The 144,179-nt window shown below is 39.4% G+C and overlaps 2 protein-coding genes and 4 long non-coding RNA genes across 6 annotated transcripts in view; all 6 read right to left on the reverse strand.

Annotated features, from left to right (window-relative positions):
* Positions 1–6,441: 6,441 nt before the first annotated feature.
* Positions 6,442–7,502, reverse strand: LOC309551620. The gene is made up of 3 exons (XR_014225099.1): positions 7,456–7,502; positions 6,563–6,607; positions 6,442–6,478 (listed from the first exon to the last, which is right to left on the reverse strand). It is a non-coding gene; the product is annotated as an uncharacterized lncRNA (long non-coding RNA).
* A 1,778-nt stretch (positions 7,503–9,280) lies between these two features.
* LOC309551617 lies at positions 9,281–17,128 on the reverse strand. The gene is made up of 4 exons (XR_014225096.1): positions 17,079–17,128; positions 16,856–16,900; positions 10,270–10,314; positions 9,281–9,328 (listed from the first exon to the last, which is right to left on the reverse strand). It is a non-coding gene; the product is annotated as an uncharacterized lncRNA (long non-coding RNA).
* A 12,995-nt stretch (positions 17,129–30,123) lies between these two features.
* Positions 30,124–31,152, reverse strand: LOC309551619. The gene is made up of 3 exons (XR_014225098.1): positions 31,109–31,152; positions 30,854–30,895; positions 30,124–30,335 (listed from the first exon to the last, which is right to left on the reverse strand). It is a non-coding gene; the product is annotated as an uncharacterized lncRNA (long non-coding RNA).
* Positions 31,153–40,449: 9,297 nt separating this feature from the next.
* LOC309551618 lies at positions 40,450–41,478 on the reverse strand. The gene is made up of 3 exons (XR_014225097.1): positions 41,435–41,478; positions 41,180–41,221; positions 40,450–40,661 (listed from the first exon to the last, which is right to left on the reverse strand). It is a non-coding gene; the product is annotated as an uncharacterized lncRNA (long non-coding RNA).
* Positions 41,479–43,994: 2,516 nt separating this feature from the next.
* LOC309550557 (uncharacterized protein) lies at positions 43,995–59,809 on the reverse strand (the record flags this gene model as incomplete). The annotated part of the gene is made up of 9 exons (XM_082250909.1): positions 59,776–59,809; positions 58,251–58,298; positions 57,128–57,175; positions 56,711–56,758; positions 56,555–56,592; positions 56,239–56,285; positions 51,417–51,464; positions 45,861–45,905; positions 43,995–44,095 (listed from the first exon to the last, which is right to left on the reverse strand). The coding sequence occupies exons 4-9, from the start codon at positions 56,738–56,740 to the stop codon at positions 43,995–43,997; spliced, it is 309 nt and encodes a 102-aa protein (XP_082107035.1). The 5' UTR covers positions 56,741–56,758; positions 57,128–57,175; positions 58,251–58,298; positions 59,776–59,809.
* A 69,471-nt stretch (positions 59,810–129,280) lies between these two features.
* The window catches only part of TRDN (triadin), a gene marked incomplete at its 3' end in the record, with an annotated part of 647,190 nt that continues 632,291 nt past the window's right edge, over positions 129,281–144,179 (reverse strand). Inside the window, exons 41-43 of the mRNA XM_082250910.1 lie at positions 140,785–140,835; positions 140,115–140,159; positions 129,281–129,336 (exon numbers count right to left, since the gene is read on the reverse strand). Coding sequence (XP_082107036.1) covers positions 129,281–129,336; positions 140,115–140,159; positions 140,785–140,835 — 152 coding nt within the window. The remainder of the gene's footprint in view (positions 129,337–140,114; positions 140,160–140,784; positions 140,836–144,179) is intronic.

Raw genomic sequence — 144,179 nt, forward strand, 5'->3', positions numbered from 1 at the left:
GTTTCTCACTTTTGAGATAGAGAAAAGGACTGAGGAGATATAGCATTAACCCCCTTCTCTGCACTGTGCATAAATAAACAGAAGGTACTCTGTACAGTGCGCTTCCTTTTCATTCTCAAATGAAGGCATAGTAAACAATGTTTACCATGCTTCGGTAATGAATGAATACTGTAAGTGGTCAGTATACCAGCTGGCAGGGAGGAGAAAAGAAGAAGCGAAAAGTGCTGCATGAGGGGGAGCGGCATGAGAAATTGGTGCTGCAGAAGGAGTATTGGCTACTGGGAGGGCAAATTTGGGATTTTAGTGAGGGGGAGATAACAGAGTGGCTGGGAACCTTGCAGTGGTGCTGGAAGAGGAGGACATATAGGAAGTAGCAGTGGGGGTGGGGCACATTTTAGATGAATAGCTGTGATCAGGGGCATATCAGCCACTGATCACAGCTATTCACAATCACAGCTATTCTTTTGTTTGTTGAGTCTGCTGAACAATTCTGCTATAAGTTCATGGTCACTGAAGTGACTATGCACATATACAAGACACTGTGTTGCTCCAGGAAAAAATCCTCCATTCAAAGTTCAGCCTCAGAGAGGAAATTCAGGTGCATGCCCTGGTTGCAACAGAAGCATGTGGAAGAAATGAACTGGATGGCAGCACTCCAGAAAATGAGTCCTTTATTGAAGAAAACAAAAATGCAGAAATATGTGAAGGATGAACATACCACAGCAGAGATGATGACACTGGCATCTAACGCGTTTCGCACCCAAGCTGGTGCTTAGTCATAGCTGGAATAATGGGCAAATGTGCAGGTATATATATACAACAGTGAATACCTTTAGAGATCATTCTAACTAGGCTCACCTGCACATATCCAATTAGGCAAAATTTGACAACACATATTAATTACATGCAACAGGAAATGACCATAGACAATAAACAATAAAGGCCATATTCCTGAAACAAATAGAAAGAAAATAAAACATAAATCAATAAAATGCCAAAAAAGTTACTTTGTAACACCAAAATCTCACCAATGAAGTAAAGTAAAATGGTCACACGACACATGTTTATAAATATAGACACATATAAACCATCATCAACACAGAGGGATACCTTCAGATAGGGGAACAAAAAGTTCCACAGCTGTCGGTCCCATTTAGGAATATATATATATATATATATATATATATGTCCTAAATCAAACTAGAATTATAGTGTGACCAATGACGCCAATGGCGTACATATATATATATATAGTCAAATCAAATACAGCAATTCCATTACAGCAATCTTACAAAGTACTAGCAGCATCAAATATAATGAAACATATACAGCCGCAAGAAAAAGTACGTGAACCCTTTGGAATGATATGGATTTCTACACAAATTGGTCATAAAATATGATCTGATCATCATCTAAGTCACAACAATAGACAATCACAATCTGCTTAAACTAATAACACACAAAGAATGAAATGTTGCCATGTTTCTATTTAACACACCATGTAAACATTCATAGTGCAGGTGGAAAACGTATGTGAACCCTTGGATTTAATAACTGGTTGAACCTCCTTTGGCAGCAATAACTTCAACCAAATGTTTCCTGTAGTTGCAGATCAGACATGCACAATGGTCAGGAGTAATTCTTGACCATTCCTCTTTACAGAACTGTTTCAGTTCAGCAATATTCTTGGGATGTCTGGTGTGAATCGCTTTCTTGAGGTCATGCCACAGCATCTCAATCGGGTTGAGGTCAGGACTCTGACTGGGCCACTACAGAAGGCGTATTTTCTTTTGTTTAAGCCATTCTGTTGTTGATTTACTTCTATGCTATGGGTCATTGTCCTGTTGCAACACCCATCTTCTGTTGAGCTTCAGCTGGTAGACAGATGGCCCTAAGTTCTCCTGCAAAATGTCTTGATAAACTTGGGAATTCATTTTTCCTTCGATGATAGCAATCCGTCCAGGCCCTGACGCAGCAAAGCAGCCCCAAACCATGATGCCCCCACCACCATATTTCACAGTTGGGATGATGTTTTGATGTTGGTGTGCTGTGCCTCTTTTTTGCCACACATAGTGTTGTGTGTTTCTTCCAAACAACTCAACTTTGGTATTATCTGTCCACAGAATATTTTGCCAGTACTGCTGTGGAACATCCAGGTGCTCTTGTGCAAACTGTAAATGTGCAGCAATATTTTGTTTGGACAACAGTGGCTTCCACTGTGGTATCCTCCCATAAAATCCATTCTTGTTTAGTGTTTTACGTACTGTAGATTCACCAACAGGGATGTTAGCATTTGCCAGTGACTTTTGTAAGTCTTTAGCTGACACTCTAGGATTCTTTTTCACCTCATTGAGCAGTCTGCGCTGTGCTCTTGCAGTCACATTTACAGTATGGCCACTCCTAGGGAGAGTAGCAGCAGTTTCTTTCTCCATTTAAAGCCAATTTGTCTTACCGTGGACTGAGGAACAGCAAGGCTTTTGGAGATACTTTTATAACCCTTTCCAGCTTTATGCAAGTCAACAAATCCTAATCGTAGGTCTTCTGAGAGCTCTTTTGTGCGAGGCATCATTCACATCAGGCAATGCTTCTTGTAAAAAGCAAACCCAGAACTGGTGTGTGTTTTTTATAGGGCAGGGCAGCTGTAACCATCACCTCCAATCTCATCTCATTGATTGAACTCCAGTTGGCTGACATCTCACTCCAATTCGCTCTTGGAGATGTCATTGGTCTAGGGGTTCACATACTTTTTCCACCTGCCCTGTGAATGTTTACATGGTGTGTTCTATAAAAACATGGCAAAATTTCATTCTTTGTGTGTTATTAGTTTAAGCAGACTGTGATTGTCTTTTGTTGTGACTTAGATGATGATCAGATCACATTTTATGACCAATTTGTGCAGAAATCCATATCATTCCAAAGGGTTCACCTACTTTTCCTTGCAGCTGTATATTGGAACAAAGAAAGAAAGAAAGAAAATGGGGGAATAGAGAGAAACAAGCAAACAAGAAAACAAGAACAACAAGAAAAGCGGAAAAGAAACAAAAAAAAAAAGAAAATGAGAAAAGCAAGAGAAAAAAAAAAATCGAGAAAAGTGAGAAAAATCAGAAAAGCAAGAAAAAAAAAACGAAAAATGATAATAATAAAAAGATCAAGTAAATTGAGACAATGAGCAAGATGAAAAGAAAAGAGGGAGGGGAGAAGAATGGGAAAGACAAAAGAAGGAGAGAAATCACTCATAAAAATGTGTAACATCCTGTGTAACAAATGTGTATTCAAAATTAAGTCCAAGAGGCTTTCTAGTGTTGAGAAAAAAAATCCAAAACACTTCCTTTTTACATAACATCATGAACTTATCCCCACCTCTCTTGGGGAGCACTACTTTCTGTATTTCCTGTATGCGCAAACCACTGACATCTTGGTTATGACACTCATTCCAGTGTTTAGCCAAATTGGTGGGGTGATTGTTGTGTATATCATATAAATGATCGCAAAGGCAATCCCTTAGGCTACATGTTGTGCGACCCACGTATTGGATGGAACATAATTCACATGTAATGACATAAATTAGATACCTAGTATTACAGTTAATGAATGTACGGATTTTATGTACCTTGTTATTTGCAGTGGCTTGAACTAACTCTCCTCTCTTGATGTGTTAACAACAAGGACAAGCTTTCACACCAAAATGAAAGGATCCTTTAAATTGTAACCATGAGCACAATGTTGTTTGCTCATGTACAGACTAGGGGACAGTGTTCTGCCTAAGGTGGGAGCCCTACGAGAAACTGTCTTGATACCTTTAGATAATATCTGAGCATAAATTAAGTCATTGTATGAAACTGGAAGCTATAACAATGTTCTCAATTTTGCTGAATTCTATACTAAAAGAGGTGGAAAACGTGGGAATGTCATGGGATCCAAAGGATTTCTTATCAAAGTGACCCTTACTCATGTTCCTCTTCTCCTTAAACAAGTTGTCCCTTCTTGTATTATTGGCAACATGAATAGCCCGATCCAATAAATGATCCGGGTAACCCCTATCCTTGAACCATCTCTTCATGCTCAAAGCTTCTGCCTGGAAGTCTAAATCATCACTACATATACATTTAAGTCTAAGAAACTGTCCAACCGGGATGCCCCTGATAGTATGTTTGGGATGTCCATAATTCACTCTCAACAGGGCATTACTGGATTACGGCTTCCTGTAAAGTTTTGAGATGACCCTGTCATTGTCACCTGACAAGGTTACGTCCAAAAAAGCAACCGATTGGTGGTCTATAAGCCCCATAAAATGTAGATTCAAATTGTTATTATTGAAATATAAGAGCCAATCATCCAAAGTTCCCATGTCTTTAGGGCAAATAAAGTGTAAATCATCAATATAGCGACAAAAGAATTTATAATATGGACGATAGGGACAACCAGCCCCAAAAATGTGGGACCTCTCCCACCAACCCATATATAGGTTGGCCAAGGAGGGCGAAAACTTCGCCCCCATAGAGGCCCCACACTTCTGGAGGTAGTAGTCCCCATCAAACATAAAAATTAGGAGTCAATAAATATTCCAAACTGAGCAAAATGAATTCTTGATGAATAAAAGAAAAGTCAGAAAAATGTTTCAAAAAGTATGATACAGCTTGAATAGCAAGGTTATGAGGGATGGAGGAATACAAGCTGGTTACATCACAAATAATCCAGACATAATCCACATTCCATCTAATGTCTTGAATCTCAGTTAACAATTGTTTGATGTCCCTGAGATAACCAGGCAGGTTCAGGACAAGGGGCTACAGTTGATGATCAATCCACTGACCCAACCGTTCATTAAGGGACCCAATCCCAGCTACTATGGGTCTCCCCAGCAGTGGGTTCAGTCCCTTGTGAACATTGGGTAAATGATGGAAGATGGGCATAATGGGGCCTCAGGGATAAACATGTCCCTTTCTTCTGGAGTGAAAATACCAGCAGAAACCGCTCTATTTAATAAGAGAAGTAGATCTTGCTTAAAGCTGCATGTAGGGTCCCCCCTAAGTCTTGAATAAGTATTTTGATCTGAGAGTTGACGTAAGGCCTCATTTTTATATACAACAGAATCAAGGACCACTACAGATCCCCCCCCCCCTTATCAGCATTCCTGATCACAATATTACTATCCTTACTTCGATTTTCAAGAGCTGTAGTCTCAAGTATGGTCAGATTGCTAGATATAGTACCCTCTGAACACTTCCTAGCAAGGAGAGTAAAATCCTTCTCCACAAGCTTTTGAAATAAATCCATATCCTTACCCCCGAGAATGAACAGGATAAAAGTCAGATCATAGTCTTAATGGTATAAGCATGTGGCCACCTGAAAAAACTGCCGGATAAGGATTAGATTGGGGTGCCAAATAATCAAGGTCACACAATGCACATAAATAGGCAAATTGAAGTGGAGAGGTTGAAGACTCATTTGCAGGATTAGTGTTACCTGAGTTATCCTAAGCCACAATATCGGATAGTAGTGCTTCTTTAGAGTTAGTGTGCGCTCAAATTTATTGACATCCAGAATAGTGTTAAATAAATCCAAAATGGCGACTAGGGCAGAAATTAAGACCTTTAGACAATAAGGAAATCTCAGAATAATTTAAAATTTGTCGTGACAAATTAGGGACATTACTGATCACTTCAGTAACTGATTTTACTTCATTGATGAGACTTCGGTGTCACAAAGTAACTTTTTTGGCATTTTATTGATTTATGTTTTATTTTCTTTCTATCTGTTTCAGGAATATGGCCTTTACTGTTTATTGTCTATGGCCATTTCCTGTTGCTAATAGTTAATATGTGTTGTCAAATTTTGCCTAATTGGACATGTGCAGGTGAGCCTAGTTAGATTGATCTCTAGAGGTATTCACTGTTGTATATATATACCTGCACATTTGCCCATTATTCCAGCTATTACTAAGCACCAGCTTGGGTGCGAAATGTGTTAGCTGCCAGTGTCATCATCTCCAATGTGGTATGATCATCCTTCATGTATTTCTGCATTTTTGTTTTCTTCAATAGTAGACGCATTTTTTGGAATGCTGCCATCCAGCCCATTTCTTCACCATGAGCATATAGCTGAGTATACAATGCAGTCAATGTATAGTGCACTGACCTGGCCAACTGCCAATAGTTCTGTAAGTCTTTACACTATACATCCATGACAGCAATTAACTTCTTACTTACAAGTAAAAAGATTTACAAGCTTACCTTTGACCGGTTTTGCTGGTTTCTTTTCCTTTATAACTGTGGTCCCTAAAAATAAATGTTTAGTGAGTGTGCATAAATCAGGCGTGATAATGCATATTTTATTATAATATTATATAGAAAGTGTAAAGTACAATTTCCAAGTGTCACAATACACAAAATACATGGCATAAAACATATTATAACATCTCAAAATCAACCTTTCTTTTGCTCCTTGGGCTCCTTTTGTAGTTTTTCCTCTTCTTTGTCTAAAATAAATGATTTATGTAATGTTAAATTACTTTATATATTTTGAAATGTATATATTGATATGTCTTGCTTAGATAACTTACCTTCCTTTGGCTTTGCTTGAACTTCTGGTTTTATAGTTGGAGTTTCTGTTCAAGTAATTTGTAACAAATAAATGTGAAATATAAGTTTTGTTATATTTAAGTATTGTGCCAAATACAGTATTATACAAATCTGTATAAGGCATTGTAAAGAAAATGTCCATTCTTGTCAAAATAAAATATCTCCAAAATAAATCATCGACAATACACACACACATATATATATATATATATATATATATTTTTTTTTTGTAAATGTAATATTAATAAATACAAGCCTTCCAGCCTATAGGCAAATAATTAAACGTGCTCCACTGGCTTTTGTAATTAACTTCTTAGTTACAATTTTATACTCACATGTTATGCTATATTTAAAGCACAACTAAGCCCAGTATTTTATCCATTTCTCAAAACAGTTACATTCAAATGATAACTGTCACATTTGCTTGTGCTCTTAACCAAACTTTTAAGCAATCAAATTTCTGCTGTCATAACAAATTACATTTGCAGCACCACAATGACCACAAACAAAGGCTAAGATAGGAAGGTTTAGTTCCACTTTGCTATTACAGAAATATGGACACTTTTAAAGAAAAATCCTAGTTTTGCAAATATTACATTTCAGAAGGGGCCATCGATGACATTTAACATTTTAGTTTACATTCAGCATTATACAAAAATGTATAAAACATTCTAAAGAAAACAAAAAAATATTTATTATTATTTATTATATATTATTATCTGAAATAGAATCATCACCGACTTTTTATTATTTAATACTTTAAAATAGAATGACTGCATTCTTTTTGTTAGCATACATTACACTTAAACGAAAATGTGACTGATCTTTATAGGAAACATCCTTTGATTACAGATGATAAGATTCAGAAGCTTACCTTTTTTAGGTTCTGCTATCTTCTCTTGCTTTTTAACTGGAATCTCTGAAAAAAATTGAAGCAATAACGTTTGTAAATAAATTAAAAATATTTGTAAAAACGGAGTGATTTTAAATTCACAGAATTGTAATACATTGTAAACAAGCCATTAAAATAAATGTATAAATATATATATACAGGTCCTTCTCAAAAAATTAGCATATTGTGATAAAGTTCATTATTTTCTGTAATGTACTGATAAACATTAGACTTTCATATATTTTAGATTCATTACACACAACTGAAGTAGTGCAAGCCTTTTTATTGTTTTAATATTGATGATTTTGGCATACAGCTCATGAAAAAACAAAATTCCTATCTCAAAAAATTAGCATATTTCATCCGACCAATAAAAAAAAAGTGTTTTTAATACAAAAAAGGTCAACCATCAAATAATTATGTTCAGTTATGCACTCAATACTTGGTCGGGAATCCTTTTGCAGAAATGACTGCTTCAATCCGGCGTGGCATGGAGGCAATCAGCCTGTGGCACTGCTAAGGTGTTAGGGAGGCCCAGGATGCTTCGATAGCAGCCTTGAGCTCGTCCAGAGTGTTGGGTCTTGCGTCTCTCAACTTTCTCTTCACAACATCCCACAGATTCTCTATGGGGTTCAGGTCAGGAGAGTTGGCAGGCCAATTGAGCACAGTAATACCATGGTCAGTAAACCATTTACCAGTGGTTTTGGCACTGTGAGCAAGTGCCAGGTCGTGCTGAAAAATGAAATCTTCATCTCCATAAAGCTTTTCAGCAGATGGAAGCATGAAGTGCTCCAAAATCTCCTGATAGCTAGCTGCATTGACCCTGCCCTTGATAAAACACAGTGGACCAACACCAGCAGCTGACATGGCACCCCAGACCATCACTGACTGTGGGTACTTGACACTGGACTTCAGGCATTTTGGCATTTCCCTCTCCCCAGTCTTCCTCCAGACTCTGGCACCTTGATTTCCGAATGACATGCAAAATTTGCTTTCATCTGAAAAAAGTACTTTGGACCACTGACCAACAGTCCAGTGCTGCTTCTCTATAGCCCAGGTCAGGCGCTTCTGCCGCTGTTTCTGGTTCAAAAGTGGCTTAACCTGGGGAATGCAGCACCTGTAGCCCATTTCCTGCACACGCCTGTACATGGTGGCTCTAGATGTTTCTACTCCAGACTCAGTCCACTGCTTCCGCAGGTCCCCCAAGGTCTGGAATCGGTCCTTCTCCACAATCTTCCTCAGGGTCCGGTCACCTCTTCTCGTTGTGCAGCGTTTTCTGCCACACTTTTTCCTTCCCACAGACTTCCCACTGAGGTGCCTTGATACAGCACTCTGGGAACAGCCTATTCATTCAGAAATTTCTTTCTGTGTCTTACCCTCTTGCTTGAGGGTGTCAATGATGGCCTTCTGGACAGCAGTCAGGTCGGCAGTCTTACCTATGATTGCGGTTTTGAGTAATGAACCAGGCTGGGAGTTTTTAAAAGCCTCAGGAATCTTTTGCAGGTGTTTAGAGTTAATTAGTTGATTCAGATGATTAGGTTAATAGCTCGTTTAGAGAACCTTTCATGATATGCTCATTTTTTTAGATAGGAATTTTGGTTTTTCATGAGCTGTATGCCAAAATCATCAATTTTAAAACAATAAAAGGCTTGCACTACTTCAGTTGTGTGTAATGAATCTAAAATATATGAAAGTCTAATGTTTATCAGTACATTACAGAAAATAATGAACTTTATCACAATATGCTAATTTTTTGAGAAGGACCTATATATATATATATATATATATATATATATATAGTATGTGCCTCTCTTTAGCACTTTGGGCATCTTTTCTTGTTTTTCCCCTATTTTCTCTGCAAAAAATACATGGGAATAAAGTTATCTTTTTTTTTTGGTTTGGCATATTTGTTGACATGTTTTCCATAGATAATTGCTTCTTTTTTTTTTTTTTAACCACTTGACGACCGCTTATTGAGCTGGTACTGCGGCAAAGTGGCTCGTTATCGTTCAGGATGTAGACCTACGTCGCTGGATCCCGCCCCCTCTCGGCGGCGCGCACGCACTGCCGGAGGCTCGCTCCCACTGTATTCGCACACAGCGGGAGTAGGGCCAGGGGAGGAGAGGCGGTGATCACCGCCGCTCTTCCCCGATCGTCGGGGATCGAGTGAGGAAATCCGCCCACTTGTGTAAACAAAGCGGGCGGATCTCCTATGTGACAGGCAGGGACAGATTACAGGATTCAGCATAGCTGAACCTGCAATCTGTGTCTGTGTCACACAATCCCCTCCCCCCACACACTTATCTTTCCCGTACTTAGTAAACGCGATAACTTTTGCGCAAACCAATCAAAATACGCTTATTGTGATTTTTTTTTACCAAAAATATGTAGCAGAAAACAAATTGGCCTAAAATGTTAAAAAATTTAGATTTTTATTTTTTTTTGGGAATGTTATATATCAGAATGTAAAAAATATTGGTTTTTTTTCCAAATTGTCGCTCTTTTTTACAAAAAAAAAAAAATCGCACAGGTGATCAAATACCACCAAAAGAAAGCTCTATTTGTGGGGAAAAAAGGAAATGGGTACGGTGTTCAGTTAATGTCGCGCAGTGCCAAGTTGCAAAAAGTGGCCTGGACGTAAAGCAGGAAAATCCTCCGGTGGTAAAGTGGTTAATAATCAAAAATGTAAATATTTCATTCTACTGGTTAGCATTAATAACATTTTTACTTGAACATTAATGATCTTCTATTATTCATAGGTACCTTCCTGTCTATGAAAAAGGTTTCCAAGCTTACCTTTCTTAGATTCTGCAGATATCTCCTGCTTTTTAACTTGGGATTCTGAAAACATTCAAAGAATTCAAAGTTTTGCAAAACAAGAAAAACAAAAATCAATACAAAAGGTATAGGTGGTCCCTGCTTGTGAGTGCTTACAAAATGGAGAGGCAACTGATACAAAAGGTAACAACTGTGGGGGATGATATAATGGAGAAAGTAAAATTTCAGCTGTTTATTTGGGTTGGGATAGGCTTCCCTGAAGATATGAGTTTTCCAGGATAGCCTGAAGGCAGACAGAGTAGGGGCTACCCGGATTGATTGTGGTAGTGATTTTCATAGGAAGGGAAAGGGTCTGGAAAAGCCTTTCAGATGATTATGAGAGGAGGTGGCAAGGGGACTAGAGAGCAGTAGGTCTAGAGGGGAGCAAAGAGAACTGTTTGGGTGATACTTTGAGATGTAGCTTGGGATATGTATAGCTGTGTATGTTGTTGTTAGTAATTTAAAATGTATGCATTGGGGCGAACAAAAGCAGTGAAGGGAGTGACAGAGGGGGTTGGCGGACACTGAGCAGTTGGATAGGTGAATAGATCTGGCATATATTGTGCTATCAACCCTTTTTTGGGTCCTTTTTTATCTTTCTCTTCTAAAATAATTTGAATAACTTAATAGTGGATGCACAGGCAGGTGTCGCACAGGCAAGGATTGCATTGGCAGCTACTATCTTGGATAAAGTATTAATATTTGTTTAAGTATTACACTTCGGCTCAGCACTTCAGCGAATGCTCAAAGCGAACATCCAAAGCATACAACTGCAATCCAACAGACTACAGGTGACCTGAGTCTCTATACAACTTTTCCATCTCACTTCTCAATCTCACCACCCTGTATTATGCAATCCCTAATTCTCCTTCTCATGTTTGCATCCTCTCTCCTAAAACGTTCTCTCTTTTACCCTGCTTCTCCGCACCACTGCTTGTATATATCATCCTCACTCCTATCCTAACCTTTATACTGCACTCATTAACTCCTGTTGATTCTGAACCCACACACCAATAAAACCTCCAGGACACTGAGATGTGTCCCCTCTCATAAATCATACTCCCATATCACCTCCCTCACCCTTCTGCTTCTCCAAACCTCTGGAGATATTTCCCCAAATCCTGGGCCCCCATCATTTACCTTTGTCCAACATACCCGTCACCCCCTATTCTCTGACACCAGCCGAAATCCACACAATCTGGTTTCTATTCCTCTTCTGCCTAGAGCCAACCTCCCCTTCTCCTGCGCCCTCTGGAATGCCCACTCTGTTTGCAACAAACTCACCTCTGTCCGTGACCAATTTATCACAAACTCCTTCAACCTGCTTGCAATTACTGAGACCTGGCTTCAAGAATCTGACTCTCCTTTTCCTGCTGCCCTCTCCACTGGTGGCCTCCTGTGGACTCACTTTCCTAGGCCTAGTGGACGGAAAGGAGGTGGGTTTGGAATTCTGCTTTCCCCTCAAAGCACTTTTCAGCTTCTTCATCCACCCCCCTCTCTGTCCCTCTCCTCATTTGAAGCTCACTGTGTTTGTCTATTTTCTCCAGTTTAGTTGAGAATTGCTGTGATCTATCTGCCTCCTGGACTGGTATCAGGCTTCCTTGATGACTTCTCTGCCTGGCTACCCTTCTTTCTCTCTTCTGAAATTCCAACAATCATTCTTGGAGACTTCAACATACCTGTTAATCTTAACACTCCTGCTACTTCTAAACTTTGGAGCTTTGGAGCTTAACCTTTGACCTAAAACAATGGATACATGCTTCTACTCACTCTAATGGCAACAGCCTTGACCTCATGTTCTCCTACCTATGCACTCCTCGTAACCTCTCCAACATTCCATTCCCTCTCTCGGATCACCACCTCATTAGTTTCAGTCTCTCCTTGTCCTCATCCTTACCTTCCAACTACCGAACAATTACCCATAGAAACCTTCGACATCTTAACCCTTGACTTCTTTTTTCTGCTACAGATTGTCTCTTCAACACAATCTCATCCCATTCCTGCCCCAACATGGCCACTTCTGTCTACAACAGTTCACTTTCATCTACCCTGGATGCCTTGGCCCTCCTCACTACAAACAGAATCACGCCCTGACCGCTACAACCCTGGCAGACAGATAATACCAGAAGCCTCAAAAAACTTAGTAGCGCTCTTGAGCGTCTGTGGCGTAAGACAGCAAGATTTCAGCCAATATAAATCTGCCCTACAAAAATACAGTTCCTGCTGCCAAACAGACCTATTTTATCACTCTCATTAACACCCTCTCACACAGTCCCCCTCAACTCTTTTCTACCTTCAGCACTCTACTTCATCCTCCATTACTTCCACCCACTAACTTACTCACTGCCCAAGAGATTGCCAATCACTTCAAAAATAAGATTGATACAATGTGTGAAGAGATCTTTACACTACAGATATATCCCTCACCTTACACACCTTGTCTTCCTGCACAATCAATACTTCCCTTGTTTAACCCAACTACTGTAGAGGAAGTTACTAAAATTTTTTCTAATGCCCACCTAACTTCTTGCCCCCTGGACCCTTTTCCTTCTCAAATACTACAGCCACCCTCTGGCTCTATCCTACACTCTTTAACTCATATCTTCAACCTCTCAACTGGCATCTTCCCCAACTCTCTAAAACATGCACTAGTCAATCCCATACCAAAGAAAGCCTCACTAGACCCCACCAATCTTAACAACTTAAGACCCATCTCCTTACTCCCTTTGCTTCCAAACTCCTTGAATGTTTAGTCTACAACCGCCTGAGTAAGCCCCTCATTGAGAATAACCTTCTTGATCCCCTTCAGTCTGGATTTCGCCGGCAGCACTCCACAGAAACTTCTCTCCTAAAACTTACAAATGACTTACTAACAGCTAAAACCAATGGTCACTACTCAGTACTCTTACTCTCTCTGCTGCCTTTGATACTGTTGACCACCCCCTCCTTCTCAAAAAACTCAGTTTGCTCAGTCTCCGTGACTGTGCTCTCCATTGGTTCGAATCTTACCTATCTCACCGCACCTTCAGTGTCACTTACAATTCCACTTAATCCCCAGCCACTCCTCTTACCGCTGGGCTCGTCCAAGGTTCTGTCATTGGACCGCTATTATTCTCGATCTATACCTCCTCCCTGGGTCAGCTAATAGCCTTCCATGGCTTCCACTACCATTTCTATGCTGATGACACCCAAATCCACCTCTCTACCCCTCAGCTCACCCCATCAGTCTCCTCCCACATCACTGATCTACTAACAGACATAACAGCCTGGATGTCACACCACTTCCTCAAACTGAATCTATCTAAAACCGAGCTCATAATATTTCCTCCTCCACATGCCCCTTCGCCTGAATTCTCTGTCAAGATCAATGGAACAACTATCAGTCCTTCCACACATGCCAGGATGCTAGAGGTAACCCTGGACTCTGCACTGTCCTTTCTGGCTTACATCCAATCCCTGTCCAAATCATGCCGACTTAACCTCTACAACATCGCTAGAATACGGCCCTTTTTAACCAGCGACACCACCAAGCTTTTAATTCATGCCCTGGTTATCTCTCACCTTGACTACTGCAACTCCCTCCTCATTGGATTACCTTTACATAGATTATCCCCCTTAAATCCATAATGAATGCTGCTGCAAGATTTATCCACTTTACCAACCATTCAGTGTCCTCCCCCCCTCTCTGCCAATCCCTTCACTGGCTTCCACTCACCCAACGAATAAAATTCAAAGTGCTAACAATAGTTTACAATGCCATTCACAACTCTGCCCCCAGCTACATCACTAACCTGATCTCAAAATATCAACCAAGCCGCTCTCTTTGGTCCTCCCGAGACCTCCTGCTCTCTAGCTCCCTTGTCACCTCTTCCCATGCTCGCCTCCAGGATTTCTCCAGAGCTTCACCCATTCTTTGGAACTCTCTACCCCAATCTGTCCGACTATCCCCTTATCTATCCATCTTTAGACGATCACTGAAAACCCTTCTCTTTAAAGAAGCCTATCCGGCTACCAACTAATACACTGTTTCACTTTCTTCATCAGCTCATCCCCCACAGCTATTACCTTTTGTATAAATTGACCCTCCCTTTTAGATTGCATGCTCTAACAAACAGGGTCCTCTGATTCCTCTGATTCCAAATTGTATTGTAACTGTAATGTCTGCCTTCATTTTATTAAGCCCTGTGCAAACTATTGGTGCTATATAAATCCTGTATAATAATAATAGTAAATAATTTCATCCATTGTATATACAGTATCTCACAAAGTGAGTACGACCCTCACATTTTTGTAAATATTTTATTATATCTTTTCATGTGACAACACTGAAGAAATTACACTTTGCTACAGTGTAAAGTAGTGAGTGTACAGCTTGTATAACAGTGTACATTTGCTGTCCCCTCAAAATAACTCAACACACAGCCATTAATGTCTGAACCGCTGGCAATAAAAGTGAGTACACCCCTAAGTAAAAATGTCCAAATTGGGCCTAGTTAGCCATTTTCCCTCCCTGGTGTCATGTGACACATTAGTGTTACAAGGTCTCAGGTGTGAATGGGGAGCATGTGTGTTAAATTTGGTGTTATCACTTTCACTCTCTCATACCGGTCACTGGAAGTTCAATATGGCACCTCATGGGAAAGAACTCTCTGAGGATCTGAAAAAAAGAATTGTTGCTCTACATAAAGATGGCCTAGGCTATAAGAAGATTGCCAAGACCCTGAAACTGAGTTGCAGCATGGTGGCCATCCACTCAGAACAGGCCTCGCCATGGTCAACCAAAGAGGTTGAGTGCACATGCTCAGCGGCGTCATATCCAGAGGTTGTCTTTGGGAAATATATGTATGAGTGCTGCCAGTATTGCGGCAGAAGTTGAAGGGGTGGGGGGCCTGTCAGTGCTCAGACCATACGCCGCACACTGGATCAAATTAGTCTGCATAGCTGACATCCCAGAAGGAAGCCTCTTCTAAAGATGATGCACAAGAAAGCCCGCAAACAGTTTGCTGAAGACAAGCGGACTAAGGACATGGATTACTGGAACCATGTCCTGTGGTCTGTTGGGACCAAGATAAACTTATTTGGTTCAGATAGTATCAAGCGTGTGTGGCGGCAACCAGGTGAGGAGTACAAAGACAAGTGTATTTTGCCTACAGACAAGCATGTTGGTGGGAGTGTCATGGTCTAGGGCTGCATGAGTGCTGACGGCACCGGGGAGCTACAGTTTATTGCGGTAACCATGAATGCCAACATGTACTGTGACATACTGAAGCAGAGCATGATCACCTCCCTTCAGAGACTGGGCCGCTGGGCAGTATTCCAACATGATAACGACTCCAAACACACCTCCAAGACAACCACTACCTTGATAAAGAAGCTGAGGGTAAAGGTGATGGACTGGCAAAGCATGTCTCCAGACCTAAACCCTATTGAGCATCTATGGGGCATCCTCAAAAGGAAGGTGGAGGAGCGCATGGTCTCTAACATCCACCAGCTCCGTGATGTCGTCATGGAGGAGTGGAAAAGGATTCCAGTGGCAACCTGGGAAGCTCTGGTGAAATCCATACCCAAGAGGGTTAAGGCAGTGCTGGAAAATAATGGTTGCCACACAAAATATTGACACTTTGGGCCCAATTTGGACATTTTGACTTAGGGGTGTACTCACTTTTGTTGCCAGCGGTTTCAAAATTAATGGCTGTGTGTTGAGTTTTTTGGATGGGACAGCAAGCTATACAAGCTGTACACTTACTATTTTACATTGTAGCAAAGTGTAATTTCTTCAGTGGTGTCATATGAAAATATATAATAAAATATTTACAAAAATGTGAGGGGTGTACACACTTTTGTGAGATACTGTATATATACGTATATATATATACACAATACATTGACTTGCTTTTTTTAGGTAGTTATTTCTATTTGCTGAATTTCTTACTTTCCTTCCATTTTGGCATTTCCTATTATGTTCTTTTACTAAAAGGAATTTACCGAAACTGGAGGAGACAGAATCTGGAGCAGGTGTGCATATGAACCAATCAGCTTCTATCTTCAGCTTTTCCTCATTAGGTTTATAAATAAAGAAAGATAGCAGCTGATTGGTTGGCATGCACAATTGCTTCAGTTCTGGCTGATCCAGTTTTACAAAAAAATTCCCTCACTGTGTTAATGAGAATCTGAAATAATCAAGGGCAAGTAGACCACTGCTGTAAATGAACACTGTAGATGAGAAAGCTGCCTCTTCAAAGGTCTTTCAGAGCTCTATTAAAACTTGGGAAAGCCAGAGCATGGTGCTTTCCCACAAACCATTTTGTAGCAGCAGCATTGACAAGTAAGGGTTGTTTTTTTGCTCAAGGTCCAATTCCCTGGTGAAAGGTATTTCATTTAACTAGATAGTGCTGGGTTATCTAGGGTTTATTTCATGGCTTAAATTTCTGTGTTGTGTAGAATCTTTTCATGTTATCTAACACTGTGCTACCTATACATATAAAACCCTAGGAGACGACAAAAGCAATGCTGATGACCTCACACATTTCATGTTACATAAAAAACAGAAGATTTGGGAGCTTACCTTTTTTGAGTTCTGCTGGTTTCTCTTGCTTTTTAACTGGAGTCTCTGAAAATAAATTTGTTGTAAATATGCAGCAATCAAGTATAATAATGAACATTTTGTGAAAACAATATAAATAGTATTGCTAAGAATAGATTTATATTAAATTATATTAATATACTTATAAAGTTGTAATACATGAAATACACAGAATAGAAACATCATACAACATTGTGATATCTACCTTTGTTAAGCTCTTTTGGCTCTTTTTTCTGTTTCTCCTCTTTTTTGTCTAAGAAAGAAAGATCAATGCCATGTTAAACATACTAATTTTAATACACATATATACAGTATATAATATATACAGGCGATATATACAGGCATTCCATTATTAACAACTAACCAGTTATCTCAAAACTTGCTTTAGTTCAACCAGAGAACCCTTTTAAGGCTCATTCATAGATGCTCTGATCAGCTGAGACCAATACTCCATATCTGAGACCTACTCCAACCTCATCACACGTCAAACCTCCAAATATCGCACACAGTGTTTAAACACTGGATATCTGTTCTTGGCAAAGAGGACGCACCAAAAAAGATCTTGACGAGCTACAAAAAAATCCACTCCCTCGTGATATGTGAAGCATGGTGAGAAACTCAATTTAAGATTGGGCATCTGGCATACTACTCTTTCTGTCATAGTATGACGTGCTCCTCTTATTCATCCTGTCCTTCGTGTGCCACCCCTTGACCAATGCTATTTCACAGATTGTGGAACTGCCAAACAACCTCCACCTTCTGGAACCAGATCTTAAGATATGATGGTCAATTTCATCAAGTTATCATACTCAAGGACCCCATACTATGTGCCTGCAGCTGTGATACTCCATCAGCCCCACCATCAGCATCCAATCACGAAACTCTTCGTCAATGGTTTCATATATGTCTTCTGCAAGCTTGGATCCATCCTACCCCACCACAAATAGCTGCAGTGAAGCAGGCACTTAAGAACTTTTTTCCGATGGAAAAACTTCACACTGTCGCCCAAAACTTTAAATCCATGCAGTGTTTCATTGCCAGCCGGCGCTGTTTTATGGAATGTTCCTTTACCCCCGAAGTGATTTCCTCACACATGAAGCCTTCCCGCTACATGGACTGGTGTTTACGTGCTGATCTTGCCAACTCATTGAGAAAACTTAAAATCCAACACACCCCTGGGGAGGAGAGGCAGGCAGAACTTGCATTGCACAAGAGGTACAAAGCAGAATGCAAATGTATCAGGAGCGAGCCATGAACCATGTACAGTCACATCTGGAGCTCCCAGGATGCCGTCACATGGCTCCGCAGTGTGGGCTTTTTTTTAATGTGTCCGTTGCTGACAACAGTGTTGCCATCTGCAGCCTTTGCAGTAAACACATACGTCACGGTAAGCCCAACACTCACCTAGGGACAACCGCCTTAAGAAGGCACCTGAAATCCCATCACCGAGCCCAGTGGGAGCAACACCTTCAGAACCCACAAAGCCACACTCCAGGCTCTCACCGTCCAGCCTCTTCTCCTTCTCCTTCTCCTGTCTCCTCACAGTTGTCCAACACTCCACCTTCCATGATGCCATCGTCCCGTTGTTCTGGAAAAAGGCAGGCTTCTGTGGCTCAAATGTTGGAGCATAAAAAAAGGTGTCCGACAGGTGTCCGACTACATCGGGTTAACGGCCAATGTGGACGCTCTGAGGAGGGATGAACCCCTGGACTACTGGGTGGGCAGGCTTGACCTCTGGCCAGAGCTTGCAAAATTTGCAATGGAACTGTTGGCTTGCCCCCCATCCAGTGTCCTGTCCAAAAGGACATTCAGCAAAGCAGGGGGGATCGTGACCGGTAAGCGCACTCGCCTAGCTCATGACAGTGTAGACTACCTCACATTTATAAAAATGAATGAGGCATGGATCTCTGAGGAATTCAACACATGTGACCAGTAGACCATGTTTCATTGAAATTCCTCATGACAGGCCACAAATATCTGCCAGACCGCCATCCACCCACAACAATTCCTGGTCCTTGTTTTCGCTAAATACAGCGGCATAAAAGGCATTTTATGTCCATTGAATGGCTAATTTTTGCAGCCTATACAGGCCGACACTTACTTCTGTATACTGTGAATGCCTAATGTACCTTCAGCCACAGAATACTACGTTCTTAGCTGTCAGGTAAACTCATGTGGGCTAATTTTTGGGGCCTTTTATGGCCAACACTTACTTTTGTATACTGTGAATGCCTAATGCACCTCTAGCCATCAAATACACTACGTTCTTTGCTGTCAGTTAAACCCATGTGAGCTAATTTTTGGAGCCTATACAGGCCGACACTTACTTCTGTATACTGTGAATGCCTAATGTACCTTTAGCCACAGAATACTACATTCTTAGCTGTCAGGTAAACCCATGTGGGGTAATTTTTGGGGCCTTTTATGGCCAACACTTGCTTCTGTATCCTGTGAATGCCTAAAGTACCTCTAGCCTTTAAATACTATGTCCTTTGCTGTCAGTTATACCCATGTGGGGTAATTTTTGGAGCCTATACAGGCCAACACTTACTTCTGTATCCTGTGAATGCCTAATGTACCATCAGCCACAGAATACTACGTTCTTAGCTGTCAGGTAAAGCCATGTGGGCTAATTTTTGGTGCCAATACTGGCCGACACTTAGTTCTGTATCCTGTGAATGCCTTATGTACCTTCAGCCACAGAATACTACGTTCTTAGCTGTCAGGTAAATGCATGTGGGCTAATTTTTGGGGCCTGGAATGGCCGACACTTACTTCTTTATCCTGTGAATGCCTAATTTTTCAGACTGGAATTGAAAATCAATGGGTCTGTAAATGTAATTGTGGAATGGATGCGGACCCATTTTACAGATGTGTGAATGGACCCTATATGTATTAGACATGTATTTACTGGCTGCTGTCAGTTCTGGCTGAGTTATGAAAAAAAATATATAGTTTTTGCTGTAAAAAAAAAATTTAGGGCAACTTTTCCAATTGCAATACTTCTGTTATGACATTGTCCATGTGCTGGAACTATTTGTGCACAGCTAGTACGTCTTTTGTGGCTGAAAATATGACCTAAAGGTTTTTAAAATTCGCCTCCCATTAAAGTCAATGGGGCCCACCGCGAAATCGCGGTTCGCTGATTTTTGAGTAAATTTGCGGCATACGTTCGTGAACCACCCTGGCCGATGTTAGTCCATCACTATCCATCAATAACCAGTCTTCATGGATAAACATGCACCCCTTTTTAACCAGTCCCAGCACATGTTTGTTGATGTCAAAGTGCTAATTTCTCTGTAAATTAGAGATCCCTCAGCGCCCAGCCCCCAGCACTTGTGTGTTAACAACTCAGTGCTCATAACAAGTTTTAACCCCTCAGAATCCAATACCCAACGTATGGGCCATAACTTCCCATCATCTATCTGTTGCTGATGTGCATTAATCTCTCAGTTTCCAGTTGTCAGCACATGTGTTAAACCCTAAGCATCCAGTCCCCAGCACATGCTTTAATGCCTTGGCACCCAGTTTCCAGGGTATGTATGTTAAACCTTAGTAGCCGGTCCCCAGCACATGTAGAATAATCTCTCACATTTATCCAATGCACCATGTGATATATCAGTCTCATCTACGCTCCAGTAGGGATCCCACTCTCCAATTTCTCAACTAAACAATCCCCAACAACAAAGCCTAGTTTTCCATCTCCCATGTGTCCAGTGTCACTTCTATTCTTCTTAGACTCAATGACATAGCCCCTGTTAATAGCATGCATTGTTATGGTGTCCCCTTTGAACCTCTGTTGTATCCAATACCACTGACACACTCCTCCTGTTTCTGTTTCAGCATCCTTCCCACCACCTTCAGTCTTTATTTGTCCCAGAATACCCTGTTTCAGTTTCAGTTGGCCTATTTCTTAAGCACTGATTTCAACCTTTATCCCTCCTTCTCTGAAAAACCCTATGTACACAGCCTTCATGCTTTTTGAGTCTGTTAACTGTACTGCCCACTGTCTTGAAATGTTACACACTTCACTTTCCAACATAATCCACCCTCAGTCATAACTTCTGTACTCCTCTCCTGCATATTCTGCCTACTGTCATACCTTCTGCACTCCTCTCCTGTACATACTTCCCTCCAAGACACTTTTTTAGCAATGCTTGTAATATCCTCAACCTTGCCTGTTCTGGAATAAAAGCTTTTTCTAGTTTTATGTAAAGAATATCCTATCCGGAATTCTGTGTTGGGAATGATTTAAGGTATAAAATTACAATAAGATACCAAGCAGAGAGAAAAGCCATTATCTAGCAATCAGAACATACAGTATATTGGTTCGTAATGAAAAAGATACAGTACATGTCGCCTTCCTTTTTTCTGCAAGAAAAAAGTAATTTGATGCTTTAGTCCCCAATAATTACAACATATGCAAAAAGGCTGACCCATTTTCTGGAGGGGATGAGGTAAAATAAAGCATAGTTTGCAACTTTTAACTAACTATTTTTGAATTTTAAATAAAGTATCATCGCTTTTACCTTGGTCTACTTGGATACCTTTTCTCTTAATGGATAAATTTACCTTTTTTTGGCTGTGTGGCTTCTTGTTTTCTAACTGGGGTCTCTGCAAAAGAAGTATTAAGTACATTTTATAATAAAACAAAATAAAAATGTAATATAAATATATGTAAAGCATAGAGTCGGAGGGGTAGACAAGCTCATGGGGGTAGCAAATACATAAAGGAGCACCACGTCCCTAACTGGATGTCAAAGAAAAAAGATGGTTTTGGGCGTATGGTGGGACTTTTAATATAGGGGTGCTTAGTATATATATAATCAAAAGTAAAAAAGAAAATATGTAAAAGAGAAATTTTTATTTATTGAGCACACTTGAAAAACATAAAATTGCATACTGTACTGACAGGATACAAAAGACAATATTTGAAATATTGCAGATTAAAAACATTTGCAGTAGACATATGTAATTGGCATATATGACAGGTTTTACAAATGATTTACAATTCCTACATTGGGGTAGATGGCATATACCCAACACTCATCCAAAAGGAGGTGTACTATGCAGGATAGCGATGAGACCCACAGTGTCAACCCAACATGTTTCTCGGCCTTTAAGCCGCTTCCTCAGGGGTAATTTTTTGGGGGGTATCGCTTTGTAAATACAACACTAAGGGTAAGAAGAAAAAACAGATAATGAATGTCTATACTGAAAAAACATCATACATGACACATTATATAGAAATTTCCACAGCTTTATATGCATTGTACAATATGCTTGATATTAGAATGTCTATAAATTCACACCTGTCTGGTACACCAACAATGGTCCAATTTCGGGAACACAAGGTAGGGGGAGAAACCCCCCGGGGGCGAACACGGGAGCTCAGACCAAAGAACCACAAGATAGTACTGCAATAAGGGGGATAACTCTATCTGTAAATTAGAAAACAAATACACCAAATATCAATATCGGCAAAGATATATGTATAAAAGGTGCATACACCCTTAGTTGGTGGTGCATCCGAGATGAAGTCAAAAAACATTGCAAACCTCAAGGATAAACCCTGAATGCATAACCTGAAATATATGAAATATATAGGTGTATTCTTACCCAGAGTAATTAAGGATAGAGGGAATGGACAGGGAACGGGTGTGATGGATATGTTAGATCAAAGACCATATAACATCCAATGTCCAAAGCCAGATCCTCTACACCAAACCTAAGAGAGTATGAATGACCGATTAAAAAAGGGGAAATGTTCCCAAATATAGCTGGTTGTTTCTTAGTAGAATGGGTAGAAGGTATTACCTGCGGTAATGAGGCTCTCAGCGTCCCGTCCCTGCAAACTGCACGGAGGGAACGCCGAGAAGGCATTATATGTAGTGGTTGAAGAGCTCCACCCAAGATGACGAACAAGCGCTGCGTCTTGCCGTACATCCGGGCTGGCGTCGGGAATGCGCCTCGCAAACTGTGCAGGCGCATCAGCCGGACAACCTCCCGCCAACTAAACGGCCGTCTCGTGCGTCGCAACCAAGCGTCGTCATAGGGCACGGCCGGAAGTGACGGTGTAAGTCCGGCATAACATCCCCTTCTGGCTTTTACCAGAAGGGTTACTGATTAACATTGATTTATGTTTGTTTTTCTTTTTCCTTTTAGTTCACACCCTTCTGGTACAAGCCTCCTTTTTGCAACAATGTACGGATCTATTCCTCCTTTTGGAAGGAACGCTTCGGGTGCCTCCCCCTACGGCGGACACGTGTCGTTGGGTACATCCCCTATCTCCTGTCGGAGTTGGGGATGTTATGCCGGACTTACACCGTCACTTCCGGCCGTGCCCTATGACGACGCTTGGTTGCGACGCACGAGACGGCCGTTTAGTTGGCGGGAGGTTGTCCGGCTGATGCGCCAGCGCAGTTTGCGAGGCGCATTCCCGACGCCAGCCCGGATGTACGGCAAGACGCAGCGCTTGTTCGTCATCTTGGGTGGAGCTCTTCAACCACTACATATAATGCCTTCTCGGCGTTCCCTCCGTGCAGTTTGCAGGGACGGGACGCTGAGAGCCTCATTACCGCAGGTAATACCTTCTACCCATTCTACTAAGAAACAACCAGCTATATTTGGGAACATTTCCCCTTTTTTAATCGGTCATTCATACTCTCTTAGGTTTGGTGTAGAGGATCTGGCTTTGGACATTGGATGTTATATGGTCTTTGATCTAACATATCCATCACACCCGTTCCCTGTCCATTCCCTCTATCCTTAATTACTCTGGGTAAGAATACACCTATATATTTCATATATTTCAGGTTATGCATTCAGGGTTTATCCTTGAGGTTTGCAATGTTTTTTGACTTCATCTCGGATGCACCACCAACTAAGGGTGTATGCACCTTTTATACATATATCTTTGCCGATATTGATATTTGGTGTATTTGTTTTCTAATTTACAGATAGAGTTATCCCCCTTATTGCAGTACTATCTTGTGGTTCTTTGGTCTGAGCTCCCGTGTTCGCCCCCGGGGGGTTTCTCCCCCTACCTTGTGTTCCCGAAATTGGACCATTGTTGGTGTACCAGACAGGTGTGAATTTATAGACATTCTAATATCAAGCATATTGTACAATGCATATAAAGCTGTGGAAATTTCTATATAATGTGTCATGTATGATGTTTTTTCAGTATAGACATTCATTATCTGTTTTTTCTTCTTACCCTTAGTGTTGTATTTACAAAGCGATACCCCCCAAAAAATTACCCCTGAGGAAGCGGCTTAAAGGCCGAGAAACATGTTGGGTTGACACTGTGGGTCTCATCGCTATCCTGCATAGTACACCTCCTTTTGGATGAGTGTTGGGTATATGCCATCTACCCCAATGTAGGAATTGTAAATCATTTGTAAAACCTGTCATATATGCCAATTACATATGTCTACTGCAAATGTTTTTAATCTGCAATATTTCAAATATTGTCTTTTGTATCCTGTCAGTACAGTATGCAATTTTATGTTTTTCAAGTGTGCTCAATAAATAAAAATTTCTCTTTTACATATTTTCTTTTTTACTTTTGATTATATATATACTAAGCACCCCTATATTAAAAGTCCCACCATACGCCCAAAACCATCTTTTTTCTTTGACATATGTAAAGCATATGTAACAACCAATCTTTAAACAACAATGTTGTTTTAAGTGACATAAGCAAGAAAAACAATAAAATCAGATATATGAGATCTGTAAATAAAGAACCAACCACAAAACCCTTTAATGGCTTCTGGACTTTCTGAGTGTCCTTAGCAAATTACAGCTACATCTGTAGCTGTCTTTAAATAAAATGCCACCCAGATAAAATATTCTATAAAGTAATATATGTGTAGCTATAAAATAGATAGGATTTGACAATAGATTAAATAGACTGTCTTTGACCCATTCATCATATGTTTCACTTGGTATCAAGTTAGGTAACATTGTTTATTGTACAATACCTTGCAGTAAGAAACATTTGGAAATTATGCTACACGAGAAGCAATAATTCTAAATAGGACTATTGATTTTAGCTTCACACCATACTTCTATAGACAGTCCAGATTAATGATGTTGTACCCACGAAAGCAATATTTTTTAAATTCTGACTGGGGCAGCCTATAAAAATATATCTATCATACTTTTCTTAAACTATTTTAAATATACTGTTTGCCGTTTAAGATAAAATATAATTTATAAATAACGAGCAGCAAATATTCTACCTAAGGCACATTGTTTAAAGCCAGAAAATAAAAATGCATGCATGGCAAGTAAAAATTAAAACATGCTGTACAAATTAAAATCATGATGATCCAAACAAAGGTCTTAAAGGACTAAGACTGATGGAATCTCACAACTGAAAACGATAGATGTTGAAGCCAAAATATGGGAATCAAGTGAAATAGAAAACATGAAACTGTATGAAAGCAAAATATCTGCAAACTGTAGATAAAAACCTGTCTGATAAAGCTGTGTTTACCTGATTTTTGCAGGGTATCCAGAGTCAAAAGAAAAGAAAATGGACTTAGTTTGAAACACTTGGATGAAACACGTCAAGAAGAGAAAATTAAAATTTTGTGGCTTAACTATTCTGAAAAAAAGTCACAGTCGCTGATATGTCATCATTTGTATGCAAATCCTTAGAAATGTCTGGTTGTTACACATTTTACAATCGATAGTTGGTATATGTTTTATCTCTACATGGGAATCAAAATCATAAACACCTATTCACAAGAATATTAATAATTGTTTTTAATTTGGTTTGTTTTCAATTGATACAATTACAAAATTTGGAAGTCAGATACTACTTGCATGTTTCTGTGACACAAAGACTTTGCTAATGTTTAACTGTACTGCCAATCTTCAAGTCAAGACATTAGCAGCTTGATCATTGTATATAAACCCCTTTAAGTTAAGTTACCACAAAACCACAGTAAAGAAGAAATATACTATAACTGATGTTTGTGAAAATGTTAACCTCAATGTCTGATCCAAGTTAAATAAATTCAGTTAAGTGCAACTTCTTTAACCACAGAAAAGTGTACTACTTTGATCTTCAAGGTTTCTGTTATGTTAAAAAGTTAAAATCAAGAAGAAAGATTATGACAGTAAATACACTGACCAAAGAACATGTAAAAAAGCCTATAGACCCAAAGTCAGTATTGCTGAAAAGTTTTTAGAGGTAGCTAATTACCAAACATTGAGAATTTCAATGATTTCACTGAAAATAAAGAAGACCAAAAGGATCATAATTTTAAAGATTTGTGGATTACAGTATATGCATATCCCTCTTAACACCTTTCTTAAACCTTTTAGCCCTTATAGAAAAATATACTGATTAGGAACCTCTAAAGACACCTCCAAAAGCTGCAGATGTCATGTGGGTCTAAATTTTAGAATACGATTGGAACATTAAAAAGTATACATTCTGTAGGAACAGCAGCTTAAAATAACATCAGCTTAACAAAGAAGGGAAAGAGTAGGAAATGCATGAGTCAACAAAAACCCATTTATTTTCCTCAGTAATTTATACCAATAGGTAGTAGCATGTATTTTTACACAGTAATTTGAAAAGGTGAAAAACTTTAATAGAAAAGGAATTTTAATAGAAATACAACATATATCACGGTGCACACAGTATGTAGTAATTCAAATTGCTGCTTAATGAGTTGTCGGAGCAGCAACTTTTGTTAGCTACCTACATTCAAGGAACTGCATTGATGTATAGTAATTTAATTTAGAAAGGAGACATGCTTGCCATTCTAGTCACATTAGTGCTGCTGAAATACAATTTCAAATATCTCATAGTCTGTATTAGTTTACTGATACTCTTTTGTGCAACATTTAAATCTGTGTAGGAATTCACAGATTTATCAAGTATTCTTTATTGTCTATAGCGTTGTATTCAAAGTGTTGTGTAAAAAACTCTGTACCAAGTAAAATGAGATGCAGCCAAAAGAAGCAATAAAAATGCCCCAACTATGGTACATTATGGGTGACTTTTTTGTCTTGTGTACACTAATATATAATGTACATGCACATACAGTACATATATGCTGATGGCAAACATAGCAAAACTTGTGTTGCTACTCCAGATAGTGCCACCTAATCTGTGGTCACTTTGCAGTAATCAAAGCCAAGGACTGACCAATGATCTATGCACATATACAGTATATTCAGCTTTAATGTCAAAATGTTTAAACTAAATCACTGGTAAAGTATAGGCAACTGTTGGTGCATAAATACCTGTGCTCTATTGTGCTTGGGGAGAATCCTAGGCTCAGACTGTGTGCAGGGCACCATGTTTTCTCCAAGTTATATTTTAAGTGATATTAAACCCAAAAACAAAAAATATCATATATTGCAGCTTATCAATCCTTTAATGCAGTGGCTGCATGTGTTTTTTTTTATTGTTTTTTTCCCCTTTATTTTATGGGTACATAAACTCTTTATGGAGGACTAAAGGAGCCATCCCTGGATAGCAACTCTGTCAATCTGGAAAGAGGGTAGTGTTAGATACACTGGTAGATTTCAATGGTATTGACTAACAAATAAAGCCAAACTCCAGTTATCACTTTTTACTAGTACTAGTGTTGATTAGTACTTAAATCAATTGTTTTTTTTTTTCTTTTAGGGTAAAATGTTTATCTAAATGAAAACAATCTGACCATTAAGAGTACCCTATCCGTGTTAAATGGTTTGTCTTAAGCCTCTAACTGCCACTTTTGCTGGACAGTTTGGTCTGGTAAAGGAAGTTGAAAGATAACAGACCTACTGGCCAGACCACCAGGTGCTAATGAGGCAAAAAAGGCCAAAATAGAAAAAAAACAAATGCAGCCACCACAATTGTAAAATGTAAGGTCTATACATCTCTTTGTTAAACCCTATCATTTAAATGTAAATTAACAGGTAGATGACAGGAGATGCAGTTAGTCTTGCACAGTACATCTCCTGAGGTCAGAGTCACCAGGAGATGACACTACCAAAAAACAGACTATTTTATTGCAGTTTACCAGCAATAATAGTTTATCCATTTAGGATCACTTTGCGTGCATTCTCAAACTTTCAGTTATTCTAATAAACTCTAGTAATTTCCCCTACTGTCAACAGACTAAGCTTGCAGATCTCTTTTGTCTGGTATAATACTTTTTCCTGCCATGTTCAGAATGTAATAACATTTTAGCAGTGAAGCAGAAGTTTTTCTATCTAAAGTTTGGTTCCAGACAGCATATAAAATTCCTCCCACAGGTGTAAAATCTTTCTTTAAGGCCCACTCTCTAATCAAGAAATATTGTACATACACTAGTATAAGCACTGGGAAGGGAATGCAGTCTTACAGAATCTGCATCACTACACTGTTACCCCAGTATCCCCACTGGAACCATGGAGTGATATCATGGTGTCCCAGAAAGGCTGCAGCTGGAACAATATACAGTATCTCACAAAAGAGAGTACACCCCTCACATTTTTGTAAATATTTTATTATATAGTTTCATGTGACAACACTGAAGCAATGACAGTTTGCTACAATGTAAAGTAGTGAGTGTACAGCTTGTAAAACAGTGTAAATTTGCTGTCCCCTCAAAATAACTCAACACACAGATATTAATGTCTAAACCGCTGGCAACAAAAGTGAGTACACCTCTAAGTAAACATGTCCAAATTAGGAACAATTAGCCATTTTCTCCCCCCCCCATTGTCATGTGACTCGTTAGTGTTACAAGGTCTCAGGTGTGAATGAGGAGCAAGTGTGGTAAATTTGGTGCTATCACTCTCCCTCTCTCTTACTGGTCACTGGAAGTTCATCATGGCACCTCATGGTAAATAACTCTCTGAGGATCTGAAAAAAAAGAATTGTTGCTCTACATAAAGATAAAAAAAAAGATGGTCTGGGCTATAAGAAGATTGCCAGGACCCTGAAACTGAGCTGCAGCATGGTGGCCAAGACCATACATCATTTAAACAGGACAGATTCCGCTCAGAACAGGCCTCACCATAGTCGACAAAGAAGTTGTTTGCATCTGCTTAGCGTTATATCCAGGGGTTCTCTTTGGGAAGACGTATGAATGCTGCCAGCATTGCGGGGGGGGGGGGGGGGCAGCCTGTCAGTGCTCAGACCATATGCCGCACATTGCATCAAATTGGTGTGCATGGCTGTCGTCCCAGAAGGAAGCCTCTTTTAAAGATGATGCACAAGAAAGCTGGAAACAGCTTGCTGAAGACAAGCAGACTAAGGACATGGATTACTGGAACCATGTCCTGTGGTCTGATGAGACCAAGATAAACTTATTTGGTTCAGATGGTGTCAAGTGTGTGTGGTGGCAACCAGGTGAGGAGTACAAAGACAAATGTGTCTTGCCTACAGTCAAGCATGGTGGTGGGAGTGTCATGGTCTGGGGCTGCCGACACTGGGGAGCTGCAGTTCATTGAGGGAACCATGAATGCCAACATGTACTGTGACATACTGAAGCAGAGCATGATCCCCTCCTTTTCGGAGACTGGGCCACAGGGCAGTATTCCAATGTGACAACAACCCCAAACACACCTCCGTAATGACCACTGCCTTGCTAAAGAAGCTGAGGGTAAAGGTGATGGACTGGCCAAGCGTGTCTCCAGATCTAAACCCTATTGTGCATCTGTGGGGCATCCTTAAACGGAAGGTGGAGGAGCGCAAGGTCTCTAACATCCACCAGCTCCATGATTTTGTCATGGAAGAGTGGAAGAGGACTCCAGTTGCAACCTGTGAAGCTCTGGTGAACTCCATGCCCAATAGGGTTAAGGTAGTACTGGAAAATAATGGTGGACACACAAAATATTTACACTTTGGGCCCAAGTTTGACATGTTCACTTAGGGGTGTACTCACTTTTGTTGCCAGTGGTTTAGACATTAATGGCTGTGTGTTGAGTTATTTTGAGGGGACAGCAAATTTTCACTGTTATACAAGCTGTACACTCACTACTTTACATTGTAGCAAAGTATAATTTCTTCAGTGTTGTCACATGAAACGATATAATAAAATATTTACAAAAATGTGTACTCACTTTTGTGAGATACTGTACTTGCCTTCTAAACATCTATATTCTCTATATATCTTGCCTTCTGAGAGGTTTATCTATGAAATGAACAGTATATATGTATATATGTGTATGGCAGAGATACTTTCTTCAAATTACTTTACAATACTTCATTAAAATTTGCTGCTATATAATGAAGCAAAACACCATTCAGTTTGAAAATAACTTATTTATTTACAACTTAAAGCAACAAGGAAGTGCATGTGGTAAAAAGCATTGTATTTGACATGCTTGCATTCAAGGAAACATGAATAGCTACTTTGGCTCTGCATGGCTGCATGATTTCAGGGTGAAGGTGCATTGATGTATCTACCTTTCTGTGGTTCTTTAGGCTCTCTTTCTTGTTTTTGCTCTTGTTTCTCTAAAAAAAAAATATATATATGTATATATTTTATGGTTTAATTCATTTGAAGCCTTACCATGTATTTATAGTATCCTGAAGCAGAACTCCAAGCAATCAGCTTGTCTTCTAGTCCTGTGATCTAGGAACCCTGGCACACTGCATAGCTAGATGAATAATTTTTTTCAATACCTTGTGTGTAGTATAGTTGTTCCTGGGTCCATGAATCTACAGCACTTTCTGAACCTACACTAGGTCACATGAATTTGCTTGCATGTACAAATATTCATTTAGGGTACATAAATGGGATATGCTCATTAGTTCCTAAGCCCAGAATGCAGTGAGTGCTTCTGAATAGAAAAAATTACAGTTATAGTACTCTAAATTCCATCATTTTTTCTATAGCTACAAATGTGGTAGCTGTCATAAGTCAAAGTTTTATATTCAAGGTTCGTTCGTTTTTTTTTTTTTTCCCAAAAAGCTTTATTGAACAAAATACACATTAGAAAAGTGTACAACAAGTTAGTTTTTATTATTACGACTTTTTGCCTCTGATGGCTCATGTTCTTTTACTTGGGTCTCTAAAGAAATATAGGCATTAATACATTACAATTTTTACATAAAAACAAACAAAAAATGCATTGTTTGCAAAGCCATCATGTTTTACTTATTTTATTATTTGAATAAGAAATCATTTTAGCCCATAGATTAAAAAAAGTTTGTCAACCCAGCCCCCTTTTCTTGATTTGTAACAGATTCCCATATTTTACAAATCAATGATTTTTCATTATTACCTTTCTTTGGTTCTGATGGTTCTGGCTTTTTTACTGGGGTTACTGTAAGTAAAAAAAAAAAAAAAATCAGTGATTAGTAAAACATTTCTTTGTTTGATTTCTGGTACTAAAAACGTGGTTACATGATGGCTGCTTACTATTGGCGTTAGAGGGAGCTCAGCAAAGGACTATGTGTCCTCTGACACTACGGGTGCTATATTGGGGGAATCCACAATAAAGTATATTAGAGAGCTAACGGTACAGGCTTGATGAAAATTGCATCCACTGGAAATCCTGATCAGAATTGTAAAAACTCCTCATATAGTGATGTTGAAGAAGTCCTTGTTTATTAAGGAAGAGATATGATGTATCACAAAAGGTAGCTTCACAATATAATAAAATACAGAAAAAATAAAAATCAGTTCATAGGCTGGGGTGATACCCAACCATTGAACTGATTTTTATCTTTTCTGTATTTTATTATAAGGTAAAGCTACCTTTTGTGATACACCATATCTCTTCCTTAATAAACAACGACTTCTTCAACATCACTATGTGAGAAGTTTTTACAATTCTGAAAAGGATTTCCAGTGGATGCAATTTTCATCAAGCCTGTCCCGTTAGCCCTCTAATATAATTTATTGTGGATTTCTGTTTGTCTCTCCTCCCCGAGGAGATTTTTTTTAAGAGTAGCTTGGGATATCCTAGGCTATATCATCTCTGCCATCATTATTTAATAGGTGCCAGATCTTGGATTGTGAACTAAGCTATATTGGAGAAGCCTGTGTTTAATGAGACAAAAAGTTCTGGAGTAGGCAGTCTGTGAAGGTAGGGACAGTTACCCAGACACATTGAAAACCATCTAAGCCCTTTTTTCTTGTTTTCAGTGTAATCTCTTTACCATCTCCAGCACAAAACTACTGACCCAAAATGCAGAGGAATTTTCAAGGTGTATGAGGTGCCCCTAGAATAATATCTACCTCCAACAGAAGCCATGACTCTAGTTGTAGAAACATCAGCTGCTTAACAAGCCTCCGCTGTTGGGGACCCCACCAGAAGAGGAGATTCCTTCTCAACATTGAGGATCATCAATCAATGATGATCATCATTTTCCCAAGTGAACAATCTGGGGGCTAATGCATGCTAAATATTTTGATTATGTGTTATAAATATGCACATTTTCTGTTTGTGAAGAAATTGAATTTTGTGTAACGTGTCAATGTTTCACCTATGTAATGTAAACGCAGAGGACTGCATTCCTTAAGCCCAGGGTAATGTAGGTATGTGGGTAGGTAGTTAACACTGGCCTCTGCTAACCCAAGAAGCACCACTGCCAATCCATCAAGATGGGCAGTCCTCTGACATGGACTCCAGGCACCATCTTGGAGGAGCCTGTAGTATTCATGAGACTTGAGTGGCCATCTTGGAGAGGTGAAGTGCTTTATATAGGATTGGCTGCATCACAGAAGTGCCCAGAGTGGGAGATGCTTGGAAGTAGGCACAGGTACCTGCTAGTTAGGGACAGATAGGCCTTATGCCTAGTCTAGAGCAGGTTAGAGACCGAGTAAACACTAGATGGTTCTGCTGCTGGCTTTGGCCTGTTCTTTGGGAGAAGTTTAAAGAATGGAATGTCTCAAGCAGTCTTTGAAGTGTAAGATGTCATCCTGATCCTGAATATACTACTTTTTTTTTGAAAGGTGTTTATTTATAAATTTTCAAGAACAATACATAACAAAGGTACAAGCAATGTCAGTAAAACAAAACAGGGAGTAAACAACAAACCAATGGACGGCATTGCAGCATGACAACTCAAAAACAGGCCAACGGGGCCTAGGGAGGAAGAGAAGGACGGGGGGGAACCTCAAGACAGAATTACTTGGAAGCCGAGTGGCAACATAGGGACACACCTAGCAGGACACCTTAAGTGGTCCCCACCCTAAGGTGGACAGGGAGGACAACCAGACAGACGACCTACACAAACAAGGACACTCATACATTCACAAAACCAACTCACACACCCACACATCCACACACACACCTTCCTCCACCCTCAACCATCCATCCCCTCATGGGGGAGCAGATATTATACTACATACTAGTCAAATAATCCTTAATTTACATGGGACCTCCATGGTCTCATTCAGCAGACAAGCTGGAAGGCAAAGGGGTATCCGCCCCTGAATATACTACTTTAGTTGGACTTGAAACAATTAAATTCCCATTCTGCATACTTGTTCAAGTGTTTAGTCTGTTACTTACTATGTACTTAAGGCTGGACCTTTATTTTAACTGACAGGTCCACTTGAATATATTATATAAAGTTAGCTCACAAAATAAAGGAAATAGTAACTCAAATTTCAGTGATGGTAATGTATTACCTAGATTGACCCACAGAAACTGAAATTAACCTTTCACTAAACTTACCATAGAATAAATCTAATTAGTTAGTATCTCTAGGGCACATTGCAAACCATCACAGAACCGTGTATCTTTTTATAACAAAAAAAAAAAACAATACACCCAAATCCAGTTATGAAGCTTCATTTTCTTTGCAACTATTCTTCAGACTCACCCTTCAATCTTAGCCTTTACAAGTGACTCTTTTGTCAACTACATCATATAAGACTAGATGCGTACCTTTCTTTTGCTCTGCTGCTTTTTCTTCTTTCTGAACTGGGGTCTCTGCAAAATAATTGTTGTAAGTGAGCTCTGAAAAAAACATTACGTTATTCTACTGTGAATGAGAAGGTGAAATGAGGCAAAATCAGTTAGATAACTATAACTGCAGAAAGCACTAAAAACTGACTTCTGATGAATAGTGTTGCATAAATGTATGTTTTTAGAAATTCCACAAAAAAAAAAAAAAAAAATCAAAATGTAAAGTGATATAACCACAAAAAGTAAAAATGACTCAGTGCTATACATATCATGCAACCTAAGGAATACTAACTAATTCACGTGATTCATTATACACTATTTGCTATGTTCCTCAGCAGTTTCTGCTTTTAACCAGGATTGCTTCATTCTACCTCCTCCCTTACAGCACAAACTCTAAAAATATAAATTTGATTAGCCATAATTTCAAACAGATCTCTGAAACTGCAAAAACAATGGAAAAGCTGACATGATCAGTGTCATGCTGAACTATTGCTCTCTGACCACTAGTGTGCAAGAAAATGTGAACACAAAGAATACATTACTTAAAATGTAAGTTACAGGAAGTAAACCTTGGTTCTTCACTAATGGTGGTAGCCTGTCAACACAAGCCCTATACATTGTTCCTATCAAGTTTTAAAAAAAGTTGGCAGTGTTTTTTGCTTAACTTCAACATGTTTACGTTTAATGGGTCTAATTTATAATGTATGGAAGAAAACTCTGACAATTCTGAGATAATAATTTAGAGCTCTTTGATTTAGTCTATCATAATTGTAAGATATTATTTAAGAACTCTGAGATATAAGGCTTAATTTTCTAAAGAAATAGAGATTTCTCTTACCAAGATAAATAGTTGCTTTGCAAAATGAATATGGTAAAACTGTCTCCACTGCAATCAAGTCACATCCAAGCAAAACTACAGGTTTTTTTTTTAACTTACATTGCACCATTTATTAAGTACAGTGAACATTCACTTTGCAAAATAAACAGTCTCTATTCTTTTAGCAAATCAATCCTACTATTTTATAATGCTTGAAGATAATTTTTGGAGAGTGCCAGAATAAAATTGCACATTTCTGATGCATTGGTTAATTTACTAAAAGAGATAGAGCATGTTCACTGTGTGTTCACTGTGCAAAGTGAAATTTCAGAGAAAAAGACCCTTCATGCATATGACTGAATGATTAAAGCCACCACCACTTCACCTCATTTAATAAGCTAAGAGAAAAATTAATTTGCAAATTAAAAATTCACTTAGCTTAATGAACAAGATGAAGCCGTGCTGAGTTAAATCATCCAATCATTGGCAAGACAGATCCTCCTTTTTACATTTTCCTTGCACATAATTTGGTATTTTTTTTAATACTGTTTTTTTTATTCCTTATTTTTATTTTTTTATTTATTATTTTCTATTTTAAGATCTTGTATTTGATTTGTACTGAAACTGAATGAGAACAGAACTGAATGGTAATCGGTGACCCTCATATACATTGCTTGTATGATTACACCGAGCAATGGCTAATGTATAAATGGGCTTTCATATAAGCATTCTCCTGCTATTTTGTTGTATTGTTACTTTTTTATTACTTTTTAAAGCAGTGAATGTGGCTTTCAATAAACATTCTCTTGTAAATCACTGTCATTTAGGACACGTGGACCTAGAAGAATGTCCACCAGAGAATAGAAAATTGTTTGATAAAAGTTGCATTCATTGGTTTATAAATACTGTAGACACTTTTCCTTGTTCTGTTGTTTCTTGACTATAATGAAGTAGTAGAGTCTACCCTGTTACCTTTCTTTGGCTTTGATGGCTCTTCTTGTTTTTTTACTGAAGTCTCTGCAAAAGTAAATGACAATGGGATTTGTTATAATCAAGATATTTATGCATGCATATATTTACAACAGAGACACTCAGGGACAGAGTCCATGAAAGTTAATGTTGTCCCATATCAAGATGTATTTCCCACTGTAAATGCCCATGACTGAAATGAAAAGAAATACAAATAAGGGTGTGTTGATAACAGGGGGATTTCAGTTCTCTTTCTGGTCAGAGTCCACCTCCCTGGCATTCCTTTTGGATTTTATAGACATGAACAAACCAAGCTGACATTCAATTTAATCAGTGACTTTTTTCTCTTTCTTCTTAATGTATGCATACAATTTACATTGTTGTGGATACATATTCACGTTCACAGTGAGAGTAAAATTTGGGTGACATTTGGTGATACTAAAACTATTTTATTATAAAATCATCTCAGAAGTGAATCCTTGAGATTTTGTTTTTAGTGCTCACATACAGGCAAGGCCTCTGAGTTTATTCACTCCTCTTTTCAGGTTTTCAGAAACCAAAATCAGAATAAAATATCTATGCCAAGAGAATAGTGCTACATTTACAGAAACAGGCTAGATCAAATAAAAAGAAAATGGTTTGAGTGAAGTGAAACAACAATAATCATGTGATACAGGTGAAACACAGGATGTCATCATAATCAAAGAGAGAGAAACTTCAGTAATTGAATTGCATTTAGCCACACTATGCCTAAAGGAAATGAATACAGTATTGGATGGAATTGCTCTGGCATATCACATTCAAGTTTCTAACATTTTATTGTTCTAGTCCCCTACTGCTTTCCTCCCAGCCTCATATGTACATTGTAGTCAACTTGCCGTAATGAAAATTGTAATTGTGGGTAAAACTGCTTCTTGCATACCTTGGACTTCTAGTTCCTCTTTCTCTTGCTCTCTCTAGTCTTCTTTTTTATTTTTACATTTCCAGAACACAGAATCATTTCAAAACAACCTTGCAAATCCAATATTTTTACAATGTTCTAAATTGCATGTGTAGGGACCTTGCCTTAAGCTGGTGTGCCTATTCCATCTATGCAAATCACTAGAAATAGTGACAGTGATCCATGCTGGGGAAGGATCTAAACATTTGGGATGACATTAACTACTTGCTGACAGCCAGCAGTACATATACTGTAGCAAGTCGCCTCTATTGTGCAAAACGACATACCTGTACATCATTTTGAGCAATAGCCAGTGGGGGCACGCATAATGATTGGCCAGAGGGGAAGCCAATCAGCGGGTCTGGTGGACGCAATGTCTGCTGGCCACCTGTGATCGCTCCGCAGAGAGACAGAACAGCGGTCTGCCTATATAAGCAAGGCAGACTGCCGTTCTGTCAAAAACAATATGGTGATGCCACCTTTCTCCTGCGCTTAGAATCCAAGCTCCCCGACCACACTTCCCACGGGACTCACATATGGTGTTTCGGATGGCTAGAGTCTTGCTGCCCTAAAGGACTGGGGTAGTCCAACAGTACTACAAACACAAGAAAACAAAGAAGGGTGCAACCGACCTAGCACATTATCCTTAATAGTATGGCTTTAATAATAAATCATAAAAATGGCTACTCACAAACAGAAGTTAAAAATTATCATATCAGACTCAATTGCTTGAGTGTCAGGAATAGTCCATGTCCATAGTCCTGTTGAGATGACGGCTGATGCGTTTCGAGGCTTAGCCTCTTCCTCAGACTCAGAGGACTATGGACATGGACTATTCCTGACACTCAAGCGATTGAGTCTGATATGATCAGTTTTAACTTCTGTTTGTGAGTAGCCATTTTTATGATTTATTATTAAAGCCATACTATTGAGGATAATGCGATAGGTCGGTGCGCCCTTCTTTGTTTTCTTGTGTTTGCCTTTCTGTCAAAGAAAGTACATAAACAGTACATAAACTCTTTATGGAGGACTAAAGGAGCCATCCCTGGATAGCAACTCTGTCAATCTGGAAAGAGGGTAGTGTTAGATACACTGGTAGATTTCAATGGTATTGACTAACAAATAAAGCCAAACTCCAGTTATCACTTTTTACTAGTACTAGTGTTGATTAGTACTTAAATCAATTGTTTTTTTTTTTCTTTTAGGGTAAAATGTTTATCTAAATGAAAACAATCTGACCATTAAGAGTACCCTATCCGTGTTAAATGGTTTGTCTTAAGCCTCTAACTGCCACTTTTGCTGGACAGTTTGGTCTGGTAAAGGAAGTTGAAAGATAACAGACCTACTGGCCAGACCACCAGGTGCTAATGAGGCAAAAAAGGCCAAAATAGAAAAAAAACAAATGCAGCCACCACAATTGTAAAATGTAAGGTCTATACATCTCTTTGTTAAACCCTATCATTTAAATGTAAATTAACAGGTAGATGACAGGAGATGCAGTTAGTCTTGCACAGTACATCTCCTGAGGTCAGAGTCACCAGGAGATGACACTACCAAAAAACAGACTATTTTATTGCAGTTTACCAGCAATAATAGTTTATCCATTTAGGATCACTTTGCGTGCATTCTCAAACTTTCAGTTATTCTAATAAACTCTAGTAATTTCCCCTACTGTCAACAGACTAAGCTTGCAGATCTCTTTTGTCTGGTATAATACTTTTTCCTGCCATGTTCAGAATGTAATAACATTTTAGCAGTGAAGCAGAAGTTTTTCTATCTAAAGTTTGGTTCCAGACAGCATATAAAATTCCTCCCACAGGTGTAAAATCTTTCTTTAAGGCCCACTCTCTAATCAAGAAATATTGTACATACACTAGTATAAGCACTGGGAACAATATACAGTATCTCACAAAAGAGAGTACACCCCTCACATTTTTGTAAATATTTTATTATATAGTTTCATGTGACAACACTGAAGCAATGACAGTTTGCTACAATGTAAAGTAGTGAGTGTACAGCTTGTAAAACAGTGTAAATTTGCTGTCCCCTCAAAATAACTCAACACACAGATATTAATGTCTAAACCGCTGGCAACAAAAGTGAGTACACCTCTAAGTAAACATGTCCAAATTAGGAACAATTAGCCATTTTCTCCCCCCCCCATTGTCATGTGACTCGTTAGTGTTACAAGGTCTCAGGTGTGAATGAGGAGCAAGTGTGGTAAATTTGGTGCTATCACTCTCCCTCTCTCTTACTGGTCACTGGAAGTTCATCATGGCACCTCATGGTAAATAACTCTCTGAGGATCTGAAAAAAAAGAATTGTTGCTCTACATAAAGATAAAAAAAAAGATGGTCTGGGCTATAAGAAGATTGCCAGGACCCTGAAACTGAGCTGCAGCATGGTGGCCAAGACCATACATCATTTAAACAGGACAGATTCCGCTCAGAACAGGCCTCACCATAGTCGACAAAGAAGTTGTTTGCATCTGCTTAGCGTTATATCCAGGGGTTCTCTTTGGGAAGACGTATGAATGCTGCCAGCATTGCGGGGGGGGGGGGGGCAGCCTGTCAGTGCTCAGACCATATGCCGCACATTGCATCAAATTGGTGTGCATGGCTGTCGTCCCAGAAGGAAGCCTCTTTTAAAGATGATGCACAAGAAAGCTGGAAACAGCTTGCTGAAGACAAGCAGACTAAGGACATGGATTACTGGAACCATGTCCTGTGGTCTGATGAGACCAAGATAAACTTATTTGGTTCAGATGGTGTCAAGTGTGTGTGGTGGCAACCAGGTGAGGAGTACAAAGACAAATGTGTCTTGCCTACAGTCAAGCATGGTGGTGGGAGTGTCATGGTCTGGGGCTGCCGACACTGGGGAGCTGCAGTTCATTGAGGGAACCATGAATGCCAACATGTACTGTGACATACTGAAGCAGAGCATGATCCCCTCCTTTTCGGAGACTGGGCCACAGGGCAGTATTCCAATGTGACAACAACCCCAAACACACCTCCGTAATGACCACTGCCTTGCTAAAGAAGCTGAGGGTAAAGGTGATGGACTGGCCAAGCGTGTCTCCAGATCTAAACCCTATTGTGCATCTGTGGGGCATCCTTAAACGGAAGGTGGAGGAGCGCAAGGTCTCTAACATCCACCAGCTCCATGATTTTGTCATGGAAGAGTGGAAGAGGACTCCAGTTGCAACCTGTGAAGCTCTGGTGAACTCCATGCCCAATAGGGTTAAGGTAGTACTGGAAAATAATGGTGGACACACAAAATATTTACACTTTGGGCCCAAGTTTGACATGTTCACTTAGGGGTGTACTCACTTTTGTTGCCAGTGGTTTAGACATTAATGGCTGTGTGTTGAGTTATTTTGAGGGGACAGCAAATTTTCACTGTTATACAAGCTGTACACTCACTACTTTACATTGTAGCAAAGTATAATTTCTTCAGTGTTGTCACATGAAGCCCCCATTCACACTGGGGCGACGCTACTTCGCACCGCGACCTCCGAGGTCGCGGTGCGAGCAGCGCGCCGCTACCTCGGAGCGGCCGCCACGGACTTCGTAACATTGAAGTCTATGGCGGTCGCCTCCTGGTCGCCCCAAAGAAGCTCCGGACCCTTTTTCTGAGTCGGAGCGACTTGTGTCGCTCCTATCAGAACGGGTCCGCAGCTTCCCTATGGGAGGCGACCTGCGGCGACCTGTGAGGCGACCAGGTCGCCTCACAGGTCGCCCCAGTGTGAATGGGGGCTAAACGATATAATAAAATATTTACAAAAATGTGTACTCACTTTTGTGAGATACTGTACTTGCCTTCTAAACATCTATATTCTCTATATATCTTGCCTTCTGAGAGGTTTATCTATGAAATGAACAGTATATATGTATATATGTGTATGGCAGAGATACTTTCTTCAAATTACTTTACAATACTTCATTAAAATTTGCTGCTATATAATGAAGCAAAACACCATTCAGTTTGAAAATAACTTATTTATTTACAACTTAAAGCAACAAGGAAGTGCATGTGGTAAAAAGCATTGTATTTGACATGCTTGCATTCAAGGAAACATGAATAGCTACTTTGGCTCTGCATGGCTGCATGATTTCAGGGTGAAGGTGCATTGATGTATCTACCTTTCTGTGGTTCTTTAGGCTCTCTTTCTTGTTTTTGCTCTTGTTTCTCTAAAAAAAAAATATATATATGTATATATTTTATGGTTTAATTCATTTGAAGCCTTACCATGTATTTATAGTATCCTGAAGCAGAACTCCAAGCAATCAGCTTGTCTTCTAGTCCTGTGATCTAGGAACCCTGGCACACTGCATAGCTAGATGAATAATTTTTTTCAATACCTTGTGTGTAGTATAGTTGTTCCTGGGTCCATGAATCTACAGCACTTTCTGAACCTACACTAGGTCACATGAATTTGCTTGCATGTACAAATATTCATTTAGGGTACATAAATGGGATATGCTCATTAGTTCCTAAGCCCAGAATGCAGTGAGTGCTTCTGAATAGAAAAAATTACAGTTATAGTACTCTAAATTCCATCATTTTTTCTATAGCTACAAATGTGGTAGCTGTCATAAGTCAAAGTTTTATATTCAAGGTTCGTTCGTTTTTTTTTTTTTTCCCAAAAAGCTTTATTGAACAAAATACACATTAGAAAAGTGTACAACAAGTTAGTTTTTATTATTACGACTTTTTGCCTCTGATGGCTCATGTTCTTTTACTTGGGTCTCTAAAGAAATATAGGCATTAATACATTACAATTTTTACATAAAAACAAACAAAAAATGCATTGTTTGCAAAGCCATCATGTTTTACTTATTTTATTATTTGAATAAGAAATCATTTTAGCCCATAGATTAAAAAAAGTTTGTCAACCCAGCCCCCTTTTCTTGATTTGTAACAGATTCCCATATTTTACAAATCAATGATTTTTCATTATTACCTTTCTTTGGTTCTGATGGTTCTGGCTTTTTTACTGGGGTTACTGTAAGTAAAAAAAAAAAAAAAATCAGTGATTAGTAAAACATTTCTTTGTTTGATTTCTGGTACTAAAAACGTGGTTACATGATGGCTGCTTACTATTGGCGTTAGAGGGAGCTCAGCAAAGGACTATGTGTCCTCTGACACTACGGGTGCTATATTGGGGGAATCCACAATAAAGTATATTAGAGAGCTAACGGTACAGGCTTGATGAAAATTGCATCCACTGGAAATCCTGATCAGAATTGTAAAAACTCCTCATATAGTGATGTTGAAGAAGTCCTTGTTTATTAAGGAAGAGATATGGTGTATCACAAAAGGTAGCTTCACAATATAATAAAATACAGAAAAAATAAAAATCAGTTCATAGGCTGGGGTGATACCCAACCATTGAACTGATTTTTATCTTTTCTGTATTTTATTATAAGGTAAAGCTACCTTTTGTGATACACCATATCTCTTCCTTAATAAACAACGACTTCTTCAACATCACTATGTGAGAAGTTTTTACAATTCTGAAAAGGATTTCCAGTGGATGCAATTTTCATCAAGCCTGTCCCGTTAGCCCTCTAATATAATTTATTGTGGATTTCTGTTTGTCTCTCCTCCCCGAGGAGATTTTTTTTAAGAGTAGCTTGGGATATCCTAGGCTATATCATCTCTGCCATCATTATTTAATAGGTGCCAGATCTTGGATTGTGAACTAAGCTATATTGGAGAAGCCTGTGTTTAATGAGACAAAAAGTTCTGGAGTAGGCAGTCTGTGAAGGTAGGGACAGTTACCCAGACACATTGAAAACCATCTAAGCCCTTTTTTCTTGTTTTCAGTGTAATCTCTTTACCATCTCCAGCACAAAACTACTGACCCAAAATGCAGAGGAATTTTCAAGGTGTATGAGGTGCCCCTAGAATAATATCTACCTCCAACAGAAGCCATGACTCTAGTTGTAGAAACATCAGCTGCTTAACAAGCCTCCGCTGTTGGGGACCCCACCAGAAGAGGAGATTCCTTCTCAACATTGAGGATCATCAATCAATGATGATCATCATTTTCCCAAGTGAACAATCTGGGGGCTAATGCATGCTAAATATTTTGATTATGTGTTATAAATATGCACATTTTCTGTTTGTGAAGAAATTGAATTTTGTGTAACGTGTCAATGTTTCACCTATGTAATGTAAACGCAGAGGACTGCATTCCTTAAGCCCAGGGTAATGTAGGTATGTGGGTAGGTAGTTAACACTGGCCTCTGCTAACCCAAGAAGCACCACTGCCAATCCATCAAGATGGGCAGTCCTCTGACATGGACTCCAGGCACCATCTTGGAGGAGCCTGTAGTATTCATGAGACTTGAGTGGCCATCTTGGAGAGGTGAAGTGCTTTATATAGGATTGGCTGCATCACAGAAGTGCCCAGAGTGGGAGATGCTTGGAAGTAGGCACAGGTACCTGCTAGTTAGGGACAGATAGGCCTTATGCCTAGTCTAGAGCAGGTTAGAGACCGAGTAAACACTAGATGGTTCTGCTGCTGGCTTTGGCCTGTTCTTTGGGAGAAGTTTAAAGAATGGAATGTCTCAAGCAGTCTTTGAAGTGTAAGATGTCATCCTGATCCTGAATATACTACTTTTTTTTTGAAAGGTGTTTATTTATAAATTTTCAAGAACAATACATAACAAAGGTACAAGCAATGTCAGTAAAACAAAACAGGGAGTAAACAACAAACCAATGGACGGCATTGCAGCATGACAACTCAAAAACAGGCCAACGGGGCCTAGGGAGGAAGAGAAGGACGGGGGGGAACCTCAAGACAGAATTACTTGGAAGCCGAGTGGCAACATAGGGACACACCTAGCAGGACACCTTAAGTGGTCCCCACCCTAAGGTGGACAGGGAGGACAACCAGACAGACGACCTACACAAACAAGGACACTCATACATTCACAAAACCAACTCACACACCCACACATCCACACACACACCTTCCTCCACCCTCAACCATCCATCCCCTCATGGGGGAGCAGATATTATACTACATACTAGTCAAATAATCCTTAATTTACATGGGACCTCCATGGTCTCATTCAGCAGACAAGCTGGAAGGCAAAGGGGTATCCGCCCCTGAATATACTACTTTAGTTGGACTTGAAACAATTAAATTCCCATTCTGCATACTTGTTCAAGTGTTTAGTCTGTTACTTACTATGTACTTAAGGCTGGACCTTTATTTTAACTGACAGGTCCACTTGAATATATTATATAAAGTTAGCTCACAAAATAAAGGAAATAGTAACTCAAATTTCAGTGATGGTAATGTATTACCTAGATTGACCCACAGAAACTGAAATTAACCTTTCACTAAACTTACCATAGAATAAATCTAATTAGTTAGTATCTCTAGGGCACATTGCAAACCATCACAGAACCGTGTATCTTTTTATAACAAAAAAAAAAAACAATACACCCAAATCCAGTTATGAAGCTTCATTTTCTTTGCAACTATTCTTCAGACTCACCCTTCAATCTTAGCCTTTACAAGTGACTCTTTTGTCAACTACATCATATAAGACTAGATGCGTACCTTTCTTTTGCTCTGCTGCTTTTTCTTCTTTCTGAACTGGGGTCTCTGCAAAATAATTGTTGTAAGTGAGCTCTGAAAAAAACATTACGTTATTCTACTGTGAATGAGAAGGTGAAATGAGGCAAAATCAGTTAGATAACTATAACTGCAGAAAGCACTAAAAACTGACTTCTGATGAATAGTGTTGCATAAATGTATGTTTTTAGAAATTCCACAAAAAAAAAAAAAAAAAATCAAAATGTAAAGTGATATAACCACAAAAAGTAAAAATGACTCAGTGCTATACATATCATGCAACCTAAGGAATACTAACTAATTCACGTGATTCATTATACACTATTTGCTATGTTCCTCAGCAGTTTCTGCTTTTAACCAGGATTGCTTCATTCTACCTCCTCCCTTACAGCACAAACTCTAAAAATATAAATTTGATTAGCCATAATTTCAAACAGATCTCTGAAACTGCAAAAACAATGGAAAAGCTGACATGATCAGTGTCATGCTGAACTATTGCTCTCTGACCACTAGTGTGCAAGAAAATGTGAACACAAAGAATACATTACTTAAAATGTAAGTTACAGGAAGTAAACCTTGGTTCTTCACTAATGGTGGTAGCCTGTCAACACAAGCCCTATACATTGTTCCTATCAAGTTTTAAAAAAAGTTGGCAGTGTTTTTTGCTTAACTTCAACATGTTTACGTTTAATGGGTCTAATTTATAATGTATGGAAGAAAACTCTGACAATTCTGAGATAATAATTTAGAGCTCTTTGATTTAGTCTATCATAATTGTAAGATATTATTTAAGAACTCTGAGATATAAGGCTTAATTTTCTAAAGAAATAGAGATTTCTCTTACCAAGATAAATAGTTGCTTTGCAAAATGAATATGGTAAAACTGTCTCCACTGCAATCAAGTCACATCCAAGCAAAACTACAGGTTTTTTTTTTAACTTACATTGCACCATTTATTAAGTACAGTGAACATTCACTTTGCAAAATAAACAGTCTCTATTCTTTTAGCAAATCAATCCTACTATTTTATAATGCTTGAAGATAATTTTTGGAGAGTGCCAGAATAAAATTGCACATTTCTGATGCATTGGTTAATTTACTAAAAGAGATAGAGCATGTTCACTGTGTGTTCACTGTGCAAAGTGAAATTTCAGAGAAAAAGACCCTTCATGCATATGACTGAATGATTAAAGCCACCACCACTTCACCTCATTTAATAAGCTAAGAGAAAAATTAATTTGCAAATTAAAAATTCACTTAGCTTAATGAACAAGATGAAGCCGTGCTGAGTTAAATCATCCAATCATTGGCAAGACAGATCCTCCTTTTTACATTTTCCTTGCACATAATTTGGTATTTTTTTTAATACTGTTTTTTTTATTCCTTATTTTTATTTTTTTATTTATTATTTTCTATTTTAAGATCTTGTATTTGATTTGTACTGAAACTGAATGAGAACAGAACTGAATGGTAATCGGTGACCCTCATATACATTGCTTGTATGATTACACCGAGCAATGGCTAATGTATAAATGGGCTTTCATATAAGCATTCTCCTGCTATTTTGTTGTATTGTTACTTTTTTATTACTTTTTAAAGCAGTGAATGTGGCTTTCAATAAACATTCTCTTGTAAATCACTGTCATTTAGGACACGTGGACCTAGAAGAATGTCCACCAGAGAATAGAAAATTGTTTGATAAAAGTTGCATTCATTGGTTTATAAATACTGTAGACACTTTTCCTTGTTCTGTTGTTTCTTGACTATAATGAAGTAGTAGAGTCTACCCTGTTACCTTTCTTTGGCTTTGATGGCTCTTCTTGTTTTTTTACTGAAGTCTCTGCAAAAGTAAATGACAATGGGATTTGTTATAATCAAGATATTTATGCATGCATATATTTACAACAGAGACACTCAGGGACAGAGTCCATGAAAGTTAATGTTGTCCCATATCAAGATGTATTTCCCACTGTAAATGCCCATGACTGAAATGAAAAGAAATACAAATAAGGGTGTGTTGATAACAGGGGGATTTCAGTTCTCTTTCTGGTCAGAGTCCACCTCCCTGGCATTCCTTTTGGATTTTATAGACATGAACAAACCAAGCTGACATTCAATTTAATCAGTGACTTTTTTCTCTTTCTTCTTAATGTATGCATACAATTTACATTGTTGTGGATACATATTCACGTTCACAGTGAGAGTAAAATTTGGGTGACATTTGGTGATACTAAAACTATTTTATTATAAAATCATCTCAGAAGTGAATCCTTGAGATTTTGTTTTTAGTGCTCACATACAGGCAAGGCCTCTGAGTTTATTCACTCCTCTTTTCAGGTTTTCAGAAACCAAAATCAGAATAAAATATCTATGCCAAGAGAATAGTGCTACATTTACAGAAACAGGCTAGATCAAATAAAAAGAAAATGGTTTGAGTGAAGTGAAACAACAATAATCATGTGATACAGGTGAAACACAGGATGTCATCATAATCAAAGAGAGAGAAACTTCAGTAATTGAATTGCATTTAGCCACACTATGCCTAAAGGAAATGAATACAGTATTGGATGGAATTGCTCTGGCATATCACATTCAAGTTTCTAACATTTTATTGTTCTAGTCCCCTACTGCTTTCCTCCCAGCCTCATATGTACATTGTAGTCAACTTGCCGTAATGAAAATTGTAATTGTGGGTAAAACTGCTTCTTGCATACCTTGGACTTCTAGTTCCTCTTTCTCTTGCTCTCTCTAGTCTTCTTTTTTATTTTTACATTTCCAGAACACAGAATCATTTCAAAACAACCTTGCAAATCCAATATTTTTACAATGTTCTAAATTGCATGTGTAGGGACCTTGCCTTAAGCTGGTGTGCCTATTCCATCTATGCAAATCACTAGAAATAGTGACAGTGATCCATGCTGGGGAAGGATCTAAACATTTGGGATGACATTAACTACTTGCTGACAGCCAGCAGTACATATACTGTAGCAAGTCGCCTCTATTGTGCAAAACGACATACCTGTACATCATTTTGAGCAATAGCCAGTGGGGGCACGCATAATGATTGGCCAGAGGGGAAGCCAATCAGCGGGTCTGGTGGACGCAATGTCTGCTGGCCACCTGTGATCGCTCCGCAGAGAGACAGAACAGCGGTCTGCCTATATAAGCAAGGCAGACTGCCGTTCTGTCAAAAACAATATGGTGATGCCACCTTTCTCCTGCGCTTAGAATCCAAGCTCCCCGACCACACTTCCCACGGGACTCACATATGGTGTTTCGGATGGCTAGAGTCTTGCTGCCCTAAAGGACTGGGGTAGTCCAACAGTACTACAAACACAAGAAAACAAAGAAGGGTGCAACCGACCTAGCACATTATCCTTAATAGTATGGCTTTAATAATAAATCATAAAAATGGCTACTCACAAACAGAAGTTAAAAATTATCATATCAGACTCAATTGCTTGAGTGTCAGGAATAGTCCATGTCCATAGTCCTGTTGAGATGACGGCTGATGCGTTTCGAGGCTTAGCCTCTTCCTCAGACTCAGAGGACTATGGACATGGACTATTCCTGACACTCAAGCGATTGAGTCTGATATGATCAGTTTTAACTTCTGTTTGTGAGTAGCCATTTTTATGATTTATTATTAAAGCCATACTATTGAGGATAATGCGATAGGTCGGTGCGCCCTTCTTTGTTTTCTTGTGTTTGCCTTTCTGTCAAAGAAGAAAACAGGGATCTTGTGTTCTTGTTATTTAGAAATACGGATCTCTGTGTTCATCAAGTAAGTCCATCCCCCACACAGTTAGAAAGCATCCTCTAGGGACACACCTAACCCTTTGATCGCCCCTGGTGTTAACCTCTTCCCTGCCAGTGTAATTAGTACAGTAACATGCATATTTGTAGCACTGATTAATGTGGTAATGTCACTGGTCCCCTCAAAAGTGTCAGTTAGATGTCTGATCTGTCTGCCGTAATGTCGCAGCCCCGCTAAAAATCGATGATTGCCGCCATTACTAGTAAAAAAATAATAAAATAAATAAAAATACCATACATCTACATTAAAAAAAATGGCCTCGTCATTAAGTTATATCATTGCCTTTTGGGCTGATTCTAAGTGAGGATGTTGTGCCGAAGGACTTTTGCCTCCCAATCCTGCCACCTGGTGAAGCTTCTTTGCTGAAGGAAGTGCCTGAGTCTGGGTTTAGGGAGTTTATGCTGTCTTGCTGGAAGGTATTTTCAGAGGGAGTGAAGAAGCAAGACTGCCTATGGGGAGCATTTTGGGAAGAGGCCTCTCTGATGAATAGTTTCCTGGATAGCTGGTTATAAGTTGTTCTTGATGAACATTGCAGAAAGTTTCGGCTGCACATTCAAGAAGGTAGTTGTGTTGCCTGGTTGAATTAATTATTCACAAATACAAATTGCTGGTCTCACTTTAAAAACTCACATCCTGTACTGAATAATTACTGGAAAGCTTGAGAAATGTTGGGCATCCTGTGCCTTAACCTTCTCTCCTGGAGTTTACTGAGCTTTAAAGAGCCCCCTAAATATTACTTATTATTAATTATTTAGCTTCACCTCACAGCAAGCTAAGGTTGCCACCCTCAGAATAGAAAAAAAAAATGAAAATATGAACAAAACAAAAAAACCTCTCTAGATATATTCTAGGTCCAAAATGATTATATTTGATAGCATCATAGTTAAACTATCAATAATATTAATATTACATTCATTCAATCGTAAATAAACTGCATGTTTTTCCACAGTGTAATATGTATAGAAAGTAAAATCCCATAATTAGTTAATGGGCATCAATCTGTCAGGTGAATAAGAAATATACATTGGTATGTACTTGTAAACATAGAAACCAAATAAAACTAAACCAGATTTCAGCAGACTGAAATTGGCTTGCCAAGCTTGGATAGATGTCAACAATTATGGCCACAGAAAATGGGTGGGCTTAATAGAAGACCCAGGACATGTCCCATGGGTTCCAGAGCAGGGTCTAACAACACTCCTGCTAATCAAAGCAATGCAAAAAAAGCTAAATTGAAGTAAAGAATATAAAAAAACACACTAAATTGTACTAAGGTCAGAATAAATTAAATTCAGAATGGCTGTTATGCACATTGATTGTTGCTTAGTGAAAACAATCATGAATGTTTTCATTAAAATTGGTGTTCATTTCCAAAATATTTTTTAAAATGTACCTTTCTTTATCACTTTTTTTTCCAGCTATTAAACATTTTTACTTATTTTATATGTTTTGCTCTTTATTAGGAATCCTGTCTTTATACAGGAAAAAGGTACATAATTTGCCTATCATGCATTACCTTTTTTTGGCTCAGCTTGTGGTTTTTCGAGTTTCTTCAATGGTGCTTCTAAAAGTGAAGGACAAGTTGATTCTATAGCTTATTTAGATTATAACATATTTATATTTAAATTCAGTGGTAATACTGTAATTTAAAGCATTTTTTTCGTTAGTTTAAAGTGGTGTTTAACCCAAAACTAACAATGTAATATATTGCAGTGTACCAACCTTTAGATATAGTGGCTGCATTTATTTTATTTTTTAGTTTTTTTTTCACTTGGTGATCAGGGTTCACATTGGGCAGCACTGTTGTCTATCTTGGAAGGGTGGGGGTGGCATGTACTACTAGATTTAAATACAAATTGAAGCCAAACTCCAGATAATACTTTATAATCAGTTACAGCTAACTGTTTTTTTTTTCCTTTTGGGATAAAGATTTTACATGAAAAAATAAAAGCTGATCATTGTAAGCACCCCTATTTATTGTGTGTGGTTTGTCTCAACCCTGTAATTGATACATCTGCAAGAGAGCTTGTTCTTTTGAAAAACAACAAACTTACCGGCTGGATCACTAGGTGAAAATAAAAGAAAGCACCCTAAATAGAAAACCAATGCAGCTATCACATCTAAGAATTGGTAAGCTGCTCTATAACAAATGTTCACTATTGGGTTTATTACCGCTTTAAACAGTGACAACATGACAGTAATACATGGAGCCCTAAAATGACTAGAATGCATAGGTCACAATGGAAGTTCTCAGGTCAATCCTAGCAAGTTAATTTTAGCTTTATACTCATGCATAATAGTTGACAAATGAATTAGAAATTGTGAAGATCTTAAATAGAAAGCTTTTTTTTTTAGAGTATCTCTCTTTTAAATTTTACTGTTTCCATAGGTCTTTTAAAGCTAATGTACAACTAAATGTAATTGAAAAGATGCATGCTCTCAGCAATCTTTAACTGATACTATGATAATATGGGTGCTGCCTTGTTTAATTTTATTTTTTTCAATGTTCTAGTTTACTTATGTTCATTCTCATCTCGACAGGCTTAATTTAAAAAAAAAAAAAAAAGTAAATCTCTGACGTGCATTATTCGGTAAGTTATCTTAGATGCTTAGGAATTCCTGTAATACCTAGTTATAAACTCAGGCTATGCAACATTGTTGAAGACTTCTGTAATTAACTTTGTATGAGCTAACACTCATTGTTACCATCCTAAATACTGTTAATTAAATACAAAACACACAGCGCAACATATTATAAATAAAGGAGAAAGGAAAAAAATAAATAAAATAAGACTATAAAGTCATATAAATATGTGTTCAATTCATATAAATTATATTCAGTTCATAATGTGCTAAAACATGTATCAAGAAATATGACAACATCAGTTCTTCATATAATATATTGACATCAATCTTTAAACAATTGATGCTTCGCCTTTAAATTTTAGTAAAAAAAAAATGAGTTATCATACTGTATCTGTCCATCACAGTGCTTCAAATAAAATGTGTTCCACTGATGTGTCCCACCACCTGTCTCCTTCTCCTCTTACTTCAAAGGTATGACCTACACTTAGGTAAAGGCACCATGTGCATTCCCAGTGAGACTGGGATCAATATATTGCAGCAATCCACCTGAAGGCTCAAGAGCATGGTCACTATTCACCCTGGATGCAGCCCACTCAGCAGAAGAAAAGAAATAGAAAACTCATAGTGTAGTAATCTTACATATTATGACTTCATCTGATTGGTGCACCAAGACTGCACCAGTATCCCACACATGCAGAAAAAGTAAACTAATTTCTTGCAAAAAGCAAGAAAAACAATTCACGCATGAGCGAGAGGGTGCTATTCTAACTATGACTGTACCACAGTTGAAGAATAAATAACATATGGTGCATTATACTGTATGCAGCATACTGGTAAAACAAGAATGCAAGCTGTATTTGCAAATATTAGTGTATACAAATATCATATTCTCCATCCAACACAGCTACTGACAGCTATTACCAGTATACGGCAAAGTGCTGCAGATACCTTTCTTTGGTTCAGTGGGTTCCTTTTCTTTTTTCTCCTCTGGTTTTTCTAGAACAAAAAATGGATTACCATGCATTAAATGAAATCATTTCTTCAAAATGCACATGTTGTACTAATCCGAAATGGTCTATTCTTCCTTGGTAATTTCATCTTTTAAAGAGCAATTTAGAAATCAACTGAAAACTACTTAACTGATATTGCTGTCCAGGAGATACAGCCTGAAGTAAAAGCATTCACATGGTATACTTTAATTTGAGTTCTACATGTTCTGCTGAAATCACATTCCAGAGGGCTCTTTACAAGTAAGTGGGTGGGTCTAACTGCTAAACCCATGTGAGCAACTTCTCCCTCAGTGTGGTTTATCATTATTCAAATTCTGACTTTTAAGGCAGGTTTGAATCCAATTTATGGCTGTGAGTATCTGCTGATAAATAAAAAATAGAAAATCTGCTCTAATAATGTAAATTAACTGGTAAATGGTGGCCTAGAGGACCATCTACCAGTTTACTTTCCTTAAGCAGAGACCTAGGGGACCTCATAGTAGCAAAAAGCCTGCATTTAAGTCTGTCTTCTGTTATAGGGCAGCTTTCATAGGGAATGGGAATGAGGCAAATCTTCGGTTCAACACAGATTAGATAAATATATCCAAACTCCATTAAAGTCAAAAGACTAAATCTTAGAAATAGGTCATGGCCATTTTTGGGTTAATAAGTAAGGTATTGCCAAAAAAGAGTATGGCGTCTGAGGAGTGACCTGAGGTACATATGCCAATGAAAAAAAAACAAAAAACAATTTATTATTCAGTGGGGGAGCGTCTAATAGGAGAAAATGGAAAACACTAAAAAAAAAAAAAAAAATTATGTCTAAGGGAAGATTTGAAGCAGTTCAGTTTTGTGGAACATTGTGATTCTGAAGGACAGCATCAGAAGCATATATGTATTATGGCATCACATACTGTAAATTGCATGTGTCATTTTTTTTTTCCTTTACATTATTCATTGGTCTTTATACCGCAGCAGTAGCAACCCAATATGGTTGATTTCCATAAAGGCTTTATTGGGTAGTTTTTCTTCAAAGACAATGACTTTTTGATGCGTAGTAATGCTAGACCATAATTGAACACTGGAAGTAGTAGGGACACTATAGCTAAAGATAAGTCAATATTTTTCAAGAAATAGACGAGTATGATATTCCAAAGCAAAAAAAAAAGGCTTTATTGGGTAGTTTTTTCAAAGACAATGATTTTTTAATGAGTAGCAGTGATAGACCATACATGAGCACTGGTAGTAGCAGGAACAATATAGCTAAAGATAAGTCAGTATTTTTCAAGAAAAAAATAAAATAATAAAGCCCCTTTTATAGCTAAGTTTCTATAATAGAGGGACATAGCCAGGGCCGGATTAAGAACATCATGGGCCCAGTGATGTGGATTTTGGTGGGCCTTTTTATGGAAATAAATAAAATGAAAAAGCAAAAAAAAATTTTTTTTTAAATAATTTAAATATTTTAATTACCATTAACGCTGGTAGAAAAGGTAAAGGGGGTGCATGTCATGTAAATTGTTAGGGCAGGTAAAGCAAGTAATGGAGGGTGCATGTCATATAAAGAGTCAGGAGGATGCATGTCATGTAATGATTAAGGAGGGTGCATATTGTTTAATGGGTCAGGATGATGCATGGTGTTTAAAGGGTAAGAGCTGGTAGAGAAAGGAAGGGGGGGGTGCATGTCATGTAAAGAGTAAGGGCTGGAGAAGCAAGGAAAGTAGATTGCGTGTCATGTAATGGGAAAGGGCTGGTTGAGCAGGGAAAGGAGGGTGCATGTCACATAAAGGGTAAGGAGGATGGATGTCATGTAATGGATCAGGAGGATGGATGGTATTTAAAGGGTACATGCTGGTTGAGAATAGAAAGGGGAGTGTATGTCATGTAGAGGGTAAGGAAGAAGCATGTCATCTAATCTGTCAAAAGGGTGCATGGTATTTAAAGGGTAAAGGCTAGTGGAGTAGGGAAGGGATGATTCATTGTATTTAAAAGATAAGGATGATGCTTGTCACGTAAAAGGTAAAGGGTGGTAGAGTAGGGAAAGAGGAATGCATGTCATGTACAGTGTGACCCAGATTTCTTTTTTTTTTTTTATGTGGCTGAAGCTGTGAGCAGGCAGCCTATGTTATGCAATGCGAATGCAGCAACTATATTAACACAATGACAAGGCCTAATTTGGCGCATGGAGGCATGTGTGTGGCTAGGACAGGATGAGCTCTGCAACTTTCCTCCTGTAACTAGGATCCTGGAGGGTTTTCAGACAGTAAGGTATCTCTTTTTGATACAATAAATCCTAGAGTCCTTTTGCAGGCTTTGGAGCATCCACCATATATTACTGGAGGCAAAGGAACCCCAGACCTTGTTATTTAGCTACTTCCCCATTAAATACACAACTTCTGAGGTTTGCGAAGAATGAAACCCACCCCTGGAAGCCTGCCCCATTTTCTCTTCCTACCTCCTGTACCTGGTGCAGCCTCATAGGGATGGAGGTCTTGAGATAGCAGGCCCTGAGACATCAGAAAGTCTTCCTATTCTTCCTGTTGCTGTGTCAATGCCCTGTCATTTAATATCAGCTCTAGCAGAACAACACTGCAGGAATAGTGAGGCTTATGCCCACATTGTCCCAACTCACTATTCTGATTGACTTCTCAAATGGTGACAATACATTGCATATGTCCTTTATGAGGAGCCAATGATGTGGGAAGAAGAACCCCAGGTCCTCTGAGTCTATTCTTATGGCATACTCATACAGGTACTTATTTATGTCCCACTGATGCATGTGCATTCTCTGCAACATGACTAAGCTAGACTTCTTCCAAGCTTTAATGTCACATATCACTTGCCTGACACAAGATGGTGCAGGGTTAATTACCTCTGGACCTGCTTCTGCAGAGCCGACAGATTCTCTGCTCCAGTGTGGCTCCTATCCCCTTGGCTTACTAGCTGTAACACTGTCTGCATTGCTTCGCCTGAACCCTTGCATTGCCTCTTGAAGGATTGAGGAGGACTTGTGAATCAAAAGACAGCTCACCCGAAAAAAAGGCATTGAATAGGACGAGGAGATAGAAGGGACTGCACTGTTACTATCACTATCTGTAAAGATGTGGGGTAGCACAATCAGCTCCAATAGTGTGCCCTGTCATGCATCATTCCCAGCTACCAGCAGAGTTACCTAGTGGGTTGTGAACCATTTATAATATCCATGACCATACTTGCTGGGCCATGTGTCTACCTTCCTGATGACTGCATAGGGAAATTACTTAACACATAATTATGGAGGGCAGAGATGGCCTTGCAGGTGAAAAAATAGAACCACAGGCCACAAATGCACAAAGAGGGTTAGATCTACCAGCTGAAAAGCCAGAAATTTACCAAGCTGGCATTGAGCCAACGGGCAAGAGAGTGGCTGGGAGCATACTTCTTCCTTTCCAGTAACTGGGGCAGTGAAATTTGCCTTAGTCAAGTATATTCAGACCAGCCTCATAGCGTATAGTCTGCACCGTTTCCGTGAGGCAGCAGGGCACAGGCTATATGCTAAGAAAATGGTCTGCATGTACTTTGACTCTTACCAGTGCTGGTAGCTGTGTGTGATATTGAATTTACACCCTTACACCTAGACGACTGGTGCTTGAGTAAGTTTGATTGGATGGTACCTGGCTGTTTCACAGCCATTTTGTTTATGCTGAGTGTGATGACATGTGAATTCCACACTCCAGCAGCCGCACTAGATTTTCCATGCACTTAAAAGCATATACTACACACAGTTTTGAGTTTTTCCGCTATGTTTAGACCCCACACTTGTCCCCAGAGAAAGATTTGAGCCACCTGTGACCATGTTGCACCCCCTCCACCCGGGCTTGTTTGGACTCATACAGCTTGCCTCCCTCACCTCCTGAAGAAGCTGGAAATTCCTGCAAAAATGCATTGTGATAAAGAAAGACTGCCCACCCATTGAGGACACCTCAATTGTTGTTTGTTTAATGTATGGCAAATCACTTACCTTATTGATGTGCTAGGTGTCTATTATTGCTGCGGTTGGGCCCCAAGGGAGGACTATTGTGACATTTTTTTTTTGTCTTTTTATGGTTTTAGATTCATTTTTGGAATAATAAAATAAAAAATACTGATTTTACTGAAGAGTTGTTTGTTGGCACCTCAAAAGTTCATCTTGTTTCTTATTCTTTTCTCCTCGTATAGATTTGGGATGTTGGTGCCTGTTTGCAATCCGTGATTTACTATAAATTAGTTTTAAAATAGACCAGTGGCCAGATCATGCCCAAGAAAGTAGTACGTACTCTTATTTATTTCTATATCTATACACATTCATTTTGCAAGTTCACAATACAGGCTTTTTCTATGAGAGCACATCTTGGCAGCAGGTGTTTCGAAGTGGTTAGAAACTGACTCAAAAGTTGTAAAGGAAGTTTCACTTTAAAAGGGAATTTTCCAGAGAGCTTAATGAATTTGATAAAGTCTCACTTTACAAAGAATACCGAATCAGGTACAAGGAAAACAAAAAATTATCATATTTGCTTGCACCTGATTGGATGATAGAAGTCAGCAGAGCTTCATCTCATTTACTAAGTTTTTGGGCAAATTCTTTTGCAAAGTGCAACTTCCCTTGCAAAGTAAACAACCTATTTGCCTTAAGTAAATCAACCCCTTTGTTGGGATTTTTGAGAATGCTTAAAGTAGTTCACTGAAGAAAGCTTACTCTTAGAGGGGTATGATGGTCTATAAGGTAACATTCAATATAATGTTAAATACATTTCTATGCATACCTTTCTTTGGTTCTGTTGGCTTATCATGCCTTTTTATTGGGGTCTCTAAAATAAAGCAACATTGTAAACAGATGGATGTAATTGGTGAAGATAATTTATGTTTCATAAAAAAAAAAAAAATCTTTATCCACGATACTTAGAACAACATTATAACCATTATGATACTGTGCTACTGTACCTGCAATTATTGGTAAATATTATATTCAACATAACAGTGAATATTGAGCAAAACTTATATAGCAAAGGTAACTATTTTCTACTTTTTACCTACTAAGACCTTTTAATAATTTGTGCATAAAACTCTTAGACATCTACCTTTTTTTGGTTCCTTTGGCTCTTTTTCCAGTGGCTTTTCTAAAATAGATTGGAGTAATGCTATTTTTCAGATTTATATAACCTTGTTGCACATAACAACATATAAATGCAAATAATTGTTGATGTACTGTACATTGTACAATATCTGTTTCTTTACCTTTCTTTGGCTCAGCTGGTAGCTTTTCATGGGTTTTCACCGGTCTCTCTACAAAGAAATTCAACCACATGTTGATGTATTTTAGATAAAACGACCACCACAATATATTATTTATTCATGCGCTTCAAACTTGCAGTAAAAATAGACCTTAACTATAGCATCTTCACTGGCTCTTAATCAGAGAGAGAGAACCACTACAATGGGGCTGGTTCTCTTCATTAAAATAGAGGCTGTAAAAATAGAAATATAATACACAGTGTATGTGTTGTTACTTTTGGTAACAACTCCAATTTTGTAATTTTGCAATTATGTAATTAAAGATGAACCTGATTGCTTGCTATTGACAGCAACCTACATTTTGTTCTCAGAGCCATACTTTTCATGAAAACACACTTTACAAAATACATTTGCATTTACCTTTCTTTGGCTCTGTTGGTTCTTTTTCTGCCTTTTTTTCTTTTGATTCTAGTATAAAGAATTTGAATACTGTTATATACAATATATTACAACCATGTTTTATTACAAAATAGATCAAATATATTTTTAGATAGCCTAAGTGCCGGTTCACACTAGTGCGATGCCAGACACCGCATTGTTGTGCAGATCACATGCGATGTTTGTGCAATGCAATTTCAGCCATAAAAAATTGTATGGCTGAAATTGCATCGCATTCGCACCAAAACGGTGCAGGACCCTTTTTTGGTTTGCACTGGAATTGGATCGCATGGGTGTTAACACCTATGCGATCCGATTCCTGCACCATTTCACAGTTTGCACTATGATCTGTGAACCAATGCGGGGGGTGTCATTAACTTTACATTGACACCCCCAGCGATTCGCAGATCCCAGTGTGAACCATTGTATGATTCTGGTGCGATGCCGGAACTGGCACTGATTCACAGGGTTCCCCGCATAGCACCTGTGTGAACTGGAACTAAATGAAAATAAATTTTAAACATATTGTAGTTAGCCAGTATCACAATGAATACTAAATCAGTCTGCAGTCTAACATAATGGCAATCTAGTTCCTGTTTTTGTCCTTTCAACTAGGAGCTGTAAAAAAAATGTGATAGGCACTAATTATAAAATGTTTATATAGCTGCCTTTCTTTGGTTCATTGGTCTCCTTTGCTTGTTTTAACTCTAATTTCTCCTAAACAGAAAACATGAATATAATGTTTTTTTTTCATTTTGTTTTTCTTTTTTAACTATAGCTACATTGCAAGTTTATTATTAATACCATTTGATTTTTTTAGAAAAGTTCTTCACACAAGTTTACAAAATCTAACAATTGTTACCCATGATTTACATTTTAAAAAATGTGATTCGCCTTAGAACTGTATGAATTACAGCTGTGTGAATCCTGTGTGAAAACATTTATATACAGACCCCCTAGTGTTTTAAAGCCATACAAAAACAGCATGGAGGGGGGGGGGCAGAGTGTGGAGCAGCTGTGTATATTAACCAAATCTTCCAGTTTCAGAAGCTGATTGGTTGGTCAGTCTTAAGAAATTCTCCTAATGGTTTTAGTGTTTAGTTACCCTTCTTTGGTTCAGTTGGCACTTTTTCATGCTTCTTTGGGGGTTCTTCTGTAGAGTAAAGATGGAATATTGATTTTATGAAATGTACCTAAATCATTTTAAGTAATTTTGTTAATAGAAACAATTAAAACTTTTTACCACAAAAAAATAATTAAATAAAGATCCTGTTCCTTTAAAACATTGTGAACACCCATGTGATCCGATTCTGGTGAGGACAATAAAAAGGGTTCGGCATAAGTTTGGTCCGAATGTGATGCAAATTCAGCCATACAGTTTGTATGGCGGAATTTGCTTCACACAGACATTGCATGTGATCGTCACAGCAATGCGGTGAGAATCACATTCGATGTCTGGCATCGCACCAGTGTGAACCGGCCCTCAAACCAGACATTTTCTGAAAGCGCATGACCTGTAGAATAAAAAAAGTGCTTCTGATTTTTTGGGCCCTGCAATAATTGCGCAAATGTTCATCATATCGCTATTTTCACAAAAAAATACACTAAAATCATTAATAGCGCATATGAACACAATATAACTTGCAAAATTCCTGCTAAATTACTACTAAAGCATCATTCACATGTGGCATACTAAAGTGTATGCCCATGGAGGGCCATGAGGGCCATGTCTACCATTTATGTCAATTGGGATGCAATGGCTGCACAGGCATAGCTGCTGTTCCCAATTGGACATCCATATGGGTGTGGGACCTGCATGGATGTCAAATTGGGAGCAACGGCTCTGTTCGTGCACTTGCTACATCAGTTTTTCAAGTGGGCCCAGTCAAATCCCCCATTGTTTTCTATGAAGAGACTGATGCACATGGACATGTGTTTGTTTTTTTCCGCTTGCATCCGATCTGATCCGGTCCACTAAAAACAGACGGATAAGGAGTGGCAGGAGGTGAAGAGGCTGGGGACAAGGAAGTGGCGTCAAGGGGAGGGAGACGGACGCATTTTAGGCAAAAACTCTGATCAGCAGATTATAATTCGCTGATCAGAGATATTGAATTGTTCAGCAAAGTCTGCTGAACAATTATGTTATACGTTTATGGTCATTGAAGTGACCATGAGATTATAGCGGGGGGAGAAATTAGGTCCGTACGGCGTACGGACCTGGCCAGCTGCCAGCGGTTCTGTAGGTACGTATGCTGTAAGGACCTGCCAGTAAAAGGGTTAATATTATTTGCAGACATTGTATTTAAAACAAAAGTCTGGAAATAGGGAAAGAGGACAGGGATATTTTCCAACACTCACAGTTTATTTCTTATCCTCAACTTGCGAAGTCTGCACAGCAGAGTTACACTAATTTAGTCAATTTCCTTTACTAATCTACTTAAAGGGACAGTAACAAACATATATGTGAATGTTATAAGCCCTTATTTACAAATGCAAATACATGGTTTTCTTTTGATTGTGATTTCTAATTACTATGTATGTATATAATGAGCTTGGTTTAAAATGTATAGATGGAACAGGTATGGCTACTGTTTTATTACTATATCTGAAAACATATTACATGTGGTTACCTTTCTTTGATTCTGCTGGCGTTTTAGGCTGTGCTACTGATGCCTCTGCAAAATACATTGCAAATACTGTATGTTAGAGGTAGCATACATATAATACTTTACATGTATTATGTTAAGGTAAATTGATTTTAATTTTATATAGACTTTTATGGCAATCTGAATTTATATGAATACAGCAGTGTAGAACAAAAATAATGGTGGTCTTCTTCCTACTTCTAATACTACCCACAGATCAAGCACCATTACAATTCATTTTACAATGTGTTTGAAATTACAATAACATATTAACGCTTGAGATATTATTAATTGGGTTTACATTTTTTCTTTTTCAAACAATAGTACAGGATATAAAAGAATTAAGGTAGTTACATTCCCAAAATGCAAAAAAAACAAAACAATGGTGCATACAATTAACAGAAGTTTGAGAATCAGCAATAGGGCAAATAGAGGTGTGAGCATATAATTTGAAACATAGAAGATCAAGAACCTGAGGGTAACCAGAGGTAGGTTATAGGTAAGGGTCAGGTAGAGGAGAACCCACGTGGGTGGGAGCCTGATATCGGGAGTGTCAAGAGACGCCGAGATGCGGGGCCCACTAAGATACAAATGATCGAGGGCACACAATACTCTGTATCACAGAGTTAGGCTAGGCAAAAGGGAATGCCCTAAGGGGAAGAGGGATCCAAAAGGGATCCAGGAGAAAAGAGGAAGGGAGAGGAATAGAGAGTAAGGAGGAGCAAGGGGAAAATAAGAAAGAGAAAAGGGGAGAGTTGGAGTAGTTTTACATTTTTTTTATGGGGTGTACCTACTTTTTCACAGGGCTGTATACTTTACTAGATCTGGAATCATAACATTGATAATGTTTCCTAAATATAAACAAATAATATACCTTTCTTGAGAACAGTTGGTTCTTTATCTTTTGTTTTCTCTACTACAGCCTCTAAAATTGAAATCATGATTGTATTAGTGCTACTGTATATTCCATAGCAACATTTTATTTACCATAGTGAAATTTTGTTTACCATTATCAAAACAAATGTCTAAATCATAAAAAGCACTGCAATGTTACATAGTCGTGTATTATCAGATTAGCTTGTGCTATATAGGAAAGAAATATAGCTATATTTTTTTGTGCTCTATTTTCTGTGAAAAACAAAATAAGCTGTTAAAAGGCTATATTTGCCTTCAGTACTATTTTCTCTAATGACAACGTTTCCAAACAGGATGCTGGAGACTTGCATTGGAATACCTCAGCCTAAACATAAACTAAATATCTGCTACTAATTAAAACATGTTTTAAATATGTGCCTTTCTTACCCAGAAAACAATATTAGGCCTCCTTATAATATTTTAGTAGAATTCTGAGGCTGTCTGATTTTTACATAATGCTCTTTTGTCTCTACCTATTCGAATCTATGTATAATGCTCAGCATGCTGTATATTTTAACCCTTTGTTTATTAAGTTGTATTTCGCACTGTATATCTGTATGTAAATGTTTCTTGATAGCCATGCTTTTGTTGATTTTTTTTGTTCAGCTATAAGCTTTTCATGTTTTTTTTTTCCCCACTAAAATTACTTTTTAAAAATGTGTAGATACATAGACAACATATTTTACACATTTTTAATAATGATTGTAATACAGTCCTTCACCATAAGGCGATTTACAATGCCTTTGTCTCCACTTGGCATAATCTTAGTATAATGTTCTGTGTATACTTTAACCAGATGTTTATTTAGTTATTTTCTGCACTGCATACCTTACTGTAACTGTCTCTTTATAGCCATATTTTTACTGAGTTTACCTTTTTTTGGTTCAGATACCAGCTTTTCATGTTTTTTCACAGGAATTTCTAAAAATAAATATTGTAGATAACATAGTTTACACATTTTTCAATAATGATTGCATTACAATAATTTAATGAAGATAATACAATTATAATTTGAAAATTTATATGTATTCAACAATAAAATGGAAAATTCAAATATAAAGCTACATTTGTAACCCTAGCTGATAACATTCAATATAACATAAATGTATGTACTGTTTATTAGTGATGGGCCGAACACCCTCCTGTTTTGTTTGCACCAGAACATCTCGAACAGGGGAAAATTTCATGCAAACATGCGAACTCTATTAAAGTCTATGGGACACGAACATGAAAAAGTAAGAGTCTTCATTTTAAAGGCTTTCATATAAGTTATTGCCGTAATAAGTGTATGGGGACCCGGGAACTGCCCTAGGGGACATGCATCAATGCAAACATTTTTTTTTTAACAGGAGCAGTGATTTTAATAATGCTTTAAGTGAAACAATAAAAATGAAAAATTCATTTAAATATAGTGCCTGGGGGTCCCCTTTATGAACCTGTAAAGTTTCGCATCTGTACGATATATGTAGCCTATTGCATCAATACTAACATTTCTAAAGGAAAAAATGTAATTTAAACTTGCTCGTGGCTGTAATGTATTGTCGGCTCCCAGCAATACAGATAAAAAACATGAAAAAATGGCAGAGGATTCCCCCCTCAAGTCCATACCAGGCCCTTCGGGTCTGTTATGGATTTTAAGTGGAACACCGTGCTAGAATGAAAAAAAACTGGCGTGGGTTTCCCCCCCAAAATCCATACCAGACCCTTATCCAAGCATGCAGCCTGGCAGGACAGGATGGGGGGACGAGCGAGCACCCCCCCTTCTGAACAACCGCTTGCCCTGAACTTGGGGAGGGTGCCTTGGGGTGCCCCCCAAAGCACCTTGTCTCCATGTTGATGGGGACAAGGGCCTCTTTCTGACAACCCTGGGCAGTGGTTCAAAATTCAAAGACACTTCCGCTTCTTCAGGGGCTACTCAACGAATAACTCTCTTGAGCTTTGACAGCTCTTTTACAGGAAAGGGGTGGGACCACCCAGTTACTTCATTCAGTGACACCGCCCCGTCCAACGTCATGTGATGGCATGTGATCTCAGAAGGGGTGGTGCCAACAGGTGATGTAACTGGTGGCCCTGCCCCTTGCCTATAAAACAACTGTCAAAGCTCACGAGTGTCATTCGGTGGGGCGTCTCAGAAAAGGCGGAAGCGTCTTTGATTTTTTTTTTATTTTTTGAGTGCAGTGAGCATCGTGATTGATGATGGATTTACATTGAGGGACACTATTTTTTTTTGTGAAAAAAGGACTTATCAAAAACGATCTTTTGTCTTTATTTTTTTGTACACTTTTTTGGGGAATGGGTAGGGGTAAGATGTACCCGATACTCATTCACATAGGGGGGGGGCAGGATCTGGGGGCACCCTTGTTAAAGGGGGCTTCCAGATTTCTGATAAGCCCCCCCATCGCAGACCTCCACAACTACAACCCAGGGTTGTCGGGAAGAGGCCCTTGTCCCTATCAACATGGGGACAAGGTGCTTTGGGGGGCACCCCGAAGCACCCTCCTCATGTTGAGGGCAAACAGCCTGGTATGGTTCAGGGGGGCTATCGCTGGTCCCCCCCTATCCTGGCCTGCATGCTCAGATAAGGGTCTGGTATAGATTTTGGGGGGGCCCACGCCATTTTTATTTAAAATTTTGGCATGGAGTTTCCCTTTAAAGCTATACCAGACCCAAAGGGACTGGTATAGATTTTAGGGGGGGGGCATGCTGTTTTTTTTTAATTCTGTCATAAGGTTCCCCTTAACCACTTAAATACAGGGCACCTTCACCCCCTTATTGCCTAGACCAATTTTCAGCTTTCAGTGCTCATTGGCATCTATGGGAAATCTTGGTCAGCTTGGCATGGCACTGCTCCCTGTCTTTAACATTGGCGTCTATGGGAAATCTTGGTTAGTTTGGCATGGCACTGCTCCGGAACTATAAGTGACAGCGACACAAAACTCTATACATTTTTAAAGTTAGGTATAATAACCTGAACACTACACTGACTGCACTAAACACACTATCCACTAACTACCTGCCTAACTTCTATTATCACATACTACACATGGCTGTCGTGTAAGCAGCAGCAGCCTTAAATAGTGTGTGGCGTGGACTTAGCCCCTGAGCCATGATTGGCAAAAAGCACCCTGCCTTTCGCCAATCATCGCTCTGACAGGACATTGTGCTTTGATTGGCCAAAGCATACAAGTCAGGTGCATGCTTTGGCCAATCACAAGCACTTAATGCACTGCAATCCTGCAGTGCATTATAGGGTGCTCATCGGTGGGTGAACTTGCTGCCGAGCATCCCGGATGTTCGAGATGAACTTACGTTCGACTCAAACATCCAGCCCTTCCCTATTTTTTATTATGAATAATGTCCTCTTAAATATGTAATTCTGGAAAACATAAGACAATAGTTTTATATTCACACAGAAAGCTTCCAGCAAAATTACCCAGGATATCAAATTTATGCTTTTTGTGTTTCTTTGTAGATATATTTGTATATATGCCATTTGGGGCTTTTTGTATACATCTTATTAAGTTATTGGTACATGTATATCTTCTTGTCAGCAAGAAGATCCCAAAGTCTATAAGGCCTGAGCTAATGCTCTGAAGGTCTATAAGGTTTAAAGTAGTTGTGAACCCTTACATACACCTGATGACGTGGCTAGCCTTATATGATACACTGAAATTAAACATATCCTCCTACATATACCTCCTACATGTACCTGTTTATCTAGGGCCATTTGTCCTGTGCAGCCCGGTAAAAAGGATTTTTCACAGACCCACAAAGCAGGGATCGGACAGCTGAAGTTACCTACTGTACAGCTCAGTAAGAAGCGCTATGAGCTCTGATTAGAGGGAAGGGACACACCCTCTCGTCACAGCACACAGGAATAATGCAGATGAGGATATGCATCACAGGCTGTGTGCTGGAGCTCCCTCCACCACCACCTTTTTATCTTTTGGTGTCAGGAAAACCTTTCAGAAGTGTCTCATCCTGATAGCAGAGGAACAAGGCAACAGATTGAACTGACACTCAATGCCTTGGATAGAGACAAGTATACTGTATAGAAATGTGTGCTTTTGTTTATTTTTCATATCAGAGGTTTGCAACCACTATAAAGCTGTCTTTGGCCGCTCCTTACTAAAAACAAAGCTACAAACAGTCTAAGTTTTAATCACTGGAAAAACTCACTCTGGCCTATACATTGAATACTCTCGGTTGTACCTAGCTGTCAAAGTTATCAAATATGTAATTTCATAAATAAAACTACTTTATTGAGATTAGTAGAAGTGGACAATATACTGAATGCATACCTATGTGTTATCATATTTATGTTCCTTATCTAATTTTTATTTTTGCTCTGGCACTGCTGGTCAAGTCTTTTTTTTCAAGGCTTTACAAAAAGTCAGACAATACGTTTTCTGCTCAGCATAAATTAGCTGTAGTTTTTCTGTTTTAGTAAAAGGGTTAAACTAAGAAATACATACGAGATGACATTGATCTTCAAATTCTGTCAAACATTAGTCATTTAGGTAAATGCTGAAACTGCCAGATTGCTAATCTGGTGCTGGTTTCATGTGAAGCAGAAAAGTGTCATGCTTCAACTAATTACCTGTCTTTTGATCAGAGACTTCTTTTTCTTGTTTCTTGGATGTATCTAGAAATAAATTACCAAAGAATTGCAACATCACTTATGTATGGCTGTCAGCTCTGTAGGCAGACAATTAGTAAACTACAACAATAAAAAATGTCACAATTAAAGAGTTATAACTATTTATTCCAAGGTCATGCTATACATATTTAGCTGAAAATATTATACTAATATAGAAGTCATGTTAACAAAGATATTAATCAAGCATATTAATCACCTAAATGTACAGACAGTAGAGATACTATTTTTTTCACAATATAAAGGTGTAACATTCCATGAAGTATATTGCTACTTTTACCAAAATATTTTATTTCAGAAAAACCTCACATTATAAAAAGGTTTGGAATTATAATGAATGTGATATGTTTTATTTGGTATATTTATTGAAATAATACCTGTACCAGAAAATGTACTTTAGCATATTGGTTACACGTTGATTTTAGTACAAATAAAAGACATCAGGTAACATAAGATTTTCATGGGGATTAATATTTTATGTACAGAACCAAAAGGATGATTGTTTGAAAGTAGGACTGCACTTAATGATTATTTTTATAATTAATTAGTTGGCTGATTATGGTTTTGATTAATCGGATAATAACCCTAACAAAAATGGGGTGTATAATTTAGTTAATATGTAAGGTTTAAAAAACAAGGCAATTTATTCTTAAATATCTCTATGCAGTGGTAACTATACATAACCAACTATATGGTTAGGGAGCAAAATCTCTAATCCACTCAGACTCAAAGAAAACATTTTTTATATATATAAAAAAATAAAAGATTTTCAGACAGATTTTCAGACAGAACTGTAGTATATTATGTATGACAGACTCCCTTGTCATAGGCAGGTGGCTTGATAAAAGCTAACTGCACCTGCTGTCATTAATGCTGGTCGTACAAAAATGTCTTCCTTAAAAAAAAAATTTCATTTTAAGAGTATTCATTTAATATTCTTATCGTTAGTGGCGTCAAATCGACATTGTTTTTTTTTAACACAGTGACAGGAAAATTAGAAGGAGCAGAATAGAAAACTTTTCGGTCAAAGGAATTTTCAGACAGTGTATGTGGTTTTCGTTCAGAAATGACATTACTTTTAAAACTGAATGTTTAAAGCAAGTGAAAATGTCAAATTACATTCTTTCATACAGTAAATGTACAAAGACTTTTTATATGAATGTTATCATCTGAAAATCAATAAGTGTATGGCCAGCATAAGGTTCGGTTCACACCTATGCAGTTTGCATTTGATCAGTTTCTGCAGTGCTTTTTGCTGTGCATTTTGCGTTTTTGCACATGCGATTTTGCTGCGATTTGTGTTTTGCATTCTTTATGCTTTTTTTTGGCCAATTTGTTGTTGGGCAGATTAAAAAAAGGCAAATTGGGGCAAAAATACACTACATGCTTTTCTGTGGCTTCTCTATTGATGTCTATTGAACCAAAAAAGCAAAAAAAGTCCTTGACCCTTTCCAATTACGCAGTGGCTGAAAAAAGCATAGATGTAAACGTGTCCAATAGGAAACCATGGTAAATTAACTGTAGTGCGTTTCTGCAAAAAGCACCAAAAAACACATAGGTGTGAACTAGGCCTAAGATGTTTAGTAGCAACAGCATCCTATTTTTGTATCACCTGTCATAATGGGGTTAAAAAAATGAAAATTTGCCCTTTATTGTACAAAAAGAGCAGATAATCGCTACAATAAGGGGTTAATTTATACTGTGAAACCGTGAAAGTAATAAAAATATATTACTTATATCATATATATAATAATAAATACACTCAGAAGTAAGATATATGCATTTTAATGAAGAGTCAGACATGAAGCTATATGAAGGGTAGAAGGGAATTATAAATCATGTATATTAAAGTAGTAATTAAAAATTGAGACTTTTTTTTTCATGGATATGATAATTTTAAATATAATGCACAATACTGGTAAACGTTTACCTTAATTCTAATTGTAATGCCTTATATTACCTCCAGTCTATCAGCATCCACCTTCTCTGGGTTCAGATGCTAATCTTCTCTGCACAGAGTTTTTAAAGTTTTTTTTTAAACAACAGCCATGTTATACTTCCCTGCTCTGTGTAATAGTTTTGCACAGAGCAGCCCTTATTCTCCTCTTCTTGGGTCCCCCATCGACGCTTCTGGCATCTCCTGCCTTTGTAGTTTCCCAATAGCAAGCTGCAAAGTATAGTATAGAGGGCCCCTATAGCAAGGTAAAAAAACTTCTGCCTTCAGAACCACTCACTTCCTGCCCAGGACTACATGTCCCATGAGGCATTGCTACTCACATATTCACATTCACAAGTTCTCAGGCACTTGTATGGAATTTATTTATAATATTTTTTTTATAATTATTTATAATTTATTACAAATAATGCATTCTGTATGCAGGACAACTAATCGGCTGACCAACTAATTGATTATGAAAATAGTTGAAAGCATAAGAGTAGTTACCTTTCTTAGGTTCTGTTACTTCTTTTCCATGTTTTATCACGGCTGCTTCTAGAACAGTAAATTGTAGACAAGGTAATTACTAACTGTCATAGTAACCAAATGTGTTTGGCTGCCAGTTATTCTCTACATATTACAGCTAAAGCATGACCATAACTAAGCATCTCATATATCTACCATATACAAATAGGAATACCTAGTGATGATTTAATTATATTTTAATATATTAAATAAAAAGATATTTAAACACAAGTGAACATGACATATTAGATATTTAAGCCAATTTTCAGCCTAAATATACAGATGAAATACATTTATTTCCGTCATTACAATCCTAAGTTTACCACATCACTGCCACACAGCTCAGCCCTATTGCAGGTAAGTGACACTTACAAGTCTTGTCTCTCTTCTTCCCTATTAATGGACTTTACAAGGGGAAGCAGCAGGCTAATAAGCTAATCTCTTTTCACTCTGTTCTCTCCTTCTAGCAACATGCTCCTTTTAAATGCATACACATGCTGTGTAAGTGATGGGTTCCTAGTGCTGCTGCTTCCTTTTCCAGTCTGAGTTCTGCTGTACACAGAATTGCCACAGGCTGATATCAAATTCAGGTTCTTGTCTGCCTGGAGTTTGGCTATAACCAAATTGGGATTTTGAATCAAAGAGATACATTCTAAACAACTTCAACAAAATCCGTTATGTCCTGTTTCACTTCCGTGCCTCTTTTTTCCCTGAAACTATTACTGGTAATTGCTTTGCATTACACAGGAGGAGTGGTTGTCAAAATGCAGCTATTCCTGTTGAAAGTGACACTTATGGGTAGTCTTCAGGAGTCATTGAACAAATACAATTAATCAATATATTATTTCATCATATTCACTCTTTCTTATAGATGTAGCTTACAGGGGTGACATTTGTTTCGCATATAACAATTAAAGAAACCTTACAAGTTTAATAATAAAATGTATTCATATTTACCCCTTATTAAACTCTAATCAACTAAAATTAATTTTTACTTCCTTTATTTCTATTTCTGCAAATGTTTATATATATTTTTCACCACTAATATTTTTTCACATTTTCATTGATTTTGTTTTGAAAATGTAAAACATTTAGAAAAAAGACACATTTTCACGTGCAAATAACTTTGCCATGCCTTGTGCTAGAAATATAATTTTAATGCCATTTAAAAGTGACAAATTCTAGAAAAAAGAGATTACACTTTATTGGCTTCATCTTTGACTTCATCTTTCATTAAAACAATGTTTTAACACTGGATAGAGAAAATTTGTTTTTGTCCATGGATTCTACAGAAATCAATTTTTGTAAAACAAATGTTGCCCAAAAAGCCTTGCCCCCTCCCCCTAAAAAAAAAAAAAAAAATGACTGTATTACTTTGCCCTCATATGTCTTATGTCACTACGATGTTATTACTAAATAAACAGGAGTTTATTTACAAGTGCTGTATGCTGTTCACAAGAATAATAAAGTGCCCTCAAACAAAACCTAAACCTTGCAAAGCTCAGCCATATACTAAATAGATGCAGACCTTGATTTTTATTAAATCAACTAGGTCTAAAGCATGTCAGTCTGTCTCTATAGCCAAAACTAAAGGCCAACCCTTTTTCTTTTTAGATTTTCTCTCTATCAGCTCCACAGAGTAGTTAATAGCCTGCTCCCAGGACAGAGCAACTCTGGGTGTTGTCCACCTAGATGACAGATCTAGCAAACCTGCAGATGCCGGACATAAAGTTAAAAATCAAAACTTTTTTTTAAATACAAAAGAGGTAACCCTTACCTGCTCTGTGCTACAATATTGCATAAAAATGTCAGTTTCCTTTATTTCTTACAATTTAAGCCCTGTAGGCTCCTCCCCTTCTTAAGGTGCATCCTGTAGCAAGCCTGGTGCTAAGGAGGCTCCCATGCATGCATGCTCCCATTAGGTCCTGTGCTGAGCTGTTTGCATGGATAGACACACACAGGTAAGTGTAAACCAGGCCCCCAACTCCTTCCTCACAGGAGCTTGACTGATGGCAACTGGAGCCTATGGCTCTGTTACCCTCAATTTTTCCTGTAAAAGCAGAAAGCAAGTGAAACAAAACATTGCTTAAGCTAAATACAGCATTGGAGAGGTGACTTCGAGCCAGGTAATTGTTTAGTAACAGGATGGGGAGGGCCAGGGTAGGACTATTAGTGGGGCAAATCTTTTTTTTTTTTTTTTTTGACTGTAATGCAGAGAATGTTTTAAAGTGATACTAAACACACACTGTTTAATTTAGATTATCCCTTCTCTTTCTGTATGTGCATGATGTCACTGTAAAGACAAGTGATTCTGTTTCATTTTAATACCTTATATCCTTGCACATAAGAGATCTTATAATGTTTTAATATACAGTATGTCAGGAGCATAGGGGGGTAGAACAGAAGAAGGGATGAGAAGGATGAATGATTTTAAGATAGGGTTCTGTTCTTCTAGCTCTATGAAGTGCTCTCTAGGAGCTCTCACCTTTTAACCTTGGCGCCACAGTGAACATTACTTATTACATGGAAAAGCAACTGCTTAAAGAAAGCAATGTGTTTACCTTTCTTTGATTCAGCTGTTTCCTTTTCATGTTTTTTCACAGGAATATCTAAAAGCACAATGGACATAATTAAAGCAGTTGTAATGTACACACACACACACATATATATATATATATATATATATATATATATATATATATATATATATATATATATATATATATAGATATAGATATAGATATATATAGATAGATATAGATATCTATAGATATAGATAGATAGATAGATAGATAGATAGATAGATAGATAGATAGATAGATAGATAGATAGATAGATAGATAGATAGATAGATAGATAGATAGATATAGATATATTGTATGTTTTATTTTTTTAAATAACAAACATGTTATACTTACCTGCCCTGTGCAAAAGAATTGCACAGAGCAACCCCAATCCTCCTCTTCTTGGGTCCTGCTAATGCTCTTGGCTCCTACTCTTCTATTTGTGCAACTATGGACAGTGGCTTCCTATAGTGGCACACTTACAGGCAAGATCTCAAGCTGTGCTGTCTGGTAAATCTAATATCTTTTTCTTCAGAATTTGAAAATCTACTAAACCATACACTGGTGTACAGTGGTGGACATTATGCTTAAAACCGATAATGATTCCTGTCCTTCTTTGAATGCTATAGTTAGTCAATTAAAAATAAAACAACACTCATTTGCATATACCCTAATCTAGATCATGTCCCTTTCCTTTTTGTTGGAAATATGAATGAATGTAAGATGAATTTCCTTCAAATATTTTATTGTAATATTTATTTTTCCTTGCATTGCGTTAGAACCTGAACTTTTATAAAACAAAAAAAACTTTGGACATTTTTTTAATTGAACTTTTTTGAGCAGAGATCCTTTTTTCTTTACATTTACTAGCCCTCTGCATTGGCATCAGAATACGTCTGCACCCCATGCCCTGGGACAAAGGAATATACTTTTATCTCTACTTTGAGTGGCACCAAAAGCAATATAACAAATACAGAATTAATTAAATCCAATTTTTATTTTCTACATCCATACATTGCACATTTAAATGGTATATAGGGGGCAAATACATACCTTTCTTTTGTTCTTTTTGCTCTTTCACTGGTTTTACCTCTGGTGTCTCTAAAGCAGAAGATAGAACCAAATCAAACATGTTTGTTTACTGTTTGAAACTAGCAAAATGCAGTAGGAAGTTTCATACAAGATGTGTAAACATTAAAAAAAGGTATTTTATCCACGTAAAGTATTTACCTGGGAAACCAACCAAAGGTTAAAAGACAATAAGAACATACGTCTATACAAACATTTGTTCATAGTTGCTCATGGCACAGTTGTCTAGATCTCTAAATATACCATGTCTTGCAAAAGTATTCTTGTTTTGTTGCCTCGCAACCTAGAATTAACATGGATTGTTTGAGAATTTTCATCATTCAATTTACAGAACATGCCCACAACTTTGAAGATGTTTTTTTTTTTTTTTTTTTTTTTGTGAAGCAAACAACAAATAGGACAAAATAACAGAAAAAGTCAATGTGCATAACTATTCACCCCTCTAAAGTCAATACTTTGTAGAGCCACCGTTTGCAGCAATCAGAGCTCCAAGTTGCTTTGGATAAGTCTTTATGAGCTTGCCACATCCTACCACTGGGATTTTTGCCCATTCCTCCTTGCAAAACTGATCCAGCTCCTTCAAGTTGGATGTTTTGCGCTTGTGAACAACAATCTTTAAGTCTGACCACATATTTTCTATTGGATTGAGGTCTGGGGTTTGACTAGGCCATTGCAACACATTTACATGTTTCCCTTAAACCACTCAAGTGTTGCTTTAGCAGTATGTTTGGGGTCATTGTCCTGCTGGAAGGTGAGCCTCAAATAGCCGTCCTAGCCTTAAATCAGGCACAGAGTGGTACAGGTTTTGCTCAAGAATATCTCTGTATTTAGCACCATCCATCTTTCCCTCGACTCTGGCTAGTTTCCCAGTCACAGCTGCTGAAAAACATCCCCACAGCATGATACTGCCACCACCATGTTTCACTGTGGGGATGGTGTTCTTTGGATGATGTGATGTGTTGGGTTTGCGCCAGACATAGCGTTTTCTTTGATGGCCAAAAAGTTAAATTTTTGTCTCATTAGACCAGAGCACCTTCCTCCATACATTTTGGAAGTCTCCCACATGCCTTTTCGCAAACTCAAAAAGTGCCATTTTGTTTTTTTGCTGAAAGCAATGGCTTATTTCTGGCCACTCTGCCATAAAGGCAAACTCTATGGAGCGTGCGGCTTATTGTCGTCCTATGTACAGATACTCCAGTCTCTGCTGTGGAACTCTGCAGCTCCTTCAGGGTTACCTTAGGCCTCTGTGCTGCCTCTCTTAATACCCTCCTTGCCCGGTCCATGAGTTTTGGTGGGTGGCCATCTCTTGGCAGGTTTGCTGTTGTGCCATGTTCTTTACATTTGGTTATGATAGATTTGATGGTGCTCCTGGGGATCACCAAAGATTTGGATATTTTTCTATAACCTAACCCTGACTTGTACTTCTCAACAACATTGTCCCTTACTTGTTTGGAGCGTTCCTTGGTCTTCATGGCAGTGTTTGGTTATTGGTGCCTCTTGCTTAGGTGTTGCAGCCTCTGGGGCCATTCAAAATAGGTGTTTATAGTTACTCACAGATCATGTGACACTTAGGTTGCACACAGGTGGACAACATTTCACTAATTATGTGACTTCTGAAGGTACTTGGTTGCACCAGAGCTTTTTATGGGCTTCATAACAAAGGGGGTGAATGCATACGCCAATGCCATTTTTCTGTTTTCTATTTCTAAAAAATTATTTTATGTATATATATTTTTCCCATTTCACTTCACCAACTTAGACTATTGCGTTCTGATCCATCATATCAAATTCAGATTAACAAAACATTGAACTTAAGGCTGTAATGCAACAAGATAGGTAAAAAGTCAAGGGGAGTGAATACTTTTGCAAGGCACTGTCATTTATTAAAATGTTTTTATACATTTCTAAAGCTTGGTGGCATTATCAAACCACCTACAAAAAAAGTAGCCAATAGCTAAATCTGGTGCACATAGAATCTGTTGCAGCATAGTAACCAACCAGCTTCAAAAGGTTCAGTTAGAAGCTGATTGGTTACTATACACAGCTGCACCAGATTCTTTGTGCACTCGTTTTAATAAACCTCCCCCAATGTGTCTATTCTTCATAATGTCACATCTTTCTTTGCTTGTGGATATGTCCAACTATGCCCACTTAGTTCCGCTTAGTTCTGCCACTTATAGAAGTCATACTACAGCTTCTATGACTTGAATAGGATCTATGAATGAAAGGGACAGATCTATCAACCATCTACCCATCCTCCATTCAATAATGTAATTTTCAATCATAAAAACTTCAGTACAGCCTCCATGAATGACAGAGGTGAGCAGAAAGGGCAGGCATAGTCAGGCACTTTTGATGAGACCCCATTAGTTCTATCAACTCCTGCCGTGCCAAAATATTGTGGTGGTAGGAGTTGGAGGGTGGAGTGTGAATGGAGGAAGATTTCATCCAATAGAAGAGGTATCAGCACAAGGAACACACATTCTACAGACTGCAAGTGTAAGCTATGTCCCTTGTGCTGATTTTTTGTATTTTTTATTTTGGCTGCAGACTTTAATGCTCTAGGAGATGAAAAACTAATGTAAGACAATCACCTTTTATAAACCTTCTTTGAATTAATTACTGAAGAAAAATCTATTAAATGCCTTTTAATTTGTACTTTCCTAGGATGACATAAATTCCATTATTTCCTTATCAGGTATTTTCCCAGTTACCTATGTTTAACAAAAATCCATGTCAGTTCCAATTTAGTACTTAATATTTAAGGGATGTACAATGGATATAATTTATCACAGTCAGCCATTTAAGTAAAAGTGATGTGTAAATATACACAGGGGATGAAGGAATTATGTTTATGATAAGGTTTGGGAACAATTAGACAAACAAAGACCAATTAATGTTTTTTCTATGTGTGCTACCCAAACAACTACATAAAATGGAATTGTCAGATCAGGTAATTACAATCCAGTCAGGAAGCAAAAATCTAACTGATGTTGGTAAACATTGATTTTTATTTCCTAAAGCGGAGTTCCACCCAAAAGTGGAACTTCCGCTTTAGGTAGTTCTAACCCCCTGACATGCCACATTTGGCATGTCATTTTTTTTGGGGGGGGGAGCGGGTACCTAGTTTTGACAGGTACCCGCTCCCACTTCCGCTCAGAGCGCAGCGGCGCCCTGGACGGAAGTTCTCCTCTCCCCCTCCCTTCCTGCAATCTTCTGGGACATGTCAGAGGTCCCAGAAGATTGCCGGCCAATCACGACACGTAGCGCAACTCGCGCATGCGCAGTGGGTACCCGGCTGTGAAGCGGCAAACTGTCACAGCCGGGTGCCCACACCAGTGATGCCGGCGCTGCAGAGCAGAGAGGGAGAAGAGCGAGGCTTTGGGCGGCCGCATCGCTGGACCGTTGGACAGGTGAGTGTGTGAGGCTGAAAACTCCGCTTAAGGACAGGGGGAGCATCAGGGTTTAGTGCATATACATTCAGGCTTGTCCAAAATAGTTATATATGTACAAAAAAGGAACTTACACAAGAAATAATTTTCAGTTTTCAGAATTTCTGAAAAATATCCCATGTATATAGCTAACTTTGAGCAATAAGAAGTCCTGTTGTCAGGCAATACCAGGCTACTAAAGTGCAATTCATATCAATATTTCTACAAAAAAAGTGTCTATTATACCAAATAATGTAAACACATGTTGGATACCTTTCTTTTTTTGGGGTTCCTTCTTTTCAGGCTTTTTTACTGCAGCTTCTGCAAGAAGGAACATAGTCTTAAAAGCATGAAACGGCCATCATTTCACACAGTCCTATACACAACACAACAGGAGAACAATGCTCATAAAAGCATACTTTAATTTTTTTATTATTATACCACCAAAATCAAATCCTCAAAATTTTGTGCAAACACTTGTCTAAAACTTTGCTGCAAAACTCCCACGTTTCAAAAATAATAGGACCTTTATTAAGCTGTACTCGAGCGTGAAAAAAAAAAAAAAAAAAAAAAGATAACATAAAATAAGTTAAGATAAGATAAAATGGATACATTTTGTATTAATTATGTTTGCACTCAGTTGGAGAAGGAGAACTATTTTTCCTGGTCTTCCTGGTACTTGCAAGTTTGGAATTAAACTTAAAGTTCAGCCACAACTTTTTTTTAACATTTAATGGGTAAGATTTAGGACCTTTGTGAGTTTTTACTGCTCTCTGTGGCAACTGGGAAATTTCCAGGAGGAACACAACCATCAATAAATATAATATTTTTTATATCTCGGTCACAATGTTGTCATCAGAACAGATTGTGATAGGAGATCTCCCTGATGAAACCTCAGAAAGTAATAAAAACTTTAATAAGGTATAAGGAGAATGAAGAGTGCCACACTCAATGCAGGATCATGGAGAACAAACTCTTGAATAGAGAGTGCACAGCTCTTACTTGTTATCTTTGGATGTCTATAAAACAAATGGATTTCTATACACTTGATGTAGAACTCTAATTCTTCTTACACCTTCAATTGTTCATCAGAGGTGTATTTAAGACCCCTCTGTGTTAGAGGGTGGCTTAGCCAGAGTCATTCTGCTCCACTAAACAAATTGGAGCATCTCACACCCACATCTCTGAAGCAAATAAAATCTGACACAGGTTCTAACGAACTCCCAATACATCTTGAGCTACTAAACATGTCTAACAATGTAATGATTTAAAAAAAAATATATTTAAAATGTTACTTTTATTGGACTCTATTTTTAATGGTGTTTCTTAAGTAAACATAAATGGTAATCATGTATTCATTTGATGTGATTACAAAGTAATGTTCATTAATGTTGAACAAATTACTTCACCCTTACAATAATCTACAGTGAGTAATAAATATGCTTTCATGTGTATAATACTTTCTAAACCACTACAATGATTAATCTACGTAGAAAACATAATTTATTTTGTGTCTTTTAAATATGAACAATGCTAAATGAGATCTTATTAAAATGCTGTCTCTAAAAAGGCTTATTTTCATTCTGAATTTATTGTTATAATGTTTTTGGTGTAAAAGGAAGTAAGAAAGCATGTAGGATCCTAGACTGGTAAAACATTTTTCTCTAACCTTTTTGTGAACATGGGTCATTGAAAATTACCTACCAAAATAATTTACATTATAATTATCTCCATTTATACATATAAGGCTTTTATTTGTTACACTGTTCTATAAAATGACCTGCTTAATATTTTATAAGCTGTTAAATGGACAAAAATGTTTAAAATTTTAACAAAAACTCCATAATACAGTATATGTGAAAGAGAATGAAGGATTAAACCTATTCATGTCCACCCATGATTGAACCATGATATTTTGGTGGACTGTTTAGGCTGCTTTACCTAAAACTATTTTTCCTCAGTTTTTCACTGAGTTAGAGAAATTAATAGTACATTCACATTTTCAGTATAGTGCCAGTTGATTTCCAACACATCTAATGCCCTTGCATCAAGAAGTCCCTAATGACTATGTCTGTTCACATTGACATGCCCTGACAAAACCTGTTCTGTACTGATGTAACAGAAATTAATCAACATTTATCTTGGTCTCCCTCTGAAGACACTTCAAATTCTTGGAAAAAGCCATAAAGAAGAAGGTGATGATTTACCATGTAGCAATGCATATGCATATTTTATTACAAATAAAACCAACTGACTATTAAATTGCAGAAGAAGGTTTTTGTATAGGGAAATGGTAATCTGTTAAGAAATAAGGGCAGTGGTTTAGAATCACAGCAAAGTCTATTTCTGTTTTGAAAATTGACTATTGATATAAGCTGCCAGTGAAGATTTTACCAGGCAATTATGATCAAACACATTTGCATTTTAATGTTCCTAAATCAAAATCAAGGCTTTTCTATCCAAGAATCTGAAAGTCAAAGTGTTATATGCTCTGACTGACACATTCATCTTATTGGTCAATATAAGAAGTAGAGCAAGAATAGTCTATATATTGGTATTGTTTGATTATGAGTATGTTGGGTGTATTTATTTTTATTTCAAAAGCCTGTATGTACTGTACTGTTATAATATGTGTCTGTCGTTTACATCCACTTTGTACATGCAGTGACTGTATTGTTATCATGATATAAAAGAATATGATTATCTTTCATTGTTTCTACAGTCTCTGGTTTGCGGCTCCGCAGTTCCATACGCAATAAACTGGGATGCACTGTGTGTTCCGACAATATTTTATTAGAACCAGCATTATCTTTTTCAGCAATTTGAGCCACAGTAGCACATCTATTGGACCTTGCTACAAGGACCAGACTTTGCTACATACATTCAACACTGAGCCTTGGCAATTTATGACCCTAATGCTTGTACACTGGTTTTCCTTTCTTGGACCTCTTTTGGTAAGTCCTGTCCACTGCAGACTAGGAACATCCCAAAAGAGCTACGGTTTTGGAGTTGCTCTGACTCAGTTATCTAAGCAATACAATTTGGTCCTTGTCAAAGTCACTCAAATCCTTACACTTGCTCATTTTTTCTGCTTTCGATACATCAACTTCAGGGAAAAAATTTCCACTTGCTGCCTATCATATCCAACCCACTTTTAGGTGTCATTGTAATGGGATAATCAATGGTATTTATTTTTCCAGTCAATGGTCATGATTAGTGTTGAGCGAACACGGACTGTATTATTCGTGTTCGTACCGAATAATTGGATTTTTTTTACCCGAACACGGACACGGACACTTTACTGTATGTTCGGGTAAAAATCCGTGTTCGGTCGTTTTATTTCCGGGTTTTGCATGCTTTGGCGCTCTTTTCATGGCGGGCTTTCAACAGCCAATCAACAATCGTTTAACTGGTGTGCCTTAAGCCATCCCAGCCATGCCTGCAAATGTCTTAGTAGCTGTGATTGGCCGTCTGAAGCATGTGACCAAGTCTTTATAAGTTCGAGGCAGCCGCCGCAGCAGCGTCATTCTGCTGCTTAGCTAAGGGACAGAGCACACATCAATGTGCTGGCTGCTGATTAGGGAAAGATAGGCAGGAAAAAACCATTTGTGTCCGGATAGAATTGAGGGACAGGTCGGAGTGTTTAGGCAGGGCGAGTTGTAGGCATTTTAGGGATAGAGTCTGCTGAATTATAGGGTCAGTGTCTTCTACAAACTACAATCGATATTGCTGTGTGGGGGGTGGGGTGAATCTGCACTCAATCCTGATCTACGATCTCTTCTCAATCCTGTTAGGGACAGAGTCTGCTGAATTTTAGGGAAACTGTGTTCTACAAACTACAATCGATATTGCTGTGTGGTGTGGGATTGGAGATAGGCAGGTGTCAGTGATCCACATCCATTTTTCTGTGTGTGAGCTGCAGTGAACACAATCTTTTTGGGCTGCAGTGAACACAATCTTTTTGGGCTGCAGTGAACACAATCTTTTTGGGCTGCAGTGAACACAATCTTTTTGGGGTGCAGTGAACAAAATCTTTTTGGGGTGCAGTGAACACAATCCTTTTTGGTGTGCAGTGAACACAATCTTTGTGGGGTGCAGTGAACAAAATCCTTTGTGGGGTGCAGTGAACACAATCTTTTTGGGGTGCAGTGAACAAAATCCTTTTTGGGGTGCAGTGAACAACATCCTTTTTGGGGTGCAGTGAACACAATCTTTTTGGGGTGCAGTGAACAAAATCCTTTGTGGGGTGCAGTGAACACAATCTTTTTGGGGTGCAGTGAACACAATCTTTTTGGGGTGCAGTGAACACAATCTTTGTGGGGTGCAGTGAACACAATCTTTTTGGGGTGGAGTGAACAACATCCTTTTTGGGGTGCAGTGAACAACATCCTTTTTGGGGTGCAGTGAACACAATCTTTTTGGGGTGCAGTGAACACAATCTTTGTGGGGTACAGTGAACACAATCTTTGTGGGGTGCAGTGAACACAATCTTTGGGGGGTACAGTGAACACAATCTTTTTGGGGTGCAGTGAACACAATCTTTGTGGGGTGCAGTGAACACAATCTTTTTGGGGTGGAGTGAACAAAATCATTTTTGGGGTGCAGTGAACAACATCCTTTTTGGGGTGCAGTGATCAAAATCCTTTTTGGGGTGCAGTGAACACAATCTTTTTGGGGTGCAGTGAACAAAATCCTTTGTGGGGTGCAGTGAACAGAATCTTTGTGGGGTGCAGTGAACACAATCTTTGGGGGGGTACAGTGAACACAATCTTTTTGGGGTGCAGTGAACACAATCTTTGTGGGGTACAGTGAACAGAATCTTTGTGGGGTGCAGTGAACACAATCTTTGGGGGGTACAGTGAACACAATCTTTTTGGGGTGCAGTGAACACAATCTTTGGGGGGTACAGTGAACACAATCTTTTTGGGGTGCAGTGAACACAATCTTTGTGGGGTGCAGTGAACACAATCTTTGGGGGGGTACAGTGAACACAATCTTTTTGGGGTGCAGTGAACAACATCCTTTTAGGGTGCAGTGAACACAATCTTTGTGGGGTGCAGTGAACAACATCCTTTTAGGGTGCAGTGAACACAATCTTTGTGGGGTACAGTGAACAGAATCTTTGTGGGGTGCAGTGAACACAATCTTTGGGGGGTACAGTGAACACAATCTTTGTGAGGTGCAGTGAACACAATCTTTGTGGGGTGCAGTGAACACAATCATTGTGGGGTGCAGTGAACTCAATCTTTGTGGGGTACAGTGAACACAATCTCATACTTCTGAAGATTTGAGGGTGCTGCCTGTTCCATACTCCCCCTACTCCTCATCTAGCCTTTTAGGGGTACAAACAATAGTAATTGGGGCCTAGTGTGGTTGTGTACGTGTGATATACATACACTTTTTTTGGATCATATTTTCTATTCCGCTATTTAATCAAAAACCTTTGGGGATCAGTTAAATTGGGGGATAGTCTGTGTTGGTACGTGTGAGAGAGATCCACCTTTCCAAGTTGTTGGGGTTCATCTCATACTTCTGAAGGTTTGAGGGTGCTGCCTGTTCCATACTCCCCCTACTCCTAGCCTTTTAGGGGTACAAACAATAGTAATTGGGGCCTAGTGTGGTTGTGTACGTGTGATATACATACACTTTTTTTGGATCATATTTTCTATTCCGCTATTTAATCAAAAACCTTTGGGGATCAGTTAAATTGGGGGATAGTCTGTGTTGGTACGTGTGAGAGAGATCCACCTTTCCAAGTTGTTGGGGTTCATCTCATACTTCTGAAGGTCTGAGGGTGCTGCCTGTTCCATACTCCCCCTACTCCTAGCCTTTTAGGGGTACAAACAATAGTAATTGGGGCCTAGTGTGGTTGTGTACGTGTGATATACATACACTTTTTTTGGATCATATTTTCTATTCCGCTATTTAATCAAAAACCTTTGGGGATCAGTTAAATTGGGGGATAGTCTGTGTTGGTACGTGTGAGAGAGATCCACCTTTCCAAGTTGTTGGGGTTCATCTCATACTTCTGAAGGTCTGAGGGTGCTGCCTGTTCCATACTCCCCCTACTCCTAGCCTTTTAGGGGTACAAACAATAGTAATTGGGGCCTAGTGTGGTTGTGTACGTGTGATATACATACACTTTTTTTGGATCATATTTTCTATTCCGCTATTTAATCAAAAACCTTTGGGGATCAGTTAAATTGGGGGATAGTCTGTGTTGGTACGTGTGAGAGAGATCCACCTTTCCAAGTTGTTGGGGTTCATCTCATACTTCTGAAGGTTTGAGGGTGCTGCCTGTTCCATACTCCCCCTACTCCTAGCCTTTTAGGGGTACAAACAATAGTAATTGGGGCCTAGTGTGGTTGTGTACGTGTGATATACATACACTTTTTTTGGATCATATTTTCTATTCCGCTATTTAATCAAAAACCTTTGGGGATCAGTTAAATTGGGGGATAGTCTGTGTTGGTACGTGTGAGAGAGATCCACCTTTCCAAGTTGTTGGGGTTCATCTCATACTTCTGAAGGTTTGAGGGTGCTGCCTGTTCCATACTCCCCCTACTCCTCATCTAGCCTTTTAGGGGTACAAACAATAGTAATTGGGGCCCAGTGTGGTTGTGTACGTGTGATATACATACACTTTTTTTGGATCATATTTTCTATTCCGCTATTTAATCAAAAACCTTTGGGGATCAGTTAAATTGGGGGATAGTCTGTGTTGGTACGTGTGAGAGAGACGTACGTGTACGCTCTCAGATGGGAATGCCAGTACGTGTGCTGGCATTCCCATCTGACAGCGGGGCCACAGTGGAAGCACAAGGCAGAGGAGGAGGAGGAGGAGGTCGCCAACGCAACCAGGGCACCGCCAGCACCTCAGAAGGCAGGGTTAGCATGGCCGAAATGTGGAAAAGCTTTGTCAGCACGCCACAACAAACAGCAGCACCAGCAGCTCAGATGGAACGTCTTAGCAGGAGGCAGCATTTTACCAACATGGTGGAGCAGTATGTGTGCACACGCCTACATGTAGTGAATGACGGGTCTGCCCCCTTCAACTTCTGGGTCTCCAAATTGGGCACATGGCCTGAGCTTGCCCTTTACGCCTTGGAGGTGCTGGCGTGCCCTGCAGCCAGTGTATTATCTGAACGGGTATTTAGCACGGCTGGGGGCGTTATAACAGACAAGCGCAGCCGCCTGTCCAGAGACAATGTGGACAAGCTCACGTTCATTAAAATGAACCAGGCATGGATCCCACGGGACTTTTCCGTACCTTATGCAGAATAGCAATGGATACCGACCTTACCCACCCATTGTTCCATTTTTGCTCTTTCTCACTCTTTTGGGGTGTACCCTCATTTAAAATTTTTGAAAAGAAGCAGTGTTGGCTACCTCGTCCTCCTCCTCAGGGCCAGATTAATGTAGGGGCTATTGGAGCTGCAGCTCCAGGCCCCTACCTTTTATATAGGCCCCGGGTTGGCCATATTCACTGTTACCGCTCTTCTGTCACTTGTAAACACAAGTCTGGCTTCTATGCTCGCTTCCCCAGGCAGCACCCTCAGAACCTCCCCACACAGCGTGAAGGCCGGACAAGGAGGGACAGTTGGCGATGCATGGATGTGTTTATGGGCTTCAGAGACAGCATCCCATGTTGAATTAGGCATGCATGGCTGCACCCTTCCTCCTCTGGGTGCATGGCAAGGTACGGCCCTTAAGGCCCTTCAAAATCCTCAGCACCAAGCCCATGATGCTGTTAATCCGGCCCTGGTCCTCCTCCACCGCCGCTTCCACCTACACCGCCCATAGGTGTGCGCAGCCTATTGCATTAAGGTGTGCACCCCAAAGTTGAAATACACATGCATGTGTTTGCCAGCAGGGAGAGTAATGTATCGGGGCCATGTACCTGTAGGCAAGGAGAAATAGAGCAGAGCAGGTCCCAGGGAGATCTTTCCCATCTCCTCACTGGCAATGCTATGTGCCCTAGGTGATTAGGGTGTGCCCAGGCACACCCAGCACACCCTGTGCGCACGCCTATGTCACCGCCACATCCACCACCACCTCAACCTCCCTCCTACTCCATATGGGCCTCGTCCTTCAGAGATGAAGAAGAACATTGCTTTATTTTTCTGTTTTTTTTTGTTGTTTTAAGTTATTTCCCTATCCACATTTGTTTGCAGAGCACTTGCCATGCTCTTAATTACGTTTTGCTGCCATTTGCAGCACTCTAGCCCTTTCCTTTGGTGTTTTAGAGCCATTTTAGTGCCTTAAAGTTCGGGTCCCCATTGACTTCAATGGGGTTCGGTGTCCGGGAAAAGTTCGGTAAAAGTCCGGGACACGGACCCGGACTTTTTTTTAAAGTTCGGCCGAACCCGTCGAACACGGACATCTAGGTGTCCGCTCAACCCTAGTCATGATGTTAATAAATGTATTATGTATGCTGTCTGCAGCATATTGCTTCTATTGTAATCTCCAAAAAAATGTGTTTAACATTTTGTTGCTCAAACTCTAAATATGGATGTGGTTTTGACAATGAAGCCCATCAGAAATTATAATAGGAGTACCTTTACAGTATGCACAATATTCCTTCCTTCATAAAGTATGATGTAAGATACTCTCTATTGTATATATTTGGTTTGCACTGTTAAATGATTTACTTCAAGCTAAAAGTGCTGCTTAGTACAACATCTGAAATGCTGTCTATGTAGTGTAGAAAATACTTCTTCCTTTATTTTGTGACATATATACACTTAGCTGTGGGTTTGCACAGTGAAAAGCCGCATGCTGTGTGCCTCTCAAAATGTGTGCTACTCCAGCTGAATCATGACTGATTCAACAATATTTCTGCTTTGTGTCTCTGACATAATCCATTTTAATTCCTATTTCTGGATAGAAAATGCTGCAGCACACAATTTCTTCCTTTTGTCTCTGACATAATAACTGTAATGTTTATTTCTGAAAAAAAAAAAAAAAAAAAAACTCTTCTCTCCTTCTTTAAATGTGACCCAAAACAAGGCTTACGTGGTGTGCAGCATGCCTCCATAATATTTCTGCTTTGTATCTCTGACATAACCCAATGCATTTTGGTTTCTGGATAAAAATGTGCCATGTCTTTGTACCTTGTCTCTTTAAATGTGGCCTACTAAAAAGACCTACATGATGTCCAGCTTGTCTATGTAACATTGCTTGTGTCTCTGACAAAATTAAAAGCAATTTTTATTTTTTGTTTTACGAAATGCCTAATGCCAACCTCTTTAAATGTAGATTACTACAAAGGCTTACATGTTGTGTGGCATGTCTATGTAATATTTCTGCTTTGAGTCTATGAAATAATCAACTGTCATTTTCATTATCAGACAAAAGGTGGCTAGCCCCCCCCCCTCCTTCCCCCTTCAAATGTAGATTATTCAAAAGGCTTAAAAGCTGTGCATAGTGTCTCTGTAATATTTCTGCTTTGTGTCTCTGACATAAACAAACAATATACAAGAATTACCCTATTTACCTTTTTTTATTTCTGCTGGTTCCTTTGTAGGCTTCTTTTCTGAAAACAATAAGCAGTCAGTGGTCAGTGAGTCAGATATTTGAATGCATATTCAAATATCAGACCTCAAGAGTCTGTGTGTTTTTTTAGTAGTACATCTAAGTGAATAAATACAGATATAAGCACATATAACATATGCATTATATAAAACTTTTAAAAAGAGAAATTACATTTCAGTCGCAAGGATTGCATGAGGACGCGAGGACATACAATGCGATTAGAGGAGAAGCGTTTTAACCTCAGGCAACGCGGGGGGTTCTTTACTGTTAGGGCTACAAGATTGTGGAACTCTCTACCACAAGAGGTTGTTTCTGTGGGAAGTATGGCTACTTTCAAAAGACTCTTGGACATACATCTCAAGGATCAGAACATTAAGGGGTATGAGAGATGATTATGGCCACACACACCTACACAGGTTGAACTGAATGGTCTATTGTCTTTATTCAACCTCAACTACTATGTAACTATGTAAATTCCACAGTGAATTTACAGAGTACACTTTTTTTTTAAATTACATCTTTATAATAGATTTATAAAAGTATAATTCTAATTATCAGCTAATATATTTAAAATTGCTAATATTTCTAAGGCATTGATGACACAGCTGCAAAAATGCAACTTTTATTTATAACCTAACAGTGTCAAAACTGTTACCTGGAAAATTGTGAGGTTGGCTGTATTTTTGGATTTATTTTGAAAAGGTTACATTTTGTAGAATTTTCAGTTCATAACCTTTTCATGAATTCCTTCTGAATATGTGTATAATTGTAGTAGGTTGACATTGCACCATTGTACTCTGCTTTTTGATACATATGCCCCATAAGCAAAGATTATTAACTGACTTGACTAAAGCTATGCATTTCCATTGGTACAGGGGGTCACAAATGCAACAGTCATAGCTATGACCAGGCTCCTGCTCTAATCGGTGGCCAGGGCTAATTCCTATTACTGCCCTACCTAATGAAACAATTACTTGAGTTGCTCACAAAAATTGCACCACAGAAGATGAAAAAACGTGATCATGTTGAGCAGTATATGTCATGTGGATCTGCAATGTTACATGCCCAAGGACATTGCAGAGGGTGGGGCATAAAAAGAGTCTAATTTAGTACAGTACAGTTTTAGGTATGTTGCGATGTCTAGCTAAAAACAGCAAGATCTCCTAGGGTCCTTTCACATGGACTTTCCGCCTGGTGGACTCAGTTTTGCTCAGAGGGAATCGATCCGCCAATCCCTGCTGAGCAGGAGGATGACAAGCCTGTCTCTGCTTACCTTACAGAGACGGAGCTGTCAGATCCCTGCTCTCCTCTATGGGAGATCGGATGAAAATGGACTGCCTGTCCGTTTTATCCGATCCTATCTGATCCTCCAGACGGATGGAAAATAGGGTTTCCATCCATCTGGATTTCACAGACAGGACCGGATCGGATAGCAGCGGGTGTCAGCGGAGATGTCACCGCTGACATCCATTGCTCCATAGAGGTGCGTGGAGCATCTGATCAAGTCCGCCTGAAAAAACTGACAGGCAGACCTGATCGGAAAGCCCATGTGAAAGGGGCCATAGTGAAAACTACACATGAAGAGATTTTTGCCTATCCTTGATTACATTTTCTAAAGCTGGTGCATACAGAATCTGTTGCAGCTGCGCATAGTGCCCAATCAGCTTCTAGGTTTTATTGTCAAAATTAGAAGCTGATTGGTTACTATGCACAGCTGCACCAGATTCTGTAAGCTCCTGTTTTAGTAAATCCCCCCATTGTTACATCACAAGGTCCTGTTACGATGTTTTGCTTAACTCAATCAATCTGTAAATTCACTCACTATGCGGTTAATGTCTCAGTGCTTAATATTAGCACTTGAGATCTCTTTGTACTACCATGATTTCTTCTGACAATTAATTAAAAGAAGGGAGCCAACGAGAGCCAGGCCAGAAGGGACATCAGTGGGAAAACAGAACTATCGCAGGAAGGGGAGGGGACGTGTTTCCAAGCATCCACTTCTCACTCAAGAAACAAAGGTTTGAGGAAGAAGTGGATACTTGGAAATGTGTCACCTCCCCTTCCAGCAGCAGTGTCAGTCTCTCGCTTATGTCACATCTGGCCTCCCGATGACTTTGCGGCACCTCTGCCACAGACATATTGATGTGCCTTTTTGTTTTTATATTAAAGTAAATTGGCAATTGGCGTTTAAAATATTATTTTATTAATAAATATTAGATAACAATCGATTTAAATTTAAAGAATACATAAATGCTCTCTACTGAAAAACGTAAAGATATTAGAAGCCATTAAGATCCATTACAAATCTGATAATTTAATTAAGGACATAAAACTTAAAGTGATTGTAAAGTCTCATTTTTTTTAAATATTTAAATAACAAACATGTAATACTTACCTGCTCTGTGCAGTTGGTTTTGCACAGAGTGGCCCAGTTCCTCCTCTTCTCGGGTCCCTCTTCTGTGCTCTTGGCCCCACCCTCCTGTTAGGTGGCCCCACAGCAAGCAGCTTGCTGAGGGGGCACCTGAGCCAAATCACAGCGCCCTGTGTCCATTCAGACACGGGGCCCCACACTGGCCCGATCCCCCCCTCTCTCTCTCCTGATTGGCTGACTGAATTTGATTGACAGAAGCGGGAGCCAATCATTCCACGCTGCTGTCTCAGCCAATGAGGAGGGGAAGTCCGGGCAGCTGGGAAACTCCTACAACATCGCTGGATAAAGATTGACTCAGGTAAGTATTAGGGGGGCCGAGAGGGGCTGCTGCACACAGAAAGTTTTTTATCTTAATGCATATAATGCATTAAGATAACAAAAAAACATCTACCTTTCCAATCCCTTTAATTTTACCAATTAATACCATTAAGATTTGCTAAATGCAGAAAAAAATGTTTAGAGCATTAAACATTATTACCTTTCTTTGCCTCTACAGGCTCCTTTACAGGTTTTTTCATGGCTAAATCTAAAAAAATAAAAGAGTATATTAATTAAGTTAGACCAAGATCTGAAAAATGAGTGATAATAAGCTAAATGTTATGCAAATGTGTGTTAAACAGTTATACTTTATATAGCATACATGCAAAACTACTGTATATTCATTTAGTGCAATACAGTCTGATACAATCACTCTACAAATAACGTGCAATAAAGTGATTCAGTGCAATAGTATCTGTAAACAATACTCATATAACTCAGATATAATTGCACAAATTGATAAAGTCCATAAAAGTGCTCTTAGTGCTCAATAAATCCAGTTCTTAAGGTGCTTCAAACATGCTTGGGATGTGCTCCCCTGTGGTGTCCCCACTCACCGGAAAGACTTGTAAAAAAGGCCAGTGTGATTATTAGTTGCTCCTATACACGTCTGGGCTTGTAGGGATATGGACGATGTTACATCCTGGTAAGAGCTTGCTTAGTATTCTCCGTGACCTAAATAAAGAGAGGAGTCTCCATAATGAAAGTAAAGGTTTATTGAAAAAATAATATCTACTTACATATAAATAAAATATTTTCCTCCCGTGTGTGCAGCTCGGTGGTTCCGGTGGTGTTCCAGCATGCGTTCCACCGGCCGGAAATGACGCTGTTCACTTTGGTATCACTAGACGCGTTCCGCCCTCCCACAAGGCCTCATCAATAGTTACTACTATTAATGACGCCTTGTGGGAGGGCAAAACTCGTCTAGTGATAGCAAAGCATGCAACGTAATTTTCGGCCGGTGGAATGCACGCTGGAACACCACCGGAAGCACCGAGCCGCACACACGGGAGGAAAATATTTTATTTATATGTAAGTGGATATTATTTTTTCAATAAACCTTTTTATACCTACTTTCACTATGGAGAATCCTCTCTTTATTTGGGTCATGGAGAATACTAAGCAAGCTCTTACCAGGATGTAACATCGTCAATATCCCTACAAGCCCAGACGTGTATAGGAGTAACTAATACCCACACAGGCCTTTTTTACAAGTCTTTCTGGTGAGTGGGGACACCACAGGGGAGCACATCCCAAGCATGTTTGAAGCCCCTTAAGGACTGGATTTATTGAGCACTAAGAGCACTTTTATGGACTTTATCAATTTGTGCAATTATATCTGAGTTATATGAGTATTGTTTACAGATACTATTGCACTGAATCACTTTATTGCACGTTATTTACACATTAGCACTTTAAAATAAAAAATTATTTGCATGTTTACAGCAGCGCTGACACTTTTTGTTCCATCAGAGACAAATGACACTTAGAGCTTTGGAGAAATATGAGTAAATTCTACTAATATATGGGCTTAGTTAAAATTTCATGAATAGGGTTTACAACCACTTTAAAGTGGAATTAACCCTTCCAGACCGCCCCATGCAGATACACTGCATCAGGGCGGCCCTCCTGCGGGAAATCACCTACCTGTATGTGATTGCATTGGGTCAGGGGCGCACGCATGCCACCAGCAACCCGCTCCCGGTGTGATTGGACACAGCAGGAGCCAATCAGTGGGTCCAGTGGAGAGGCAGAACAGCGGTCTGTCTATATAAACAAGGCAGACCATTGTTCTGTCAGAGGGGAAGATTAAGATCTTGTGTTTCTGCTAAGCAGGAACACGGATCCCTGTCTTCTCCCAGTCAAAGCATCCCCCACACAGTTAGAACACAATAAACCCTTTGATCGTCCCTGTTAACCCCATTCCTACCAATATCATTAGTACACTGACAGTGCATTTTTTTTTAGCACTGATTACTGTATTGGTGTCACTGGTCCCCAAAAAGTTGCACTTAGTGTCAGATTTGTCTGCTGCAATGTCACAGTCCTGCTAAAATTGCTGATCATCGCCATAACTAGTAAAGAAATATATATATTCCATAAATCTATTCCATAGTTTTTAGATGCTATACTTTTTGTACAAACCACGCAATATACACTTTTACCAAAAACATGTAGCAGAATACATATTGGCCTAAATTGATGAATAAATTTGATTTTTTACATTTTTATTAATGGGTATGTTTTATAGCATAAAGTAAAAAATATTGTTTTTTTTTTTTTTTTTCTTTTCAAAATTGTCGGTCTTTTTTTGTTTAGAGCATAAAAAAAAACTGCAGAGGTGATCAAATACCACTAAAAAAAGCTCTATTTATGGGAAAAAAAGAACATCAATTTTATTTGGGTACAGCATTGCACGACCGCGCAATTGTCAGTTAAAATAATGCAGTGCCATATTGCAAAAAATTGCCTGGTCACAAAGGGGGGTAAACCTTCCAGGCTGAAGAGGTTAAACTCAAAACCAGTAACATATCTCCTTTATTAGAGTGGCTCCACTCTGGATAAAGGGGCACCTTTGGACTGCAGCATGGTTATTCAGGGGGGATGGGGGGAACTAGCTGCTCTAGCAGATTTAGACTAACAAATTGAATCTAAACTCCAGTCAACACTTTTTAAGCAGATGCGGTAACATTTTTTTTTACACAAACAAAAGCTGACAATCTCAATGCTGTAACTGCTACATCTGCAGCACAGCTTGAAAAAAACACAGACTCATTGGCTGGATCACCAGGTGAAAATAAAGGAAAGAAAGCCTAAAAAAGAAAGCTAATGCAGCTATTCTATCTAAGAATCAGTAAGCTGTAATATAGTAAATATTTTTGGGCTTATTACCACTTAAGGCAAAAAATTATAACATATACAATAACTAATAAGATTACCTTTCTTTTTATCTGCTGGTTGCTTTTCAAGTTTTTTTGCAGGTGCCTCTAAAAATACATAGATATTTAGTTATCAATACAGTCCCTATAGAAATGGGAAAGATGTAAAGCATCAAGTAAAAGGAAATAAATAAAAATCACTAGAGAGCGGAGAAAGAACTACTACTACATTTCAAGGTTGTGGAGCATGACTGTAAAATGCTAAGTAGGGATGAGGTTCAAGTTCAGCTTTACCATAGGTCAAAGGCGGTGAAATAATTTTAATTATTAGGAATACTGCTGTAATCTCGTACTGCTTGGCATTTGAATTTAGGTCGTCTGGCTTAGAAGAGCTGATAAAGAGGACTTTTGGATAAACCAGCCCCCTCTTTAAAAGGTAAGAGCACAGAATTCATATTGACAATGTGCTTTAGCAGTGATAGGTAAAGCATAGGGTATACTAATGACAGACTGCACAGAGGGAGATTAGTGTATGGCTCGTATTGTGGCAGGTCTCTTATCATAGATGTAAACCTATACTGAATGTCATGAAGACAGTAAAATGCTGCATAGCTTGGAGAATTGGGGGAGGAGGAGGAGGGAAGGTTAACACATGCTTAATATGCAAGTCTTCAAACTTTTGTGAATTTTTTTAAGTCCAATATTTTTAAAGGGTATTTACTGGATACAAAACATAAAATCTGCAGAGAACTAACATTAAGTAACTCCATATTCATGCCTTATCAAAATGGTATGTGACTTTTACAAAATTTTTGCTCTGAATAAATGGCTTGAGAAAAATACCTTTCTTTGGCTTTACTGGCTCTTTGGGGTCCTTTTTGAGTTTTTTCTCTGGTACTTCTAGAATAAATAGAATAAAGAATTGTGAACTATCCAACCATATATAGCTATCATATTTACACAAAGTGGGGTAGATCCAATAAAAGAGTATAGGCTGTTCACCCAGCAAAATAACATTTCACTAAGCTTAGTGAATGAGGCAAAATTGTTTGGAAAAAAAAACTGTACTGACTTCAATCATATAATTATATGCAATCAATAATGTTTTTTTTTTTTTTTGTATTGCATTTGATTTAGTATACAAAGTAAACACAGTTTAACAACTCATCAACTACTGCGAGCCGGTACTGGGCAACATAAATATATGTTGCCGGCTTGCTTCCGGGTTTGGGGAGTGCATGCTTGCTCCCCCTGATTGGACACAGCACCAGTTTGGTAGTATATTTCATCCAATGATTTCAGCTGAAACCTGCTGATCGGCTGTGTCCAATCACACACAGAGTTCTGTGTTTACAAACACACAGAACTCTGTGTACAGAGAACAGCGAACTTGCTGTTTCTTCTGTCTGAAAATCAAGGAGAAAAAGTAGCCAGATTAGTAAGTAAAAAGTAGCACACCCTACACACTTGTTAGGCACACAGTTAACTCCTTGATTGTCCCTAGATGTTAACCCCTTCCCAGCCAGTGTCATTAGAAAGGTGTACTGTATTATCACTGATCACTGTATTAGTGTCTCTAGCGACGTCAATGTCAGTCAGTCAGTTATCAATCCTCCCAGCCAGTGTCTTTTAGCACCAGATTTCCTGCCACACACAGTCACACTATAAATCACTGCCATTACAGTATAGCGTCTAAAGCCATGTAAATTCCAGTATCTATGCCATAGTTTGTAGATGCTATAACTTTCACACAAATCAAATAATATACACTTATTGGGATTTTTTTTCACCAAAGACATGTAGCAGAATACATTTTGGCCTACATTTATGAAGAAACGTGTTTTTTATTTTATTTTTGTTGGATATGTTTTATAACAGAAAAAAGAAAAAAATTATTTTCAACATTTTCTGTATTTTTTTTTTTTTGTTTATGTTAGATAAAATAAAAAGTCCAGTAGTGGTCATATAACACCAAAAGAAAGCTCTTTTTGTGTGAAAAAAAATATATACATGTATTTGTGTACAGTGTTGCATTATTGCACAATTGAGATTAAAGTAGCATAGTGCTGAACAGCAAAAAAAAAAAAGAAAACGGTCTGGTCATGGAGGGGGTGAAATCTTCTGGTGGTCAAATGGTAAAGCCTCAGTTTCAAACAATCAGCACAAGAAGTGATACTTACTATCAGTGTGCTTTGTCCCCTGTGCTGCTGTCTCCTGGTTTAGAAGAAATCTTTCTACTCTGACCCCCTATCCTCTCTGCTGTGATTGTTCAGTGCAGTGCAGTGGGGGAGCTGAGGGAGCTGTCATATGCACTCACCAAGTGTGCTCAACTACGACCACCATTTATGTTCCTTTCATTCAAGTTGTGCTATCACTTCTTTGAATGCAGGAGGTGAACGTTTCAATCATCTTTCTATCCTCCATTCAAAGATAGTTTTTCATTTATACAAGTGATCATATGGCTTCTATGAATGGAGTAGTTGGGGATAATGGTGGGCATAGTCTAGCACTCTTGATGAGTGCCTGTCACAGCTCCATCATGGATTTAATAGCTCTCAATGCACTGGAAGATTACGGCGGTTGGGTAGGGGGAAATTGGAGGAGGAAGATTTCTACTAAACCAGGAGACTGCAAGACAAAGGACAAATTGTAATGATAGTAAGTAATGTCCAGTGTGCTGAATTATTATTATTTTTTTTTTACTATACTTAGGCTTTAACCTAACGTATTATGTTAAGTGCACATGCTGCTTCTTAAACAAACTGATTCCAATGTGTAGGGACAAATAATGTTGGACAAATGTAACAGCAGAAACATTCAAGAATACATCACACACACACTGAGTATACTTTGTAGTTTTCCTCTAACTAACCTTTCTTGGGTTCAGCTTTTTCTTTTTTGGGCTTCTTAAGTGGAGCTACAGACAATTAAATTTAAAATATCAGAATCTTATATTCTATTTTTCTTTTTGTTAATGCAGTAAATGGTAGTGGAAATCATCTTATCTTTACTCATTAGACAGCTCTGAATAGAGATAGAGTCTGATTCACTAAGGGGGTTGAGACTCTTCACTCAATAAATAGTGTATAGATTTATCTGAGTTATGCAATCACATGAAAACCTAAGTCCTCCTTATTCATTTTATTTACAAATGTCTGGATAATTGAAGTTAATTGTTTCCCAGTTAATTGAATGAATATTTTCAACCACTTTAGTAATTCCACTATAATATCCAGTACAGTATAATCAGTCCTAACGTGTTTGTTTATGAGTAGGGATGATCGAACGGTTCGGGTCCACCATCGGTTCGGCCCGAACATTGGGTGTTCGAGGTTCGGCCGAATTTAGAACTTTTTGCCCAAAAAGTTCGGAATTCGGCAACCAGAACCGCCCAAAATGCAATGCTTCAGGAAATGGGCTTTAAAAGCCCGTGATTGGACCAGAACCATTAGCAAAAGCCAATTGAGGGGGCAGGAGAATGCTAGGAATGTGATTGGAGTGACTAGGGGGTCCCTAGACCAATCATTAGTGAATACGCCCCCCAGTATATAAGATCGCCCCCGCCATATTCCCAGCATTGTTATACTGGACATGGAAGAGAGTGGAAGCAGTTCTGTTAATTTTACTTTAAAAGTGTCATTTAGCTATTTTTAGTGTGAGGAAAGGGATATCTAGTGTAGTTAGAGTGCTCCTTTACACTTAAGTTAGCTTCAAAAATTTAGTTTCTGTAGGGAAAGTGTTAAGTGTCAGGGGACCGTAGTGTAGTGTAGGGTTAACTGACAGTGACTGCTATGGCAGGGTGACAAAACCCTTCCATAGCAGGGTGACCGCTATAGAGAAATGATCATTTCTCTGCTTCGGGACAGGTATGTGGCTTCTCACCAGCAAGCATTTTTTAATGCTGCAGGGGCTGCCACTGCCAGTGCTTTTTTGAGGACATGTTTGATGTCAGACATGACATCTGAATATGTGTATAGGGGGAATATATAGACATATATGTCTGAATATATACCCCTAGACATATATAGGTGTGATAGTAGCAGAAATAAATGCTTGCGCTAATGAAATCATTTACAGTAATATATTTCTGCTACTATCACACCTATATATGTCTAGGGGTATATATTCAGACATATATGCCTATATATACCCCCTATACACATGTTCAGATGTTTTGCCTGCCTCAAAAGAACCCCAAAAAATGCCAAAAAAACGCTAGCGTCAAAAAAAAAAATGCCCAGGTGTGTTTTTGCTGGCATTTTTTGGGGGGGTTTTGGAGGCAGGCAAAACATCAGAACTTGTGCACAGTACCACTATACACAAGTTCAGATGTTTTGCCTGCCTCAAAAGAACCCCAAAAAATGCCAAAAAAAACGCTAGCATCAAAAAAAAAAATGCCCAGGTGTGTTTTTGCTGGCATTTTTTGGGGGGTTTTGGAGGCAGGCAAAACATCAGAACTTGTGCACAGTACCACTATACACAAGTTCAGATGTTTTTCCTGACTGCAAAGAACCCAAAAAAATGCCTGCTATTAAACCGGCAAGGTGTTACAGCAGAGAAGCCATATTCCTGTGCTTAAAGTTTTCTAATACAAACAATCTTTTTTTTTATGGTTCTGGACATGCTACAGAGCTGAAACTTCACATGTACACCTTTTAGACCCCCCAGACACAAAATCACACAAAAAAAGTTCTTAAAAATTGTCATTTTTGATAAAAAAAGCCAATTATTGAAAAATTAAAAAAAAAAAAAAAAAAAAAAAAAAGAGATTTTTTGATTTTTACTTTGGATTTAGTATCTGGGGGGTCTAAAAAGTGTACATGTGAAGTTTCAGCTCTGTAGCATGTCCAGAACCATAAAAAAAAAGATTGTTTGTATTAGAAAACTTTAAGCACAGGAATATGGCTTCTCTGCTGTAACACCTTGCCGGTTTAATAGCAGGCATTTTTTTGGGTTCTTTGCAGTCAGGAAAAACATCTGAACTTGTGTATAGTAGTACTGTGCACAAGTTCTGATGTTTTGCCTGCCTCCAAAATTCCCCAAAAAATGCCAGCAAAAACACACCTGGGCATTTTTTTTTTTGACGCTAGCGTTTTTTTTGGCATTTTTTGGGGTTCTTTTGAGGCAGGCAAAACATCTGCACTTGTGTATAGTGGTACTGTGCACAAGTTCTGATGTTTTGCCTGCCTCCAAAACCCCCCAAAAAATGCCAGCAAAAACACACCTGGGCATTTTTTTTTTTTTTGACGCTAGCGTTTTTTTGGCATTTTTTGGGGTTCTTTTGAGGCAGGCAAAACATCTGAACATGTGTATAGGGTGTATATATAGGCATATATGTCTGAATATATACCCCTAGACATATATAGGTGTGATAGTAGCAGAAATATATTACTGTAAATGATTTCATTAGCGCAAGCATTTATTTCTGCTACTATCACACCTATATATGTCTAGGGGTATATATTCAGACATATATGTCTATATATCCCCCCTATACACATGTTCAGATGTTTTGCCTGCCTCAAAAGAACCCCAAAAAATGCCAAAAAAACGCTAGCGTCAAAAAAAAAAATGCCCAGGTGTGTTTTTGCTGGCATTTTTTGGAGGGTTTTGGAGGCAGGCAAAACATCAGAACTTGTGCACAGTACCACTATACACAAGTTCAGATGTTTTTCCTGACTGCAAAGAACCCAAAAAAATGCCTGCTATTAAACCGGCAAGGTGTTACAGCAGAGAAGCCATATTCCTGTGCTTAAAGTTTTCTAATACAAACGATCTTTTTTTTCTGGTTCTGGACATGCTACAGACCTGAAACTTCACATGTACACTTTTTAGACCCCCCAGATACTAAATCCAAAGTAAAAATCAAAAAATCTCTTTTTTTTTTTTTAATTTTTCAATAATTGTCTTTTTTATCAAAAATGACAATTTTTAAGAACTTTTTTTTGTGTGATTTTGTGTCTGGGGGGGGGGGGTCTAAAATGTGTACCTGTGAAGTTTCAGCTCTGTCCAGAACCAGAAAAAAAGATCATATAGGTGTTAAAGTTAAAGGAGGCTCCCGAACCACATCCCTGTTCTACTGAAAAATTATCTTTTTTTTTTTCATGGTTCTGGACATGCTACAGAGCTGAAACTTCACATGCACACCTTTTAGACCCCCCAGATACTAAATCCAAAGTAAAAATCAAAAAAATCTCTTTTTTTTTTTAATTTTTCAATAATTGGCTTTTTTATCAAAAATGACAATTTTTAAGAACTTTTTTTTGTGTGATTAATAGTTAATGGGGCATGACCCAGAACCCTAGGCACTTTTTAGGGGCATTTATTGGGTTTTAGGGCTTAAAAATTGTGTTTTTTGATTACAGAAGTTCGGGTCCCATTGATTTCAATGGGGTTCTGAAATCCGGGCCGAACTTTCGTGAAGTTCGGGTGTTCTGGTCGAACCGAACTTTTCAAAAGTTCGATCATCCCTATTTATGAGCACATTAAAGTGTGTTTCCATTGTTGCTGCCAAATTCGGATACCACCTACTTTATATTTGTTGAATGTTCCGATTCACATAGAAAAAAAAAGTTGCTGTTTACCTTTTTAATTGCTTTTTTCCAAAGCTTAGGTTTTTTCCCCTTCTATGTAATGTTATAAGGGTGCTAAGGAGTAATGTTTATCATAATAACCCTGTCTGTGCTGTACTGGCAGATTTCATTATCATTTGAAAACCAGATGTGCACACTGTCTGTATTGACAGAGGGTTTAAGATCTCGAGGCTCAGGTTGTACATTGCTTGATAATGAACCTAACTTGCGTTTCTTTTGTAATATAATTATTTGTTTTATTAGCCTTTTTTTACATATCTTATTTCTTCCTAGAAGTCTAGATCAGGTCAAAGAAGTCTAATCTAACCCCCACAGGAAGCTCTCCTGCAACAAATCACTTGTATAATCAGCCAGCAACAGAGCACTGCAGTAGTGATCTGTTACTACATCAGTTTTGACCTAGCCTTCAGACTAAGAAGAAGTTCCATGACATTGCAAGTTATGTCATGGTACTTCCCGTTTACAAACAATGCAGGAGCACTGTGTTTACAGTGGTCTGCTACAAAGAATATACCGTACTCCTTGTAAAAATGGTCAATGCTGAATGCATACAAGCTAAAATTTTATTAAACATGTCCAGCTATGAACTTAACACATTTATAAAAGTTTAAATACAATTGTTTTAAAATTGTTGATCTCACCAAAAGTAGGACCACCTAAAATTACCAAACCACCCAAATTAATTGTATTATAAACCAATTTTACAACTTTATTTTTCTGAGGAAATCAGAAATATGGTACATAGTTTATAAAATTATTACCTTTTTTTGATTCAGCAGGTTCCACTTTATGTTCTCTCACTGGAGTTTCTAACAATAAAAACATGGGTAAATGACAAACTGCATAGTAATGACATTTTCTATATTTCATATTTTGTATAATGATCTTATGCCCTTGCCTGTCTCTTTTAACACTGTCCTATTTAATATTTATTTACTTTACAATGTTACCTTTTTACTTATAATAGCTCACTTCAATACTGAAAACTGTCCTACTTTAGATCTCATCTAAGTAAAAAAAAAACTCCCTGACAACATTTTGCTAAAATGTAACATAATTCACTTAAACAAGAAACAAGGATGAGTATTCCCATGCACCAAAAGCCCCTGGGAGGACCCAAGAACCTAACATTTATTAGGATTTTAGTAAATACTGGGATTGTTATGTGTGTTTTTAAATACTATTAGGATGGGGAACATGAACTCTTAAAGCTCTCCATTAAAAGACTATGGGATAGGATATATATCACTATCTCTCCTGTTACAAAAATGTGGTACGCTGAGGCCGAGATGGTAGGGGTTAACAAAGCCACTACTGCTTGAGCAATCTGCTCAGTGGAGGTACCTTGCGAGGTGGGGGATAGAGTCAGTGTAGGGGGCTGCTGTGTTGTGCCCGGCTGTTGCAATGATGTGTCCATAGCTGTGGGCTCCGCAGCAGCGCCGGAGCAGGCCGAGACCGGGGCCTCGATTTGCGGAGGGGCCGGCGGAGGTCGGGACGCGGCCTTCTCAAGGAACCGCTCCATCTGGCCGGATTTGAAGTAGTGCTGCCGGGTCCCTGGGGATCAATGGACCTCCGATGGGGGGTAGGAGCCGATTCTAGGCTGTGGGCAGGCTTTTTAAGCAGTTTTTTGGGGGACACGCCGTGGGAGCTGGAGAGCGCTCACCTACTCCATGCGGCGCCGGAACCGGAAGTGCACAGTGACTATTAACCAACTATCAGAATGCCTTGGGGAGTATTTTCACAATAACGATCTAGTAGATATTTCCCCAACCTCATTATGGGCAGCCCATAACGCAGTCATGCGAGGTCATTTTATTGAAATAACATCACAAGATAGACTAGATACTAGATAGACAGATAGACTATATCATCTTCATAGCACTTCCCACTTCCCAGACATACTCACACAAATCAACTCCAAACGCCCTGCACTAGAAACTGTACTTTAGGAGAAAGCCAAAAAATCCCGTAGATGGTCTAAAGCGCTCTTCCTGCTTTACAGCAATATGTCATTCTCTATGTTTACAAAAAAATTGCCCCAATCCCTCCAACCACCTCATGTATATAAACTTAGAAACACAGCGGGGCAGGTGATGACTCAGATGTTTTCTGATTTTCCATAAAACTTTACTCTACCCTCCTTCAGCCCTGCCGGGTTCTGCCTCTCTAGATTGGTTAGGGAATCTTTCGCTCCCACATCTGTCTGATGCACAAATTCACACCCTGAATGCTCCATGTACACCTGAGGAGATATCTAATTTATTAGCTTCCTTGAAAACCTCCAAAGCCCCTGGCCCAGATGGGTTTTCACTGCTTTATTATAAGAAATGTATTGACCAACTCGCCCCCAGTTTATCTAAACTCTTTTCCTATATTTTGGAAGGCCATCAATTTCCTGAAGATGTGCTTTTAGCCAATATGTCCCTTTTAACCAAACCAGATAAAGATCACACTCTCCCTCAGAACTATCGCCCAGTCTCAGTAATCAATAATGATCTAAAGCTGTTTGGCCGGGTACTAGCTGAGCGCTTAGCTAAAGTGATCACCATCCTGATGATAACTGGGTTTATCCCATCTAGACAGATAACAGATAATATTAGATTGGCCTGCAATGTAGTTCAGGATGCAAATCTGTCATCACGTCAGGTCATCATGATGTTAAGCCTTGACATACATAAGGCATTTGATAGCATTCTCTGCCCATATATGGAAACGATATTAGCCAAATTTGGCTTCAGGGGTGAATTTGTGCATTGCTTTATGGCACTATTGCTTTAAGACTTATTGCAAGATTTAACACTGGTACCAGAGACAAGTGAAGGCAGAACTGTTGTCAGTTTGTAAGAGGGATTGGGTATTGGTATTGGATATTCGGTTGGAGTGAATATGAATATATTTGCAAATGAGATTAGTCATTCTTGCAAACCATAAAAAAAGTTCTAAAGATAACATATATAAAACTTAACCTAATGTAAGTAGCCTGCTGCCAAGATTTATACATTACCAATAAACTATGGATCCAAGCTGCAAACAAAAGCTAGCAAGTTTTATGAGGCTGCTGCTCTGCTCTGGCCAGGCCAACTATAGACCACAGTTATACAGTCTAGGGAGGGTGAAGGATGAGGGCAGTAAAGATATAAATACTAGTTCAGACCCAGCTGAAGAAATATTGTAAATAGAGTAAATGAAGGAATGGTATGTTAGTGGATTCATAAAAATAGATAACTATTTCTTTTACCCCTTTTTTTCTGCAAAAACAGGATGGAGATGGGTGCGAAGGTGTGTGTATGTGATTGGGGGTGTTTGCATATGTACTTTGCATACAAGCTTTTGCCTGCCACTGTCTATCCTATCTTAAACTGCAATTTCTTGAAAGGCCTTGATATAAGAGATTCTTAGCCCCAATGCTGATTGCACTAATCTTTGTGCAGCAACACCATAACATTATGATGACCCACATTATTGGGTAACTTTCCTTTTTGCTGCCAAAACAGCCCTGACCCATTTCAGCATGTATCTCACTAGACATCTGAAGGTTTTTGTGAGATCTGGCACCAAACTGTCAGTAACAAATCCTGTAAGTTGCAAGGTTGGGCCTCCATGGATCCTACTTATTTTACAAGCACAATCCCACACATGCTCAATGGAATGAGATCAGGAGAATTTGGAGACCATTGTTGTGTTCCTCAAAACCATCCATTTTTGCAGTGTAGCAGGATGCATCCTTCTAAAAAAGGCCACTGCCATCAGTGAATACTGTTTCCATGAAGGGGTGTACTTAGTCAGCAACAATGTTTAGGTAGGTAGTATGCATCAAAGTAACATCCACATGAATGGTTTTCCAAGTGAAGATTGCCCAAAGCATCACACTGTCTCTGGGCAACAAATGCACACACACAAAGCCATGATTTAAAAGAAAAAGGGATTCTTCAGACCTGGCCACCCTCTTCCATTGCTTTGTGGTCCATTACTGATGTTTATGTGCCCCTTGTAGGCATTTCTGGCTTTGGACGCGGGTCAGCATGGGCACCCTGACCAGTCTGTGGCTACACAGCCTCATACACAACAAACTGACACCCATTTGTTCAGCTTTCAACACATCCGCTTCATGGACAATGCGTTTACTTGATGCCTAATATATACCCTGCCTTTCAGATGCAAGATGATCAATGTTATTCACGATACCAGTCACCACTATGTTATGCTTGATCAGTGTATATCAATATTATACATGTCTAAGTCAGAAGAATACTGTATTTACTTACCTACGGAAATGTTATATAGTGGGTATAAAGAAAGATTAAGGTCCCCTCCTAGTCTGGCAATTCCTTCCTGAAAGTCCTGCAGAGCAGCCAATATCCTCAAAAGAGCACTTGTCTCTGCTGAATTAAAAAAAAAAATACTTTGAATTAAAATAGGTAAACGCTCTTTAATGATTTACTTACGTAGCTACAGTATCTTAACTACACATGCAGGCACCATGTCGATTTTCCTCCAACATTTTTTACTATTGTGTGACGTGACTTCAAATTTTTGCTCTTGCCTAGAGCACATTAACTATATTACAGGTAGCTCCTGTGCTATTTCATGTGCAAGCAAAGATAAGCAGGTTGCCCTGTTGTCTTATAGACCAGCTGCAGACTACAAATACAACCCCTTCATGCCTAGGCCTTTTTCTGATACTTGTTGCTTACAAGTTAAAATAAGTATTTTTTGCTAGAAAATTACTTAGAACTCCCAAACATTATATATATATTTTTAGCAGAGACCCTAGAGAATAAAATGGCACTCATTGCAAAATTTTATGTCACACTGTATTTGTGCAGTGGTCTTTCAAATGCAATTTTTTTTAAAGAAATACACCTTCATGAATTAAAAAAAAAAGAAAAACAGTAAAGTTACCCCAATTTTATTTTCTTTATGCTTTAAAAATTCGCACATTCGTGGAATGGTGATAAACTACCTAAATCTCCATAGGCAATGCTTTAACATTTTTAACGAATACCTGTTTAGCTTTACAGAAAAGGTCTAGTGCTAGAAGTATTGCTCTTGCTCTAATGATTGTGGCGATACCTCACATGTGTGCTTCGAACACTGTTTACATTTGCGGGCACGACTTACGTATATTTTGTTTTTTATTTATTTTATTGTATTTTTTTTATTACTTTTGTTGCTGTTACAAGGAATGTCAATATCCCTTGTAACAGCAATAGGCAGTGGCAGGTACTCTTTATGGAGGGATCTGGTGTCCATAAGACCCCAAATCACTCCTTTGCACTTAAAAGCATTCAAAACACCAAGTTTGGCTGTTTTGAATACTATAATTTTTTTTAAAAACTGGCACCTTTAGGGCTCTAGTAACCGGAAGTGATGTCATCGCTTCCGGGTTACTAGATCCAAGACCCAATCAAAGCCGATTCCAGTGGGTCTCTGGCCAACTGGCAGACATGCCGGCTGGTCGCTCAGGTCTCCCAGTGGGACAGGCGGCAGGAGGGAGAGGGACTTCTTGTGCCTTAACAGCCAAATGGCTGCATCAGTTGGTATCACAAGAAAGCCAATTGTTTGCTATAAAATGCGGTACCAGGGTGATCCTTGCAGCTGCAGGCTTCATCCTGGTACAGCCTCTTGAAGCCGAAGGACGCATATTTGCATTATATGGACGTTAAGGGGATAAAGCTGACAACACTGATTACCATTTCAGTACAGCATTGTCAGTGTTGTCAGCCATGGAAGGAAGTAAGGTACAGCCTATCAGTATCACCAGATATCTTTTACTTCTAACAGAGGGAAATGCATGTTTGGGCAAGTTCTGTAATGTAAAGCACTTTATTTTTTGACACACTCACTTTAAAACCTATCTTCTTTACATGTGTTAAATTTTGCATTAGATATCTTGGATACCAATGGGACTGTGGATATGCTGTCAGATAACTTTTCTCAACATAAAGAAAGGTTTATTTTAAAATACTGCCATAAATTAACTTTACCTAATTTTTAAAAGGGTATTTGTGCTTAACTTGCATTGAATGTTAAGCAGGCTATATATGGATCGAAAATTTGTCCAGTTCAGCAGGGACTGTCGACTTTTGATCAGTGGGTGGCAAATGGTATATTGACTTCTGTGAAGCAGACAAGCTGGAAACTTTGTCCATCAGAGTCTAGCAAGGCAGCATTAGTTGTCTCTTTTTAGCCATTTAACCACTTCAGTAAAGGGCAATTTCACCCCCTTCCTGCCCAGGCCAATTTTCAGCTTTTAGCGCTGTTGCACAGTCATGCAACACTGTACCTAAACCAAATTATACAATTTTTTCCCACAAATAGAGCTTTCTTTTGGTGGTATTTGATCACTGCAAGGTTTTTTCTCTTTTGCTAAACAAATAAAGACCGAAAAGTTTGAAAAAAAAAAAAGTTTTTTTGTTTATGTTATACAATTTTGTAAATAGATACCTTTTTTCCTGCACTGATGAGCACTGATGAGGCTGCACTGACAGGCACTGATGGGGTGGCACTGATTGGGGTATTTTTGCACACTTAATATTTTTTAGTGAAGGGTTAACTGGTTTCTTTAGTACATACAAATGACGATATTAATTTAGTAACACAATTTCCAGGTGTTTTTTGTTGGCTTTACCAAATCTTTGATTCTTACATTGTATTGACACTTTGGGCCCAGTGTTGACATTTTCACTTAGGCGTGTACTCACTTTTGTTGTCAGCGGTTTAGACATTCTTGCATGTGTGTTGAGTTATTTTGATGGGACAGCAAATTTAAACTGTTACAGTCCATTCACACTGCCGCGACAGGATTTTGTGGGGCGACCTGTGACTTCATATAATTGAAGTCAATGCAAGTCGCCTCCAGGTCGCCCCAAAGTAGTACAGGACCCTTTTTCTAAGTTGGAGTGACTTGTGTCGCTCCTATTAAAATGGGTCCTGTACTATTCAATGGCGAGCGACTGACCGCGACTTGTCAGGCGACCAAGTCGCCTGACAAGTCGCGCTAGTGTGAATGGACCCTTATACAAGCTGTACACTCACTACTTTACATTGCAGCAAAGTTTATTTTCTTCAGTGTTGTCACGTGAAAATAATAAAATTTTTACAAAGATGCAAGGCGGGTGCTCACTTTTGTGTGATGCTGTATGTGTTATTTTTATTGTTTATAGGTTGTGACTGATGTTGTATAGCCCTGTGTTTTTTCATTATTTACTATGATTAATGAGAACACAGCTTCACATTCTCGATTAAAGCAGGTTGCTAAAAAAAATGGGCAATCTAGCCCAGCATCCCTCCTGTGGTTGGTTTCTAAACATTTTTGTCATACATATTTATATTCTCATTTCACTCAATAGAAATAGATGTATAAAGCAAACCGAACTTCTAGAAAATGAAAGGTGCATTAGTTCTGCTGTCCTTTGTACTTTTTTTTTTTTTTAGCCTAGTCTTATATTATATTACTAAGCATGTTTTAACTTATTTAAAACTTCTGAAAAGCACTTCTGAATAAGTGCTAAAAGTATACACAGAAACATTGTGACAAAAGTTTATCTTTCCTATTCTCTCATTTCCTTCTCTCTAGAGGCAATAATATTTGTTATTTAGAATGTACCCCATTGAGAATTCTGTAAAGCAATGCTAGCTTTGTCGTTAAGCTACACAGACACAATTGATCTGTACAAAGAAGCAGCCAAGTAGGACGAAACAACAAAACTTAGTACTGGAATGCATGTTAACAAAGACCTGAAAAATATCCCTTAGGTTCCATAATTTATATTTTAATTATAGAAACTGTTTCTAATGTGTCACACATCAATGCTTTTCAAAGGGGTATCTAACTGCCTTAAAAACTTTCGCCTATTTCACTCAGGACTATTATATGAATAAAAACTTGCAAGTAGGAGGAAAATTTGACAGACATTCCTCTTTCTCCCCAATGTGGCCTTTTTAAGTATACCCACTATCTCTAACTACATATTGACCAACTTCAGTTTTCCCTTGATCCTATCATAGGTTTAAGGGCCAGTGCACCAAAAACTAACATTTTAATTTTCAGTAAATACTAAAAAGTTACAGCATTATTAAAAGCTACTTTTTTAAATTAAAAATAACAAACATGTTATACTTACCTGTTCTGTGCAATGGTATTGCACAGAGTGGGCACAAACCCCCTCTTCTTGGGTGCCCTGCCAGCACTGTCTGCTCCTCTTCTTCAGTAGCTGCCCCCATAACACGTGCTTGCTATGGGGGAAGACATGTAGGCTCTCTCCCAAGTTTGGCCTCTGGTAAGTATTTGGGGGCTGGCCTGGGAGGGAGCTAATCTAGGAAGGTTTTTTTTACATTAATGCAGATAATGTATTAAGGCAAAAAAGTAAGAACCTTTAAATTAAAGTATCTTTTTTTTTTTGCAAAAACTTTGAAATTGCAAGTCATTATTGTGCCTTCATGCCTGCATACTTGCAAACCTGTGTTAGCATTCATTACCCATATTTTACATGATCCATTATCCATCTTGCAGTGTCTGTTCTATTTAATCCTTCTGTTAGTGGCAGATGATGAAGATGGTTGTTGCTGCCTTAACAGGAATCAGATGTGTAGTCAGGTTTGTCTATTACCACCCTAATCTACCCTCTCTCCTGCTCTTTTATCAGCCACTTTTCACTTGTTTTACTGATTGCAGTTACCTATCAGTTCAATGGGGAAAACAAAGGGCAGATCTAAAAAAAACTACCAATATCCATTGCAATAATAGTTTCAGTTATTTATGCAAATATAGGAGCACAATGGCATACTAAAAAGAAGTGAAAAGCCTATGACTTTTGAGTTGTGCAGGTAGCAGAGATCAAGCCGAAAGATCATAGAGAATCCTATGTCCAGCTGCCATGCCTTTGTGTAGTTGGAAAACCTATTGAGAAAGCCACAATATGCCTAGTTTTGTACTTTTTGTAACTTGAAGTTTTAGAGTATTTGCATATAAAAAGAAACATTAGCTCGGATTTAAATAACATGACATTTTCTTATACCTTGTATGTTTCTTGGTCAGCATATGAGAAATCCCCAGCTTCCCTGATGGATTTACTTTTTAATACAACAAACATTGTAATAGGAAGAGCTTTCCCAAAACAGTATATGAACAACTTCAAGGTGGTCATGAAAAGAGTCAGGAATTATGGAAGGGAGAAAAGTTCAATAGAAATCTAGGATAACCCTCAAATTCCACCCTTTACCACTTGACCTCCAGGTCTTTTTCTAACACTTTTGTTTACATGTAAAAAAAAAAAATTTGTATTTTTTGCTAGAAAATTAGTTAGAATCCCCTGCGTGTAAAAGCAATCCAACCACTAGTTATAAGACCCCAAATCTCTCATCTGCCCTTAAAAGTATTTAAAACACAAGATCAGTGTTTTTTTAATGTTTTGGATTTTTAAAAATGGTGCTATTGACATCCAGGTAAACTGGAAGTGATGTTAGGTCATCACATCCGAGTTACCATAGAGGAGAGCCAATCAAAGCCAATCCTGGTGCGATGGGAGAGCCTGAGCAAGCTGCTGTTTGTAAAAGTAATCCAGTGGCTAATTAGTTAGACTAGGATTGCTTTTACAAGACGGCTGTCCACCGGCTCTAAAAAATGGTATCGGGGTAATGCCTGCAGCTGCAGGTGTCATCCCGGTATAACCACTTGAAGTCCAGCAACTTACAGGTACATCACTGGTCAGCAAGTGGTTTATATACAGATAAGGTAGAAGAGCCAGAGAAGAAGGGAAATGCTAACATGTGTCCACCAGAAAGTAATTTATGTTTTTGAACTTATGTCCAAGTTTACCCCATGGGTCAGACACACGAATAGGCTAATTAATTTCCACTTAACCACTAAAGGACCAAGACTATTTCTGACACTTGCTTATAAGTTAAATCAGTATTTTTTGCTAGAAAATTACTTAGAACCCCAAAAAATGATATATATTTTTTTAAAAAAAGACTCTGAAGAATAAAATGGTATTCATTGCAATTTTTTGTCACGCTGTATTTGTGCAGTGGTCTTACAAATATAATCTTTTGGGGAAACATACATTTCACTAAATTAAAAAAAACAAAATAATAAAGTTAGTCAATTTTTTTGTATAGTGTGATAGATGATGCCACGCCGAGTAAATAGATACCTAACATGTTATGGTTTAAAATTGGAATGATGACATTTACGCTTTAACATTTTTTAATAGTTACCAGTTTAGACAAAGTCTTTTGCTAGGATTATTGCTCTCACTCTGGCGATTGCGCTGATACCTCACATGTGTGATTTGAACATTACATATGCATTTTCTTTCGTACACGAGTTAACCAAAATGGGGGCACTTAAAAAAAAATGAATTTTCCTATTTATTTTATTTTATTATATTTTTTATTTTAATCAGTTTTTAAAAATAAAATAAAACATCTGATCACTTTCATTGCTATAAACATCCCTTGTGACAGTAATAGGCAGTGACAGGTACTCTTTATGGAGGGATCTGGGGTCTGAAAGACCTCAGAACCCTCCAGTGCACTTCAAAGTATTCAAAATGCCGAAATCTGCATTTTTGAATACTGACAGTTTACTGCCATTGGCAGCCGAGTTAACCGGAAATGACATTGTGAAGTCGCTTCCGGGGTACATGATTGGAGACCTGATCAAAGCCGAATACAGTTTGTTCTGGACTCCAACCACCTGGCAGACGTACTGGCTGGCTGCTTGAGTCTCCCGGAGAGCTGCAGAAGGCCCCTCCTGCTCGCTGGGATAACGGCCGAGAGGCTGCTGGGCCGCATCGGTTGTTATCTCCTTAAAGCCGACAGCTGGCTCTAAAAAAATTATACCGGGGTGATGCCTGCAGCTGCAGGCATCACCCAGTACAACCACTTCTTTAAGCCAATGTACAGGTACAGCAGTTTGCGGGAAGTAGTACAACTAGCCAAAGTCAGTAATGGGTAGAAAAATTCAATGAATACATAAAAATCAATATTGGGTGGACACAATTACCTTTGGTTACTTCTGGTTCTTCAACAGTTTGTTCTGGGAGTTCCTCTGCTAAAGACAACAAGAAATTGTGATTTTCTAAACAGTTTAGCTAAACACCTAATGATTGGGCTTTTATAAAAGTAAATTGTGATATATACAGTAAACAAGAAAAAGATGAATGATTACTTTAGACTGAAAAGCTTTGGATATTTTTACCTGGTTGTTCTGGAATAAGCAGCTTTTCTTGTTCTGGAAAGAAATACAGTTCAGATTATAGGGAATCTATCACCAAAAAAGAGTTCCTGCATATAGAATAATTCACTATTTAGATAACATGGCATGTCTTTGTCAAGCCTAGCAGTCTCCAGAATAAAATTATAACACAAGTATGCATTCATCACTGAAAACATTTATAGGTTTATGTTTGCAAGGTGTGCACACAAGCAAGTTTACAGTTGCTTCTAGCGACCCATTTCCAGATCTTATAACTATAGTTCAGGGTTTAAAATGAAACAATATTTATAGTTAACTGCTAAGGCAACCAATCAGAATCCAGTTTGCATGGGTGTGACTGCAACAATGTTCATTGTGTGCTTATTATTACACTTCAATGTTAGCACTTAAGAACTTTGTTGCATTTTTTATTGAATAATGATGTTTGAGTGAATGCATACATGGACATTGATTGCATAATGTAATAAAAAAAATCCATGGTCACAAAGACTATCTATCTGTCTGTCTGTCTGTCTGTCTATCTATCTATCTTTTAGAGGTCAATATTTATTTCAGTACTGTTATGTAAATGAAATGTCTCTACAAAAATTAGGAATTTACCTTGTATTTCAACAGCAGATGGTTGTTGTTCTTGTATGATGGCCTCTGTGACTCATACAGAAAAAATACAGTTACATTTTGGGATTTAGGGACAAACTCAAACACGAAGGCAATCTTCAATATTCAGATTAGATTAAAATTCACAAAGAATAACAAACCTTTGTTCACCTCAGAAATCCCTCAGCCCTGGCCTACATCATCTCCTCAACAACCAAACCCAAGTCTCCCAATTTTAAAGTCAAGACACAGAACCACCCCCTCTGCTCACTTCTCTAACAAACATGGGACTTAAGATACTGTCACTGAACGTCAATGGCCTAAATCATCTGGCCAAAAGGAGTCCTATGTTAAAGGAAGCTTGTAAACAGAACGCTGATATCCTCTTCATCCAAGAAACCCACTTTGACACTCAAGCAACTCCCTGTTGTACCCACAACCTTTACCCACATATATTCCTGACGTCCTCCAGCAAGAAACAAGGTGCACTATTGGCCATATGTAACTCAATCTCCTACAAACTATAAGCCTTGTTCCTAGACCCAGAAGGCAGGTATATCAATCTGCAGTGCGACATCAATTCCAATCCCTACACCCTGGTAAACGTGTATGTTCCTAACACCCCTCAATTACAATTCGTCAGAAGGCTATTCAAGAAAGTCCATTTACGGTGACACAGCAACATTTTGATCGGAAGTGACCTCAACCCTGTTACTGATGCTGCTATGGACACTTCCCCTCCAAACAAAAGTACCCAACCGGAATTGAACTCTCTACTACACAAATCAGAATTCTTTGATATGGAGATGTCATCATGGTAATGAAAAGGACTTTACTTTCTTTTCATCTAGGCACCTCTCTTATTCACGCATTGACATGTTTATTGTTGACAATTGGCTTCTGCAGTAGACCTACTCCTCCTCCTCAGTTTTAGACATACCATGGTCTCACTATGCTCCTATTGGTGTTATATATTGAGGAAAAGGAGGCCTGCCCAAAGACATATGTGTGGAGATGCAACAACTCAATAATCCAAAAACCTTACAACCTAGAAAAACTTTCTAGAAAAACATCTCTGGGAATTTTTCTGTGTGAATAGTTCCTCTAACCCCAATACTTTCACCTTATGGAATGCCGACGAGGCATTTTTTCAGAGGGCTGATTCTACAACTTAGTGCTAGGACAAAATGGCAGTTCAATACTGAACTGCAAAGGCTTTTCCAGTTTATTCATGATCTCGAAACCCAAAACAAATCTTCTCCTTGCAAATATGTTTCGGCCGAACTAATTAAAGCACACCAATCCCTAAGAATCCTACTATGCTCTCAACATGAGGCCTATTTAACAAAACTTAAAGAGAGATATTACACTCAAGATAATCGAGCACTTAAAGTACTGGCGAACAAATTAAAAACTTGCAGCGCCAAAATTAGGATCCCCTTCCTCTTCCACCCCTTTTCCAAACAGAGACTTACCAATCGACAAGACATAGCGGATGCTTTCTCGGATTATTATGTAGCCTTATATAACCTAAATAAAGGTGACTCTATTCCCCAACCCACCCCATCAATCTTCCATCTTTATCACCATCACAATTAGACTCACTTAATTCCCCCTTTACAGTCACTGAAATAGCACACGTCATTAACCTTTTACCTTCAGGTAAATCACCTGGCCCACACGGACTCACAAATGAATATTACAAATGTTTCTTTGATATTCTAGCTCCCTTTTAATGAAAGTCTTTACAGAGGCAGCCACACGGCATAATTTCTGGATGAGATGTTAATGGCCAACATAATTACCTTACCAAAACCAGGTAAAGACCCTTCCACCCTCGGCCAACTTCAGGCCTATTTCACTGCTAAGCTCAGATATCATAATTTACGTGAAACTCAGCCCTCTGTCTAAACGATGTACTCCCATATCTGGTTCAACTCAATCAAATGGGGTTCATTAAAGGCAGACAAGCCTCCGACGCCACCAGGCGTACTCTGAATATTATCCAACACGCTGAGCAAACTTGTGCACCTTCTCTCCTCCTATCCCTGGACACAGAGAAGGCATTTGACAGAGTTCACTGGGGATATATGAGACAAGTGCTGACCAAATTCAGATTTTCTGGTCCCATCTTTTCAGCTATATTGGTGCTCTACTCCACCCCCTCTGCAAGAGTCTTTTCCTCAAATCTTTTATCCAAATCATTTCACATTTCCAATAGGACGAGACAGGGGTGCCCACTGTCTCCTTCCATTTTTAACCTGATGATTGAACCCTTAGCTGAAACCATCATGTCCTATCTGGAAATATCAGGATTCTGCTTCCACAACCGCCCACACATCAATCATTTATTTGCAGACCACGTAATTTGAATGCTCACCAATCCATCCACCTCTCTCCACCACGCACACAAGATACTTACCCTCTTTAGTGCAGTTTCATACTACAAAGTTAATTTCTCCAAGTCCTTTATATTAGACCTAGGAATCCCTGAACATGTACGCTCCAATCTTTCCAGCAACCTTCTGTACTTCTGGTCTGACAAAGGAATTCCATATCTAGCTATAACATTAACGTTCCCTTCCAAACATCTAAACAAAACCAATTACAAACCACTCATTATTGGCTACATTTCAAAATCCAACAATATTCAAAATGTGAGCTCTGGATGGGCAGAATAGTCACAATAAAAAGGATGATCCTTCTGCAAATCCTTGGTATATTTAGAACTCTGCCCAGCCTAGTTAACTCCACTTACCTAAAATCCCTCACCTTCATCACAAGGAAATGTATTTGGCAAGGCAAAAAAGCTCTCTGCCCCTACTCCCATCTTATAAAACACCGGAAACTGGGGGGGAGTTGGTCTAATAGATGTTCCTGACTACTGGACAACATCTCAACTTAACTAACTGAAACAGTGGTTTACCCCATCACCTGGTAACCTATGGCTGGACATTGAAACCGCCTTTATGCACACAAAAGATCTAACAAGTCTCCTTCTAGCTGACAGCTGGAAATTTAAACCACATTCCTGCAACTATCAAAGCAGCACTAACATCCTGGAGATTCCTTTCACAACAAGCAGTGCCCGACTCACAAACTACGAATATCCAAATTCCGTTATCTGTACTGGAGTTTCACATTCCCTTCTTCTCCACCAAGATCCAAATTCCGTTATCTGTACTGGAGTTTCACATTCCCTTCTTCTCCACCAAAAACTGGAATTCATCTGGTATTCATTGGGCAGAAGATCTACTGCTCAACAACAAGCCAAAACCCATTCAAGACATACACAACACCTTCAATATCCCACCTAAAGACATTTTTAACTATATACGGGTTGCAACATTCAGAAAATAATGTCCCAAACCAGTTTTATCCATCCCTACGGCTGCATGGCAATTCCTAACTAACCCCAACCCCAAAAACAAAGGCATCTCCCTATTTTACTCTATCCTACAAAACAAACAAACCTGCTACAAATCTCCCCCATGCACCAATGGGAGCAAGACCTAAATCAATTCTTCTCTGAAGACCAATGGCTCAAAGCCATCCACTGCGCACAACAGATCACCCACTGTACAAACCACTGGGAATTAGCATAGAAAATACTTGCCCGATGATACATGACTCCCAGCCGCCTAGCAAAGTTTTACCCCAATGCCTCCCCCCTTTGCTGGAGAGATTGTGGTCAAACTGGCACCCTACTGCATACCTTTTGGACATGCAAGAGCTTAACAAGCTACTGGAATTGAGTATTACACTTAATATAACAAATAACTGGATTCTTCCTAAAACCGGACCCAGCTTTAGCCCTTCTAAACCTAGGTATAGAGTGTATCCTTAAAGATTTCAAATCCATCACTGTTATCATTTTATTAGCGGCCAAAACTGCAGGGAGGTTAAAAAAAAACTTTCAGGTTCTGATACAGTTGCTGATACTTGTTGACACTATTGTACTACTTGTTCTGTACTTTGGTTCTTAGTTATCTGGAAACATGTTATATTCATGGCAGACCTTACATTGACTTTGTGTCCTTTACCATGTGTAATTGTCCTTATTCTTTTTTTTTTTTTTTTTTTGTCAAATCTTCAATAAAAACTATTGTTGCAAAAAGAAAAAAGAAATGAGGAAGCTATTTGGATTGGTAGGAAAATGACTAACATTATGGGAGAAGTCCAGATGAATGTGATTAACTACTACCAGTCATACTACTATCAGTCAATTAATCTGCCAAAAAAATAATGAGACCTATCTAAAGGCTTGGCCATCAGATCAGGGCCACCCATTGACAGCAAGAAAAGGATGCTGCAGCAAAGGGTAAGAGTCTGCATCTCTGAAATTCCACTCTGCTTCAACTCTTTGGACCCAGCAGCATTGACTGATATGGCAAAAGTTGGATTCCTTGTCCTTATGTCATCTCTGTAAATTTCTATTTTAATCTGTGGTTGGTGACATAAAGCCACATTGACTATGTTTGTTGAAATATAAGTTCCAGTGTACATCATGTTAATGCTCGCTAGCGGTAATTTTGTCTTCATAAATCCCACTCATAGCCCCCTCATCTTTAACCTGGTAATTACAAATGCTGCCGGGTGCTAACTTTAAAGGGTCAATAGACAAATTGTGAATAGAAATGAACACCAGGAAGCTGCCGGTTCAATATGTATCAGATAGACTCAAATCATATCCCAGTTCTTATTTGATTAAACTTTTTAGATCTACTGAATTTAATAATATAATATCATATAATATATTATAATATAATATAATATAATATAATATAATATAATATAATATAATATAATATAATATGTTGAAAATATAGATATGCCAAAAAAGATAAATATATTTTCTTATAAGGTCACATTTTAATTTAATGGCTAGAAACCTATCATCCACTATTAATACATCTGTTTTTTACATCTAAATATTTAATTCATGATTTATCCTTGACACAAGAATTACAGCTCATTATACGTTTTCTGAAGAGAAATTAAAACAAGAAATGCTTCTTTTTAAACTCTGTTTGGCTAGAGAGCAGGAGGTCTTTGGAGGAGCAAGGAGGATGGTTTGGGTGATATTTTAAAATGAGGCTAGTGATGTAGCTTGGGGTAGAATTGTGGATGGCTTTGTATGTTGTAGTTAGCACTTTGAATTTCAAGCTTAGGGCAAGCAGAAACCAGTAGAAGGATTGGCAGAGAGGGATGATTGGATGGGTGGATGAGTCTGGAAGAAGTATTCATGATAGGTTGAAGGGGAATAGTCTGCGGAAATTTGGTAAACAAGGAGGGAGTTGCCATAGTTTAGGCGAGAAATAAAAAGGGAGTGACTTAGAAGCTTTGTGTAGGCAGTTGTTAAGAAGGGGAACATTTGAGAAATTAAGGGGTGATTAAGACAGGATTTGAACAATGATTGGATTTGGGGTTCAAAGGAGAGGTCAGAGGCCAGGATTACACCTAAAAACCTGGCCTGAAGGGAGTGCAGAGCTGTTGATCTTGATGGAGAAGTTGGGGAGGGAACATGGAGGGGTGGGGATATTATGAGATCAATTTTGGAAAGATTATGTTTGAAGATTTGGTGTGTTATCCATGATTTACAGTATATGATTCATATGTCTCATACCTGCAGCATTGCTCTTTCTTTTGTTGGCATTAATAGCTGGATCAGCTGAAAGATCCTTTCCAGCTGTAGCAGCAACACTCCTTTAAGGACGTAACTACACTTTACAGATTGCTTATGTATGTCTGCTTCTATCAGTAATAATAACTCAGAAGCAGGAGCCTGGCATTAACTATATTGTACAGTATAATGTACTGCTATTGCTGAGACTCAATGAAGAGGTTTGATAAGAAGAAGACAGGCATTTTAAGGAAGCTGTAGCTGCTTTGGAGGAAGACCGCTCACAAATAAGAGGTCACCGTGGCATATTACGTTCCTTTTAAAAAAATGACTTTAACTAGGCTAGACACCACAGAGTGTTTTGAAATACATTGTTGAAATTCAATAATTCAAAAACATTACATATTTTTCCAGCTGAAAAAGTTACTGAAAAGTTAACTGAGCTATTCCTCTTTATTTCTCTAGATCTACTATACATATAAAATGTGATGTATATACAAGGGTGTAATGTGTGAGATTTATTTTTCACTAAGGCATAGTGCTGACTATCTAATTTTTTCTACATTGCTAGAACTAGTTTCATGTTAAACACTGATCATTGTAGCAATCATGCTTTGTTATAAAATACGAACATCTAAAAGGATGGGCCAAACTGATATTTCAGATTTTGGTAAAGGTTGTTAAATAATCTTTGTCAGTACTTCCATATACTTTAAACGGTAATTAAAAGGGAGTTCTACCATCAATTATTTTATCTCATGGAGAAAGTGTCAGAGGAATGGGAACACCACCCCAGTCTGAGCAAGAATTGAACTCCAGAGTGGGCAGGAACAGCAAGATATAAAATAATACAAAGGGTGACACAGCTCAACAGCAATATTACTTCTGGTTGGACTATTTACATATTTGGTTCAGTTCATTTAAATTGTACAAGGGGCGTGGCTTGGCGCGCAGCGAGGATGGCTGCCTGAAGAGAGAGCTCCGGACCCACACGGCTCTTAACACACTCTGCGGCCGCTCAAACAACCTGATCCACTCAAATATGGGCAGATTATCCAAGCCTATCTCCCAGAGCAAACAAATAAAGTCCGCTAAGGCGGTAAACGGCAAGATCATAGCCGATATTTTCAAGTCACAAGCTCCGGCCCGGAAGAACACCTCAGGCCTCAAGATGGCGCGGAGACAGGCGCGGGAGGAGGACGAGGAGTACGATGCAGAATCCATTGCAGCATCGGAAGACACAGTAAGTGACTCCCCACTAATCGATAGACAGCTTACCTATAATGACATGACCGCTATAGCGGCGGACATTAAGGGGTCATTTGCTGCAGCCATCACCGATTTGAAAACTGATATAGCCAGACTGTATGAACAAATGGCGGGGGTGGAGAGGTCGGGCAAATGCAGGGATAAGGCGATAAAAAGACTAGAGGAAGTAACTAACACACATTCCAACCACCTCATCTCTATAAACAGACATCTCGAGGATTTGGACAATCGTGGGAGAAGGAACAATATTAGGATCAGGGGTCTGCCTGAATCTGTGGAGGGGGGAGACATCAGGCATGCTCTGACATCAATTTTCAACAACCTACTGGAAAGACCAGCGGAATCCCCAATAGAACTGGAAAGAGCACACAGAGCATTAAGACCGAAGGCCCCTGATCCTTCTCCTCCCAGAGATGTGATATGCTGTCTACTGAGCCACACGCTTAAGGAGGAAATTCTCCACAAGGCGAGACAGAACGAACAAATTTTATTCAATGAGGTACAGATACAACTCTTCCAAGATCTATCCCCAATCACTTTAAAAAATAGAAGAGCTGTCAGACCCATTCTGGACGTTCTCAGGGAGAAAAACATCCCTTACAGGTGGAAATACCCATTTGCTGTCCAAGCCACATATCGTGGTAAGCAGTACCTGCTACGCACGCCAGAGGACTTGCCTGCCTTCTGCACTAACCTACAAATCGACCTGATCGCCTTACCAGATTGGTATGCCGAATTCCTCTTACCGCCATCCCCCGCTATGCATTCCAATGGCCCTGGAACTCCCAGTGACCACAGATCGCCTTTTGCCAAGAACAAAAAAGCAAAGAATAAGGGGAGTCATCTCCCCTTCTCCTCCCCGCCAAAAACACCCAGATCTAGAGACCACAACTGAGAGACACTGGATCACGTTATCCTAGACGGGACCTATGGTCTCACTGGATGAAGGATGCTTTCTTCTTTTACCCTAGAGCACTTGATCGACCATACTTAGCTCAGGGCCTTTTCTTCCTCTGATATCCCGAAGACAATCTCTGACTTAAGCTTCTGCCATATCAAAAGGATATATGATCTCGTCATGGAAGCTTTATCTTATAGAAGGATCGCATACTTGCATGTTTGCCTTGTAGTTATGCTGGAATTACTTGCCTCTGATAATGACATTTTTATTTTCAGATGAGTTGTTAACTTTCTCCAGCAGATGGCGCACTTTCATAACATATTGTTCGGATTCCTCAGACAAATTTAGCCTCACACATCCAGCCGAGAACAAAGGGATTTGGACTGATGAGTCGAGCGACCCTGGAACCTCCAAAGTGAACAACCACCATTAATCTGGACTATAGAGGTACTTATGTATCTGCCCATCTCACGACACTTAGACACTGAGGTGCCTATGTTGTAATCTGCACCCACACAAGGACGCAATCCGGAATAGGTACCTTCTATTTGAGGTCTCTCGAAATGGCCCTATCATAAATGTCACAAGTTGATCTACAATCTTATTGTACTATGCAGTGTATACAAGCCATATCATTATGGTCTCATTCTTCATGTGCTAGTTGCCGACATTCAGTTTTTCTTGTTGGCCCGCTCTATGTTATTTTTGGCCGCAGAGTTCTTTTTCTTTTTTTTTTACTCATTATGCACTCGCTCATTGAGCCGATAGTGTGGGTTTGGACTAAATGTCCTATTGTTTGTTATCTACCTTGTTTTGTGGGACGCCTCCTTTTTGCGCTTCTCCCGCTGTCCCCAAAAGGCATTTTTGTCGGTTTTTTGTATTTTTTTTCACAGAAACCCCGTAATATCTAAATAACTTACGTACAATCTTGCCTGCTGATTAGTGAGCGTCTGGGCTTTTTTCCCCAACCGCCCACTTACTACGATATTTGTCTTTACTTCCTTCCTCTCTGTATTTCTTTTCTCTTACCTCTCTGTGTCCTTTCTTTCCCTTACCCCCCATCCCCATCCCATCACTCGAGATATAGTCATGGTTTTCTCACACCTGGGTAGACATCCCATGATCATATCTCTCAACATTAATGGTCTTAATATCCCCGAAAAGAGGAAAAAAGTTCTTACCGAACTCAAAAAGAGCAAAGCACAAATAGTTTTCCTTCAGGAAACCCACTTTAAAAAAAATGCTGTCCCTAAAATGACAGATAAATACTTCACGGTAATATACGAGGCATCAAACCCCTTAGCCAAGACCAAGGGTGTAGCAATATTGATGAGCAAGGACGCTCCATTCGTGTTGGAAAAACAATATCTAGATCCGGAAGGCAGATTTATCTTCCTCTCGGGTACACTTTATGGGCGTCCTTGCACATTGGCAAACGTCTACTTCCCCAATAGAGCACACGTGTCTTTCTGCAACAATCTCATATCTGAACTTAAAAGCTTTGCCACGGGATGTGTTATCCTGGGGGGGGACTTCAATGTCCCACTGGACCCTATACAGGATACCTCCTCTGGCAAGACTTGCATAGCGTTCAAATTGTTGAAAAGAATTAAAGATATGTTGAGATCTATGTGCCTAGTCGATACCTGGAGAACCTTGCATCCCACTGAGAAGGACTACACACATTACTCGGCTCCACACGATAGGTATGCAAGGATCGATCATATATTTATCACTCAAAGAGACTTACCAGATTTGATGGGGGCTGAGATTGGAATCATCTCAATATCTGACCATGCTCCGATATCAATCTCCATCTCATCTAACTCGAACTGTAAGCCTGTGTTCAATTGGAGATTAAATCCATCTCTCCTAATTGACCAGGGGATTAAGGCAGACATTCACGCCACCCTGTCAAACTACTTCCGTGAAAACACTTCTCCTGAGACCTCCCCGATTACACTTTGGGAGGCTCATAAGAGTGTGATCAGAGGGGAATTTATCAAGTTCGGAGCCAGAAAAAAGAGAGAAAATGACAAACATATCTCTGATTTAGTGTCTAACATTGCCCGTTTGGAATCTCAGCACAAGCTTTCATTAGCCAAGACCCTACACAAAGACTTGATCAGACTCAGAAACGAACTAGCAGATATTTTAAATAAAAAGACCAAAAGATCCTTATATCTAAACAAGGCGATCTACTATGAACATGGAAACAAGAGTAGCAAGTACTTAGCTAGAGCGCTTAAAGACTTACAGACAGCCTCACACATACCATGCATCAGAGACAAAAACAATAGCAAATTCTATGACTCCAAGAACATTGCGGATTCATTCCGCCAGTTCTACGAAAAACTTTACAATCTACCCCCCCACGCTCGACCCCCCAACTTGGTTGGACCTAGGGACCAACTAATCCGACGATACATTAGAGACAGTGGATTACCTATTCTGGAACATTCAGACATATCTGAGCTAGAAAAAGACATTACCCCAGCCGAAGTCCAATCAGCCATTAAAGACCTCAAAAATGGAAAGAGTCCAGGTCCGGATGGGCTAACGTCCCAGTATTATAAAACATTCGACACAACGTTAGTGACCCCCCTTACTGACGCACTAAACATCCTCTCTAAGCAAACCAAACCATCCGCAGATTTCCTCACCGCACATATAACAGTCATCCCAAAAAAGGACAAAGACCCAACGGATTGCGCCAACTTCAGACCCATCTCACTTTTAAATATTGACGTAAAGCTTTTAGCGAAAATTCTAGCCAACAGATTAAGACCCCTACTGCACCTTATCATCGGACCCGAACAGGTAGGCTTTATGCCTGGCCGCGAGGCTAGAGACAATATTATAAAATCCCTCAATCTGATCCATGAAACTCGTAGAGGTGGACTGGAAGGCCTTATTTTATCCACAGATGCCGAAAAAGCCTTTGACAGGGTGGCCTGGGACTACCTGTTGGCCACTTGTAAGCACATAGGTTTGGGCAATAACATGATGAATTGGATCGGATCTCTATACACTGACCCGATTGCAAAGGTCAAAGTTAATAACATCCTTTCATCTCCCATACACCTACACAATGGGACGAGACAAGGATGTCCTCTTTCTCCGATCCTCTTTATCTTAGCCCTAGAACCCCTGATCAGACATGTAAATGCCGAACCGGCGATTCATGGTTTCCAAATTAGAGGTAGAGATTATAAGGTATCAGCTTATGCGGATGACCTACTATTCTACATTACCCAACCCCATATTTCTATACCTAATTTGAACCTCAAATTTCGAGATTTTCGCTATTTATCCAATTTCAAGGTTAACCACTCAAAATCGGAAGCCATGGATATTTCTCTGTCCGATAAATTAAAAAAAATGACTCAAAGTAATTGTCCTTATAAGTGGGAACCCAGATCCCTTAAATACTTAGGTATTAAGCTCACCCCCCATATTGAGTCCCTCTATGGTGCGAATTTTGAACCACTTTTGAAGAAAATTAAGGGAGATCTACACAACTGGAATTCTAAAAATTTTTCCTGGTTCGGAAGAGCCGCAATATTAAAAATGGTTATACTACCCAGGTTGCTTTACCTGTTTCATGCGCTCCCCATTAAAATCCCCGCTGTTTTCTTTAAGAACCTCGCTCACACCCAGAGACAGTTTATATGGGCACATAAAAAGCCTAGAATTAACTTACAAAGACTGCACATACCTAAACCCAGCGGAGGCCTGGGCTTACCTGACTTTATGAAATACTACCATGCCACTCATATCACCAGGGTAGTAGACTGGCATTGCCATGCTCACCAAAAAGACTGGGTGGATTTAGAAAGGAAGTGCTCGAAATTTCCAACCCAAAACCTGATCTGGTCGGACCCCTCTAATTACCCTGTCGAGGTCAAGCATCACCCACTAATATTTAACACGCTATCAATCTTCAATGGATTAGCTAACAGACACCAACTAGCCACGAGTCCAGGCCCCATGACGCCAATTATTGGCAACCCAGATTTCCCACCTGGCGCAGACTTTAATTATAAAAATTCAGAGGCCCCCATATCAGATTCCATTTTACGGGTTAAAGATTGCTTTCAAGGAAATGAGGTACTATCTTTTGAGGAGTTTAATAGAAGTAGACCTGTGAACAACAAAATTTCTTTTTGGAAATACCTCCAAATCCATGACTTCATACGAAACCACAAAAACAGACTTGCTCTAACAAAACCTCTTACGGCTTTCGAAAAACTTTGTGGGGACCAGTCACCTTGTTACAAAACCACTTCACAAGCATACAAATGGATTATGTGCAATCTGACACAGACTCCAGACAAATATAAAATAATGTGGGAAAAAGAGTTAAATTGCTCAATTTCAGACAAAAAATGGGAAAAAGCGTGCGTTTTTACGCACAAATGCTCACTGAGCACGAAAATTCAAGAAACATCCTTTAAAATCTTGGCACAGTGGTATATCACCCCGGTGAAGCTACAAACCTGGTCCCCGCATCGTTCCGATCGTTGCTGGAGATGCCTGAAACAAAAAGGCACGTTTGCACATCTTTGGTGGTCATGTGATTTGATTAAACCCTTCTGGAACAAGATCATAGATCTTATTAAACATATAACTGGCACTTCTATAGTCCTTGATGCTGCTTGTTGCCTACTCCATGTAAACAGCCTCTCATATAAACAATATAAACACTCCTTGGTTAGGCATCTACTAAATGCTGCCAAAGCGGTAATACCCATTCAATGGAACACACAAAACACCCCTTCTGCCAAAGATTGGGCTGATAAGGTAAAACTCATACATGATATGGAAGAGACCGTTGCTATTAGAAAAGAATCAGATGCTGCCTTTCATGAAATGTGGAGACCTTGGGTGATTTTTACACTGTCTGCTGATTTCCGCAAAATGATTCCACACTAATCGGATCTGACACTTGACCTTACTGTAGTTTGATCCACTGTCACTGTGCTTATTGATCATATAAGCTGAAGATTGAAACTTTGCTATGACTTTACAAGATTACTTTGATTAGAACCCCCGACCCTCTTACCTGCTCTTATCACCTCCTCACTCTCACCCATCTTACTCCTTCTCTCTTCAATCCTTACCTCTTCTTCTTTCTTTCTTCCTTCCTTCTGGCCTTCTAGGCCTCCTGGTGTAGTGGTCCTTACCAATCTACACCATAACTGGTCACGTTGGTTGCCTACTTGTTGACTGTACTAGACTTGTCAGTGTACAACGCTAATATTACATATTCCTCAATTATTATGTACTGAAACGTCTAAATATTTTATGCTGATGTGCTACCATACTGTTTACATCATTATTTGTTACTGTTGACTAATTTTCTCAATAAAGCTTTTATTGGAAAAAAAAAAAAATAAATAAATTGTACAAGTATATGCATTAAAAAATTGCAAACCAAGAAAACTGTTATATAATTGTTTATTATAAAGTCTGCATAGTGTGTTCCTTACACAATAGTTTTTACTAACCATATTGCCCTGCAAATGGCTTTGTAGATTGGATCTTAACTGGTTACTGATGGACCGATCGCTAAGCATGTTCAAATATTTTATTGAAAAGTTGCTTTATAACAATTTACCTAGAACAGAAATACTTTGGCTTCTAAAACATGGCATCACTCTGAGTCTTGGAACCAGGTTTAATTTTGTTTATGGCAATATGATATTTGGCTCTTGTAATAAGGCAAGATATTTACTTAATACTTATTAAACTGTCAACTAAACCTCCATCACAGGTCAGGAGTCCCCAGTAATGTCAATATTCTCCCTTAATCCAAAATCCTGGCTTTTTGAATTTTCACATTTGGATCAAATGTTTTCAATAAAAAATCAAACAAAAATAAACAAAATATATCTGGCACTGTAACACCTTAGAAAATTGTTTTTGCTCATACTAACATTAAAAAGAATTACCATGGTACATTACAAAATATATCAGAGATATGAATGCCTAATACAAGTAGGCATCATTTAACAAAAACACATAATTGCATGGAGATCCAAATCATACCATAACCCTGAATGCACACCACTAAAAAACTGCAGATATATACACTTTGCCCCAGGGCACTGAATCTCCCCACTAAAAGATCCTGGTAGGTTCAGTATAGCTTTTATAGAGAAGCCTAATTCCCACCTGTGTAAAACAGGCTCATTCCACATAGGTAACAGCAGTATTTGCATGAACCTCCAAAATATATGTTTCTCTGCTCATTAACAATAATTATTTTCCAGTCATCAACCATAAAGAGTAAATTAAACCAATGCCTCTTTGTTGCATCTAACACTGCTATCCGCCTGCTATCCCTGGCAAGGCCCTTGTCCAAAACAGTGTTCGATATAGAGTGCAGAATAGTTCCTCTAGCACTGGATCTAAAGGCTCAACAAATACTGCACATTATTCTCCCATTATAATTTTTGTACAATACTGCATAACCCCCAAGGGAAAAAAAAAATCCATAGCGAAAATGCCAACCACAAAGCCCGTCTTTACATATAAGATTTGAGCTCACAGTTCCAAGGAATAGTGTCCAAATAGTATCACCCAAGTCCTCATTCAGCTAATAGTGGATGTTATTGCAACATATCATATATTTCAGGCCATGCACATCTGAGTGGTTTTGACTGCCTCCCCTGGCTTCCCCAGAATTTTGGCTTATATTATGATTTACCATGGTAATTGTTTTGAATCTTTGTATGGATAAAACAGTTTTTCTAAGAGGTCACAGCTCCAGATATATTGTATTTATGTCGTTTTTTTGATTTAATACATTTGGATTTTGGTATGTGAAAGTCCAATAAGTCAGGGTTTAGGATTAGGGGAGAAGATCTTAGGGGACGAGACTTTTTTAAATATGGCTCTGATTCTAGATATGGTAATGTATGGCAACAAATATAGCTCAATGTTTACTTCCCCCATGCCAATCTGACATGGTGGTAACAGCAGCAAATTTATAAATGATGTACATAGCTACAGCAACCTGCAGGATCTTCCTGCCTTAGGGGAAAACAGACTTTTCTTACAGAGAAAGCTTTGACTCTTCTGGGTATGATTGGAGCTTGCAGCCTAGACACCACTACACCTACTAATCCATCTCTGTGATGGGTGCCACCACTGGTCAATAGGGATGTTTGAGAGCAAACTCTAGCAGAAAGTGCCAAAACTTTCTCTGTCAGAACAGTTTGACATTCAACTGTGACAGGAAGAATTTTGACAGCTGTTACAAGTATTTGCATGCATCTACTGTATAGGTATTTGCACTTCATATCAGTAGCAGTCTTATCCACTTCCCCAATTAAGGACATTCTTTAAGAAATTGAGCAATAAAAAAAGATCCCACTTTGATTTTAATTTCTACTTAGGGAATCTTATTTTGTCAAAAACACACTTCCAGATATATACAGTATATATATATATCTGTACTACTGTCTGATTTCATGTTGACCTCTATTACACAAGGGCAGTACTTTGTCTAAAGTTTCCTATGCTCTAGATTTCTGCACATCCATTTCCATTTGCGGATCAACAGTCTCCCTAATGTTATCACATGAGATATGAAAGCTAGTTTATTGATTTACAGCAGAATATTATGGTATTTCACTGCTTTTTGATTAAAGCATCAGAGAAGACAACTTCCGGTTCCGGCGCCCGATGAGGTAGATGTGGCTGCGGCGGCTCTGGTCTAACCTGCATATTAACTCTGCTTTAACACCCAAGCAGACGGCAGACGATCATCGCTGTGTCTCCCCATACCTTCTGGTAACTGCACACCATGGATTGCTTTGTTACACATGGCACACACGCCACCAGGAGATGCCCGGGCGGTCACTGCAGGCATTGCGCAACTCCGTAAGGAAATGGGAGAGTATTCTAAACGGATCACTGACATTGAACACAGCATATCTGATGTTGAGGACGAAATCCATGCTAATATGGCCAATGACCAACGTTGTTCTCAGACCATGCACTACATTCTAGAAAAGTTTGATGATCTAGAAAACTATTCCCACCGGAACAATCTCAGCATTATAGGAGTTCCAGAATCTGTCACTAATGCTTCCCTGGAGGAATTTTGCTTCTTAAGGATCCCGCGGGCCCTGGGGATCTCTGCCCCATGCACAGTTGAAGGAGCACACCGCTTTGGCCCCCCTTCATACGACCGGTGCTCCACGTGCCCTGTGATTGCCCGATTCCTCAACTATGCTGACAGGGTGGCTGTATTGAAATCGTTCCGTGACGCAAAATCATTGCAATTGGATGGTCACAAACTACTGCTCTTTGTGGACTATTTGCAGGAGGTCGCAAGACGACGAAATGCTTTCCAACCAATCTGCACCGCGCTTTTCCAAAAAGGGATAAAGTTTAATTTGGCCTATCCGGCTATTTTCTGTTTCACCACCACAGCAGGCGAAGCCAAATCCTTCTCGTACCCAGATGAAGCCTCAAATTATATCCAGGCATATATGCAAATCCGATGGAGACCCAAGCCTCTCTTTCTCCCTCCCGCTCCCTGGGAGTCAGAGACTTGCGCAGCCCGAGGAAAGACTCTCCCAAGAGGGCCCGCTATGCCCATAAATCCTACAAATGATCGTCTAAGCTATCTCTGCTGGGGTCTATTCCCTCTCCAGGAACTTACCCTTTCATCTGGCACCCCACTAGGCCCAAATAGTCAGGCTATGTGCTAGGTCGTATTTATGCCTTTCTATCAGGGGAAGGTTGATGCCTTATGGTTCACTTATTGTTGCAATGTTCTTTTATTTACTTTTTGTACTTGATCTTGAATGCTCCCTTACCTATGTTTATATTTTTTTGTGCCCTCACAGCCTTACTGGAGCCAAATAAGCATGCCCCTCCTGGTCTATGACCCTGCGGAATCTTACACCTAACCGGTTTCTACCCCCTAACAGCACCTCCACCCCCCACAAGAGAATGGGACAATCTTTTACTTGGTTCTTGCCTTCCACCATTCCGGGTGTGGTCATCTCTGCTCCACCGGTAAGGCCGTCTGGGGAAGATGACTCTCATCGGGAAAAAAGTGAAGTCCAGGACTACACTGGTATGTGCTATTTTCGTTATTTTTGTTTGCTTTGTTTTGTTAGTATTAGATTCCGTCTCCCTTCCTACTGGGAATACCGCCCCATACCTTACACCTACGGTGACTTGCTATTTGCCATCCCTGGTCCTCCAGTGGCCAACACACAGGTTGCTATCTTATTCACCTCCACTTAATCTATATTATACCTCTGTCACACACACCAACCCCCCCCCCCCACTCCCCCATAATATGAAAATAATTTCTTGGAATGTTAAGGGGTTGAGATCTCCACACAAAAGGATGGCTATCCTTAGGCACTTAAAAAGATTGAAAGCTGATATCGCCTTATTCCAAGAGACGCACCTAGAATCCGCAGACTTTTACCGAATGTGTAAATTATGGGTGGGCCAGATATTTGGCTCAGCCTCAGTAAAACATAAGGCTGGGGTCCTCATACTCATCAACAAGAATCTGCCCTGTGAATTAATCTCAGAAGAATCCGACACCCTAGACAGACTGTCAATCCTAACGATTAAAGTCCACTCATCCACTCTAGCCATAGCAAAGGTATACACCCCCAACTCACCCTCCAAAACGTATTTTAATAATTTATTCTCCAAGTTAGCTCACTATGTTTACCTCCCACTCCTATTAGGGGGTGACTTTAACACTGTGATGCATCCCGCAGAGGATAGATCTAGGGATACTCACTCCCGTCCCCAACCTCATCTTGCACCCACCCCCCTGTTAGACTTCATATCCGCCATTCACCTCACTGACACCTGAAGGTTGTCTCACCCGTTGGGTAAGGAATATACCTTCTTATCCCCACCCCATGATAGTTTATCCCGTATAGACTACCTTTTCTGCAATCACCTGCTACTTAAATTCACCAAGACCCAACTATTGATCAAATAGCGATTTTGGATCATGCCCCAATATCTATTACCTTTACTGATCCTAATATGTCCCCCTCAAACCCTATCTGGCACTTTCCATCACATCTATCTGACAACAACGACCTTCAAAAATTACTAGAAAACACATGGTCCACTTTTCTAAAAGACAACAAAGCACACACTGATAAGCCGCTCCTCCTCTGGGAAACAGGGAAAGCTGACCTACGAGGCAGGATCATAGCTTTCACTTCTGCCCACAAGAAGTCCGCCAATGCCCGCTTTCAGGAGGCTAGCAAGGCTTTACAGCTGGCTCAGGCTTGTCTATCCCACACTAAATCCCTTTCCAATCGCCTAGCCTGGAAGGAGGCAAAGTCGAAATTTGATCTTTGGGCGGAAGCCAGGGAGAGCTTCCACCACACGCTTCTGGACCTTCGCCTGCATAAATTTAGCAATAAATCGGGGAAACTCTTAGCCCACTTATGTAAAGGACCACGTTCATCGACACATATCACGGCCATTAAGAAACCCTCCGGGGAAACTATCACCTAGCCCCTAAAGAAATCAACTCTGTGATCAGAGATTTAGTTGCATCCCTATATGGAAACCCCCATTGAGCTGGACACTGCCAAGGCCTTCCTATATAAAGTTAATATCCCCACATTAGACTCTTCTGCTATCTCAAAACTCACATCGGATGAAGTCCAATTTATTATAACCTCTTTAACATCAGGGAAAGCCCCGGGCCCAGATGGGTACACTTCAGATTTCTACAAATTGGCCGCAAATTCCATAATACCCACCCTGACTAAGGTATATACCCATATTATGAATGGTGGGAGCTACTTACCAACCGGTTTTCAAGCTCATATAAAACAGATCCCCCCTCCGATATAACCCTAATCCATTACATTTTCAGTAACTTCCGAGCCTGCTCTGGTCTTAGGATTAATTTTGCTAAGAGCGAGATCCTCCCTCTTTCCCACACCAGATCACCTAAGTGGTTGGACCATTCTGTTTTTACCATATCCAAGTCCCACATTAAATATTTGGGCGTCAAAATAGGCAGATTGTCCTCTTCTATTTACACTCTAAATTTTCCCCTGTTATTGAAGCAATTAAGAAACAACTGGAGTCATGGTCGGAATTACCCCTCTCCCATCTGGGCAGAAGCCAACTCTTCAAAATGGTTAGTTATCCAAAACTGCTTAATCCTATGCAAACCATTCCTCTTCTTCTTAAGCATAAAGACTCCCAAAATTCTCTATAAGGCACTTTCAGCCTTTTTATGGCATAATAAACGTCCACGAATATCACAAAAAAAACTCCAAAGGCCCAGACGGGAGGGGGGCACCAACATCCCAGATATTAGACTGTATAATCTATCATGTCTCCTGATGGTGGGCATAGATTGGGTTTCAGGGGTGTCCAGGTTCTCTAATATCGATCTTGAATCTCAAATAATTGAACCTTTTAACCTAGGAGCCCTACTTCACTGTTCCTTGTCTGCATTACCAGCCACCATTAAAAACAATATTCTTCTGCGGGACACTATAATATCCTAAAGAGAAGTTAGTAAAAAACTGAACCTATCCCCCTATTTCTCAAAATACCTCCCTATTTTGGGTCACCCCTTATTTGCACAATCCAGACAGTATCAAGCATTCTCTTCCTGGCCTGCCGGCGGTCTCACACATTTTGCCCAACTCTTTGATCCGATCTCAGGCTTGCCACGCGCCCATTCAGAACTCTGTAGCATCTACAACATTCCATCTAATCATTTTCTACACCTTCAGCAAGCAATAACATTTGCAAAGGAACTGTGCTCGGACAAGACAAAGCTCTACCAGGAGTCAGTGTTGGATGCGATAATGCTAATCAAAAAGCTTAAACTTTCGGATGCGTATAAACCCCTTTTAGCTCTCCGATTTCTACGGGTTATACATAACTCGGCCTTCCCATGGAACAAAGACTTTAATTTCCCAAACCTCAGTAACTCCACATTCCAAGGGTACAATATGATGTGCAAATTTATTGTTAATTAATTTTGGAGGGAACAACAGCTTAAATCCTACACAGGGCCTACTCGCCTTTTTCTTCCTCTGCTGATACACCTGACGTGCAGTCATGTTCTTGGTGCCACCTGCAAATACCTACCCTAACCCACAGACTCTGGTCATGTCCTGTCATTTCAAAATTTTGGCTTGAGGTACAGCAATTAATCCTTACGATAGCAGACTTGACCCCGATGAATAACCCACTTCTCTTGGTCTTTGGAAATTTGAACGGTCCCTCCCTGGGATTGGACCTTACCCAGATTCTACCTCTAAACCACCACAAGGCTTGGATCTCAACGTGCCTCATGATAGCCAGGCGGACCATACTCAGGAAGTGGACAGTTTCTCATCCTCCCAGAATTCAGGAAGTTTGGGAAGAACTAACGAAATTGTACACTAAAGAACTTTTGGACATGAAACTTCTCTCTGGACCCTCTCCACGTTTCCTTTCTAAGTGGGACTCAGCCCCAGAACTAGCTAATATGATGTAAGAACACCCGACACCTGTGTTCTTATTTGAATGTCTCCCGATTTTAAATAAGCCCTGTCTCTATCCTCACCATGGTATTCCTTCCCATGTTACCCCTCCCCACCCCAGCCATTTTGGTTCACACCTCCCCTTCTGGTTGTTTAATTTTGAAGTTCACGACTCTATGTTTTAACATTGTGTATTTGCTTTTAATTTGGATTTTCCCTTCCATGTAATGTTTGTTCGTTATTATCTGGAAAATCCCAATTAAAATGTGTTTAAAAAAAAAAAACATCAGAGAAAAAACCCACTCATTGGTAGATTTACTGTGATCATATAAATTGTGTGTAATGTGATATGAAAAATACAAGATAGTGGGGAAATGTAAAATGGAAGCTACAGTATGATTCTGGGTGTCTGTGCATCTTAAGTTCAAAGTAAATGCATTGGTTTATATAATATTTCAATGTAAGAATCACTAGGCTTGATAAAGTTGAATTATTTAGTCATGCAGTACCTGCTTGTGGTGGCACTCTAGGCTCTATCTCCTCTTTTTCAGGTTCTAAAGAAAAAAAAAATATGAGAACTGCAAACAAAATCTTAGCGTACACCAACACACATTACATTGATTTTACTTTTTATTTCTACTAGGGGTTCCTATTTTTTCCTGAGAATCTCTGCAATGTCTATAGATATTAAAATTAAAATGGATGTATAGTGAATAACTTAATGAACACATATTTTGACTATTACTGACTGTTACTGTAGTATTTACTTAAAAGCAGATGTAAACCCAAACTGAATGCCATATCATTTTTTTAAAGCACTGTGTAGCAAAACAATTCCCATGTTTCGTTTAAATAAAATTCAGTCTTCACCTTTGTTGCATATTGGCATTGCTAATCTTCTGTTGCCATTTTACAGCAATTTTCTATCTACATGTATGCACTCCAGCAGCTCCTATAACAAGGGGTGCCTGAACAAGGACCTTTATGGCAGGATTACGGGGTATCATTTTACTGAATGCTTCAGATTCAAAAAGACAGAAAATGAATTTTAAATTACAATATTATGTTAAAGCTTGTGTGAAATTTTAGTCATTCAGTTTAAATATACTATAACAGAATTAATTAATTATTGTAAGTTCTATTGACCTGTGCAACTTTTCCTTGATGAGTCAAATGGCAATGGGGATGTACAGAAAGTGTGAAATACAGGCAACAGTAATAATTGGGTACTCTCACTCTTACCTACCTTATCCAAATTAAACAAAAATTTAGATTTTATATATACTTCAGGATTAACTTTGCAACATTGTCACAAAATGTTTACACTGCCATAGAGAGTTTTTCTTTCATTGGGCATATTTTAAATATTCTTATGTGTACACCTGTTTTATGATATAGCTGCACTAAACATATTAATCATTCTAGCTTGAAATTCTATTTTTAATATTTTATAGTAAACAGTCAGGTTGATGTTGGAGAACCTAATCATGCATAAATATTTTAAACCCTATAATTTAAGATTGTATAGAACAAAACAGTATTCATTCTCTCCTTTGTTATTCCCTGAGTCTCGAAACAATAGCTGTTCCTAAGCACATAATAAAGACCGATATGTAAAAGGACCAGGGGGAAAAAAATAAAACAAATGCAACAAGAAAGATGACAAGATGCCATATCGAAATTTTCTGTGTAAAAATAACAGTTGAATTTACCAGGCCACATACTCACATATAAAATCTTTATGAAATACTTTGCCCACAAGAGAATACTTTAGTTTTCTTTCACTACCAGCAAAAAATATTCTTTATAGCTAGAGATGAAGCAACACTGGCAATAGATTTATTTGATAGCATAAAAAGATCTCAAAGAAAGCATGACATTATCAATAGTACAGGTAGGCCTGTGAGTTTGTAAACTAACTTCACATGTACACTAACATTTTATTGAGCGTAATATAAAAGTTATATGCAGTTTGCATCATTTTATCCTATCTATCACACTGTGGACTAGATAGCAAGAAAAATGCATGCTCTAAAATGCATGCCATCTATTGTCTGTAGGAATGTAGTTAATTTGAAAAGTTTTCTAATGCTTTCTGGAGACATCAAGCAAACCTTGTAGTGGTAGCGGTAGTAGGCAAGTTATTCCCATGGTAAATATTTGCACTTTAATTGCTTCGTTTTATAAAAAAATGTACTTTTCAGATCTGTACAGAAGTGGCGGTGCAGGTCCAGAAGGATAAAGAAAAATGTGTGCATCACAGGGGAGTAAAAGGACCTTCTTGTAATATCCAATCTATGTTTTAGAAATATGATCTAGTGCATCGCAGTGTAGCACAAGTAGTACCAGCAGCCATTTAATTAACATAATCAAAACTTTTTTCTAGCCATTACTCTAAAATGAGTTATCCAATTTATTTTCACAATCATTGCATTAAAAATAAATAATATTTCCTTACTGGTAAAAAAAAAAAAAAAAAAAAAAATTAAATTACAATTGATGTTGTCACAGAGAAAAAAACAAAACAAAGACCAAAAACTATTTGCCTAATCATGGTCATTAGAAAATGGAAAGAGATGTATTGGACATTTTAATAAACTTATATAAGTAAGCATAGGCAAGCATGCAATTAAATCAAATAGGTTTCTAAAATTGGTTTACATAATACTTTTTGTTATGATCTTAAAGGGTTAGTTCACCTTTGCAGAAAAAATGTAAAGGGGATGTAAGGCCAGACGCCTTCCCCACCCCCACAGTCTGTACTGTACCTCTTGGGTTACTGAGCTGTCAGCACCCCCACAGCCACTCTAGCAATCCCAGGATTTGAAATCTCTGCTATTCTCCCTCTTCACCATCAGTGCTTACAACACAGACGTGATCAATTCTGATTGGTCTGTGCTTTCACATTGAAGGGGCTGACCAATCAGAATCCATCTGGTCTTTTCTAGAAGTGCTGATGGAGAAGAGCAGGGATTTTAAAAACTCTGGACTGCTGGAGTGACTGCTGAGTAGGGATGATCGAACGGTTCGGGACGACCATCGGTTCGACCCGAACATTGGATGTTCGATATTCGGCCCGAATACCGAACTTTTTGCGGCAAAAGTTCGGTATTCGGCCACCAGAACCGCCCAAAATGCACTGGGACAGGAACTGGGCTTTAAAAGCCCGTGATTGGCCCAGAAACGTCTGCAAAAGCCAATGAGGGGGCAGGAGTCTCCTAGGAACGTGATTGGAGTGACTACGGGGACCAGAGGCCAATCAGGAGTGAATACGCCCCACACTATATAAGATGGCCCCGCCTAACCCCTAGCACAGTTATCCAGAGCCTGTTGAAGAGAGTTGAAGCAGTTCTGTCTGACTCCTGCTTGCTACACTACATTTCCTACATATCGAGTGGTTCTAAAGCTCCATATAGCAGAATTGTATTTAGCTTACAGCCAGTGTAGTTAGATACAGCGATTGTGCTGGTTCTTAGATTAGTTAGATTTGAAAATTTAGTTTCTGTAGGGAAAGTGTGAGGGTTCTGTTTAGTGAGCACGTGGCACAGTGCTGCTGTATCACAGCAGGTATACGTGCTTGCTAGGCAGCAAAATACAGTGACAACTTAACGCCTGTTGTTCAAAGCGTTAGGTGCACTGTACAAAAGCCTTTGCAACTGTGCGTGACACGGAACTGCTGTGCTGTATCCAGCGACAACTGTGGGTCGCATAGCAGTGTGCGTTTTTCACCGCACACAGTTGCCAACGCATCAGTGACAACCTAACGCCTGTTGTTCAAAGCGTTAGGTCCACTGTGCAAAAGGCTTTGCTACTGTGCGTGAACCGCAACTGCTGTGCTGTATCCAGCGACAACTGTGGGTCGCATAGCAGTGTGCGTTTTTCACCGCACACAGTTGCCAACGCATCAGTGACAACTTAACGCCTGTTGTTCAAAGCGTTAGGTGCACTGTACAAAAGCCTTTGCAACTGTGCGTGACACGCAACTGCTGTGCTGTATCCAGCGACAACTGTGGGTCGCATAGCAGTGTGCGTTTTTCACCGCACACAGTTGCCAACGCATCAGTGACAACCTAACGCCTGTTGTTCAAAGCGTTAGGTCCACTGTGCAAAAGGCTTTGCTACTGTGCGTGAACCGCAACTGCTGTGCTGTATCCAGCGACAACTGTGGGTCGCATAGCAGTGTGCGTTTTTCACCGCACACAGTTGCCAACGCATCAGTGACAACTTAACGCCTGTTGTTCAAAGCGTTAGGTGCACTGTACAAAAGCCTTTGCAACTGTGCGTGACACGCAACTGCTGTGCTGTATCCAGCGACAACTGTGGGTCGCATAGCAGTGTGCGTTTTTCACCGCACACAGTTGCCAACGCATCAGTGACAAATATGCCTGGTAGACCAAGAAAAGGCATACGTGGCCCTGCTGCGGAAAGGGGCACAGCTTCTAGGGTGTCTAGAGGCAGGGGTGGACGTGGTGGTCAGTCCTCAGCCAGGCCACCATTTGGATTGTTCTCCGGCAGTGGCCAAGCTATACGTCCACAGTATGTACAGGAGGTGGTGGACTATATGAACAAACCCTCATCATCGGCATCATCTGCAACTACAGTGACCCAGGCAGAGAAAAGTGGTCAGTCTTCTGCAGTTGTCAGAACAAATACAGATGAGTCCATGTCCACCTCATGTCCTCCCTTAGACCCAATTTCAGACATGGCAGAGGAGTCAGCTGAGCTGTTTGACCACAGTGTCGGCCATCTACTCCAGCCTGATGCTCAGTCCTTTATGGAGTCTGATGTTGGGTCTGAGTTTGAGGAGGAGGCAGAGCAAACAAGAGGGGAGAGCAGACGGCCCGCTCCATCTAAGGCCGCACCTGTTGTCTCCCAGGCCAGGCCTGATGCTCAGTCTTTGATAGAATCAGATGTTGGGTCTGAGGTTGAGGAGAAGGCAGAGCAAACAAGAGGGGAGAGCAGACGGCCCGCTCCATCTAAGGCCGCACCTGTTGTCTCCCAGGCCAGGCCTGATGCTCAGTCTTTGATGGAGTCAGATGTTGGGTCTGAGGTTGAGGAGGAGGCAGAGCAAGCAAGAGGGGAGAGCAGACGGCCTACTCCATCTAAGGCCGCACCTGTTGTCTCCCGGGCCACTATACACACCTCATCTTGCTGGGCCTTTTTTGAGACATCCCATGCAGATAAAACAGTTGCGATCTGCAAGATTTGTAAGAAGGGTATAAAACGTGGCAAAAATGTCAACCACCTGGGTACAAGCTGCCTAAACAGGCATTTGACAACCCACCACTCGGCCCGTTGGCAGGAGCATTTAAAGAACCCACAAAAGGGCCAAAGATCGGTCAGTCGGCCTCCTAGTTCTCCTCGCGCTCCTCCTCATGCTCCATCTGCTCCACCTGCTCCACCTGCACATCAGTCTGTTCCTGGCCCTGCTATAATCACTCGTCACCTGTTGGCAGCCTCCACTGGCAGGGATGATGATATAGCAGGCAGTGTCGCATCTACCTCCAGCACACCACCAGCTGTAACATCTAGACGCCAAATTTCGATTCCACACATGCTGGAACGAAAAAAAATGTATACTCCCCGCCACCCACATGCCCAGCGTCTAAACAGTAGTTTGGCTAAACTACTGGCTCTGCAACTATTACCATTTAACCTGGTAGAGTCTGCTCCCTTCCGTGACTTCGCAAAATGTGCAGTTCCACAGTGGCAGGTGCCAAGTCGGCATTACTTTTCCCGTAAGGCCCTGCCATCCCTATACCAACATGTGGAAGGCAATGTAGTGTCGTCCCTGGCCAAGTCAGTCAGCCGTAAGATACACTTGACGGCTGACACTTGGTCAAGCAAACATGGACAGGGACGGTACATTTCTGTCACTGCTCACTGGGTGACACTGCTTGCCAGTGGAAGGGATTATAGCCAGGGCTCGGTGCTGCAGCCAGTGTTGCCCCCACGTCTGCAAACAGCTGGTGGTGTCGCTGATCCGGGTAGATCGATCACTTCTACCCCCTCCTGCTCCTCCTCCTCTACCTCCTCCATGCCCTCCTCTGCAGAATGGTCCTTTGAATATGATGAGGTACCACGTAAACGTTCAAAGGGCTATTCTATGTCTCAGGCCAAAAGGTGTCACGCAGTGCTGCAGCTTGTGTGTCTAGGGGACAGGCAGCACACTGCCCCTCAGATTCTTGGGGCTCTGCAGGCACAGGCCCAGAGGTGGTTGACACCACGCCAGCTGCAGCCAGGGATGGTGGTTACTGATAATGGGTCAAACCTCCTGGCCGCCCTTCGTCAGGGAAAGTTAACCCATGTGCCATGCCTGGCGCATGTCCTGAATCTCGTGGTACAGCGGTTTTTGAACTCGTACCCGGGAATGCAGGATGTGCTAACGATGGCAAGAAGGGTGTGCAGTCACTTCAGGCGGTCGTACAGTGCCACTGCACGTTTGGCCGAAGTGCAGCGCGAGTTTCACCTGCCGGTACACCGCCTCATCTGTGACATGCCCACCCGCTGGAACTCCACCTTGGCTATGCTGCAGCGCCTGTACACGCAGCAGAGGGCCCTCAATGAATACCTATGCGAGTACGGCACCAGCACTGGCTCTGCGCGCCTGGGATTCTTTTCACCACGGCAGTGGCTTTTGATTAAGGATGCATGCGCTGTCCTCTCGCCATTTGAGGAGGCCACAAGGATGGTCAGCCGGGACAGCGCATGCATCAGTGACACCCTACCGGTACTGTTTTTGTTGGAGCACACTCTGCGTGGCATTATGGACAGGGCACTGGAGGCAGAGCAGCAGGAGGAAGAGGAGGACTTCCTTGCCTCTCAAGGCCCCCTTTATCCTGAGAATCCTGACCCCATTATGCCTAGCTCCCAGAGGCCCGAGCAGGATCCAGGGGTGGAAGAGGAGGAGGAGGACAATTCTGCGGGAACTTTTGCAGGGTTTGAGGAGGAGGAGGAGGAAGACATGCGGCAATCTGCAAGGCCTAGTTTGACTCCCTCGGGACACTTTGGAGTAGTACGTGGCTGGGAGGAGGAGGAGCCCGTTGAAGATAATGTCGTTATGAGTGACCCCGAGGAGTCAGCTTCTCAGGCCTTCGCTAATTTGCAACGCATGGGAAACATCATGCTCCAGAGCCTGCGAAAGGACCCCAGAATCAAGGCCATTAAAGAGACTAACCACTATTGGTTGGCCACCCTACTTGACCCCCGGTACAAGTGTAAAGTCTCGGAGCTTTTCCCATCCACCCAGAGAGTCCACAGGATCAAATCCCTTGAGGACAGTCTCAAGAGGAATCTGGTGAACATGTTCCCCGACTCCCGTAGGGTGCAGGGGCGGGGACAACCTACCATGGATTCTACTGGTGGTCACGAGAGGAGCGTTGGAGAAGGCGTGCGGTTGACGGATGCCTTTCGGTCTTTTTTTAGTCCTCACCGCCCAGGCCTCTCAGCTGCCACATCGCATCGACACCGTCTGCATCACATGGTGGACGATTACGTGAGGGCACAAAGTGACACAGAGGGCTTTTCATGTGACGAATCCGATCCACTGGCATACTGGGTCTTAAGATTAGACCACTGGCCAGAACTGGCCCAGTATGCCATGGAGTTGTTGGCCTGCCCTGCTTCCAGTGTCCTATCGGAACGGGCATTCAGCGCAGCAGGAGGATTCGTCACAGACCATCGAACTAGACTCTCCACCGACTCAGTCGACCGTTTGACATTCATTAAGATGAATCAGTCGTGGATATCAAGCTTTGATGCACCTGATGCAGACCTTGTAGACTAGGCTATCGTTGTGATGTGGCAGTTGAGCCTCAGTTTAAGCCTGGACCATGGTGCCACCCTCAAACCCTCCTCTCATTCTCTTTACGTTCACAGAACCTCATTTTGGTTATGACAAAAACGACAATGTTTGCGCACCTGTTCCACAGGTGCACACCTTTACAATTTTTGGGCCTCCTTCAACACCAGCTCTTTGGGGTTAAGGTGGGGAGGCTATGCTAAAACAAAAACGACAATGTTTGCGCACCTGTTCCACAGGTGCACACCTTTACAATTTTTGGGCCTCCTTCAACACCAGCTCTTTGGGGTTAAGGTGGGGAGGCTATGCTAAAACAAAAACTACAATGTTTGCGCACCTGTTCCACAGGTGCACACCTTTACAATTTTTGGGCCTCCTTCAACACCAGCTCTTTGGGGTTAAGGTGGGGAGGCTATGCTAAAACAAAAACGACAATGTTTGCGCACCTGTTCCACAGGTGCACACCTTTACAATTTTTGGGCCTCCTTCAACACCAGCTCTTTGGGGTTAAGGTGGGGAGGCTATGCTAAAACAAAAACTACAATGTTTGCGCACCTGTTCCACAGGTGCACACCTTTACAATTTTTGGGCCTCCTTCAACGCCAGCTCTTTGGGGTTAAGGTGGGGAGGCTATGCTAAAACAAAAACTACAATGTTTGCGCACCTGTTCCACAGGTGCACACCTTTACAATTTTTGGGCCTCCTTCAACACCAGCTCTTTGGGGTTAAGGTGGGGGGGCTATGCTAAAACAAAAACTACAATGTTTGCGCACCTGTTCCACAGGTGCACACCTTTACAATTTTTGGGCCTCCTTCAACACCAGCTCTTTGGGGTTAAGGTGGGGAGGCTATGCTAAAACAAAAACTACAATGTTTGCGCACCTGTTCCACAGGTGCACACCTTTACAATTTTTGGGCCTCCTTCAACGCCAGCTCTTTGGGGTTAAGGTGGGGAGGCTATGCTAAAACAAAAACTACAATGTTTGCGCACCTGTTCCACAGGTGCACACCTTTACAATTTTTGGGCCTCCTTCAACACCAGCTCTTTGGGGTTAAGGTGGGGAGGCTATGCTAAAACAAAAACTACAATGTTTGCGCACCTGTTCCACAGGTGCACACCTTTACAATTTTTGGGCCTCCTTCAACACCAGCTCTTTGGGGTTAAGGTGGGGAGGCTATGCTAAAACAAAAACGACAATGTTTGCGCACCTGTTCCACAGGTGCACACCTTTACAATTTTTGGGCCTCCTTCAACACCAGCTCTTTGGGGTTAAGGTGGGGAGGCTATGCTAAAACAAAAACTACAATGTTTGCGCACCTGTTCCACAGGTGCACACCTTTACAATTTTTGGGCCTCCTTCAACACCAGCTCTTTGGGGTTAAGGTGGGGAGGCTATGCTAAAACAAAAACTACAATGTTTGCGCACCTGTTCCACAGGTGCACACCTTTACAATTTTTGGGCCTCCTTCAACGCCAGCTCTTTGGGGTTAAGGTGGGGAGGCTATGCTAAAACAAAAACTACAATGTTTGCGCACCTGTTCCACAGGTGCACACCTTTACAATTTTTGGGCCTCCTTCAACACCAGCTCTTTGGGGTTAAGGTGGGGAGGCTATGCTAAACAAAAACTACCATGTTTGCGAACCTGTTCCACAGGTGCACACCTTTACAATTTTTGGGCCTCCTTCAAAGCCAGCTCTTTGGGGTTATGGTGGGGAGGCTCCGCCAACACCAAAACTACCATGTTTGCGCACCTGTTCCACATGTGCACACCTTCATAATTTTTACGCCTTCTTCAACACCAGCTCTTTGGGCTTACAGTGGTATGGCTCCGCCAACACCCAAACAACAATTTTTGCGCACCTGTCACACAGATGCATATCATTGTAATTTTTTTCCTTACAAAGGCAATTATTGCTTTCATTACCAGCACTTTCATAGGGATATGGTGTCAAGGCATCGTCCGCACCACCAAATGCCCAATTTTTAAGCATCCTTTACTTCTATTCAAAGTCAAGAGACAACAGTATTCATCCAAAACATCTCTAATCTTGTTCACTATGCACTACATTGTGGCCCCTACCCCTAACCCTCAATGTATCCATGCATATATGTCTGTTTCTTGTGAGATTTCAAGTTAAAGTGCACCAAACACCATTTTACATGAAATAAAGTGCAATTACATACATCTTTGGACTTCTTGAAACATTTGGTAATAAAAGCCCCATTGTGGAAATACACCCGTTAATTATATGCACATTTAAAGAGACAGCACCTTTTTCCAAAAAAAACTCTAATCTTGTTCCCAGTGCACTGCATTATGTCCCCATCATACACATTGGCTGAGCCGTTGATTAGGAGCAAAAGAAAGGTGCGGTTAAGCAAAAAAGTCATTTTTGAAGGTTTGGTATGCTGTAATTCTGGTTCTGGACATGCTACAGAGCTGAAACTTCACAGGTACACCTTTTAGAACCCCCAGACACTAAATCCAAAGAAATCTCTTTTTTTTTTTTTTTTTAATTTTTTCAATAATTGGCTATCTATCAAAAACGACAATTTTTAAGAACTTTTTTTTGTGTGATTAATAGTCCCTGGGGCATGACCCAGAACCCTAGGCACTTTTTAGGGGCATTTATTGGGTTTTAGGGCTTAAAAATTGTGTTTTTTGATTACAGAAGTTCGGGTCCCATTGATTTCAATGGGGTTCTGAAATCCGAACCGAACTTTCGTGAAGTTCGGGTGTTCTGGTCGAACCGAACTTTTCAAAAGTTCGATCATCCCTACTGCTGAGACCAGGGCATCTTGGGAGGTGTAAGGTGTTAGTTCACCTTTACACTTTAGGTCCCATGATTTCAAAATACAGTGTGATTTTAAAATATAGTTTATATTAACTACAAGTCTCCAGATCACATTGCCTGACAAGAAACCTTTTCAACTATTTTTTTTTTTCTAGAAACGAATCACACTTATTTTATAGTGTAAAAGTAGGACATGAAGATTCAAGGGATCTGTACCCCCCTGTTATTATTATTATACAGGATTTATATAGTGCCAACACTTTGTCATTGCTCTGGACAGAGAAGTCAGGGGAAGAGGCATGTGGGGGAGGAAATATTATGAGCTCAGTGTTGGACAAGTTGAGTTTGAGGACGTGGTGTGACATCCAGACAGATATGTCTTTTAGCAAGTTAGTAATGCGTGAGGAGATCGATGGAGTGAGCTGAGGGGTGGAGAGATAGATTTGGGTGTCATTAGAGTAGAAATTATATTGCTGCATATGGATCATGAAATGTGAATGATAATGATAAACACAAACAAAACTGATATAGACAATATAGTCAGTCACTTACATTTCTAAATATATTTCCCCAATGGTCAGTATAATATTCTATACACTACTTGGTATCCACTTTGATGTAAAAATCCCCATGATATTTAAAAATAATGATTCTTAATCTTGATCATATCCTTGTAGACAAGCTGTTAAAAAATATTTTTCCATGTTTTTTATTATTAAGGAATGCAAAAATACCTGCTAGTACTGGAACAGTAATTGTTTCTTCTGCTTTTTCAGCCTCTATAAGAAATTAAAATGATTTATAACAATTTTAGAATTTGTAATACATTATTCAGAAAAGCAAAAAAAATGTGTAGAAAAAAATTGGTTTCCATATATGCAGTATATATATATATTTTTCCTAAAATAAGTGTAAATATTTTAAAAAACATATTGCAACATCACTGTATGGTATTATTCTTCTAAATAAAAAGTTATTGCAGCTTTAACGTTAGCTTACTGAGGCAGAATTGACTTTTTGTTTTATTAAAACAATTTCTCTACCTTTACCCATACTACATTAATAGAAACAGTTCCAGAAATTCACTGTACTTTAAAGAGTTTTCCATATGAGTGTAAGGTACTTTTGAATTCCATTAAGGCAATAATTCAAAGTTGTATATTGCCAGGGGCAAAGACATAAGTTGTATGGAAAGAGCTGGACACATGGGAGCCTTAGCTAAAGAATATATGAAATGATTTAAATTCTGCCACTTTCTTGTTATACTGCTCATTGAACAGTTGGAGACATGAGAACAGGAAAGTTATCAAATATACTATAGTTCTGAAAAGTGCTTGCCAGATGAATAATAACTGAAATGCTTTTTTATTAAAATAATTAAAATTTAAATATCCTAGTACATACCACTTGGTAATGCCACTGCTATTTTCACCTCTTCTTGTTCCTTTTCAGGCTCTACATTAAGAATTATATTAGTTTAATACTTGGAGGTTTAAAAGTATCTATATTTATAACATATGTTAAAAGTGAACAATCGCTTTACTAAACCAACAGTTACTTCTCCAATATTAAAGCTGAATTCCAGGAATTCAGCTCCTTTGTAAAAAAAAAAGTGAAGGTACACCATGTTAAGTCCAAGCAAGGAGTTGCATGACATCTCTCGGGCTTACCTCTATTATTTACATCTAACAGTTTTTCCGCACTCCCAGAAAATGGCTATTGCTGTATTTCTGGGAGCCCAACTCTGATTAATCAGATTATGCTATTCCTGCCCTTCCCCTTCTCCTTCCCAGTCACAGAAACCTTTGAATTATGTGAACTCATTCACAAAATACAAAGGCTTCTCTAAATGGGCAGCAGAAGGAAGGGGGTGGGCATAGCTGATCTGTGTGCCCCTCTCTGCAGAGATAAAAAATACAAATAGATATTCAAGAGATGTCACGCATCTCCCTGGACTTAACTCATAGGGGGAGATATACTAAAACTGGTTCACACTTAATCTGGTGCAATTGTGCATAGTAACCAATCAGCTTCTAACTTCAGCTTTGACAATCTAGAAGCTGATTAGTTACTATGCACAGCTGCACCAGTTTCTGAGTGCACCAGTTATGGTAAATCTCCCCCCATAGTGTGCCTGCACTTTTTACAAAGTGGCTTAATTCCTGGAATTCAGATTTAAATCAACTCCAGTCAGTCAGGTTTTGCAGACAATCATGACCTCTTATAAACAATAACTTATGTAAAAATATGTTAAGGCACAATCAAAGAAGATGTAAGAGAACCTCACAAGAAAAGGTTATGAAGGACATTATACTGTAAAGGGTTATAAAATGAGCTTCAAAGTCTTAAAACTTCATTAGCTAATGACAATCAGTTTCTGAACACAAAAAAAAATTGGCACTGTTTTCACTCTCCCAGATGGAAGGAGAAAAAAAGAGCAGTGCAGAAAAGAACATTGTACCATCCCCAAAGAAGTGAGAAAGAATGTTTAAGGGACAAAAAAGCTATCCGCACACTTTTACCACTTCATAACATTTGTTAGCATATTAAAAACACAGAACAGTGGTCGTGTCTAAGAAGGGGCACTATTAAAGTGATTATAAAGTCTCATTTAAAAAATAAAATAAAATAACAAACATGTTATACTTACCTCCTCTATGCAGTTGGTTTTGCACAGGGCAGCCTCGATCCTCCTCTTCTCGGGTCCCTCTTCATTGCTCCTGACCCCTCCCAACTGTTAAGTGCTCCCACAGCAAGCAGCTTGTTATGGGGGCATCCAAGTCGAGCTTCAGCTCTGTGTGTCCATTCAGACACAGAGCTGCCATTCAGCCCCACCCCGTCTCTCTCCTGATTGTCTAACTGACTTTGATTGACAGCTGTGGGAGCCAATGGTGCCGCGGCGGTGTCTCAGCCAAACAGGAGGGAGAGTCCCGGACAGCCGAGAGACTCGTGGACATCACTGGACAGAGAAGGGGCTCAGGTAAGTATTAGGGGTGCTGGGGAGGCTGCTACACAGAGAAGGCTTTTTATCTTAATGCATAGAATGTATTAAGATAAAAATAAATCCTTCTGCCTTTGCAACTCCTTTAAGAAAATGACTGCTTTTCAAAAAAAGCATCACATGATACCAAGGCACTATTACAGCTATGTTTTATAGACAGAAGAGACTTTGAAACCTCTTTAAGGTAAAAACCTCTTTAAGGCCCCTTTCACATGGCTCCGTTCTGTCAACGGAGCCGTTCTGCTCAGCGGGGGATCGATCCGCCGATCCCCGCTGAGCGGGCGGATGACAGCTCCGCCTCCACTCTGTGTGCGGAGACAGAGGTGTCAGATCACTGCTCTTCTCTATGGGGGAATTGGATGAGAACAGACCGCCTGTCCATTCTCATCCAATCCGATCCACCAGATGGATGGAAAATAGGCTTTCCATCCCTCCAGATTTGACGGACAGGATCGGATCGGATGTCAGCGGACATGTCTCGGCTGACATCTGCTGCCCCATAGAGGCCCCATGGGGCATCCATTCAGATCCATCTGAAAAACTGACAGGCGGATCTAAACGGTCTGCATGTGTAAAAGGGGCCTTAGGTAAAAGTACACAGCTAGAGAAAACAAAACACTGCATGACAACATCAAAACCAGAATTACCTAGATTAATGGCAATCGTGCTTTGGCACAAGGAAATGTTGTGTGCTGTGTTTGTTAAAAATACTATCTTTATTTATTATTATCACTATCTTTATCATTATCTTTATTTATTATCACTTACAGTACATGAAGATCATATCACATATATAGGGGCTGCTTTACAACAGCAGTATTAGACTGGATTGAGCAGCATTCCCACTTTAAGAACAGGGCAAGTAGTCTTTATTTCAGTTCATAACAGGTTGTAAAAGAAATGGTAAAAAATGAACAGCAACACATGTTAAAATGCACTGCAATGTGGCACAGAGCATTTAAAAATTGCATGCCGGTGCATCTGTGTTTTAAGTGCACTGCCATAGGTAATATGGTGTAAATAAGCCCTAAGGCTTTAAAAAAAAAAAAAAAAAAAACATTTTGGACCTGTGGAATAAGCACTACAGTAGACATCACAGTAAGAACAAAACAGACAACAATAGTTAACAAAAAAACATGTTTGACCCTCAGAAGTAACTGTGGATAACAAAAGTAACTGTGATAAAAATATAATTTAATGTGCAATTCTGAATACACTGCTCACTGGACATGTGGTTAAAAAAAAAAAAGTCTCATCTGGGATGAATTATTTCATAAATATTTGAACAGGGTAAGTACGTTTTTCCCAAAACTCACACATGACTGGCTGCCATTGATTTACAAGGGCTGATAGACAAGATGTTGATAGGCAAACACTGTGGCAGACAGACACAAACAGACATTAACTGTAACAGACAGGCATAAGTGTATACTTTCTCAGGTAAAATAAGCTCTTTCCTTTTTTCAAGTAAAGTAGAGTGATTTTTGGTGATAAAGATTTTTCTGCAATATTAATCATTTTATGAAATGCAAAATGTGCTGGGAAAAAAAAATTCCGCCTTTATGAAAACCTTCCCATTTTACTTTGTAATTCATGTGATGAACCCAAACAACCTCCAGAATGATATGCTGGAACTAATTAAAGAGTTTAAAGAAATGGCACACTAATTACTGTACATCACAAAAAAAATGAAAGAAGGTGGAGCATTTGGTCAGAAAATATTTTTCATGTTTCTTTTGCTTGGAAATTACTTTTCATTAGTAATCTTTTGTGTGGGTGCACACTACTTATACAAACG

Source organism: Pelophylax lessonae, assembly GCF_965119305.1.
Source record: "Pelophylax lessonae genome assembly, chromosome: 3".
Classification (NCBI taxonomy): Eukaryota; Metazoa; Chordata; class Amphibia; order Anura; family Ranidae; genus Pelophylax; species Pelophylax lessonae.